Source organism: Pelmatolapia mariae, linkage group LG6 (assembly GCF_036321145.2).
Source record: "Pelmatolapia mariae isolate MD_Pm_ZW linkage group LG6, Pm_UMD_F_2, whole genome shotgun sequence".
Taxonomy (NCBI): domain Eukaryota; kingdom Metazoa; phylum Chordata; class Actinopteri; order Cichliformes; family Cichlidae; genus Pelmatolapia; species Pelmatolapia mariae.
The window spans coordinates 11,945,989-12,090,167 of record NC_086232.1 but is presented as its reverse complement, the minus strand read 5'-3'; positions in this window follow the sequence as shown (position 1 = coordinate 12,090,167).

Genomic DNA, 144,179 nt, shown 5'->3' with positions numbered 1-144,179 from the left:
TGGTATCATAGTGGGGTTGGATACGTTTGATCTAACATGGATTCATCTTGTGGAAATAGCAAATTTCAATTTAAGAGCATTTTGAAATCATTAAAAGAGTAGGTTCTACGGGCAATTTGAAAAGGCTTTTTTTTTGGAAGGCAAAATCAGAGTGACTTGATCTTGACATGGTATCACTGTGGGGTTGGATACTGTTGATCTAAAATGGAACTACCCTGTGGAAACAGCAATTTTCCATTTTAGAGCATTTTGAAATCACTGAAAGTTAGGTCAATTATGGGCAATTTGAAAAGGCCTTTATTTTGGAAGGCAACATCAGAATGACTTGATCTTGACATGGTATCACTGTGGGGTTGTATACTGTTGATCTAAAGTGGAATTACCTTGTGGAAACAGGAATTTTCCATTTTAGAGCATTTTGAAATCACTGAAAGTTGGGTCAATTATGGACAATTTGAAAAGGCTTTTATTTTTGAAAGCAACATCAGAATGACTTGATATTGATATGGTATCACTGTGGGGTTGTATACTGTTGATCTAAAGTGAAATTACCCTGTGGAAACAAGAACTTTCCATTTTTGAGCATTTTGAATCGTTAGAAGATTAAATCAAATATCTGCAATTTCAAAGGGCCATTACTTTGAAAGGTAAAATCATACTAAAGAAAAAAGCCTAAATTATATGTTATTATGTTCTTAACATATCTGTTAATTCACTCGAAGCTGGCTTTTATTTTGAAATCCGGTTTCCACATCCCTTCCCGTAATACTTTGAATACACAGGGAACAGAAAATAAACTGGAGGCTGGCTTGACTGCAAGTCTCGAACTGGAGGCTGGCTTGACACAAGTGATTTGATGCACTTTCGCATGCAGTGTGAACGTAGCCAGAGCCTCCACATGCTCTCAGTGTAATTTGTCCCTCATGAATGAATTTATGATTGCACTAATTTTTAATGTTCGGGGGAAAATCAGACGCATTTTACTCACAGTACCCTACAAACGTCACTGCTGTTTAGTTTTCTGTCTTCATTTATGTTGGAAGTGATAGCAGAGCTGTACGTTTGAATTTGTTTCCAAAATCCCTCAGTTAGGACATGCTATATTGTATTTAGATGGAAGCTAGCGAGCTAACTTCCTGCTAATTTCGTTTTCATGGATGCTTGGATGATAAACTCAATTGTTACACATGGTAGAGCAGAACGCTGATCATTTTATTACAGATGAAAGACTTTAGATAGTTTTTCAACTCTCAGTGATGCCACAGTGATCGTGTGATTTATGGACCTGCAGCGGAGTTTGAGCCCAGACACGGCTAGTGACGTCAGACTTAAAGACCGGATAAAGAGTGATATCAACATATCTATAACTTACCGGAATGAAAATGTCTGGAGCACACCAACAGATATTTGGAGATGGAAGAGAACTGGATATCAGCTCGTCTCACAGCTGCTATCCAGACTAGGCGCCTTCTTTTGGTAACATCCGATACATGAGCTTCCTCGTGTTGCTTCCAGGTGGGGAAAGAATGAAAAGATAAACCATTTTCAACCTTATTCCCTTGCCGGTCGTGCGATCTAACTTTACAACCGACCGCACAGCAAGTACGAACCATAGCTGGTGTTATCCGTGTACTTTCGCTCCTCTTTCGCTAGCGCTTTGTTCGGCCCAGAAACATGGCGCCTCAACCAAAAATCCTGGTCACTCCCCCTGTGTCACTTCCGGTATTTCAGACAATCCCTTTCCGTCAAGGATTTTTAATTTGTTGTGGTTTTTTAATTTGTTGCGGTTTTTTAATTTGTTGTGGATTTTTAATTTGTTGCGTTTTTTTAATTTGTTGCGGTTTTTTAATTTGTTGCGGATTTTTAATTTGTTGTGGATTTTTAATTTGTTGCGGTTTTTTAATTTGTTGTGGATTTTTAATTTGTTGCGGTTTTTTAATTTGTTGCGGTTTTTTAATTTGTTGCGGTTTTTTAATTTGTTGTGGATTTTTAATTTGTTGTGGATTTTTAATTTGTTGCGGTTTTTTAATTTGTTGTGGATTTTTAATTTGTTGCGGTTTTTTAATTTGTTGTGGATTTTTAATTTGTTGCGGTTTTTTAATTTGTTGTGGATTTTTAATTTGTTGCGTTTTTTTAATTTGTTGCGGTTTTTTAATTTGTTGCGGATTTTTAATTTGTTGCGGATTTTTAATTTGTTGCGGTTTTTTAATTTGTTGCGGATTTTTAATTTGTTGCGGTTTTTTAATTTGTTGCGGATTTTTAATTTGTTGCGGATTTTTAATTTGTTGTGGATTTTTAATTTGTTGTAATTTTTTAATTTGTTGCGCTTTGCACTTCCCAGCCACCGTAGCTAATACTCTTCTCGATGTTAGCTCCTTGCTCTTTGATAGCCATCTTGACCGTCGTAATAATGCTTTCCGCCGTGTCAGTTTCCATCACTCTTTTCTTACCAGAAGGTTTTGACGGGGAGGAAGTAGGAGTGATAAGAGCTCTCTTATTTGATCCCAGGTTTTTTGCCATCACATACAGCTAGAAGTGTGCACCTTAGAGTTCGCTTTGCTGCTTTTAAAGGAATTTTAAGACAGAGCGAGTTCTGTAGCAGACCATTCACAGCGCCACCATCTTGGCCCCTCTCACAACAAATAGCAGGTACAAAACAGGATTCAAACAAGAACGACTCTACATCTGTGTGTGTGTGTGTGTGTGTGTGTGTGTGTGTGTGTGTGTGTGTGTGTGTGTGTGTGTGTGTGTGAGAGAGAGGATTGCACTGTACAGTATTTTAGTATTAAAGGTAATGAATTAATGTGTCAGTATTTTTAGAAATGTGATCAGAAATGCTGCGCAACATTTGAAGACACAAAGAAAAGCTGGTATCAATAGGCTTTACAATAGCAGTTAAGAAATTATCAAGACACTATCAAATAAAGAAAATAATAGTTTTATAAACACAAATCAATAGTAGATTTTTTCTATGTGTGAATTTAAAATAAGGTCTACAAGTAAAAACAGTTGCTCAGTTTTATTATCACATATTAATGATTACATAACAATGCAAGTGTCTTAAATTTGTTTGCAGCCAACATTGAAAAGTCAAAATGTAAAGAGTCCTCTAAAAATCTGTATTCTTACTGATACTTGTCAGGAAAATGCAAAGACTTTAGAGGCTCTTGAAAAACTAGACCTTAGTACTATTGAAGGAAACGTCCAGGAAAGGTGATGCTATTTTCTGGAGAAATGATTGATTAAAGCGTGATGATTTCATATCTGCTGATGTCTAATCAAGAAAAAAAACTCCTGAGCTGGTTATGTTTATAGTGCGTTTAAGAATCTTTATTACTGATGAGCATCAGTAAACGTCACCAAGTCTGCAGCTAACATGATAAAACTGTTTTGGGCAGGTTATGTTTTGGTTTAAAATCTGCTGACGTCTTTTATTTCCAGTATGTTTTAAGTGCTATATAAATTCTTTGCTAGGTGTATATATTTTATTTGTGCTGCATATAAAACGCAAACTGTGCGTTGCATTGTTGTGACAATTTATTAATTTTGTAATGCAGAAAAAGTATAAAACGTTTTGTGCTTTATTCTAATTTGAACTGCACCTATTAGAACACAGAACACACACCAAGCATACCTGTTCAACCAACCAAATTAATTTTATTAATTTATTTTTAAAGATCAAGAAACTGAAGTGAGTTCCAAGTCTTCTTTATTAAAAAGCTTCGGTTTTTAAATGGATCCAGCTTCAGAGTTTCTGAGCTCTAATGTGCAACATCTCCTTAAAAATATACAGCAGCACTGAGAGTATATTAGTACTGAGAGTGCACTTAGTTATTAAAGAATTCACTGGAATTAAAATGTGTATTTCACCTCTCTGTGTGCTAAATCACCAGATTAACATTTCACTGAAGCATTAATCTCTAAATCTCACCAAACAGCTGTTGCATTTTACTGGTATATTTGTTATGTTCTTTATAGGTTTTTAATCACCATTTAATAACTTCTCTGGAGAAGACGACACTAATGGGGATTGTTTTATGTGGAAGAAAATTCATATGATCTGTGAAAGGCCATTCATGTGAATGCGTAGGAGAAACTAAGTTAGCAAGTTAATGCTTCATCCGAATGCCAGTGTTAGGGTGAATCCAGATAAAACAAAGATACCCTGGTGATGCTGAATTTTATTCATGGTACAGGGCCTGGATCATGTTTCTGTTGAGCTACATGATTTCGCCCTGATGATTTTTAATTGACTAACCTGTTTATCATGGTATCACATTTGATAGAAACTTTACATCAACAATTCTTACAACACAATAGATTCATATCAGTCTCATATGTTGGTTTTGTAACTGACTGGATATTAAACAGTCATGATATAACTGATGGTAAACATCAGATCTCTCTGAATTCAAGGACATCAAAACCTGTGAAAACCTGTTATTTAAATAGGTTCTTTAAAAATGTTTTTTAATGAGCCAATAAACAAACTTTTATCAGCTCAGACCTACAAACAGATTATTTATAATGTTCTGATAGAACAATGAAATGTTTAATGCAGTTTAATATGAATTTATAATAACTGTCTCCTCAGATGAACCCTGATGTCATGTATGAGTCAGCAGAGCAGGATGATCATCACTACAGCAGACTGCACTTCAGTGACAGCCACACAGCTGATCTCTACTCCACCATCGAGCCACTGCCTGCTCACTAAAGAAGAGTTTGTTACCATGGTAATTTAAAGGGACTGTCTCCCCTTAAGTTTTTTTTCTCTAAAATAAGTTCAGTAGAGACACTAAAGCTGCTACATCAGTCAGTGTTTGTACTCTCTGTACTCGAACATAAAATACAGAAAGAAATAATAGAAATACAGCAATGCTTGGGCTTTTTAATTCAAACACATATAATAATGAACTGCATGTGTTAAAAATGTCCTGTGAAACATAACACAAGACAAAAAATAACACAACTTCATAAAAGGACGTATGTCCCTTTTATAAAGATACTAAAAAGATGCTAAAATTGTGTTTTAGTATATTTTGGCTGATTTGCGCTTTTAAGTGTAAAAACATTAAGTCGGCTTCTTTCAGAAATTAAAACAAGTTATCATGTCTGCAGGTTGAACTCCTTTTATCTTTTTATCTATTTAGTTTTGTGGTCATAGCAGATGTTTAACATGGGATCCTTTATAAAAGTGAACAAAAAAGAAAATAGTAATAAAGCCAGAGAATGTTAATGAGTAATAGAAAACAAAAAATTCAAAGGTAAAATCAGTATGAAGTGGAAAAACCTCCTGCAATACATCAATTCTTCACTAGAGGGCTCATCTTTGAGAGAAAAAAGATAAATAAAGAAGAGATGGTGTTAAAATTGAATGTAGTTTGTCTGCTGACACACTCACACAAGTCAGTCATTCCTGTTAGACAGATGTTGATGTTTGACATTCATTCTCCTTTTTTCTCCCACAACATGTCCACCAGGACTGGACCTGAAACAGCTGGAGACTCAGTCTGCACACAGTGTAATGGAAATACCATTAAAGAGAAACGTACCTTTAAAGATGGCCAAATCAAAATAAATGAACAACACTGTGTCTAAAAAATATTTAAGCCACACCATTTTTTTATATATTTATTTATCTACATTTTTTAAGGGGGAGCTATAACTCCATATCAAATTCTACATGTATGACAAACATCATGGGTGCATATGAAAAAAGTTAGCCTGCTTTGGCCCAGCTGAAGTCTGTGATCAGATGTGATCCAATGGAAATGATGAGGAGGTTTTTTTTAGCAAGAAAGTGTGAAACTTGGGATCCCCCATGTTTCCAGACTTTAGAGAAAGAAACTCAAAAGCTTACCTTTTACATGTACACCTGACTGTTTCTCCCCTGCAACTGTAGTTTCTTGCTTCTCCTGCGAATAATGTGCTACTGACTCATTTATCTGCTACTGCCATCTACTGGCGAAACTTAATATTGTATCACCACTACATCAGGTGAGCGCAAACGTTACTAAAGGTACAGTCAGTCGGGGGGGGGGGGGTTTGTTTTTGTTTTGTTAAAGAAAAATAGAAGAAAATTGTTCTCATAAATATACAATCATAAATATGTTAGTGTGTAATGATATATTTCAAAAAATGATTAATTTTCATAAACTTTGAAATGAACCATTAAAAATATATTGAAGTGGGTACCAGTTTGTGTAATCTGACACATTTACTGTACAGTACCACATTGTAGTACTATGTTAATTTATTGTAATTTTAGGCTGTAGTTGCAGTGTTTTGATTTGAATATTGTATGAAGTGTTGAGTTGCTTTTACATATATCGACACATACTGTCAGTTTTAATTGACTGTATAGGTTTGTAATATAAAATACACTCATCATATGTTTCCAAAAGCAGTTCCTTGAAATCAACAATATATTTTATATTTAACTAATGTAAAATATTTTTTGGTTTCTTTTGCTTCTGACAGATCCTGATAAAATATTTTGATGGAAATGGATCAAAAATTCCATTCGTGGCAAATAATTTATGACTATCACAAAGATGGCATCTTCTACCACACATTTAGGGATGTCCCTAAAGGGATTCTTGGTGAAGGGGCAGGGGGAGTGGGGGAGGGGTGGACTTAAACTGAGTAAAGTAGGTGATGAGCGTATATGCAAGTTTGAGGCAGATGTTGAGGGTTGGGCAGTTCTGGCCTTTGTGGTTGGTAAGGGCTTGGATGCCTCCCCACACCTGGCAGGGGTTGCTGTGAGTGAGGAGGCTGGAGTCAGGTTGGATCTGGCAGTGCCGCACAGAGAACTGTTCCTCAGCCTGAAGGTTGAGTTGCGAGTTCTGATCAGAACCTATAATTCATTCATCTTGCAAAGTGTTGGTTTAGGAAAAATCCTGATGGTTTTGGTCACTGTCACATTCTCTACATAGCACTTAATGTAGAAAAGGACAGAGTGAGTGACAGTCTCCGAAAATGGATCAGTTTGTCGGATCAAAACAGTCCTGTAGTTTGATGAGAGCATCATCTGGCCATGTTTTAATGACCCTGGTGCTTGGAGGGGTTTGTTTCCTAAGAAGGGTGCAGGCAGGGATGAGGAGCAGAGAGAGGTGGTCAGGTTGTCTGTAGGCCTGGTGGATATTACTGTGCACATGGTCCAGTGTCCTGTCCCAGATGGTAGGAAACTTAAGATGTTGGTGGAATTTGGGGACTGGACCGGAACTTTATTTATGCTGCTGAGTTATATAGCTCTTCATTAGGGGTCTTCTTTCTAAAAACCATCATGAAAGAGGAAGTGTCAATTGTGATAAAACTGCATCCGGTTTATCTGTAGGCCCACTGACATTAGTTCTGTTTACAGCCTTTCCATTGAGAATATTCAGCTGTAAAGACTGACACAATCAACTTTATGATTATTAGTTGATTTTATGTCAGTCATGATGTTGGCAGAAGCTGGATTTTTGTTTCTGGGTTTCATTCTGTACCTCTCAGTTAGGAATTACAATTTGTTCTTCTGATGATGACTGAAGGCTGCAAAAATGTTTCAAGTGTAGAAAAATTCCAGAAAATTATTAAAGGGTGTAAGAAAACATGTGATTCACTGTTAAGCAAGAGGATGTTAAAATTTCCTGCGGTGATGAGCTCTTGAAATGTATTCAAGTGGGCAGGGGTAGGACCCAAACGCAGGACTCAGAAATGTATAATTAACAGAAAGTGGCAGCTTTATTGGCTGAGAAAGCAAACTAAAAACAAAGTACAAAGAAACACCAAAAGAAGCAAACAAATAAAGACTCTGTTGTCTACAGAACTCATGACTAGACAAGAGAACATGAACCACTCACTACACACACAGCTAATGTGGAGGACACAACGACAGACAGGGGAAGACTGAAGACTTAAATACACATGCATGATAACGAGAGGATTGAAAAGGCTAGAGCACGCTGCTGGAACAAATCAGACATAACGAGACAGAACAAATGAAAGAAGGCACAATGCATTCAGGACAAGAGATTCAGTATAAAACAGGAAACCAACAGACAGAAACTCTGCTTGACACAGCGACTGGGGGAGTCAGGAATAAACAGATTGTAGAATGGTATGAACATATAAATCCACCCATATTGTGGGCCTGTGATTGGTAAAATGTGTCATAGTATTTTAGATTAAACATGACCAGAAGAAGTGTCAGAAGAAGAAATTTGAATTCATTTTTAAAATATTTTTATGTCAGTACATATTCTAGAATAATGCGTAGTGGGAAGTTCAAACATTTTTCAGTGTCACTGAGGTAGTTGTCTTTGTACCTGGTCATATCTTTGTTGAACACATACCTGGTCTTGAGACAATTCTGTTCTGAGCTTCATAAATAAATCAGCTACAGGCTCAGTTTAACTAATTAATCTCACAATTTTCTGTAATTAATCACGATTAATTGCAATTACTTGATCAATAGCCTGGTTGCAATTACATTGCAACTTTATAGTAAAGCTTGTAACTGACATTTATGCAATATAACGAAGTAAATGCAGAATAAACAATGAATGTTAAATGCTTAAATTCAAAGAGAATTTGAATAGTTTTCTTCAGTCTTTTAGCACAGGTTCTCTCTTGCTACAGCTTTTAAAAAAAAAAAACTATAAACACTAATAGGTAAGTATACACTAACATATAATATATATTAGCGCTATCAAACAGTTAAAATGTTTAATCAAATTCATCACAGGGTTACAGTGGATTAATTTTGATTAAGCACGAATAAATATCGTTCATTTTTAGTCTATATTAATCGCATTTCATTTTGCGGGAGCAAACAGACTCGAGAAAAAAGGGAAAACATACGCACTGTTTATTGAACATCTTGAACGTACATGTTAACAAAAAACTCTGTAAACATTTATCCACTGTCTCTGTCACTCTTGGGGAGGCACTTCAAGTCCTTGAAACGAGGAACCAAAGCTATGTAAAGCGCGTGTTCTCAACGATATTAATAGGTCTGCAGTTTGGCAATTGTGTCAGTCAATATGTCCGAGGTAGACTTACTAAGTCCCCAACGCTCAGTGAGTGGTTTGTCGCAAGCTGGGTGACGCGTTAGACAAAGTGCTAGCAGCATCCCCGACTAACGTATGCTTCACATCAATGTGATATTTTGAGCTGGAAGTGCTTCGGTGAAAAAAAAAAATTCCTTCTTGAACAATGTGCATAATACTTCATCTTGTTTTTGTTTTTTTTAATATTCAAATTTCCCATCGAGAGGGCCAAAGTGCATTTATCATCTTCCAGATTGAGTTGATTGGTTCAGCTGCCCGTCACTACCAGATCAACTGCCCATTTGCACACTTGGAAAAACTGAAATATGTTGACAGAAACATTTCAGGGATTTTGAGTCATTCTGTACTCCAGATGCGTTAATTGCATTAAAAATGTTAATCGTGTTGACTGCAATTGCGCATTAATTTGCGTTAACACGTTAATTTTGACAGCACTAATCAAAATACAATAAAAACTCAGAACGCGGGGACACGGCCCGGGACAGTGACAGAGACTGTCTCTCTACTTTTAAGATCAGGCTTAAAACATGAATTTTTCAAAGCTTCAGTTTGGATTAGGTGACTCCAAGCCCTCTCTGGGGGCTTCCCATGATGTACTGTGCTTCACTCTGTGTTTATACACCACTCTACATTTATTCATTTGCTATTATTCACTTCTGGCTCTCTTCCACAGTGTGTCTTTTCTCCTTTTCTCTTCCCTCAAACTTAAAACAGCCTTTTATTAGAGGTGAATAATACTCCATGAAAGAATGCAGTGAAACAGAGGTGTGTTTCCATCAGAAAGCAGATACAAACAACGGGTTTTAACAAATATGCAGCTTTCTGCTCTCCCAACAACACTTGCATGCTGCACAGTCAATAAATTACAGTACATTTATAAACAATACAAGATACACAATACAGGAAATGACTGTATGGAATTTTTCATGTTTAAACCAACAGCTTAGACAGAGAGAAAAAACATGAAATAAAGGAAATTTCAGGGTGCAATGTGTTAAACAGCTGAACATATAATGTCATTGCTGCCTTAATTCATCACTTAAATCTGAAAAGGAGCAGTTGACCCAGTTAGCTGATGCAGTTAGACTGTGTTTCTAATATTTGAGTTATTTTATATGAACTTTAAATGTGAAAGCTACACTATAACAATAATGTTCTCTGTCTTTTATGATATCCTCTTTCATTCACTACTTGCATTTTACCTTCTGGTCTTGGTTCTTAAGTCATGTCTGAGTTGGGTCTCTGTGGCCTGTTTACGAAGCATTTTGCTCCTTTAATCTTGAGTCTGTGTCTTGGTCTTAGTCATTTCCTATTTTATTTTTATAGCCTCCCATCTCTTGTGCTTTGTGTTTAGTCCTACATATTTGGCAAACCTGCAGTGATTTCACTCACTTGTATATGGTTCTCCCCAGATATCTTCTCTGTCTCCCTATTTATCCTTCTATGTGTGTATTTGTGGTCTCTGTCCATGCTTAAGTTGTTGCAATGCATAAATTCTTACTAGAGGTGTGTTCTTTCTAAAAAGGAGGAAGTGATTTAATGCTGTTAAAGCTGCAAAGAGTTTATCTTTAGATGCAGTGATGTTCACAACTGTCAGTTCTGTTTTCAGCCTTTCCTGTGAGGACATTCAGCTTTTAAAAATTCAAACAACCAACTTTTGGACTAGAAGCTACAGCAATCATGATCTTGGCAGAAGCTGGATTATTTTGGTTGGGTTTCATTCTGTGTCTCTCAGGTAGGAATGACTCTCTCCTCCTTATGATAACTGAAGGCTGTAAAAATGTTTCAAGTGTAGAAAAAATTATAAAAGTTATTAAAGGATTAGAAAACATGAGATTCACTGTTAGGCAACAGGAGTTCTGCTTTGATGAGCTCCTGAAGTCCATTAACCTCCTAAGACCCGAACTCTTCCACGGCATGCATTTTTAATTTCTCTTTGATATTTGGGTATATTGGGGCCCGATAAATGTAAAAACAAAGAATTACCAGATTTTTTTTTACCTTATTTTTGTTTTTATGAAAAATCAGAGCCACATATGAGGATATTCGTTTAAAATTTTGATAGAACAATAGCAGTATAATGTCCTCGTAAATGGATATCAGGCCCTTGAAGAGCAAAATTGAGTATTTTGGTCTAAATAACCCAAAATGTGATGTCCACATATGTGGACAGAGGTTAAAGCACAATAACATCATCACTGAATGACTGGAACAGAGTAGAAACAGGTGTAAACAATAATCTGCACACTTTGAAATGAATGTCCTGTTAAAGCCGCTGAGGGAAAACTGAACAGCAACCAAGCAGGACTCTTCAAACTTGGAGTCTTAAATATGGTGTCATTTTAGTGCCTCTATTCTGAGCACTAAAATAACGCCATACTTAAAAGCCATGAACATATAAAGAGATCAGAAATGGGTTTTTTCAGCTCACAGAATGAATATTTTGTCATTAGAACATCATTAATGGAACAGTCCACTCTCAGCCCACATGGGGGTTTTCAGAGTAAAGCCAACAGAAAACAGCTGTTAAAGTCAGTTTAAAACCCCTGACACACAACACAAGAACTACAAATTCCCATGAAACAGTGCTTGGTACTGCTGTCTTTGAAATATCATGATCCTTTACATTGATACAAAGAGCAGCTGCAGCTTGACACCAGAGTAAGGTCTACATCATTACAGCTGTTCATGCTCACTAAGCATCAGTCTGGAGATTCTTTGACACCACAGACGTGTTTCCATCATAAACCAGATACAGACAACAGTTTTAACACCTTTGCAACTTGAACTGAAGATTTCTTAAAGACAACAGCATGCTGTAGAGACAACACAAAGTACTAAAATACACTTTGTGTTGTAAATAATATTGCAAATGATTGTATGTAATTTGTCATGCCAAAAGACACAGCATACCCGTACATGAAGAGGAAGATACATGTATAGGAAGTTAAGTTTCACTGTGTAATGTGTTAAACTGAATATAAAACTGTCACTCTGTCGTCATTTTAATCCTTTGCTTTAAAAAGAGAAGTTAACCCAGCAAGGTGAGTAGTTAGTTTGTCGTTCTAATGTTTGAGTTGCTTTACATTTACTCTTAACTTTAAATGTAAAACCTGGACAACAACAGTAATGTTAGTGCGGCAGCAGGAGGTGGAGATGGAATAAACACTCGTCACAATTTAACAGACAACGCCATCCTGGGAATTTCACCCAGAGAATACTGGATAGAAGCAGTGGCGGTCCTAGCTTGTTTATTGCCCTGGGCAAACACTCCCTCCCTGACAATGACTAATTAATATTAAAATCTGTAACATAATGTATTGTTTGGAGTTTAGTCTGTTACTGTTACCATTTCTTCTTGGAGGAACTGTAACACACATAATTTCGTTTAGGATCAATAGGGTATTCTGATTGTTTCAGGATACATGACCTGCCATTATCCAATGACACATCTGCTTACCTGTATCTTTTGCTTGTTTCTCCTCCCCTTCTTTTCTCTTTTTTCTAAACTGAGCACCTGATGGCTTTGAACTTTTCTTGCAAGGGCGTAGATTTGGCATGGACGGAAGGGACGTGTCCCCACCAATATCCAGCGATTATTGAATTGTCCCCACCAATAACTTGATCTCTTCGAGTAAAGAAAAACAAAACTGATGGAAAGAAAAAAAACGATCTGTCAAAGTCTCATTCAAAAAGCGGTGCAGAAAGAGTTAAATTACGTTCTCTTCTGGAGTCCTACGTCATGTGACAAATATGGCCAATGTGATTGGCTGTGCCTTCAGGGAGCTCTGTTTAATTTTAGCAGCGGCAAGCCTGCGCTGCGAGGACCTGCAAGGAGGAGAGGAGGATGGCAGCAAAAAGGAAGAACCTGGATATAAGAAAGTATTTTTCAAAGAAACCTGTAATTCACTTAAAGTCAAGTTCACTCATAAAATGTGTCCGTCATAATAACGTTAGGCCATACATGCCAACCCTCCCGCTTTTTCAGGGAGAATCCCGAATTTCAGTGCCCCTCCCGAAAATTTTCCGGAGCCACCATTCTCCTGAATTTCTCCCATTTTTCCACCCGGACAACAAAATTGAAAAACCATATCTCAGATTGGCCCAGCCAATTCCAGTTTCCAACAATGGCTACTACTACTGCAGCTACTTAGTTTTAGTATTACTCTTATTACTCTTTCTGGGTCGCAAAATAAACTTTTAACATATTTTCAGGCGAGAATGTAGCTGTGTAAACTTCAAATATCTGAGCCGACGAGAACAGCAAAGTCCCGGCACATCGTTTTAGGCTTTGGCCCACATCAGTCTAAAATTGTATGTAACCATGAATAACGTGTTGCCGTAACCATTAATAACCTGTTGCCATGTCCACCAGGAGAGACTGGACAGTATAGATGTAAAACAAATATGCCAACAGTTCATCTCAGTTAACGAGAGGAGCAGGCATGTGTTTGGCTCCTTCACATAGTGGACATTCAGTTGTTGTGTGGGGCACCAGTAGTCCATGTCTGTTGCTGTAACAATAGTTCATATTTAGAATAAAAAGTCCCAGCTCACTGATTTGATCGGGGCAACAGTGTGCCTAAAATGTTGCATAATTTTGCTGAGAGATCTTTTACTTTGTGGTAATCTTAGATGAGTAGTTTTATGGACAAAAACCACGAGGTCATTCAGTGTTCCCTTAGTGCTAATGTATCAGAGATGTTGGTGTACTATAACTGAAGTAATGTTGTTAAGTCCTTAAAGTCATATTCTTTTATTGTCATGACTGTATTTGAAGCTATTTTTATTTTTGTATGATACCTGATTTATATGGAATATGGCTCAAGTAAACTAAAGTCTAAAATACTTAGTCATTTGTTTAATAGTAACTTAACATTATATAATTCACATATAAAGCTATGAATTGTAATTTTAAACAGTTTAAAAGCATGTAGAATAGCAAATGTAGGCAAGTATATTTCTCCTTTTTTATCAAGAAGCAAAGACAAAAAGGAAAAAAAAAGAAACAGGGCAGGGTTCAGTGGTTGAATCATCCGTCCCCACCAATGCCAAAACCAAATCTACGCCCTTGTTTTCTTGTCCATCTTCCATTGGTTTTAATTTTGCACTCCAGAATGAACACCCATCCCCCAACTCGAGGATCACCACAACATAACTTAATAGACCTACACCTTAGTTCACAGATTCACTTTGTCTAGGGTTTATTTCTGGGATTTCGCACAACCCAGGATTCAAATCATGAATACATGATAGGCTTGGATTTACATCATTATGAATGAAATGTGCTCTATTTGGAAGCAGCCGGGGCCCCTCCCCTTTCGACGGGTTGTGTGTGAGACTTTAAATCATCAAACTGTAAATTATAAATTTTAAATTGTTATTGATCCCTTTACCCCCAGTCCTAAAGTGTATATTTATTTTCTTACTCTTCTTATATTTATTGTTTGTTTACTTGCACTGCTGTAACTGGAGCCTCGTCGTCTCGTCTCTCTATATACTGGACTGTATGTAGCGGAGATGACAATAAAGTTTACGAGCAGGCGCACCGAGCGCTCTCGCGCTCACTTTTCGCGTATAGAATTTCGAAAAAAACATCAGTCTACATTATAAGTCTGTATCATAATGTCTGGTGTTTTCGTGTTTGTTGGTTTGTTTTTATTTTGTTTTATTTTCGCATTGGTTATTAGATGCTGCTCCAGCCACCCAGAGAATCCCCCGCCGCCCCGCCCTCTCCTCCCTGTGCCCTAAGCAGCAGGCTCACCTCGCAAACGGAGGGCGCCCTTACTCCCAGCAAATGGGCGATAGAAAACCGATCGGTGCCTATGCCATTCCCAATATGTGCTGGCATGACGTCAGGGCAGCATGAGTACGAGCAATTTTTTATTTATTTATTTATTTTTATTTTTTTGCTGATGCCCGTGATGCCACCCCCCACCACGATGCCTCCCCGGGCAACCGCCCGTGTCGCCCGTATCAAAAGCTGCTACTAGATAGAAGTAATACTAATTACCAGGAAGACACTCCGATCCGTTATACTCAATACAGAGATGTGGTTTAATGATAAAACAGGTTGACAATTTATTAATAATTATTTAAAACAACATATAAAAGCACAAGCATACATATCAATATACAAATATTCTAAAAAGTATTCAGACCCGAGGCTTACCAGTGGGGGGGGACAGGGATGCCACAAACAAAAACAATTCAAAAAGAAAACTCACCAATATACAAGTGCAGCACACTGTCACACGCTCACACTAATGAACTAAAAACGCAGGTGTGTAATACTCAAAGGATCCCACCACCAAGGCACCCCAGTCTCCTCCATGTCAGGCCCTCCGCATCTGAATAAAAGAAACTAAGAAAATTATAGTATATTCCAAAAAAAACTAATATGCACACGCTGGGGTTAGCCCAACCGCAGGAACACACTGGTGATCCGCAGCTAGAAAAAGGGCCTCCTACCAGTGGTGTAACAAAAACCAAATTACAAATCAAAACAGAGAGACAGACATACAAACTAAAAAAAACCTTAAATCTGGAGCAGACGGAGTCACCGTATTACTCCAAACTGCCATCCGCCCGACTACTCTAATTTAATTATTAAGTCAGTCAACACGCACACCAGCCAACTCCCGTAGCCAGTATGTACCCTACAGCGACCCTGCTGTAAAGCTACTGGCTGCACACTAAGGCCCACACTTCCTGCAATGCATAATGAGTGTTTTATTATTTAAAAAAAAAACCAAACAAAACAATAAAAGGCAGATTGTGACAAATCGGAGTTACGTACCACTTAAACGGCGTCACTCGAGTCATTAACAGGGTGCCTCATAGGAGGCTTCTACAGATACGACCTACAAACAACATTGGTTTACCGCCGAGTGAAATAATGTATGCTCTGCACCGAATAAACACATACCAGCCACGATGGAGCATTCAGGGAGGTAATCCACGGTTGATCTCTGTAACACGAACACCATAATCAACCCCCCCCCCCATGTGCCTGACTAAAAGTGGGATGAACCAAAACATTATATTCATCCTGCCACAATCTACCCCTCCTTTTTGCATGGTCGCCCCGACGATGGATTACAAGGACACCCAGGTTAATCCCAAGGCCTAAAAAAAAATGCAGAGACAGCATGTACCCTAAGCTCAGAAATAGTGTTTGCAGCCCCTTGTGCCACTGTTGGTCTTGGGAGATGGTGGATGTTTGAATGCTGGCCAGCCGTGAACCGAGTAGTTCTTTGCACAACCTTCGTATTTGTATCTAGCGCTCTCCCTGTTTCAGAGATGGAACAGGGAGAGCGCTAGATGGAATTGGTGCTGCACTCGAAGTAACTGTAGAAGTGTCTGGAACAGCTGAGGGACGGCTTTCTGGTGGGAGCAACAACTCAGAGCTACTTGGAATCACTGCCACTGGGCTATAAGATGGTGAAACGTTTACTTGAGGAGCTCCTACGCTCAGGAATAGCAGGTCACTGTCACTTGATGAATCCTGTTCTGGTTCTGGGGATGATATTTCTGGGCCATGTGGGCTACTGCTCGGAGCAGGCCCTTCTGATGGTGTAGCTACTATTACCACAGCCTTCAACAAGGTATGATGAACATGTTTCACTCTGCTAGGATCATCTGCAGGTGCAATGGTATATACTGCCCCACCTCCTTTAGGTGCCTTCAGGATCCTATATACCACTGGTTTCCATCAATCTTGGATTTTGCATCTCTCTCTTCTACTCAAATCGCGCAGGAATACCAACTGCCCATCGTTCAATGGTGCCTCCCCAACATTTTTGTCATGGTTCCTCTTTCTGCAGTCAGCAGCCAGTTGCAGTCGTTCCTTGGCTCCTTCATGTACAATCTGTAGCCGGGCTTTATGCTCCTGAATCCACTCGTGCACATCTCCACCGATGAGGTCCGGTACTCTGCCCAACAGAAAGTCCACTGGCAACCTGGGTTCTTGCCCAAACATCAATAAGAATGGAGTAGCATGGGACTTCTCAATACCATAAAACTTGCAGAGCTGCTGGATCAGGGAACTTTCAAAGTTACGACCCTGATCGGAATGAATACGCGCAGGTACACTAAACCACTCAGTTATGAGAACCTGGACCTATGTAGTAGCACATTAGTCACGAGTGGGGTCAGCCAATGTATACTTGCTAAAAACATCAGTCATTACCAAGACGTTCTCCAGCCCGTTCCGGGAAGGTTCAAACAGGGTGTATCAATGGCCAAAATTTCATTTGGTCGAGAAGCCAACAAATGTCCCACCGGCTCTGCTGCGGTGTTTTCGGAGGTCGCATAGCAACGAGGGACCGCCGACCTGGAAGCGCTGTTGCCCTGAGCTGCCTCACCTGCAACCAATTCTTCACCAGCTGCTGCCAATCATCCACCATCTTGGGCAGGGCTATTTAATGGTGTGGCTGAGCGACAGACAGAGCTGGAGTATTGCACTAAGCATATTCAGAGCTCCGCGCCTGAGTCCACTCAATCCTCAACCGTGACATTTCTTGTAAAACAAAGGGGGGCCTAGCAAAAAAAGTTTGGGAACCACTGGTCCACATGCTTAATGATGCCACTGGTTGCATGCAAAAACAGGTTGGTGAGTTATGGCTATTAAACATCCCACCTGTTCTAATACTTTCTCACAATTACCCTTTTGATCTCTGCTAAGAGATCACTCTGTTTAGCCGGTGTTGTCCTTCCAAGTCGTCTTGGTCCACTGCAAGCAAAGGCATCATGCACCCTGTTTTTCAACCAGCAAAAAACGGGGTCATTCCATTCCATTCTGGAGTGTCATCATTGAAGTGGGTCCCAGTTGCTCAGCTAGTCCCTCTACTGCGTCTCTAGTTAAGTTAGCTAATCTTTAGACATTATAATGGACATAATTAAATGTATCTGCTTTCTTATTCAGGGTCACAGGAAAGAATGCAGATACTATTGGGATATTTTCAAAGTCAGCGAATATCTGATCTGCCTGCTTGTACTCCTTGGGGACACCTCTAGGTACCCCAACTGCGTCAGTGTATGTGGGGTAGTTCAAAGACAGATCAAATGAGTTCAGTGCCCGACGGGCTAACACATGCCTACTCCGGCGTTGTGTTAGTGCCGCTCCACCTTCAGGCTTCGTGGGTGAGGTGCGGTCTCCTATCAGCACTAATGGAGCTCCCAGTCTAACCACAGCACACAAGCCAATAGTTCTGGCTGGGATACGAATGAAAAGCCAATTTCGCCCACAGTAGTGACAGAGCCCAGCATGGGCCCATTTACCTATACGGGCTCCAATATGATTGCCTAAAAGGGTTAGGGTACACCAGTCCAATGGGATCTGGCCATAGTTGTTGTCTGGTTGTGCAGTAAAAATATGAAAGCCTAGTTTTAGGACTTGTCCAAGAATATTCTTCCTCTAAAAAAATAAATAAATAAAACACACCAAATTTAATTGGCAGGTTCAACTTGGTAACAAAAGAAAAATGCACCAGCCAAATAAATTCTAAAACATTCATCCACTAGCCACACACTTCATGCAACCCTAATTTCTTATTAAATAATGAGTTTCTTCCTTAGTAACCAGGTGTGTGTCATGGTAAAACACCCCCACACATCAGAAACAAGAAACTAAAACCCATTTAAACCCTCTGCAGCATTCTGTTCACCCCGGTGTCATTTAATCATCTTTCCCAATATAATACTACACCACTAGTTTATATATCACTTCTCATCCCACTAAGTGAACCAAACAAGATGATAAAAAACAAACATATGCTTAATATGTTATCTGGTCTGCATGAGCTTCATTGTATGTGTGTATGTGTTAGTAGCAATGTTCCCTCTAATTTTTCATGTGTCTGAGCGAACACACAAACTCCCTGAGCGATCCCTTGGACCACTGTGAGCAACAGCAGACGTGTGTACTGTGGTCACGCCAGCATCGAATCCATCCAAGTCACATGATTTATTAAAATAATCAAATTACAGCATTTACATTTATGTTAGACTACTTTTAATTAAATGCTTTATCCCACTTACAATGAAAATTAAAAAAAAATCTTGTTCATGGCCTGTGTAGTATGTTAACACTATTGGAAGTAAAAAACAACTTGAACTCCAATTTATAAACACAAATTTCTGTCTTTCTTTTTTTTTTTTTTTATAAAGCTCTGACTTGTATTATGAGTCTGAGTCTCTGGTCTGGGAGAGAGTCCTGTAACTCTCTGTCTGCAAAATACAGTATATAATGACCAAAGTTGGACAATTAATTATATAGTTACTTCTTCAAAAAAGTAACTGAGTTATGCAAACAACAAAGTTTTTTGCAGCTGTTTACCTAAAAATGCAGCCAAAGCATTTTTTTAAATAAACCTTTCAAACTATTTACAGAACAATCAGCTGTTCTGCATCAAATCTGATGCCACACAAATTATTTGTGCCACTCCAAAAAATAATTTCTGTCCACTATGAGATAAAGGAGAACATCAAACACCTGCAGGCCTGACAACAGGAGATGTATCACTCCTGTAACACCTGTAACATTCAGCAGTCGCCTCATTGTTCTGACACACACAACAAAACTATTGACTACACTACACACTAACTACACAAGACAACACACTAACTACATAAGATTTGCGCTAAACGTCGCAAACCTCTCACATCTCAAAACACCGCCGTCACTCCTAAAACTCCCCCCCTTCCTAAACAACTAAATGCCATGTTGCCATATCATTTTTTGATTGGTCGACATGGTACTTTTTTCCACCAATAGGAAAGGGTGGGGGTTTTTTGGTTTTGTTTTTGCTCACAGGCGGAGAGTGCTTTCGAACGTTTTCCTTATAAAACGCCGTTTTTACCGTTTCTTCCCGCAGTAAATATAAACAACGATAGTATTCAGGAAGAAAACCAAACATTGCATATATTTTTATCATAACTCTGGTTTTACGTGGCCTATCAACACAATTTAAAAACTGGTATAAAGTCCACACTTTTTCCCTCAATTGTTCTGTCTGTCGTGCTCACATCTCCAATGGTTGTGCACGTTGTCATTAACGTGGCTTCACTCCACATTAGCCACGCCGCTTTGCTAAAACACCGGTGTCGGCACATAAAGACGCTGTCATAGCCTGTCAACGACGTTGATTAGCTGCGTATATACGAATGTGAATCGCATCATTGGCTGGGCTATGGGATAAGGTGGCATCGTTCTAATCCCATACGGGAGCAGCCAGTCACTTACTGACTAACACTGGAACAGAATTGTTAAAGTTTTAATTTTAATTTCAATTCATGTTAGATTTTTTTCTGTGCGCAATGCAGATTTTCTGTGCGCAGAGACCGTGCCAGCAGTGCGCAATTGCGCACGCACGCAGCTTAGTGGGAACATTGGTTAGTAGGATTAATGCATTTTGTACTTATGTGTGTCATTTTATTTACCTTGCCCCTTTTTTCTGAAACAAAACTCTGTTGACTACACTGTTTCTTTCAGAAACATCTACATCAATGTTTGTCTTCCTCCCCCTTTTGTGGTGCTCCGGACACTTTCTCAGTTCTCCACTCCAAGTCAGTCATTTGTCTCCCCAATTTCCTTAATTCAATTTGATTTCCCACACTAAACAACAGCCTTGCTCCATGCGTCCTCCCCCTCCTTCCACTGTGGTCTCCTCTTCCCCCCTCGTAGCAGTCCAGTGGCAGTTCTTCTCTTCAGCTTTGTCCTGTGGATTCTTACTGTCTCTCCCATTGACATTTTATTCCAAACGTGCCAAATATCAAACTCAAACAGTCTTCCCAAGGTTCATTACACAGTGAAGTTGTGTAAAAAGAATACATGTTGTTTCCTTATTAAGCACACCCAAGGACACACCCCCAACATTCATATAGAAAGGTACACTCTCCAATTGTTCCTCTGTAGTTTCCTGCTTTTCTATTCTTCTTTACAACCTACTGCTTATTTCTGCAGCTTTTGCTGCAATCACAGCTGCCAGTCTTTTAGGTTATGTCTCTACCAGCTTTGCACATCTACAGACTGAAATCCTTGCCCATTCTTCTTTGCAGAACAGCTCCAGCTCAGTCAGATTAGATGGACAGCGTTTGTGAACAGCAGTTTTCAGATCTTGCCACAGATTCTCGATAGGATTTAGATCTGGACTTTGACTGGGCCATTCTAACACATGGATATGTTTTGTTTTAAACCATTCCATTGTTGCCCTGGCTTTATGTTTAGGGTCGTTGTCCTGCTGGAAGGTGAACCTCCGCCCCAGTCTCAAGTCTTTTGCAGACTCCAAGAGGTTTTCTTCCAAGATTGCCCTGTATTTGGCTCCATCCATCTTCCCATCAGCTCTGACCAGCTTCCCTGTCCCTGCTGAAGAGAAGCACCCCCAGAGCATGATGCTGCCACCACCATATTTGACAGTGGGGATGGTGTGTTCAGAGTGATGTGCAGTGTTAGTTTTCCGCCACACATAGCGTTTTGCATTTTGGCCAAAAAGTTCCATTTTGGTCTCATCTGACCAGAGCACCTTCTTCCACATGTTTGCTGTGTCCCCCACATGGCTTGTGGCAAACTGCAAACGGGACTTCTTATGGTTTTCTGTTAACAATGGCTTTCTTCTTGCCACTCTTCCATAAAGGCCAACTTTGTGCAGTGCACAATTAATAGTTGTCCTGTGGACAGATTCCCCCACCTGAGCTGTAGATCTCTGCAGCTCGTCCAGAGTCACCATGGGCCTCTTGGCTGCATTTCTGATCAGCGCTCTCCTTGTTGGGCCTGTGAGTTTAGGTGGACGGCCTTGTCTTGGTAGGTTTACAGTTGTGCCATACTCCTTCCATTTCTGAATGATCGCTTGAACAGTGCTCCGTGGGATGTTCAAGGCTTGGGGAATCTTTTTGTAGCCTAAGCCTGCTTTAAATTTCTCAATAACTTTATCCCTGACCTGTCTGGTGTGTTCTTTGGACTTCATGGTGTTGTTGCTCCCAATATTCTCTTAGACAACCTCTGAGGCCGTCACAGAGCAGCTGTATTTGTACTGACATTAGATTACACACAGGTGCACTCTATTTAGTCATTAGCACTCATCAGGCAATGTCTATGGCAACTGACTGCACTCAGACCAAAGGGGGCTGAATAATTACGCACACCCCACTTTGCAGTTATTTATTTGTAAAAAATGTTTGGAATCATGTATGATTTTCATTCCACTTCTCACGTGTACACCACTTTGTATTGGTCTTTCATGTGGAATTCCAATAAAATTGATTCATGTTTGTGGCTGTAATGTGACAAAATGTGGGAAAGTTTAAGGGGGCCGAATACTTTTGCAAGCCACTGTATTTCTTCTTTAGCTTTGGATGGTTTATCTGCTGCCTCTGATGAGAGATCAGATCAGAATTGTTATTTTCTCTGCTTTGTCTAACCTCTGCAGAGCCTCTGTCAAGAAAAAATATAAAAACGAGTTGATTTCCTCTGTGCAGTGCAGAAGAGCAAGATCAGTCAGCAAGTCAAGTTGGGGAGATGGACTTATGCCCTTTGTGACTCTGGTAGTTGTTCTCAGGAAACACCACCGTATCTTCACACCATCACCATCTGTGACCACAAACTGCTGCTCTGCCAGCATGTAGGAAATTACATACAGAGGTTAAGAATATTACTACTATTAAACATTAGAGCTCAAGTTTGGATACTTTAGATCTAAATTGATGAAATTAGCTTTTAATTTCAGCAATCCAACTAACAGACAGGAGATTAGAGGACAGACAGGTGTTATAGCAAGCATTTCACAATTATGCCCAATTGGATGCTGCACCTCCTGATTCTCAATAAATACAGTATGATATCATTTTCAGTTTAAGTGTCAAAGTAATTTATTCAAAACTACTTTCATTTTTCTGAATAAAAAAACAACTCTGAATGAACTGTTTGAAAATAAATATATATATATTGTAATATTCCTGTTGATGAGTGATTCTCCATCCAAATGGATTATAACAAGCTTCTAAACCGACTAGCAGGTGTAGAAGACCCTACTGGTCCATATCTATGGGTGACTTCCACTAATAATGCCCATTGACTAATAACATCTGAAGCGGATGACTTCTGTAAGGAGTATGCCAGCTGATCGTTATTCTGTCATCAGCCTTCTACTGCTTCCTTGAACCACTGTCCACTGTTATTTAAGCGACAGGTTGAACATATGTGGCACTGCAGTCAAAACACATCTGAGCTGGGACAATAATAGTACATTAATCATTGCCACATTTAATTTTGTAGACACTGAAATGTCTCTAAAAGGGTCATTCATATATTTATGAATGTCTGTCTTTAAAGTGACTGAACGTGTTGGAGTCTGATGTTTTTGCAACCGGGATGGTCTGTTCATTTGGAATTAAGGAGGTGGGCAACAGATCCACACTGAGGATAAAAAAAACAGAGAAACAAGTAATTCAATAACACACCTCTCTCAGCCAAAAGCTAAATATGTTCCTCTCAAAGAAAAACAGTCGCCTTGTTTAATAGTACATTATATCTGTGCATTTAATATATGAAAAGCTGCAGCAGTTCTTTTCTACTTTGGTTGAGTTTTCTTCTTTCCACAAGAGGAAGTGATGCAGGTGTTGCATGCAAGCACATTTGGCCCAATTTCTTTGTCCATTCTGTCATCATGCAGTTTGAAGAAGATGACTTCTGCTTTAAGCAGTCAGTCTTTAATAAGACAGCAGCTGGGGTTTTTGAAAGCTCATAAATCAACTTTCTGATTAGATAGTAAAGTCTGCAACAACCATGTTCTTCACAGAAGCTGAATGTTTGTTCTGGGTTTTTGTTCTCTGTCTCTCAGGTAGGAAATATTCTGTTTTCCCTGATCCCTCAATTCAGTGTTTATTTTGTATGTATCGGTGTAAATGCTGTATTAATGTATAGGTAACATATTAGATATTGTAGATAGCTGAGGCTGTTTTAAACTTTACGGTTGTTTAGCCGCAATAACAATTTTTTTTTGGATTCTGTAAGATCGGTCCTCGTGTCCTTTAAAAGTCACTTATCTTGAAAACAAAACTTTAAATCATCACAGAAAAATAGCCTGGTTTTTTGTATTTGTAACAACGGATTTATCAGATTTTTCACCTTTCCATTGTATCAAATACTGCAGTTTTATGAAAGCTGCTAGTTTCTCAAACTGATGTATTAAATGTTCCTTTGCATCAGTGCCATGGAGCACTCGGTTTAGGCCATAGTGAGATCAGTTTCTCATTCCCAGCTTGTCTCAAATCCATATCAGTAAATGATTACTCTGTGCTACAATTAAAAATATAAGATAAGTAAATTTGCAAGTGTGCTGGAAAACTACTGTAACCCCAACTTCTACCAGTCATAAGCAAGTAGAAGCTTAAGACAATGAGAAAAAGAGAAAATAAAAAGCAAGCACTGTTAATCGTAACTGTAATGTCAGTAAGTATGATACAAAGTTTTTTTTGTGAGGTTCCGATAAAGTGAATCTCTTTCCCTCTACATATATATAGGAAATCATTGGAAGGTGTTGCATGTACTCTGTCTACACATTTGCCCTCTTTTTCCATTCTGTCAGCCTCTCTATTTTAAGGACAAGACTTCTGAATTTCACCTCCTTTTCTTTAACAAAAGAGCATATGGAGTATTTAGAAGATCAAACAATCAAACATTCTGATTAAAAGCTACAATTTAAAACAGTCGTGTTCTTCAGAAACCGTGTTCTTTGTTCTCCATCTCTCAGGGAGGATATATTTTGTTCAGTTTAAGACTGCAAAACATTTCAGGTGTAGCCAAATTGTGCAAAGTCACAAAAAGATTAGATAAAACAGGATAATAGCTGTTAGTTGAAGGGACCTTCACTAATTCTGTCTTGATGAGGTCATTAAAGTACAAGTTAATCAGTTGCGTTATCATTGTGCAACTGACCTGACTTGTTGGTATAGAGATCAATGTTACAGACATTGTGTAAATCTGCACAGATGCTTGTTAATCAAATGTTCTGTTAAAGGTGTTCAGGGACAAACAAACAGCATCTGTGCCTTGAAAGGTTCATCAGTGAATCTGTCCTGCTCACATCAACATCCAACTTCAAGCATGAACTGGTACAGTGTACACAGAGGAGGCTTCAAGATTGAGACCTCTGCAGATGGAAAGTACAGCATGTCAGCAGATAGTAACTTGACTCTGACAGTCAACAATCTAGCAGAGAATGATGTAAACATTTACTGCTGCAGAGAACCTGCTGACAAATCAGACTGCGGCCAAAGGGGAATTTCTCTCAGTGTTGCAGGTACAGTGGTTTTATCAAACGCGTGAAGAACTCATTTATGAATAATCAATGTATTGATATTATTTCTATTAACAATCCTCTCAGAGCTGCAGGTAAAGGTGATTCCTGCCACAGAGGGACAGACAGTAACACTGATGTGCAGCAGCAGCTGTCCTCTGACTGAAAAGCCTGCAGCCTACATCTGGTACAAGAACAGAGAGTTTCTCTATGAGGACTGGTCTCCCTGGTACCAAGAGCTGCTCAGCAGTGAGGAAGCAGTCACATACTCCTGTGCTGTCAAAGGCTACGAGGATCTCAGAGCCCCTGAAGTCTCTGTGGGTGAGTCATGATGTTCAGTGTGTTACAAAATAAACTACTATAAATAAAGTCAAATAATTCTCAGTAAACATACTCAATACTCTAATTTTTTTTTTCATCCAGATTCCATCACATTAACATGCTTCAATGTGACTTACACTAAAAGCGAAATGTGTCCTTATCAGCAGGGATCAGAACATGAGCCTTGTTCCATCACGTTTCCCAGAGGTGAACACAAACACATCTTCTTACTGATCTCTAAAGTGTAGTTTTTCTTTTTTTAACCCCTCAGCTGTAAAAAGGCTGAAGGGTTAAAAGATGTTATTGGCAGTTGGCATGGACACCGAGAATGCGAGAATGATACAACGTAGGATTTCCAAATTGCTACAAAAGGCACATGTACTAAAAATCTTTGATGATTTTGATTCTCAGTGACACTGACCTCGAGGTCAAGGTCAAAGTTCTAGTTTTCTGAAAATTTTGTGATTGGAATAATTCAGGAATGAATTCAACTAGGATTTTCACATTAACACCATAGGTACATCTACTAAGAAGCTGAGGAGTAGCACTGGCAGCAATCAGTATTTTTTTTTTTAAATGAAACAATTTCATGTTCCAGGTCACACGTGAATGACATTATGCTTTGGGTGAAAAAAGTAGAATGCCAAGATTATTATAGAAGTATGTGGATGCAGTCAATGAAAATGCGTTAAACTGAAAACTTCCCTGATGAGCAAAAGACAGAATGAGTACACAGACTCCTCTCTTATAATGAAAAGAGAAGTGAGTTCAAGTACCGTTGTTCTTTGGACTCACCTCTACAAATCTGCTCCCATACACAAAACCATGTAGCTGACATACATACACGTATAAAATATGCATATTAATAACATAGTGACTGACGAAACTGTATTTATCATCTCTTCAGTGATACATGTTGTAAAGACACCTGGGAACACACTGACCTGTAGCACCTCATGTCCTCTGATCGACCCTCAAACTGTCTATGTGTGGTATGAAAATGGAAAACTTTATAGGGAAAATATAAGAAGCATTTCAACTCCAAGTTCTTTGAAAAACAACTTTTACTGTGCAATTAAAGGTCACGAGCATCTTCAATCTGATGAAGTCTGTGAGTATCAAAGAAAACTGTTAATTCTGTTAATTAATAAAAAGCTGTTATCTCAACATGCAGACACCACAGTCAACTTTAAATCTTCCATCTATATTTCAGGTGTTCAGGATAAAAACTGCTCAGCTGTGAATTATGTCAGCAAGAGAATCTGTGCTCTGGAAGGATCTTCAGTTAACATTATCAGTAAATACTCACATCCTGATTACATGAAGCCAGAGTTTAAATTATGGAATAAAAAGTGGAGAACAGGTGATAAGGAACTTGAAAAACTGATTGAGCCTTCAGGTCGTGTGGAGTATCACGACAACATGAAGAACCAACACATCCTGACCATCAACAACCTGAAGAAGAATGACTCAGGAGAATACACATTCATCCTGAAACGAAATGATAAAGAACTGAAACTGCCTGGAGTCTTTTTGATTGTCACAGGTAAAGTCTCCTAACAAGGATTAAGATGTTTTATTCATGTAAGAGCCAGTAAAAAGAATAATGTAAACCTGAGCAAACAAAACTGAATGTACAAGTGTTATCAGCAAATTTTCACTGATCATCACATTTTAGCTGGTCTAAGAATAAGTGCTGCTTGTAAAACTGTTGACAAACTTTTGCTTTCCACACCACTTGACCTGTATGACATTACCCATCACAATGCTATCCTATATTAAAAAAGGGTAACTGGGAAATGCTTATGAGATTTATAGTTTTTAATTATTTAATAATGTTCCTCTTTCAGAGCTGAGAGTGAAGATGAGTCCTTCTGCAGTGGTGACAGAGGGTCAGAGAGTCACACTGACCTGCAGTACCAGCTGTCCTCTGACTGACAACACAAACTACATTTGGTACTTGAACAGTCGACCTCTGACCCCGAGAGAGAACCAGAACAAACATCTGATCCTAGACCCAGTCAGCAGGGAGAATGCAGGAAGCTACTCCTGTGCTGTGAAAACCAACAAAGATATCAGCTCTGCTCCAAAGACTCTCACTGTCCAAAGTATCACAGGAACATGGACACCAGCAGCTGCAGGAGTTTCTGCAGCTCTGCTGGTTTTAATACTTCTCACTGTCTTCTTGTGTGTTAGGTAAGCAACACCCTGTTTAGGTCACAGCACTGATATTCATTGACATGGAATCTGGTCTTGCTTGTTTTCCTATATTTTTTTTTTTTTTTTTCAAAAAGCAGAAAAAAGAGGATCTTTAGTCAGAGTTCTACAAGAAGCCCTCAAACAACTGAGCAAATAGAGCAGGTAAAGAGTGAGGTTAAAAAACAAATTAGTGAATCATTTTATTGTGGCCATTTTATTTTCCCCTACATATAGTCTAAGGTGTCAAGCTCAATATAAAGTAATGCTAAATTGAACAAGTAAAGATTAGAGTAAAAAAACTGGATGGTCCAATCTTTCCAGTAGTTATTTCATTTTTCCCAACATACAGTAAAAGGAGTCAAGTTTAAAATTCAGTAACAAATGAATGCTGTTTATCTCATCAGCTCAGTCCTGGTCCTCTGTATGAAGACACCTCAGCACAACCAAAGGAAGAGGATGAAGTCTACTACAGCAGAGTCCACTTTAAAAACAAGCATGTGGTTCATCTTTATTCCACCGTACAGTCAGATCAGCTGAGAGAACAGGAGCGTGTCCATTATGCTGCTGTCAGCTTTAGAAATAAACTGAGCTCTGATGGAGCACCTGGTGTCACTCCAACAGGTACAGACACACAGATTTATTATACTATAAAGTATTGAGGACACACTGTCTTTGTCAAACATACAAAGACTCATGCACCTATTGTGTGTATGAAACTTCATTTATGTGATCTTTACATTTTACTGATAAAATAAGAACATGGGGATTAAAAGGGACCCAGTCTTCTCTTGAATGCCCAGCTTGAACCCCCAGACTTCTCTTCTTGAGGCTTAATGACAGAATTTCACAAACCTGTGAGAGCTTTGAGCATCCATGATATACATTTTATGGTGTCTCTGTTCTTTGTAATTCCTCTCCTTGACTTGTTTCCTGCTTTGTCAGTATTGTTGTTATGGCCGTGTTTCCTCCTGTGCTCAGTCAGTGGTCCTGTGTGTTTCTGTTTAAAGTTTTGGATTCTGTGGGTTCATATTTTCTGTTGGATTATCTTTTGTTTGTTAATCCCATCCTGTCTTTTCTTTTGTTAGTTATCATTATTAAAATTATCATGTTTACATTTTATCTGACAATCGACTGTGTTTCTGCAGACTGATTTTTAAAAAATAGAATTTATTGTTAAATCTTTTACAAAAAACTATTGATTCTCTTTCGTAGTCTGCCTGAATGTCTTAATTTTGTGATAATGCTCTTAAGTAAATACATAAATAATGTAAATGTAGCAGAAATTAAAAAAAAAATTACATATCATTTATTAAGTTATTGTGGTTTTTCAGCCTCCTGTTTACTCGTTCTCTCACTGGCATTTGTTTGATGAAAAGAAGATTACATTTATTTCTAAGTCTATCACTGAGTAAGAAAAACAATCTAAATTTTATAGAGGTCTCTTTAAAAAAAATAAAACTAATCATGAAACAGGTCATGGTTTTGCTGTTTTCAGACCAAATTAATTCAAAAGCCACTGTGTGAAGTCTGTAACAGACATATTCTAGGCAGAATCTGCATGTTTGTCAAAGATGTTCATTCTGTTTCTCTTAAAGATTTTTGTTCCTTTCTTATAATTACAATAGACTGTAAAATGTGTTTAATATAAGTTTGTAGAAAGTTACAAAATTATTTCTGAAAACCGAAGATTGACTGTTAACAGAATTCTTAACCAGTTTTGCTATGGTGTGTTTAGTGTTTAACAGTACATTAAAGAACAATAATATTGATAATATAAGTGATAGATTGGTCTAAAGAACAATGATAGGCAAGCAGTATGTTTTATGTTTCTGTTAAAGGTGTTCAGCGCTCAAACATTTAGTGCTCTGCATGTGTTGTGGTGAATTTAAATATAGACACCGTTTCTGTACATTTCTCATGGGTTCTTTTTTTCAACTTATAAAATAACCTCAAACAGTTTCACATGTCTCTGCGCTCACTCGAGTACACACTTTTGATGCAAAGATAAAAAAAATGTACTGTTGCTTTTGGTTTCCTAATGATAACTTGTAAAAATATTAATAAATTCCACGTGCAGAAACATAGTTTCTCTTCACTGATGTTTTTTCTGAACGGAAAAATAACCACAGACAGCTTCGTGCCTCAAAATAGCAACACCACACAGTAACACTGTGCATTTAAACCTTACACAGGTTGTATTTACATGTTTCAAGAAAAAAAGTATTTAAAATATAAATCACTTATGCAGCAAAAAGAAAAATGACAAAAAGGACACATCCTCTTTGTGTTCGACTCATAAAACATCCATAAATATATATGTAACATTTTACTGTTGTGGGTGTGTAATGTTTAGCTAATTTTAAGGGCTCTACATGTAGCCTGTCAGGTATTTCAATGTGCAGTGCTATTAATCATATTTATTATTTTTAGAAACAGTGACATTTCAGACCCACATATAAAACTTTAGATGACAACAAAAGAAGATCCAGTTTTGCAATGCAATGCAGCAAATTTTAAAAAAATTTAAAAATAGATGAAAAATGAACATATTTCAGTTTATAGACTTCTTCAGTAAATACTTTTCACCACTGAATAAGAGGACTAAATGGTCAGTTTTTAATAATATATTATAAAAGCACATTTCATGTGTAAGCCACAGACTAGGTTTGTTATAAGATTTTTTTTTTCTTGACTACTGTTCCTCTTTCAGAGCTGAGAGTGAAGATGAGTCCTTCTGCAGTGGTGACAGAGGGTCAGAGAGTCACACTGACCTGCAGTACCAGCTGTCCTCTGACTGACAACACAAACTACATTTGGTACTTGAACAGTCAACCTCTGACCCCGAGAGAGAACCAGAACAAACATCTGATCCTAGACCCAGTCAGCAGCGAGGATGCAGGAAGCTACTCCTGTGCTGTGAAAACCAACAAAGATATCAGCTCTGCTCCAAAGACTCTCAGTGTCCAAAGTATCACAGGAACATGGACACCAGCAGCTGCAGGAGTTTCTGCAGCTCTGCTGGTTTTGATACTTCTCTCTGTCTGCTGGTGTGTTAGGTAAGCAACACCTGGTTCGGTTCAAAGCTATACATTCAGTCTTTGTGCTGAAATCACTTATTTTCCCGTTAATTCATTTTAATCAGGAAACAGAGAACTTCTGCTCAGTCTTCAACAACTGAAATGTCTGACCAAATTGAACAGGTAAAGATTAGAGTTTGTGGATTGTCTTAACTTTTCAGCTGTGGTGATTTCATTTTTCCCAACATACAGTAAAAGGAGTCAAGTTTAAAGTGCAGTATAAGTTAATGCTTTTTGTCACCATCAGCTCAGCCTTGATCCTGTTAATGACATTTCAAGACAACCAAAGGAATAGGATGAAGTCAAATACAGCAGAGTCTACTTTAAAAATAAACATGTGGTTCATCTTTGTTCCACCGTACAGTCAAATCAGCCCAGACAGCAGGAGTGTTCTCATTATGCTGCTGTCAGTTTCAGCTCTGATGGAGCATCTGGTGTCACTCCAGCAGGCACAGACTTACAGACTTACTCTACTGTGAAAGTTTGAGAGAGATGTCGTGGTCAATAACTGCTTATCCAATTTAGGGTTGTCATGGCATAGTACAACCTGAAGAGGTCACCAGAAACTCAACAACCTAATCAGAGGAAAAATGGTCAGTTGTTGACAGCTGTTACAATGAATGATGTGTGCATAGTGTGATTTGCTCCACTGAGCCTTACTGTGTCACTCTGTCTCTCTCTGGCATTATCTGCTATTTCTCTGGTCTACATTTATTAGTAGACTAGAGGTAGATTACATTTATTACTTTTATCTTTCTTCTGGCAGTGAGTGTAACTACAAAAACACATCTGAAGGTTCTTGATGAGTATGAATCCAAGAAGTAGAGCTACACAAATTAGATTTTAACCTCCCTCTGAAGTTTCTTTTTCTACCACAAGACACACCTTCTGTGTCCTTTTTTAACAACATACAAAACCCCCACAATAAATATATCTGTCACTAACTCAGTTATGTGATTTTAAGTCATATTGAATATTTGTTGTTCAAAATGCTTGTCATTGTATGCTTATTATCCTAATAGTTGTCTCATAAGCAACGACTTCAGTATTATTACTGTATAAGTTACTAATAGGAGATGCACTGTTAGTAAATTATATTTTCAATTGTTTTTGCTGTGAAAGGAGTTTTATACTTCATTAAAGTACAAAATTATGATCATCCTATTAGAAAACAATACTGAAATAGTATAGATCTGTTAAGTGTTTGGTAATGAAATGTTCTTTTGAAGAGTTCAGTGGTAATAAACCAAGATGCACATTTAAAACTAACAAGTATAATTACACATTAACAATCAATAATCTAACAGAGCTATGAGAGTTTTACTGTTTTAATGAAGCTGCAAATGAGAAAACTGCCACCAAAGTGGAATTCAGCTCAGTCTTGCAGATACAGCAGACTCCACAAATTCATCCTCTATAAGGAGCGATCATTTGGAAGAACTGAAGATAATTTATTGAGAAATTAATTAAGCTATTTGGCAATTAGTCTCCTGTGACCCATCATGGTAGACCAAAAAGTCAGTGTTGACAGGATTTAAGATAGGACCCAGAGTCTAGATGCTGGTGATGATGAAGATGAGGCTTAGATGGAACTCTATACCTGTCTATGTTCAAGAGCCATACATGTAGAAGTGGTTGATGACATGACAACTGATGCATTTCTCAATGATTTAAGGGCATTCATTGCCATAAGAGGAAATGTTCGACAGCTAAGATCTGACCAGGGAACAAATTTTGTTGGTGCTAGGAAAGAGTTCATGGAGTTAATGAAAGGAATGGATCAAGAAAAGGCTAAGACTCTAGGATGTGAATTTCTCATGAACCCTCCAACAGCAAGTCATATGGGAGGTGTCTGGGAGCATCAAATAAGGACTATAAGAAGTGTTATTACTGCTATTCTCGATCAGTCATCACAAAGACTTGACTGCACCTCCTTAAGAACCTTTCTGTATGAGGTCATGGCTATCATCAACGCAGACCACTCACAACTGAACATTTGAATGATCCATCAGGCCCTGAACCATTGACTCCAAACCACATGTTAACAATGAAGTCCAAGATCATTCTGACCCCGCCTAGAGAGTTTGTCAAAGAAGATGTTTATCTTAGGAAAAGATGGCATTGAGTGCAGTGTTTGGAGAGAAGTCTTCAGATAAACCAGTGACAGAAAACCATTTGCTTCTGCCTGTGCTTTGAGGGAATTATACCAGATTTGTAATGACCAAAGTGGTCCCAGTGGTAATAGGTGCATTAGGAACTGTAGGTTAGCTCCATCAGATTCCAACAACATCAGAGGTCTCTGTACAGAAGAGCCCAGGAACAGAAATAGAAGATACTGCACAGAACCGTCAAATTCCCAGGACTCTGGTAGAAGACTCAAACTTGACCTAACACAAAGTTGATTGTATGATGAGTTTAAAGACTTGATTACTGCTGCTGCTCTCATGAGAGATTAGAAAATAGCAAATATGAATACGAATAAATGCTATAAATTAACAACTCAGACACTAAAGGCTGAGAACTTACCTGTGTGAGTGCATCTGCAGACAAACTGTATTCAACTTTAACACCATCACTACCTCATTTATCTTTTTTTTCCTTAAAGAAGAGCCCTCTAGTGAAGAATTAATATGTTGCACAAGGTTTTTTCACAAAATACTGAATTTACCTTTGAATGGATTGCTTTCTATTTCCCATCAGCATGTCAAGGTTTGCGGGGCAAGCCGTGTGAGGTATCAATGAAGGAGTTAGTCCAGGCACTGACTGAGATGTGATTGAGCTTTATTTAAGGAGAGTGACATACAACCAAAAGCGAGGGTGGCGAGAAGCAGAACTAAGAAATAATCTAAACTAGGAAAACTAAGAACTAAACTACAAACCTGAATACAAGGGGACGGAGAGTGGAGGTAACACAAAGAACGAAAAGCAGGGAGAACAGCATGGAGGAACACAGGCGGACCAGTAACACACACAAGAGGACACATGCTATATATACACACAGAGGGAAACGAGGAGACTGCACACAGGAGGGAGACACAGCTGAACCTGATGAATCTGACGGGACAGGAAGGATGCAAACTAAATACACTGACATAGGACACAGACCTTCACAATAAGACAGGAAACTCAACACACATGCAAAGACACAGACTAAGAAACACAGGCTATACACAGAGGGAACACACAGGCAGGGAATGACAAGATGCAGAACCAAGTGAGCACAGAAACCAAAGCCAAAAGAACTTGAAAGTCTCAACCAGAATACATAATAATAATAAGAAACACAAAATGTTGGGTCAAAAGACCCAGGATTATGACACAGTATTGTTGGCTTTATCATTTCTTAGCTTAATAAAGTATCTTAATTACACATGTGTCAGGAGCACATTTCATTATATTTTCATGAAAAGAGAGTCCGTGTTGGCAGAGTGGCAGCAGAGACACATGAGGCGTGCAAACATGATTGTGATGCTTTAATTTCTGAGAGAAAAGTTGAAGTTATTTTAGCCACAAAAGATTTACAGGAAAAGGTCCCTTTAAATCACCATGGTAACAAACTTTTCTTTAGGAGCAGGCAGTGGCTCGATGGTGGAGTAGAGATCAGCTGTGTGGTTGTCACTGAAGTGCAGTCTGCTGTAGTGATGATCATCCTGCTCTGCTGACTGAGCTGACATGTTTTCATACATGTGATCAGGGCACATCTGATGAGACGAGACAGTTAAAAATGTATTTTGAACTTCTTCAAACATTTGGCTGGTTCAAATAATGTTGGTTTGTACCAGTCTTTTAATGTTTATTGTTTAAATGTTTAATAAAACAGTTTTCAACTATTTATTCCTTTATCACTAATTTTAGATATTTATATTTTTGGCTCATTAATGATAATAAAATAGAATAGCCCTTTATTGTCTTGTACATTTAAAAAATCATTTAATAACATGTAATAACATTTTTCCAGTAATTGTATTTGTAATTGAATTCATGTAAAAGCTCTGCTTTATCAGTGGTAAACATCATGACTGTTAAATGTCCAGTCATTTATAAAACTAACATAAAAACTGATATGACACTGATGTGTTGTAAGCATTGTGTCATGGCCCTGGGTCTTTTGACCCAGTGTTTTGAGTTTTCTTGTATTTTTTGTCATTTTGTATTATGTTGGTCTACTTTGTTAGGGTTGTTCTAGGGTTGATTCTATAGTGCCTTGGTTATTCTGTTCAGCTTTTGTTTGTTAGATTCCCCCTTTTATCTTTGCCCTCTGTGTCTCCCTCTGTGTGTCTGTGTGTATTTAATTGTGCGAGTTATTATGCCTTGTTTCACCTCCTTGTGTTTCACTCCGTCATGTTCATCTATGCTTCCCCAGCCCATCACATCTGCACTCTCTCTGCCTCGTGTTCCCTTGCTCCCACTAGTGTTTCCTGTTTTATTATGAAGGTCGTGTTCCCATGTTCAGCATGGGACAAGCTGAGGACTAGCCCTTCAACTCCTGACCTTGGCCTGCTGAAGGTTGCCAGGAATTGGCAGATGCGAATGGACTTGGATCAGAGGCTCATTTTTCCCACAGAGATCATAACAACTACTCTGCGACCAGACCTCGTCCTTTGGTCAAACTCCTGAAAACTTGTGTATGTCATTGAACTGATGGTACAGTGGGAGGAAGCAATTGAGGAAGTGTTTGAGCGTAAGAAGCTGCGGTATGCCAACTTGGCAGCTGAGGCAGAGGACAGAGACTGGAAGATCAAGGTTCGGCCATTGGAAGTGGGGTGCAGGGGCTTTGTTGCCAGTACACCAGCAAAACTGTTTAAAGAGATTGGAATCAGAGGACAGGTGCAACGTCAGAATTAGCTAACACTGAGAGGACCAGTCACTGGATATGGCTAAAGAGGGATGACATCACTTGGACAGCTAAGACAGAAGAAAGTAGAAATAACAATATAAAATAAACCAGTGACACACTCTGGGGTCTGATCAACCCTGGCAGGGCCTCTTTGGATTAGGGTGTCTAGTGATAATGGCCAAAACATCCAATTCATCAAAATTCCACTACTAATGTTGTATCCCAAAAATTTTATTATAATCTAGATCAGATTCCTAATCCCTAAACAAAAAAATGGCAGAATAGCTTGTGATAAAAGACCAAAACATCCTGTGAAGTTGAGGCACACAGTGTGTCCTGCTGGTAAAGTTTCAGGACTGCCTTTCCTCATAGTAGCCATCCCTCAAGACTTCCTCCATTTGAAGCAATGCATTATCAAGGATTGTGACATCTAGTCATTTTATTGAATGTATTATTAGGAACTGATCTAAAACCTGCTAAGGGTCATAGATGTAAAACTGTCTGAGTTTTTAAATATCATGATCCTTTTGTAAAGGAACACCATCCTATGTAAATATGGAAAGTTACTAATGTAAGCAGAGATGGGCAGTAATGCGTTACAAGTAATGTGTTACTGTAATCCGATTACTTTTTTAAAGTAATGAGTAAAGTAAGGGATTACTATTGCAAAAAAGTAATTAGATTACTGTTACTTTCCCGTAAGCATGCTGCTTTACTGTGTTACCAAACCATGTCTCATGACAATGATGTAAGCACGTGCGACCTTCGTGGTAACAGACAAGTGCATTTTAACAATGGATAATATAGCGAGTGCGGGAGAGAGTATGAACGTGCAGCATTTAAAGTGTGGAACTACTGACCTTACTTTGAGTTTGATTCCGTAAAAAGTGACAAAAACATTACCGTCCTCTGTACACTGAGTGGGAAGAAAACTTATTTCTACAGCGAAAAAAAACCCAAACTTCTGAGCAAGTACTTTGCATGCATGACCACTGCAGCACACCGGCACAAGGGCAAACCTCCATCCTGCTAAAAAGGTGAAAATAGATTTAAGAGCGACACGACTTAGTGCCGCTGAGTCTTTGATTTTATTTATTTTCTGCTGCGTTTTACTTGCATCTATTTGAAAGAGTGAGTGTAAACACAAAAATATATTTTATTTTATATGCTGGAATATACAGAAAATAGGTTTAAATGTTAAACAAATTTCTTCTAGTCAGAGAATGTTGCATATAATTTAATTTTTGCTTGATGCTTAAAGTCAAAAGATTAAAACTAATAAAACAAGTTTTAAAAATAGACTTTTTCATTTGATTACATTTTATATAATGGAGTATGAAGAAAAAGTAGAACTGGGCTGAAAGATCTATTGCTTTATTACCTATTCAGGTTGTGTATCCTGTTTTTAAAAAGTAACTAAGTAACAAAATAACTAATTACTTTTGAAAATAAGTAATCAGTAAAGTAACAGGATTACTTTTTGGAGAAGTAATCAGTAATTAGGTACTGATTACTTTTTTCAAGTAACTTGACCAACACTGAATGTAAGTCATAGCTATCATAAACTAATGTAAGTCTAATAACAGAACCAAAGGCTCAGTGGACTATAGAGAGACTAAAACTTAAAATCCATTTAAGGGGTCTTTTGTGCTTCCCCTGGCTGCAACAATAACTTTTATGTTAAAACAAAATATATATTGTCCACTTTCACTCTATTTCTTTAGCAGTAAGTGTTTCTTTGTTTGTTTTTTTGCTAGCTGCACTAAAATGGGAAAAATCCATCTGGTAGCTGTGATGTTTATAACTTTTTAAATGAGAATTCTGTCGAGGAGAGCCTGTTTGAATGATGAGAGCAACAAGCTGGAGTCCAACACTCCAGCTTTTCCTCACAGGGCCAGGTGTACCGAGGCATGCAATCTGCTGGCAATGCAGATTTTCCTAAAATGTGATCACATGTGATGAGCGCTCTTTTCCCAAGCAAAACCAAACAGTTTATAACATCACAGGTTACTGCTACAGCACACCACAGAGCTTTTCCTCTCTCAAACTGCTGCTTTGTCTGCAGCAGCTGTGGTGGTTTCAGTCTCTATTTTGTGTTTGAATTGTTCATATTTTTTTCATAATATACTTTTATCTAAATCTTTTGTAAAATCAGCTGCTCTATTGCTGATACACTCATCTAAAATGTGATTAATCAGATACTGCTAACAGCAACCCTTTCGTTTTGTGTGAACATGCTTGTACATACATTGGAAATCAGTGGTCAACTTAGTGAGTTGGTAAACAGCTTTGAGGTATAATTTATCCTGAGTCCTGATGTTAGGGTAAGCGAATCCAGATAACAGCAAAAAGAACAAACACAGATAAGGAGATGTTTGTGTTTGAATCCTATTTTGTACCTCCTGTTTGTTGTCTGAATTTTCCCTTCTTGGAGACTGACTGGAAGTCCTTTTCTTTCTGTTTATTAAAAGGAATTAAAAATAAAATACGTGATTTGAGAGCAGACTTTGAATGTATAGCTTTGAACCGAACCAGGTGTTACTTACCTAACAGACCAGCAGACAGTGAGAAGTAATAAAACCATGTTCCTGTGATACTTTGGACAGTGAGAGTCTTTGGAGCAGAGCTGATATCTTTGTTGGTTTTCACAGCACAGGAGTAGCTTCCTGCATCCTCCCTGCTGACTGGGTCTAGGATCAGATGTTTGTTCTGGTTCTCTCTCGGGGTCAGAGGTCGACTGTTCAAGTACCAAATGTAGTTTGTGTTGTCAGTCAGAGGACAGCTGGTACTGCAGGTCAGTGTGACTCTCTGACCCTCTGTCACCACTGCAGAAGGACTCATCTTCACTCTCAGCTCTGAAAGAGGAACGTTGGCAGTGCTGTAAAGTATTATAATAGAATAGAATAGAATAGAATAGAATAGAATAGAATAGAATAGAATAAACCTTTATTATCTCATGGATGAGAAATTTCGGTGTTACAGAGCTCTTACAGCAAGGGAAAGTAAAATATGAAAGGAAGACACAAGGTGGTCCTATAAACATAAGCAACCGAAGTTCGCATGTACAGGTAACAATGTACAGTATATGTATAGAGAAATTGAAAAATTGTACAGAGATATTTATAAAATGTACAGGGTTATGTATAAAATCTACAGAGCTATTTATAAAATGTAGAGTAAACAAACAAGCTGGTGAGTAAGATGACCAAAAGAATTTTAAGCTGCATTATAGAGTCTGACAGCTGCTGGTAAGAATCACCTGCGGTAGCACTCCTTCCTACACTGTGGGTGTAAAAGTCTACTGCTGAACGAGCCGCTCAGTGCTTGTACAGTCTCATGCAGGGGGTGGGAGGTGTTGTCCATGATGGATGTTAGCTTACATAACATCTTCTCCTCCCCAACCTGCTCGATGGACTTCAGCAGACAGTCCAGGACAGAGCTGGCCCTCCTGACCAGTTTGTTGAGTTTCCCCCTGTCCCCCTCTACCATTCCACCACTCCAGCAGACCACAGCATAGAAAATAGCAGACGCCATCACAGTGTCGTAAAATGTCCTTAGGTGTGTCCTGTTCACCCCAAAAGATCTCAGCCACCATAGCAGGTGGAGATGACTTAGACCCTTTTTATAAAGTGCATTTGTGTTTGTGGACCAGTCCAGTTTGTTATTGAGGTGAACACCCAGGTATTTGTACTCCTCCACCGTTTCAATGTCCAAACCCTGAATGTTCACTGGTGTAATAGGGGGTGGCTTCTTGCTGAAGTCAATCACAAGCTCCTTCGTCTTGCTGGCATTGACGTGAAGATGGTTCTGGTCGCACCAGCTGAAAAAGTCCTTGATGACCCCCCTCTATTCCAGATCGTTTCCCTCCGACACCCAACCCACAATGGCGGTGTCGTCTGAGAACTTCTGGAGATGGCAAGTGCCCGTGTTATAACTGAAGTCCACAGTGTACAGCGTGAAGAGGAAAGGGGAGGAGGAGGCTTGGGGGTGTGATGTCTGCAGTTGGGACACTACAGTGTGAATTGTCTCACATGCTGCTGCCGAATCTGCCGCTGGCGAGATGTACACGGTTATCGCAATGACTTGCAAGATCTCCCGCGGCAGGTAATATGGTCGGATGCTAACCACTAATAGCTCCACATCTCGAGTACAGCGCTGCTCCTTAACACTGATGTGCCCCGATTTACACCATCTCTCGTTCACATACATCACAATCCCCCCACCTTTCCTCTTGCTGGTCTCCTTCGCGTCCCAATCCGCTCTCACCAGGTGAAATCCCGGAACAGTCACATGAGAGTCTGGAGTGAGGTGTGTTAGCCACAACTCTGTGTAGCACATCATGCTAACCTCCTGGTGTTCTGACAAAACACCCTACCTATCAAGCTGTCCTACTAGTTGTTATTGCGCATGTGAACAACTCAAAAGGGCCATGTTTTCGGTGTTAATAGTACACGCCTATTATTTGATCCTACTACGAGCTCGTGCGTGTGAAAAAAGGTTAGTATTATATGTTTTACTTCTTTATTACAGCTGATACTTGTTTTCATTAAGCTGTTGTCAATTTGTTAACTTTTCAAACAACATGCGTTTTGTTTTTTGTGCAAAAATACTCAAATTTGGAGTCTCAATTGAAGTCATATTTCAAGTCTTGACTTAGTACTTCTAAACTTCTGTAAACTACCTAACTAAGCACCCTAGAATACAAATGCAAAAAATGTGAGGAAAAAATGTAACAGTTTCTAATAAAAACAGCTGACTTTTCCCCTCCATTTCTCCTTGTATTCTGTGTTAACGTTGAATGTGCGCTTGAAGCATTTTTTGATAGTGTGATTTGGCCATCAGAACGTCCTACCTATAGATATGTATGATGGAGGCATTCTGATAAGGTAGCACGGATTGATAGACATGACTATAAATCTACACTACGGTAGGATGTTTTGACAAAGTAGGACGTTTTGTAAGAACACAGGTACTCCTTCTGGAGTCTGGTCAGCGCTGCCAGTTCCTCAATCTGATTGGGGAGAGATCTGACATTTCCCATAATGATTGAGGGTACAGATGGTCTCTTCCGCTCTTAGCTCAAGCTCTACAGCCCTGTCTCCTCCACCGTAACTCCCTGGTCCTTCTCTGGGGTGAATCAACTGGTTGCTAAGTGCTAACAGCTGATCCCAGGTGTAAACAATGAAGCCGCTGCTCGATGGCTCTCCGCCGCATACTGGGTTAAACAGTCCGTATATGATCAAAAAACAAAAAGAGGTAAAATGAGGTTAAATGAGAGATTAAATAATTTAAAAGAATGGAAGGTGGTCAGAGCTCCTGTAACTGGAAGCCTCTCCTGTGGCACCATCTTGAACATGCATATTGTTGCTATCACAGATTTTTCAGTAACACAGTAATGTAACATGTTACTATATTAAATTCAGCAATTAAATTCCAGTCAAAATTATGTTATTAGTTGCACCACTTTAATCACACTCTAAGCCTTGTTCTAACATATGGGAATTGAAACTGGACATTTAACAGTATTTCCTGAAAACCCTTGTTTGTCTGATCATTTCATAATGACATTTAAATTTACATTAATCGATTACACTGCAATGGGGAATAGATTACAGCACGCTAGATGTCTTTCTGAAAGTGCTGTAACGAAGATTAAGGATATAGTTTCTTTGGATGAGACTTTACTACACTCTTTAGCCCTCCTGTTCAGTGTTGAAATGTTTTATTAAAACAACATATTTGTACTTTGTTTGTGTAACGTTGCTCTGCTTTATCTCAAATGAAAATATTGTTCTTTTTACTTCACAAAATTTATCTGACCATCTAAAATATGTTTACAGATATCAGGTTTGTCTACCCTTTCCTCCTTTTTAATGAGCTATTGGTCCTGAACTGGAATTGGACCGTATCTAAAATTTACCCTTACATTTGCTATGATGGACTATTTACTCCATGGTGTAGCTATTTTCTCATAATTAAAAAATCTGAATATTTCTTCCACCTCTGCTCCTGTTCAGACATTAATAAGTAAAGTCTGCTGAGTGAGGAGTTTAGATTTACCTGTAACAATCAAAAAGACTCCAGGCAGATCAGACTGTGTCCATCCTTCATGATCTTTGATGAATCTGAATGTGTATCCTCCTGAGTCATTCTTCTTCAGGTTGTTGATGGTCAGGATGTGTTGGTTCTTCATGTTGTCCTGATACTCCACACGACCTGCAGCCTCAATCAACTCTTCAACTTCCACTTTATCTTTTCTCCATTTTTTACTCCAACATTTAAACTCTGGCTTCATGTTATCAGGATGTGAGTATTCACCTGTGATGTTCACTGAAGATCCTTCCAGAGCACAGATTCTCCTGCTAACATAATTCATTCTCCAGCAGATTTTATCCTAAACACCTGAAATATAGATGGAAGATTTACTGTTTGATTGGTCTGTATTCTGAAACTTTTATTTATATTTGACTGAAAAAAATGAGTTGTGTATTACTCACAGGCCTCTGCAGACTGGAGTTGATTGTGGTCTATCACAGCACATGAGAACTTGTCTTTTGCAGACATATGAGTTGAAATATTTTGATTCTTGTCATTTCTGCTTCTATTTTGATACCACATGTAAGCAGTTTGAGGGTCAGTCAGATTACAGCTGGTGCTACAGGTCAGTGTGACAGACCCTTGTATGTAAGAAGCTATTTGAACGTGAACCTCTGAAAGATGATAAATAGAATTGTCATCAGTCACTGTGACTATCCACTAATCATATATGAGTTTATAGGAGTGCTAATAGATTTGTTTTTAAATAAAGGTCATAAGTAAGCTTCATATTCAACAAGAAAAAATGACACTGAACAAATATAATAGAGGTTTGGTGGAAGATGTTTGCTTATCTGTGGAAACTTCACCTCCTGGATATGTGATGGAGCACGGCTCATCTACTGATGTCTGCCTGTAAGAACACATTCTCCCTTTAGCATAGGTCACACTGAAGCAGGTCTCTGTGATGACACCTGAAACAAAGAAATTATATTGATTAAAATGATTTACTGTATGACCCATTGTGTTTGTTTTGTAGCACAATAAACATCATGACTCACCCACAGAGACTTCAGGGGCTCTGAGATCCTCGTAGCCTTTGACAGCACAGGAGTATGTGACTGCTTCCTCACTGCTGAGCAGCTCTTGGTACCAGGGAGACCAGTCCTCATAGAGAAACTCTCTGTTCTTGTACCAGATGTAGGCTGCAGGCTTTTCAGTCAGAGGACAGCTGCTGCTGCACATCAGTGTTACTGTCTGTCCCTCTGTGGCAGGAATCACCTTTACCTGCAGCTCTGAGAGGATGATGGAGAACAACTTATACAGTGATGTCATTTGGAAAGTAATTCATGAGTAAAAGTCACTGTACCTGCAACAACTTGAAGAGTAATTCTATTGAGCCAGCAGCGTCCTGGACTGTCTGTAGTCTTGATACAGCAGTAAGTGTTTGCATCACTCTCTCTTAGATCATTGATGGTTAATGTTGTTTTTTTCTCTTAAGACATGTTGTACGTTACACGTTGTCCATCCACAGAGAGCTCACTCTGAACATACTCTGATCCATTCAAGTGCACAATGAACCATTTCCTGCTTGGAGTCAGATGTTGATGTGAGCAGTGCAGATCCACTGATGAACCTTTGAGAACACAGATCCTGGTTTCTCCTCCATTGACACCTTTAACAGAAAGTTTATTAGTAACAGATTTATTACTGCTGTTATTGCCAGTTTGATCATTTTATCATTAATGACTAAACAATAATGATATATATTTATAGTTTAAAAACTAAACCCAATTTAGAAAGTGATCCTTAAATCATTCAATTACACATTCTGTTTTTTTTCTGTTTTGATGTATATCACAGGTGTCAAACTCCAGGCTGGTGTCTTGAAACCTTTAAATGTGTCCCTGCTTGAACACACCTGAATGCAGTTCTATAGTCTTGCTAATGATCTACTAATTTTATTCAGGGGTGTTTCACATTTAGAAGTTTCAAGACACCGGCCCTCGAGGACTGGAGTTTGACACCCCTGGTGTATATAGAATGGTCTCTGTGGACTGATAATCAGTCCACATTTTAAAAGTAATAGATTGTCTTTCTAATAAAAGAAAGATAATCGCTGCTCTGTCTCGCTGGGTCAACTTCTTTCTTTCAGTATGAATGATGAAAATGATACCAAAAATGAAACATTCAGCTGCTTAAACATCGTAGCACATTTTAACTTACCTCCTACTTTTATTTATCTTCTTTGTATGAGCAGGTTGTGTCTTTTTACATGAAATATTCCATACAATTATTTCTCACATAATGATATTTTTCTGTACATTATGTATTGTTACTTGTAGTTATTTTTAAACACAAGTTGTTGCTGCGAAAGCAGAAAGCTGCAGCGGTGTTAAAACTTTTGTCTGTATCTGGTTTATGATGGAAACACGTCTGTGGTGACAAAGAATCTCCAGGCTGAAGCTCGGTAAGCAGCATGAACTAACAAAATATTAATACTGTGAGCTGAAAGGAGGCCATCTCTGATGTCTTTATATGTTGTCACCATTGTAGAGTCCAAGGTTGAAGATTCCTGTTGGTTGCTGTTCAGTTTTCCTGAACCATTTTAACATTCATTAGCAATCATGTTCATTTTTATGTTGTTTACACACCTTTCTACTCTGTGCCATTCATTTAGTGATGATAATATTCTACTGTAAAAGACCATTGTCTTGCACATTAATACACTTCAAGAGCTCATCATCAAGTCTTTCTGATTAACAGTGAATTTCCTTTAATACCTGCAGAATTTGTCTTCAATTAAAACATTTTTAGAGTGTTCAGTCATTTTAAGGAAAAGAAACATTTATTCCTACCTGAGACAAACTGAATGAAACCCAAAAGCAAAAGTCCATTAAAGTCAGTTCAGCCAAATATAAACTGCAGCTTTAACACCATTAAACTTCCTCCTGCATGTTTTTAGAAAGAACAACATTAGTAATATTATATTATTCAAATGATTTCTTTATAATCATGCAGCAAGTGGGAAATTCATTATATGTTTCGATTTCAGTTTTCAGAGTTGCCTGACTGAGGCTGGAGAAGTGTGAAGCTTAGTGTTTCAAAAGCACCCTGAAGATCAGAGTGAAAAAATGATGCGGCAGGCTATTTCACTTTGATCAAATTTGACTGCACTAACTTTCCCTATCTGCTTCTATGCATCATCAGGCATGCATAGAAGCATCTCTTAGCTGGACAGTCTGAGGTCCAACCTGGCAATGACTGACCAAGACAATGTCTCAGAGGTTTTCTATTGGATTTAGGTTAGGTGATCAATGGTATCAATTCTTTCATCTTCTAGGAACTGCTGGCAAACTCTCGCCACATGAGACCAGGCATTGTTGGTCCAGGGGGAATGCAGGACCCACTGCACCAGCCTGGGGTCTGACAGTGTGTCAAAGGATTTTATTTCAATACTAATGGCAGTCAGGGTGGTGTTGCCTAGCCTGTAGAGCTCTGTGCCTCCCCTGACCATCACTGACCCACTACCAAAACGGTCACGCTGAACAATGTTACAGGCAGCATTACTCTCTCCACAGCTTCTTCAGATCCATCATATGTGCTCAGAGTAAACCTGCTGTCATCTGTTTAAAGCACAGCCAGTGCTGAACCTGCAAATTCTGGCAAATGCCAGTCAGCTCCACAGTGCTCTGCGGTGAGCACAGGGTCTAATAGAGAATGTCAGACCTTCAGGCCACCCTCATGAAGTCTGTTTCTGATTGTTTGGTCAATGACATTAACATCAGTGGCCTGCTTGTAGGGCTCTGGCAGTGCTTGCTTTCCTAGTTATCTCCTGCACGACGGCCCACAAGATGGAAATTTCAGTGGAAATTTAGTTGCTAATCACTGATTTTCTATATTTTTTTTATTACTGTTACTGTCTGATCTCTCTATCTAGTGAACAATACTGGTACTGTCAGAAATATACTGTGAAAATAATCCATTCATACTACTAAATCTAACTAAGTCAACTTCTCTAGTTCAGGGTGAAGGGATGAAAATTAAGATAGAACGAGTTCAAGTTCAAGTGGCTTTTATTGTTATTTCAACAATGTACAGTGGTACAGTACAGAGTGGAATGAGACAGCGTTCCTCTGAGACCCTGGTGCTACATATGATATATAACAGACAATCACAGGACTATGTAAAGTGCAATGCGCAAAAATTGCAAAAATAAACAGGACAAGACAGTGCAACACTAAACAGAATAGTCTAAGGAGCTTGGAAAGAAAAGCGTCTGGACTTCTTAAAGTTGCTTGAAGACGTTTCACCTCTCATCCGAGAAGCTTCTTCAGTTCTAAGGTCAAATGGCCAAGAGTCCCAGATTTAAACCCAGTGGGAGTATCCCCCCAAAGAGGGACAAAGGACCCCCTGGTGATCCTCTAACCACATGAGCCAAGGTGTGAAAGCGGGTGTGGGACCTAATCAGCCAGGGTTTCGGGTGAGCTCATTGTTAAACCTGGCCCCACCTTGTCATGTGAATTCCTGAGGTCAGATGGCCCAGGATGTGAGTGGGCGTTAAGGCGTCTGGGAAGGGATCTCAAAACTGGATTATAGATGGCAGACAATTGGTGTCGTAAACCACCGCCTCTGTTCAAAGATGGTCGCTCACAGTGGACATAGATGGCCTCTTTCACTCCTCTTTCAAACCATCTGTCCTCTCTGTCCAAAATGTGAACATTGGCATCCTCGAAAGAGTGACCTTTATCCTTAAGATGCAGATGGACTGCTGAGTCTTGTCCTGTGGAGGTGGCTCTTCTATGTTGTGCCATGCGCTTGTGAAGTGGCTGTTTGGTCTCTCCAATGTAGAGGTCTGGGCATTCCTCGCTGCACTGTACAGCATACACCACGTTGTTAAGTCTGTGTTTTGGAGTTTTGTCTTTCGGGTGAACCAGTTTCTGTCTGAGTGTGCTGCTGGGTCTGAAGTACACTGGGATGTCGTGCTTGGAGAAAACTCTCCTGAGTTTCTCTGATACACCGGCTACATAGGGGATGACAACGTTGTTGCGTCTGTCTTTCTTATCCTCCCTGGCTGGTGTCTGATCTTCTTTTCTGTGCATCTTTGCTGACTTCATGAACGCCCAGTTGGGATAACCGCATGTTTTGAGTGCTTCCTTTACATGTGTGTGTTCCTTCTTTTTCCCTTCAGGCTTAGAGGGAACATGTTCTGCCCGGTGGTGTAGGGTCCTGATTACTCCAAGTTTGTGTTCCAGAGGGTGATGGGAGTCAAAGAGGAGGTACTGGTCCGTGTGTGTGGGCTTCCGGTAAACTTCAATGTTGAGGTTGCCGCTTTCTTCAATGTGCACAGCGCAGTCCAGGAAGGGCAAGCAGTTGTCCTTTGTGTCTTCCCTGGTGAACTTGATGTTTTTATCCACGGCGTTAATGTGCACAGTGAAGGATTCCACTTCTTGTGTTTTGATTTTGACCCAGGTGTCGTCTACATATCTGTACCAGTGGCTGGGTACTCTCCCTTTAAAAGAGCCAAGAGCCTTTCTTTCCACTTCCTCCATGTAAAGGTTGGCTACAATAGGTGACACAGGGGAGCCCATGGCACAGCCATGTTTTTGTCTGTAGAAACCCTCGTTGTACTTGAAATATGTAGTGGTGAGGCAGAGGTCTAACAGTGTGCAGATCTGATCGGGTGTGAAGTTGGTCCTGTCCTCCAAGGAGTTGTCTTCTTGTAATCGTTTTCTGACAGTCTCCACAGCCTCCGTGGTGGGTATGCAAGTGAAGAGAGAGACTACATCAAAGGACACCATGGTTTCATCTGGATCCAGGGTAAGTTTCTCGACCTTGTCGGTGAAGTCGGTGGAGTTCTTGATGTGGTGTGGGGTGTTCCCCACCAGAGGTGCAAGGATGGTAGCAAGGTGTTTTGCAATGTTATAAGTGGCTGAGTTTATGCTACTGATTATGGGTCTGAGAGGGACACCTTCCTTGTGGATCTTAGGAAGTCCATAAATGCAGGGTATGGCATCCCCTGGATAAAGGCAGTGATATGTGAGGCGGTCGATGATTTTGTCCCTTTCAAGGTCTTGAAGGCAAGCTATAACTTTCTTTTTGTAGCTGCTTGTGGGGTCTCACTTTAAGGCTTCGTAGGTATTGTTGTCACTGAGGAGAGTAGTGATCTTTGTGTGGTAATCCGTTGTGTTTAGGACTACGGTGCACCTTCCCTTATCCGCTGGTAATATAGTGATGTTGTGGTCTTTGCTCAGGGAAGCGACGGCCTTCTTTTCTTGTAATGTGAGGTTAGACGGAGGGACTTTGGCACTGGAGAGGGTGGCTGAGACTTTCATCCTGATTTGCTCTGCTTCTGTCTGTGATAATTTGTTGATCCGTATGGCAGTTTCTGTGGCTGTGATGAGGTCCACTATGGGCAACTGTTGCGGAGCAATGGCAAAATTGAGTCCTTTGGCTAATACTGTCACGGTTCTGGGTCCGTTGGACCCAGTATTTTGAGTTTATTATGTTTTGGTTTATTTTTGAGTAATGGATTGTTTTCTTATCTTGTTGTGCTGATTATTGTGGTGGTGGTGATGATTACTAGCTTCATGTGTCTGTTTATTGGTGATTAGGATTTGTGTTCTCATGTGTGGGTTTAGGTGTCATTTTCTGTCTGTCTCTCAGTGTCGAGTCTGCGTCTTTGTGTAGTGTTCTTGTTTCCTGTTTTATTGTGAAGGTCTGCGTCTCATGTGAGTGTGTTCAGTTTTACCTCTGTCTCGTCTTGTTAATGACTCCCAGCTGTGTCCACCACCTGTGTGTAATCTCCTTGTGTTTCTCTGTGTGTATTTAAGTCACGTCTTTAGTCATTGTTGTTGCTGGTCCGTCTGTGTATCCTCCATGTCCTATTCGTGTGTTCTCCCTGCTGCCACCATCTTGTACCGTCGTCCACCTTGCTTTATGTTCAGGTTCGTGTTCTTGTTCATGCTCTGTGGTTTAGTTGTCCCAGTATAGTTTAGTTCTCCGTTTTGTCGTTTGCCTCTCTATATTTTTGTATCAATAAATCACCTTCACACCTTCACGACTGCCTGCGCTTGGATCCTCTTTTTCCTTTTTTCACACGGCTCTTCCCACTCGCCGTGACAGTACGGACCAGCCAGATATGGATCCAGCGGCAGTCACCCCACCCAGGGAGCTTCAGGAGGCCGTTATCAACTTAGCTTCTAAATTAATTTACCAGTTGTTAGAGCATGAGGGAGAAGCCTCTCTTTACACTGTGGAAGCGGACCTACAACACTTTATTTCCAGTTACCCCTGGTTATTGGACTCATTGCACCCGCTCGTACAAAACTTTATTCTCCACGAACTACACCTTCACCCCCCCGCCGTCACTGCTCGCCCGCTCGCTTCAACGGAGGACGCGCCGTCCGTACCGCCGGATGAGGAGTTACCCGGCCCGTCGGAGCCACCTCCACGGAGGAAGCGACGTTCACGCCGTCGGCGCGGCACCCCACAGCCGGAATTCAGAATGTCAGAGCAGCCGGCTGTGGTGAGTGAAAGGGACACTTTTTCTGCTGCATCAGACTCTGTGACTGTGTTTTCTGGAGCTATTTTTTGTGTGTCGTTTGAAGATAACAATGATTTTTCCGTCTCACCCATGGCCACTGCCCCAAAGACTGCCTTTTCTGAGCCTACATTTTGTGTTAATGACTGTGTTCATGCTGTTGTGTCCAAGCCTGGAGTACCTGAGTCTAGCACTATGAACATAGGGAACTTAAGTGTCAGGGAAGTTTTTTCGTCTCCATCAGTTCATTCAGGGGAAGTTGTAAACCTCACCGACGCAGTTTTTCCTGATCATGTTTTCCCATCTACACTTTCACCACAGTCTAATGTGGGGTCTGTAACACAGCTAGCAGGACAGTTAGCAGTTCAGTCAGCAGCCACGCTGCCAGCAGTTCAGTCAGCAGCCACGCTGCCCTCAGTTCAGTCAGCAGCCACGCTGCCCTCAGTTCAGTCAGCAGCCACGCTGCCCTCAGTTCAGTCAGCAGCCACGCTGCCCTCAGTTCAGTCAGCCACTCCACCACCTGTTACAACTTCGCTACTTGTAGCCCAGTTACCACCAGTTCAGCAGCCTACCCACCCGCTCATTCAGTCACCATCCTCACCGTCTGATTCTAAGCAGGGAACACACTTCACCATTACATCTGCTGGTTCTCTTAAGCTGGCCACCTCAGAGACTGTTACTCCCTCTAGGGCCTCCCCAGAGGCTGGGTGTCGCTCACCAGCTGACTCTGGACCCCTAGAGGTCAAGACGCGAGCGCCAGCAGTTTCACTGGGGAACTCACCAGAGCAGTCTCGGCTCTCAGCGCCCCCTGAGAGCTCAAGTGAGTTCACCCGTCCGCCTCCGTCCTCTGCTGAGTGTGTTGGGGAACACATTCAGCCCTCTGAGGTCTGCATCCCACTGTTGCTGCCTGAGTCTAGCCACAGTGCTGCTCAGTTCCAACCAGTGTCCACACCGGCAGGGGTCTGCGTACCTGCTGCCTCAGTGTCTGTTTCCACTGGAGGGCCCGAGGAGCCCGTCCAGTCTCAAGCCACGTTAGCTGGGGGTTCGGAGGAGCCCAGCCAGCTTCAAGTGTCGTCAGCTGGGGGTTCGGAGGAGCCCAGCCAGCTTCAAGTGTCGTCAGCTGGGGGTTCGGAGGAGCCCAGCCAGCTTCAAGTGTCGTCAGCTGGGGGTTCGGAGGAGCCCAGCCAGCTTCAAGTGTCGTCAGCTGGGGGTTCGGAGGAGCCCAGCCAGCTTCAAGTGTCGTCAGCTGGGGGTTCGGAGGAGCCCAGCCAGCTTCAAGTGTCGTCAGCTGGGGGTTCGGAAGAACCCAGCCAGCCCCAGGTCTCGTCAGCTGGGGGTTCGGAAGAACCCAGCCAGCCTCAAGTCACGTCAGCTGGAGGGCCCGAGTCGCCCGTCCGGCCTCAAGTCACGTCAGCTGGAGGGCCCAAGTCGCCCGTCCGGCCTCAAGTCACGTCAGCTGGAGGGTTCGAGTCGCCCGTCCGGCCTCAAGTCACGTCAGCTGGAGGGTTCGAGTCGCCCGTCCGGCCTCAAGTCACGTCAGCTGGAGGGCCCGAGTCGCCCGTCCGGCCTCAAGTCACGTCAGCTGGAGGGTTCGAGTCGCCCGTCCGGCCTCAAGTCACGTCAGCTGGAGGGTTCGAGTCGCCCGTCCGGCCTCAAGTCACGTCAGCTGGAGGGTTCGAGTCGCCCGTCCGGCCTCAAGTCACGTCAGCTGGAGGGTTCGAGTCGCCCGTCCGGCCTCAAGTCACGTCAGCTGGAGGGCCCGAGTCGCCCGTCCGGCCTCAAGTCACGTCAGCTGGAGGGTTCGAGTCGCCCGTCCGGCCTCAAGTCACGTCAGCTGGAGGGTTCGAGTCGCCCGTCCGGCCTCAAGTCACGTCAGCTGGAGGGTTCGAGTCGCCCGTCTGGTCTCAAGTTTTGTCTGCTGGGGGTTCAAGAGAACCCAGCCAGCCTCAGGTGTCGTCGGCTGGAGGGACCGAGGAGCCCGTCCAGCCCCATGACTCGTCAGCTGGAGGGCCCGAGGAGCCCGTCCAGCCAGCCGCTGCTTCATCCACGCCTGCAGCCGCAGCTTCATCCACGCCTGCAGCCGCATCCACGCCTGCAGCCGCAGCTTCATCCACGCCTGCAGCCGCAGCTTCATCCACGCCTGCAGCCGCAGCTTCATCCACGCCTGCAGCCGCAGCTTCATCCACGCCTGCAGCCGTGCCGCTGCCGTCAGGTCCAGCTTCTGCAGCCGTCCCGCTGCCGTCAGGTCCAGCTTCTGCAGCCGTCCCGCTGCCGTCAGGTCCAGCTTCTGCAGCTCCGCCTTCGCCTGGTCCTGCCTCGTCGGACTCGTCCACGCCTGGTCCTGCCTCGTCGGACTCGTCCACGCCTGGTCCTGCCTCGGCCTCTGTGTCTTCGTCAACGCCTGGCCCGGCTTTTGCTCCGCCATCGGCTGGCCCAGCTCGTCCTGTTCCGCCTCGCCTCTGCCGGCCGCTTTCCAGGCTTCTAAGTTTGCATCATGGCCGTCGAGGACGACCTCCGGACAGGGTCCGTCGCCGCCGCTGGCATCGCGGCCGACCTCCGGATCTGCTCAGTGGCCGCCACTGCCTTCCACGTGGCCGGCCCCCAGAACTGTTTGCCCGTCGCCGCCGTTGCCGTGTGCACGGTCGGCCACCAGACCTGTTTGCCCGTCGCCGCCGTTGCTGTGTGCACGGTCGGCCACCAGACCTGTTTGCCCGTCGCCGCCGTTGCTGTGTGCACGGTCGGCCACCAGAACTGTTTGCCCGTCGCCGCCGTTGCTGTGTGCACGGTCGGCCCCCTGAACTGTTTGCCCGTTGCCGTGTGCATGGCCGGCCCCCTGACCTGTTTTGGCTCCTGTATGGCCGACCTCCGGGTCGACCCCCTGAACTGTTTGTGGACTCTTGTTGAGCTCTTGTTTGGTTTTTGGTTTTGATGTGTTTTCCTGTGTTGTTTGGACTCTTGTGCTCCTTGTTTTGTTTGGGTTCTGTCCCTCCTTCCTGGACCCCCTCCGCCCGCCCTGGTTTGGTGCTCATGTTTCGTTCTGTTTTTTTGTTTGTGGCTGTCGGGAGCCAGCCCTTAGAGGGGGGGTACTGTCACGGTTCTGGGTCCGTTGGACCCAGTATTTTGAGTTTATTATGTTTTGGTTTATTTTTGAGTAATGGATTGTTTTCTTATCTTGTTGTGCTGATTATTGTGGTGGTGGTGATGATTACTAGCTTCATGTGTCTGTTTATTGGTGATTAGGATTTGTGTTCTCATGTGTGGGTTTAGGTGTCATTTTCTGTCTGTCTCTCAGTGTCGAGTCTGCGTCTTTGTGTAGTGTTCTTGTTTCCTGTTTTATTGTGAAGGTCTGCGTCTCATGTGAGTGTGTTCAGTTTTACCTCTGTCTCGTCTTGTTAATGACTCCCAGCTGTGTCCACCACCTGTGTGTAATCTCCTTGTGTTTCTCTGTGTGTATTTAAGTCACGTCTTTAGTCATTGTTGTTGCTGGTCCGTCTGTGTATCCTCCATGTCCTATTCGTGTGTTCTCCCTGCTGCCACCATCTTGTACCGTCGTCCACCTTGCTTTATGTTCAGGTTCGTGTTCTTGTTCATGCTCTGTGGTTTAGTTGTCCCAGTATAGTTTAGTTCTCCGTTTTGTCGTTTGCCTCTCTATATTTTTGTATCAATAAATCACCTTCACACCTTCACGACTGCCTGCGCTTGGATCCTCTTTTTCCTTTTTTCACACGGCTCTTCCCACTCGCCATGACAAATACGTTCTTTTCAGGTTCAGTGAGCTTCCGGTCTGAAAAGTTCTTCACCCATTTTTCCTTACTGTCCTCAGGTGTATGTTCTTCTCTGAGTTGTGTAGATTCAGACTGAGGAGTGAGTGTTTTTAAAAGCAAGGTGTGGAATTTCCTGCATTGTCTTTCTTTTCCTTTAGAGTGTTGGGCCCGCTGAGCCTTGTCCACAAACTTGTAAACCTCTTCTAGGATTGGAGAGGGTAGAAGGGTTTCCAGTTCCTGCAGAGTCTGGCTGATCTTGATCTGGAGGGCATCTATAGTGAAATGGACCTGTCTTATCCTTTCACTTAGAAGGTGATTTTGTGCTCTCTGTAGAATCAAGTCTGCTCTGTGTCCCCTGACAGTGGATCCAAGGCGCAGGCTCTTAGGAACAACTCTGCTTTGTCTGCATCTCAGGTTGAAACGGAGATGGTTCCTATAATCCGCTAGTTTTCTTGATTCCCTTTCATACTCCCGCACCAGTTGAAGGGTGTTCCTCCCAAAATGTACGGCAATATGTCTGTGAAGGTTCTCAGTCATCCAGGTCATCGTAGTCTAAGGAGCTTGGAAAGAAAAGCGTCTGGACTTCTTAAAGTTGCTTGAAGACGTTTCACCTCTCATCCAAGAAGCTTCTTCAGTTCTAAGGTCAAATCATCGACCGCCTCACATATCACTGCCTTTATCCAGGGGATGCCATACCCTGCATTTATGGACTTCCTAAGATCCACAAGGAAGGTGTCCCTCTCAGACCCATAGTCAGTAGCATAAACTCAGCCACTTATAACATTGCAAAACACCTTGCTACCATCCTTGCACCTCTGGTGGGGAACACCCCACACCACATCAAGAACTCCACCGACTTCACCGACAAGGTCGAGAAACTTACCCTGGATCCAGATGAAACCATGGTGTCCTTTGATGTAGTCTCTCTCTTCACTTGCATACCCACCACGGAGGCTGTGGAGACTGTCAGAAAACGATTACAAGAAGACAACTCCTTGGAGGACAGGACCAACTTCACACCCGATCAGATCTGCACACTGTTAGACCTCTGCCTCACCACTACATATTTCAAGTACAACGAGGGTTTCTACAGACAAAAACATGGCTGTGCCATGGGCTCCCCCGTGTCACCTATTGTAGCCAACCTTTACATGGAGGAAGTGGAAAGAAAGGCTCTTGGCTTTTTTAAAGGGAGAGTACCCAGCCACTGGTACAGATATGTAGACGACACCTGGGTCAAAATCAAAACACAAGAAGTGGAATCCTTCACTGCGCACATTAACGCCGTGGATAAAAACATCAAGTTCACCAGGGAAGACACAAAGGACAACTGCTTGCCCTTCCTGGACTGCGCTGTGCACATTGAAGAAAGCGGCAACCTCAACACTGAAGTTTACCGGAAGCCCACACACACGGACCAGTACCTCCTCTTTGACTCCCATCACCCTCTGGAACACAAACTTGGAGTAATCAGGACCCTACACCACCGGGCAGAACATGTTCCCTCTAAGCCTGAAGGGAAAAAGAAGGAACACACACATGTAAAGGAAGCACTCAAAACATGCGGTTATCCCAACTGGGCGTTCATGAAGTCAGCAAAGAGGCACAGAAAAGAAGATCAGACACCAGCGAGGGAGGATAAGAAAGACAGACGCAACAACGTTGTCATCCCCTATGTAGCCCGTGTATCAGAGAAACTCAGGAGAGTTTTCTCCAAGCACGACATCCCAGTGTACTTCAGACCCAGCAGCACACTCAGACAGAAACTGGTTCACCCGAAAGACAAAACTCCAAAACACAGACTTAACAACGTGGTGTATGCTGTACAGTGCAGCGAGGAATGCCCAGACCTCTACATTGGAGAGACCAAACAGCCACTTCACAAGCGCATGGCACAACATAGAAGAGCCACCTCCACAGGACAAGACTCAGCAGTCCATCTGCATCTTAAGGATAAAGGTCACTCTTTCGAGGATGCCAATGTTCACATTTTGGACAGAGAGGACAGATGGTTTGAAAGAGGAGTGAAAGAGGCCATCTATGTCCACTGTGAGCGACCATCTTTGAACAGAGGCGGTGGTTTACGACACCAATTGTCTGCCATCTATAATCCAGTTTTGAGATCCCTTCCCAGACGCCTTAACGCCCACTCACATTCTGGGCCATCTGACCTCAGGAATTCACATGATAGGGTGGGGCCAGGTTTAACAATGAGCTCACCCGAAACCCTGGCTAATTAGGTCCCACACCCGCTTTCACACCTTGGCTCATGTGGTTAGAGGATCACCAGGGGGTCCTTTGTCCCTCTTTGGGGGGATACTCCCACTGGGTTTAAATCTGGGACTCTCGGCCATTTGACCTTAGAACTGAAGAAGCTTCTCGGATGAGAGGTGAAACGTCTTCAAGCAACTTTAAGAAGTCCAGACGCTTTTCTTTCCAAGCTCCTTAGACTACGATGACCTGGATGACTGAGAACCTTCACAGACACTAAACAGAATAGGACAATACAGACACAAGACAGTCCAATGGAAATGTGCAAAATGCTGAGTATTGTGCAAAAGTAACTTGGTATCTGTAGGTGTGTGTGTGTGTGTGTGTGTGTGTGTGTGTGTGTGTGTGTGTGTGTGTGTGCGCGCATGGGTGCCAACGGAGGTCAGAGACAGATAGACGAAAACTCAGAAACCCAAAAGACGGTGGCCATCTGCAGCCCCCAAACGTACTGAAGTCCTGAGGCCACACACACAACCAGCAGGAGGAGTAGGGAGGCACTACATGGAGCCACCGTGGACAAAGAGCAAGAGCACCAGAGAACAAGAGGCAACAGACAGCCAACCAAAGGTCCCAGGGCCCAGACACCCGACAGACCCCATTGGACCACAACCCCCAAGGAACCAGTCCAACAAGCACACCAAGATATCTGACCATGCATGATGGAAGTAACAAGTACCCACATCCTAGGAAGGCAGCAATGACCGGTGGGAAATGTTAGCAAGGGACAACCCCTCGACCGTGCCTTACAGGGGACAAGACTCAGTGAGGCCCACGCCCAGACCCAGCCACTCATTCACTCACACACACCCACAAATCAGCAATACAAGCACTAAAAGACTCATACATCCACATCAAGCTCCCCTCTGAAGTCCAGGCGACCAGAGATCCCCTCAGTCAGCTCGATCTCCAATACAACAGTTTATTGGTGCCCCAGTTAGGTGCAGGAAACAGAGATATGAGAAGACCATTCTTTGATGTTACTAAGAATGGTGATAAAAATATGCAGTGGAAAAATTCCTGAAGTTAAATTAAACTACTGCATTATGTGACTCTTCACTAGTCATTCTTTTCTAAAAACAATCATGGAGGAGGAAGTGATTTAATGGTGTGAAAGCTGCTCTCTGTTTATCTGTAGGTGCAGTGACGTTTATAACTGTCAGTTCTGGTTTCATGATTTCCTTTGAGCAAATTCACCTGTAAAGATCTTTTTAAGGATCATATATATATTTTTTTTTTATATATATATATATATATATATATATATATATATATATATATATATATATATATATATATATATATATATATATTATATATACAAACTTTCTGACTAGAAAATCTACAACAGTCATGATCTTGGCAGAAGCTGGATTTTTGTTTTGGGGTTTTATTCTGTCTTTCAGGTAGGAATGACTGTTTCTCCTCCTAATGATGATTGACAACTGTAAAAATGGTACAAGTGTAATCCTGCAGTTTTTAAAGGATGTTAGAAAACATGAGATTCACAGCTAATCAACAGACTTTAAAGTTCTTGGCTTTGCCGAGCTCTTCAAGTGTATTAAAGTGCGAGGTTATAATCTTTTCTGATACAATATTATCATCATAGAAAGATTGTGTAAACATAAATCTGCACATTTCTGCAGACTTTGCATTTTCAGCGTGGCCTTTGCTTGCTTGCAGTGACTTCCTGTTTCTTCACAGATGTTATTAATGGACGCTGAGCAGAGGTGTGTATGTTTTATGTATTGCTGAAATTGCACCTCATAGAACTCATAATTACTTCTGGATCTGTTCCTCTGGAAAAGTCTCTGAAGCACGATAAACTGAAATAATAGTCGGTATCCCATCACAGTGAAAGTGCAACTCTCTTGTTTGTTCATATGCACCTTGTTTCTATTGAATTTTCTTCATTTCATAAACTGAAAGCAGAAGGATAATCTGCTAATGCTGGGCTGTGGTGATGGTGGACCTCCAACTGACAGAGAGCAAAACAATGAAACTATAACCTGCTTTACATGCAGAATTTCTTCTGAAGATCCAGGTCACAGCTGGCTGTAGTCAGTAATTAGCCACCCTACAGTATGGTGAAGAGCTGCTCACTTTTTCAGTGTAAGCCAACTTTAGAGTGATGAGCTTTACTAGTTTTACTGCTTTCTGGAGAAACAATCATTGGTCTGTAGATGATGATTTCACTTCAGCTGATCTCTAATGTCAAACTTAACCTGTTCCAGAGCAAATAGTGCAGGCCTCAGATCAGCTCCTACTGAACTCTCTTCCACAGCTACAACATTAATATCAGTCTGAGCCCACAATGAAGCACTGCTGTTAGGCTTCGATATCTTACAACCTGTTTATCACATTATCTTATTTGATAGAGACTGTACATCAACAATGCTTACATTCTTATCAGTCTCATGTTAGCTTTATGACCGAATGGACTTAAACAGTCATGATGTTTACCACTGATGAATTTTCGCTGAATTCAACTACAGAAAAAAACTGTAAAAATCTTTTATTTAAATTGTTATTTATTTTGTTTAATGAACCAAAAAAAATCAATCTAAAATGAGTGATAAAGGTCTAAATGATTCAAAACTGTTTTAATAAACATTTGAACAACATTAAAAGATTTCCACAAACTGACATTATTTGAATGAGCCAAATGTTTGAAGAAGTTCAAAATAAATGTATTAACTGTCTCATCTCCTCAGATGAACCCTGATCTCATGTATGAAATGATTTCAGCTCAGTGAGCAGAGCAGGATGAGCATCACTAAATAACTACATGTTTATTTAAAGGGGCCTTTTCCTGTAAATGTTTTGTGTCTAAAATAACTTCAGTATCATAGCAGAGACACCACAGCTGTCTGCCAGTGTTTGTACTCTCTGTGCTGGAACATAAAATAGAGAAGAACGTAGCAGGAGAGTAATGCCTGAGCTTTTCAATTTCAAGATGTCTGATGACGAAATGCGTATGGTGTCAGTGTTGTGTAAAATAAATGACATGCTTTGGGTTGAGTTACTTTCTGTGTGATTTGCAGCTTTGAATGTAAAACATTAGGACTGTTTAACTGAGAAGTTAAAGCTTTAAAGTCATCATGTCTGCAGGTTTAACATATATTAAGTTGTTTTATTGTAAACCTCAAAATAATCCCTGACAGCTTCATGTCTCTCTCCTCTCACTGTGAGCACTAACAGGTTTTTAATGACAATATAACAAAAATGTGGTCATATCACACGTTTAACTGGGATACTGTGATAAACTAAAACAATAAAGCCCATAATTGTGATGATAAATATAAAGCAATTCATTCAATGGTTCTGTATTATGTGAACTGGCTCATGCAGTACAATGATTCTACACTAGAGGGCTCTTCTTTTAAGGAAAATAGAAATGAGGAAGTGCTGGTGTTAAAGCTGGATGCAGTTTGTCTGCAGACACACTCACAGAAGTCAGTTCTCAGCCTTTCATGTTAGACGCCTGTTGATTTTTTAACATTTATTAATATTTTTGGTATCTTCTAATCTCTGATGAGAGCAGCAGCAGTAATCAGGTCTTTAAAATCATCATACAATCTTCTTTCTGAGGAGATTGAGGGTTCTCTGCAATATCTTCTATTGCCATTCCTATGACTGTGCTCTTCTGTACAGAGATCTCTGATGCCGTACCTGAAATCTGATGGAGACAATCTGTTTAGCCTACTGTACATCTGTTCCATTCTGCCCTTCACACACACAGTGACGGGCATGAAGTGAAGTCTGTTGTCAGAGAAAATCTACCTGAAAAACTGATAAGTGAGGAATGAAAGAGTGATTCCCAGTGAAGAAGGAGAAACTAGCTTTATTGGTCACATACGGAGTACAACATGCAGTTAAATGTATCATGTCCGAGCAGCAGACGTAGCTGCACCATTGCAGGGCTTGGTGTTATGGCATGGGGGCCCTAGCCAGGTCCCTTGCTGGATACCAGGAGGGAATTGAACTTGAGATCTCCGCTCCAAAGGTGTGTGGTCTTACCTTTGAAAGGAGGTGGTCGGACATATTAATTGACATTGGGCTCTAGTTTCTGTTTGTATTGCTGATTTTTACTTTGCGTGACCGTAAAGGAATGAAATTTGTTCACTGACAGTGTTTTCTGGAATTATTCCCAAACCCATGCAGTGATTTCCATGACAGAATCTTGCATATTTTCATTGCAGCCCTGCCTGAAAGCCCAAAGATCACAAGCCTTTAAGTGTTGCTGTTGTCTTGTCCCTAGCTCAGAGAGTTTTCTCCAGATTCCCAGGATTGTTCAACTATGTGCTGTAGATTAGGCCTTGGTCACACGACAGGAAAAAAGGCCAGCCACCATGAAACCACAAAAAATTGGTGGTAAGCAATTAAATTTCCACTGAAATTTTTCATTTTGTGGGCACATTTGTGGGCCACCATGTGGGAGAGAACTAGGAAAGCAAGCACTGCCAGACCCCTACAAAATGACCACCAGCAGGCCTCTGATGTTAATGTTATTAACCAAACAATTAGAAACAGACTTCCATCAAATGCAGCCCTCTGAAGGTTGATGGTTTTCATTTCCATCCAACAGTGTGGCATCAGTCTGTATCAGTATAGATATCCACTGTGACGTTTTCCCCATTGAGATCAGATGAGGTGTTTTTTAAGCTTTACTTTCATTGTTTTTTTAAATTGTTCTTCTCCAGCCTCAGTCAGGCAAATGGAGAGAAATTTATGCTGTTTAAAAAAACTCCACAAGTTAAATTTATGCTTATGAAGTCTGCACTTTCTAAAAAACACCATGCAGGAGGAAGTTTGATGGTGTTAACGCTGCAGTTTATATTTGGCTGAACTAACTTTAACACGTGTCAGTTCGGGTTTTTTAAGCTTTTCCTGTGTGACGAACAATGCACTTAACTTTCTGACTAGAAGCTGAAATCTGACAGTCATGATCTCAGCAGAAGCTGGATTTTTGGTTTGGGGATTAATTCAGTTTGTCTCAGGTAGGAATACATGTTTCTCCTCCTAAAACCTTCATGACTGAATGTTTTAAACGTAGGAAAACTCTGGAAAGTTATTAAAGGATGTTAGAAAACATGAGATTCACTGTTAATTAGCAGGACTCTTGAAGTGAGCTAATGAATGTTAAAGCAGTTCAGGGGAAACTGAACAACAACCGAGCAGAAAGCTGGAGTCTAAGATGATGTCAATATACAAACACATCAGAAATGGCCTCCTTTCAGCTCACTGTATAAATATTTTGTTGGTAGGACATCATTACTGGAATAGTCCACTCCGAGCCCTGATAGTTATTCTAGTAAAACAACCAGAAAACAGTTATGTCAACAAAAACTTTTCAAACTCTCTGACAGAGGTTTGATTGCTGAAACATGTCAGAGTGTTTTAGGTTAGATTAGTTTTTAGGTCGCTCGATAATAAATATTATCCTTTACATTGATACAAAGAGCAGCTGTGGCTTGACAGCAGAGTAAGATTTACATCATCACAGCTGTTCATGCTGATCATTGAGCTTCAGCCTGGAGATTCTTTGTCACCACAGACGTGTTTCCATCATAAACCAGATACAGACAACAGTTTTTACACCGCTGCAGCTTTCTGCTCTTTGAACAATAAGTTGTGATTAAAGACAACTTATAATAAATAAAATACAGACAAAACATCATTATAGGAGGAATAATTGCACAAAATATTTCATGTAAAAAGACACAACATGCACATACAAAAAAAAGACAAAAGGAAAGAAGGAAGTAAAACTTTGCTACGATGTGTTAGACAGCAGAATGTGTCATTTTTGGCATCATTTTCATCATTCACACTGAAAGAGAGAAGTTGACCCAGAAAGTTGGAGCTAGATGGTGTTTGTATTGTTTGAATTGTTTTAGATTGATACTACATCATTTAAGCATCACTTCATAAATTCATCCAAGTTTTTACAGTACAAATTTATAACATTATTATTTAATGATTAATGATAAAAAGAAAAAAAAGGGTAATAACAGCAATCTAATAAGCAAATCTCTAATAAATCTGTTACTAATAAACTTCCTGTTAAAGGTGTTAATGGAGGAGAAACCAGGATCTGTGCTTTCAAAGGTTCATCAGTGGATCTGCACTGCTCACATCAACATCTGACTCCAAGCAACAAATGGTTCACTATTGACTGGGATGGTTACAAGTATGTTCAGAGTGAGCTCTCTGTGGATGGACAACGTGTAACGTACAACATGTCTGAAGAGAAAAACCCAACTTTAACCATCAATGATCTAAGAGAGAGTGATGCAAACACTTACTGCTGTAGGAAGACTACAGACAGTCCAGGACGCTGTTGGTACAATGGAATTACTCTTCAAATTGTTGCAGGTACAGTGACTTTTGCTCACTGATTATTTTCCAAATGACATCATTGTATAAGCTGTTCTCCATCATCCTCTCAGAGCTGCAGGTAAAGGTGATTCCTGCCACAGAGGGACAGACAGTAACACTGATGTGCAGCAGCAGCTGTCCTCTGACTGAAAAGCCTGCAGCCTACATCTGGTACAAGAACAGAGAGTTTCTCTATGAGGACTGGTCTCCCTGGTACCAAGAGCTGCTCAGCAGTGAGGAAGCAGTCACATACTCCTGTGCTGTCAAAGGCTACGAGGATCTCAGAGCCCCTGAAGTCTCTGTGGGTGAGTCATGATGTTTATTGTGCTACACATCAAACAGAATAATTTCAGTTAAGTAGTATAAATTTAAGAATGATCTCAGTATATCTCAATACATCTTTTGTTGTACAGATTCCATCACAGAGACCTGCTTCAGTGTGACCTATGCTAAAGGAAAAATGTGTTCTTACAAGCAGAGATCAGTAGATGAGTCGTGCTCCATCACATATCCCAGAGGTGAAGTTTCCACAGATAAACACACATCTTTCACCTAACCTCTAATATATTTGTTTAATGTCAATTTTCCTTTTATAAGATTACACTAAATATGACCTTTGTTAATAAATCTGTTAGCACACATCCAAAAAACAGAAATAAAAGGTTATACATCATTGTGTGTTATGAAAACTTTATTTATCATCTTTCAGAGGTTTGTGTTCAAAGAACTTCCTACATTTTAGATAATGTCAGACTGACCTGTAACAACAGCTGTAATCTGACTGACCCTCAAACTACATACACGTGGTACCAAAACAGAAGCAGAAACGACAAGAATCAAAATATTTCAATTCATATCTCTGCAAAAGACAAGTTCTCGTGTGCTGTAAAAGACCACGAGCATCTTCAGTCTGCAGAAGTCTGTGAGTAATTCATTTCATTTTTTTCTTTCAGTTAATTATAAATAAAAGTGTCAGAATACAGCTCATTCAAACAACTTTAAATCTTCCATCTATATTTCAGGTGTTCAGGATAAAAACTGCTGGAGAGTGAATTATGTCAGCAGGAGAATCTGTGCTCTGGAAGGATCTTCAGTGAACATCACAAGTGAATACTCACATCCTGATAAGAAGAAGCCAGAGGTTAAATGTTGGAGTAAAAAATGGAGGAAAGATAAAGTGGAAGTTGAAGAGCTGATTGAGGCTGCAGGTCGTGTGGAGTATCAGGACAACATGAAGAACCAACACATCCTGACCATCAACAACCTGAAGAAGAATGACTCAGGAGGATACACATTCAGATTCAACAAAGATCATAAAAGATGGACACAGTCTGATCTGCCTGGAGTCTTTTTGATTGTCACAGGTAAATCTAAACTCCTCACTCAGCAGACTTTACTCATTAATGTCTGAACAGGAGCAGAGGTGGAAGAAACATTCAGATGTCATGAATATAGTATCAGCACACAGTAACACCTTGAAAGTATTTACATGTTTTCATGAAATCAATTTAAATAAATAAAAAACACAGGAGGTGTTTTTCCTGTATGTGCTTAGCTAATTTTGACAACTGTTTGGTATTTCAAACTGGAGTGCTGTGAATCATATTAATCATTTGTAGTTTTGCTGTCCCTGTTTGTTTTTGAATATTTAAATTGTTAAATTAGAGTATTTTTATAACAATGGTTTTAATACCAGACACACCTAACATAAGAAGTCAGAAAAATATTGAAGAGTAAAATGTATAATAATTTGAGATAGTAGAATATAAAGTTACACAAAAACATAAGTACACTGCTTTAATAATTAATTACGTTTCACCACTGAACAAAAGGATTAAAGTCTGGTTTTATTTTCAAGCCTCATTTAAAACTCAAGCTCACTTGAATCCTGAAAGTTTTTTTTTTTAACCACGGTTCCTCTTTCAGAGCTGAGAGTGAAGATGAGTCCTTCTGCAGTGGTGACAGAGAGTCAGAGAGTCACACTGACCTGCAGTACCAGCTGTCCTCTGACTGACAACACAAACTACATTTGGTACTTGAACAGTCGACCTCTGACCCCGAGAGAGAACCAGAACAAACATCTGATCCTAGACCCAGTCAGCAGGGAGGATGCAGGAAGCTACTCCTGTGCTGTGAAAACCAACAAAGATATCAGCTCTGCTCCAAAGACTCTCACTGTCCAAAGTATCACAGGAACATGGACACCAGCAGCTGCAGGAGTTTCTGCAGCTCTGCTGGTTTTAATACTTCTCACTGTCTGCTGGTGTGTTAGGTAAGCAACTCCTGGTTTGGTTCAAAGCTATACATTCAGTCTTTGCGCTGAAATCACTTACTTTCCTGTTAATTCATTTTAACCAGGAAACAGAGAACTTCTGCTCAGCCTCCAACAACTGAAAGGTCTGACCAAACTGAACAGGTAGAGATTAGAGTTTGTGATTTGTCTCATCTTTCCAGTGGTCATTTTATTTTTCCCAACATACAGTAAAAGGAGTCAAGTTTAAAGTGCAGAATAAAATAATGCTGTTTGTCTCCATCAGCTCAGCCTTGGTCCTGTTAATGACATCTCAACACGACCAAAGCAGGAGGATGAAATCCACTACAGCAGAGTCTACTTTAAAAACAAACATGTGGTTCCTCTTTGTTCCACCGTACAGTCAGATCAGCCCAGAGAACAGGAGTGTTCTCATTATGCTGCTGTCAGCTTCAGCTCTGCCGGAGCATCTGGTGTCACTCCAGCAGACACAGACTTACAGACTTACTCTACTGTGAAAGTCTGAGAGAGATACTGTGTTCAACAGCCACATATCCAATACCCTGCTGTCATGTCAGAGTACAACCTGAAGAGCTCACCAGAAACTCAATCTAATCAGAGGACAAATGATCAGTTTGTAGTGGTGGCTGAGTTCAGTTCGCCATCTTAACTATCACTGTCTGACATTACAGGACACAGCACAGTTGTTGACAGCTGTTACAATGAATGATGTGTGCATAGTCTCTTTGACACGGCGTAGCTGTAGCTCAGGCGGCAGAGCAGGTCATCTACTGATCGGAAGGTTGGTGGTTCGATTGACTCATGCACTCATAATCAACTGAAGGTTGATTATGAGTACAACTCCAACAAGCGGAGCTGCACAAATTAGATTTAATCCTTCCTCCAAACTCTGAGTTTCATTTCTTTGAGTTCTTCTTCTGACTCTTACTTCAACCTGATATATAGCCTCCTACATCTTTGTCAGAGCTGCTTCTCTTCTCAGCTGTAACAGATTATTGTTTGGGATAAAAAGCTTCACTTCAGGTGCTCTAGCACAAGAATGTTGCCACAAACAACTGGGCTGTGGTTGGATTGTTAAAAAAAATCCTCCTGTGTGTTTTCCAACACTTTTTTATTGTAGGGTGTCATTATTTCATAACCTTCTTATCCTTTGTTTGATCTGAGTTTGAGCAGTTCCAGTTCTTGACAATGTGTGTTCTACATGTCTGAATGCACTGATCTGATTTTCTAATTAAATATTTGTCTTAACAAACAGCTGGACAGGCATACCTAATAAATTGGCCGGTGAGTGTTGCAGTGCTACTGCAATGTATTGTACAGTAGTTGGTGCTACGTTCTCATTTTGTATGTTTTTGCATCGTCTGTTTTCTGATGCATGTAGCTTCTGTAGCGAACCGCTGCTCTGTACCATAAATTATCATTACGGGGTTGTTGGAGCTTTGTGCGCAGTAGCATTAATGACGGATGCGCTCAGAGGCGTGCCCTGTAACCTGTATAGAGCAGGTTGTCATGCACAGGAATAAGCTGTATAAAGTCCATGTAAGTTGCAATAATACTTTGATAAAGTGTGTTAAGTTTGTTTCTAACGTAAGGTATATTACTGCGTTTGTATTGTAAGCTATCTAAAAACTTTCTCGTTCTGTACTCACGTTACTTACATCCATGTGCAATTTTTTAGCTTAGACATGTGTGTCACTCAAGCTAGCAGCACCCCATGAGAAACGGGCCGAACGTTTAAGTGTTCACAGGAGTTTGCACCTTTGGAAAACGGACTGAGGTATGTGATGCGATGTGATCTGTTGTTATATTTTATTCAACTGAACTGTGAAACACCTTGATGCCGTTTAAAGCAACCCTTTTTTGTAAATCTCAGAATTTACTTGTTTTGAATTTACCTGATTTAATTTGAGCTCATTTGTTGTTATTGCTTATTGTTACGGTTTAAAAGGACGGTACAGGCATCAGTTTTTTCTTATTTTATAGTTTTCACAGTGCTCAATGATGTCCAGAGAATGAGCCGTGTTTGGTGAGGAAATAAATGGCTGCTTCACATGTGTCGTGTTCCTGGGTCAGTCACCCAGTGTTCTGACTTTTTTATTATTATTGAGCTTTGCTTTCATCATGGTTTTGACTGCTGGTGTAACGCTACGTCCAGATGAACAGAATCCACTTTGGAATTTAATTACCTGGATGATTGAGCATGCATCAAGATGCTGGTGTTATGGTTTCTGTTTTGTACTTCAAGCTCTCCAGTTTTTCTTGATTTACGATTTCTAGTTCTTGGGTTTTGGTTCCTGTGCTCCTCATGTCACCCTTGGTCCTGTACTCTGTGTCCCCTCTGTGTAGCATCAAGTCCTTGCCCCTGTGCTGGTTGTATTTCCTATTTTATTTTGAAGGTCCGTGTCTCATGTCAATGTATTCTGTTTTGCTTCCTCCCTGTCTCCTCATGTTGAATTAGGTTCAGCTGTGTCTCCCTCCTGTGTGCCATTTCCTTCTGTGTATATTTAGTGTGTGTTATCTTTTGCTCTTCGTTGGTCTGTCTGTGTATCATTCCACTGCTGCTCTCAGTCCCCTCACGTTTCCAGGTTTGGCTAGTTCTAGTTTCAGGTTCGGGTAATTTTAATCTTAGATTTCCCAGTTTAGGGTTTTGTTAGTTTTTTTCTGTTTCCTCCTGTTGTGGCTTTGTTTAGCCCTCAATAAAGCCTCACTTTTGGTTATCATTCACCTGCGTCTCTGTTTGCCTCTACACATTGTGACAACATGTGTAGTTTTTCTTTTCTCTATTTCAGAAGTTGTATTTTTGTAAAGTTTCACATAAATCCTTCACATTTAATTTTTATATCTGAACTCTGAACTCCACATGAGGCACACTTTTTTCTAAAGTAAGAAAGTTTTGATAAAAGTATTAAACCATTTGGTGTTGAAGTCTCAAAACGGCTTTTAAAGTTTTTACTCACCGGTCACAGATTTGAACTGATTTACTTGCATGTTTAAATACACGGGAATAGGCTTTGATGTTACTGGGTTTTTTTAGACTCATAATAAATAGTCATGAGATAACGAGGGGAGAGGAAACAGGTGGGAATGCAGCTGACAATTACTAACATAATGATCTGAGGGGAAGTAAAACTGTCATGGTTGGCTGTGTGGCAGGCAGGCAGGAAAAAGGACCCAAAATGCAGGACTCTCAAAACGCAGCTTTATTGCTGGCAAAACTTTCTCATAAAATAAAACTCACAAAAGCAAAGCAAAAACAACACTTAGAACCAAGGTGCAGGAAAACTCGACATAACAAACACAGCATACGTACGACGCGACAGAGAACACAGGGCTTATATACACAGGGGAGTAATCAGGGAATGGGCAACAGGAGGGAGACACAGCTGGGAGAAATTAGGCTAACGAGACAGGGGAGAAGTAAAACTGAACACAGTGACATAAGACATGAACTTTCAAAGTAAAACAGGAAACCAGAAACAACAACTAAACCTATACTAAACATGAGGGCATAAGAACAAAACCTAAACCAGAATATGCTGGAACACAGAACAATAACAATCAACACAGGACAGCTAAATCAGAACATAAACATAATGAACCTAATCTAGAAAACACCAAAATACAAGAAACCAAAAAAGCTGGGTCAAAATGATCCAGAACCGTGACAAAAACTGAAGGTAAGAAAGCACAACAATCACTAAAATAAAACAGGAAGAGAGACACGACTAAATAAGGAGACAAGTAGGCACAACTAAACGGGAAAATAAGAAAGACAACCATGAATACAGGACACTCAGAGTGAAGACAGACATGGGGACAAGACAACAAAAACTTTGCAGATGACCACACACACGCAGACAGACATACACACACATCCAATACACCATGGTGGCTTTCGCCTACTCTCCCTGATGTGCAGTATTACTAAGTGCAGTGTATTCCTTTTCTTATCTGTGTGGATATTACACTGGCGGGGACAGGGGGTAAAGGTCAGATTGGCAAAGATAGAAGAAGAAAGCAGAGGAATATAAGAAGAAAAGGGACAGAAAGAAAAGAAGGGGGTGGGGGAAAACATTGATGGGTGAAGCAAACAGACATGCTGGGTCTCCAACTGCTGCTTCTGTAATAAAGCAAACTGGGGGGGGGGATTGCTGTTGCTACTGGAATAAATAAGGTTATGATGAATACAGGTTAAAGAGGTAGGAATTTTGGTTGCCTTATAGTATAAATAAAAATCCAGTTTATAAATAAAGTGTAATGTCCATGAGTGTTGGCAGTGCAGTTAACCTCCAATCAGGGTCAAGGTAGGGCGTGTTCGACGGCCTGTGGGTAGAAGCTTCTACAGCAGTAGGTTAGAAGGCTCTCGATGGTGGAGCGGTAGAAGTTTACTAGCAGTGTCTGGGGTAATTGGGCCTGACGTAGTTTCCTGAGAAAGTACAGCTTTTGTTGTGCTTTCCCCACCTGGTGGGAAATGTTTGTGGTAAGGTCAGCCAAGATGTGGACTCCGAGGAACTTAAAGCTTTCTACCCTTTCTACCTCCTCCCCATCAATGTAGAGGGTAGAGTGCTCAGATCGCTTTGTTCTTCTGAAGTCGATTGCATCTCCTTGGTAATGGAGCATCTACCATTCCTGTTCATGTTAAAAAATACCTGTAAATAAAATGAGTTCAGTGAAAATTACTATTTGTCGTAATCAGTTTATTAATAACATACAACATTTAAACTTATGCAACACATATAACAACATAACAACTATATTCAAATAAATAAACTTCTTAATGCATAACTCATTTTGGAATTAATCTTTCAAGAAGTTAAAACAGTCTGTCCATCCTTCCCTGCTCTCCTGCCCTCTCTCCTCAGCCTCTCTTTGCTGCCTCATACTCTCTGATGAGGTCTAGCAGCCCGTCATCCCTGTCTCTTTTCCTCTTTCTCCCTGTTGTCGGTCGCTGACCATCTTCCTCATTGCTTCCGTTTTGGTCACCCACTGCTGCTCTTGGCCCTGGAGTGTCCTCAGGGATAGAGGAAATTAGGACAGGAGGCCTAATGGAAGGCCTGTGTCCTATCACCTCATCCATGAGGGCAAACCAGGGTCGTAGCAGCAGTGGGCTTCCCACTGACTCCCTCTCCTGACCCTGGATACTTGCAATCCTAAAGGCAGAGGAAATCAAAAATGACAGTAGAGAAATAAAACAACACAACAACTCTTAGTAATTGCACATTTATTAACTTGTATTCTTCTTGATAACACACATACATACTTTGTATTTTTTTAAGTTAACCCATTTCTTCTGGCCTGCAAGGCAGTAACTTTCCCCTGCAGGCCCATCAGCTCCAGAATTGTCCTGATCACACACAAAAAATAAGAGAAGAAAGGAAACCATGGCAACTATGTTAATCCCTAAATCCAAAAGTTTTCACAGCAGAACACAAGAGGAACACCGTCTGGACATCACATGTTCTGTACAACATGAGGGTTAATAAAACTGTACTCATATGAATATTATGTGTAAATTGATTTATTCTTGTACTTCCATGCCACAGTGGCCGAATTCTTCAGCACAGACAAGAGGTGATCATTTTCTCCCCATTTTAATGAATTGAGCCGTTTGATCTGTGTTCTCTACAACATATCGCAAAAAGGTTAATTCGCAAAAATCAAAATTAGCTGTATGTAAGTGGCAATACATGAAAAACCGCGCGACCCACCATACAAGCCAGTTTACGATTATATTAATTTTAAAAAAAAAAACATGTCTATGCAGATGCCCAAAGCTTAGCAACACAACTGCTATAAAAATTTAACTTTTGTACCACCAGATTTTCATATACTTACATTTGAAAGTGTTTTTCTCTCCTACTTCAACCACTATCGTTATCAGAAAAAAAAATCTCCTGTATGGCCTGCAATGAATCCTGGGATACTGTAGGACATGAAGGATACACCCAACCCATCCTTCAAATTTGGGGAAATGAAGGATGCATTTGTCGCCACATTTGGAGGACTCTTCGAATTTGGGCAGCCTTTGTTGCGTCGCTGTGACATCGTTACCTCCAAATACAGCATTTGAAGCATCCTTCCCCTGAATTTGGACACAGCCGTAGATTCCAGGTCAGAAACATTAAGCCAATAAGTAAGTGCCTTAAACCTGCATTTTGTCTGAAGGCCACCAGATGGCGATATCTGGTTACTGGTATCAGTGGGTCATTTTGGGTCTTACTCAGTACCAAAGGAAGTCTATTTTGCAACCAAGATGGCAACAGCAAAAATGCTCATCTTAAGGCTTCAGATCTGAACTTCAGAGAGCAGTTACATTTTTTTTTTTTTTATTTTGTCTCTGGTAATTGAACAAACAGAGACCGTGGTGGTTACCTAGTATTAGTCCAGAGAGAGGTTGCCTAATTTTAGATTTTGTTCATGGTAAAAATAACATTAAAGATGCTAAAAAAAAAAAAAAGGTGATCTCTTGTTATTTTTGCAATGTTTTTTCTAATAATTTCATTCACCAACTTCTCTGAACCTTTAAAAGATAAATGTGGTTTAGGGAGTCTTTGAAAAATCATCATGCAGCATAACATGATCAGCATTGAAGCATTAATATTGTAAATTACAGATGGATGACTGTTAAAAGAATTTTTGGGCCATAATTTTAACAACTTGCACTCCTCATTGTTTTGTTTAGAACCCAACCTAGACACACTGTGAGTTGCATGTTATTTTTTATCTTAAGATATATATTTTTTTATTGAATAAGATAAAAAAAAAAATATCCTGAGTGTTAAATAACTCAGTTGCTCGTATTGTCTGTCTATTAGCTTGAATCCTAATCTCATATATGGAAACTTCTAAGCACATACAGCACAGCAGGATGATCATCACTATAACTTCTATCTTCAGTAAGAACAACACAGCTGATCTCTGCTCCACCATCGAGCCACTGTCCGATCACTAAAGAATAGTTTGTTACCATAGTGGTTAAAAGGGACCTTTTTCCGATCGGTTTGGTGGTTGGAAAATCTTCATTTTTATAGCAGAGACACCTCAGCTGGAGGGTTTGTCAGTTGTTTTCACACACATTTATAATGTGTGTGGTTTTCACACTCTTTAAAACCTCAAACGGCTTCTTAGCTGTTTTTTTTTTATGTTTGACAGTATACCCATAAACCACCTCACGTCTCTGCTCTCACTCTTCAAACTCTTTTAACTTTTAAATGAACATGGAACAACAGCCTTATGCTTTTATTTGTATTCTTGTTAAGATACCAAAACTGATAACAAACCTTTAGTGTTGTGAAATATTGGTTTGAGAAATTAACAAATAACAACATTTTGTTTTAATTTACATTTCAAACAAAGTTCAGGGATTGTTTAATCTTGAAGCGTACATGTTATATTCTGACTCTTTTAGAGTTTCTAATCATATATTAGATCTTCAGATTATTTGTTGCTGAGGTTATCTGGATGTTTCATGCTGGGAAATGTTTTTGACACTAAATTATCAGTGTATTAAAGACTATTAATAACTGTAATTATCTCAGTGGTAACAGTTTTAGTAAAACTGAGTCTTTACATTTTGAATACTGGAACCAGTGATTGTTTACATAATTTATATTGAATAAATGTAACGAGTGATCCCTCATTGTTTATTTGATCATCACTGGTGTGTGAAATGTAGAAAACTTGCATTATGTTCCAGTGAAAACCTGCAATATAACTACACAGAATACAGGGTGACATATGGATCCGTTCCACTTCTGCTGTACAATCTACACACACACACACACACACACACACACACACACACACCTACCTGTGGTCATTTGTTGAATTTTCACCATTTATTTGATCGTGTTCCAACTTTTAAACTTTGGTCTTCACACGTGAAAGACAGGTAGCCAGGAAACCAGGTGACCAAATGCATCCAAAACACACCAAAAACACGAAACATAGAAACAGTTATATGTTTTATACATGTATTGCTTTTCTTAATCAAATTACTTTGGGATTTTTTGCAGTACACTTAATGATCACCGAGGCAGAGTCGGAGATTCTTCATGACTGAAGTTTTTCCATCATAAACTAAATACAGACAACAGTTTTATCAACAGCTTAACACAACTGCACAACTCACTGAAGGCTCAAAACATAACGTCAGTTGTATTGTTCATCAAATCAGACAACAATAAAATAATAACCTTAACGTGTTGACTCCTTCAAATTCGGGGCACACAAAAAGAAAAAAAAAAGCCCGCGCTCTCAGAGAAAAAGAGGAAGGAAGTTTTGATCGCCACATTAATGTTATACAGCAGTCCAGTTTCAGCCCTGACTAGCGTTCAATCTGTGCTGCATTGTATTTGAACATAGCAGTTATTTTTCATATTCAATGTTATTATTATTTATTTATTCATTTTATTTATATTTTTCTTCCTGCTGGAAAGTGGGACTACAGCCATCATGTTGTTGACAGATTTTCAACTCCTGTTTCTGGGACTCATTTTTTGCATTTCAGGTATGAGTGATAAATTATGTACCGCTACATACTGACAGAGAAAAGTATAAAAGTTGATATGATTATTATATGTATGATTTATAAATGAGTTACTAATTTCAGCCGATTTCTTACAATAGAGAATAAAATAAATGCTCATGTTAGTAAAACAAAAAAAAATCTGTTTGTTAATGAAAGTTTGTGTTAAAGGTGTTAATGGAGGAGAGACCAGGATCTGTGCTCTCAAAGGTTCATCAGTGGATCTGCACTGCTCACATCAACATCTGACTTCAAGCAGAAAATGGTTCACTATAGACTGGAATGGATCAAGGTATGTTCAGAGTGAGCTCTCTGTGGATGAACAACGTGTAACGTACAACATGTCTGAAGAGAAAAACCCAACTTTAACCATCAATGATCTAAGAGAGAGTGATGCAAATGCTTACTGCTGTATGAAGACTAAAGACAGTGCAGGACGCTGCTGGCTCAACAGAATTACTCTTCATGTTGTTGCAGGTACAGTGACTTTTACTTATGAATTACTTTCCAAATGACATCACTGTATAAGTTGTTCTCCATCATCCTCTCAGAGCTGCAGGTAAAGGTGATTCCTGCCACAGAGGGACAGACAGTAACACTGATGTGCAGCAGCAGCTGTCCTCTGACTGAAAAGCCTGCAGCCTACATCTGGTACAAGAACAGAGAGTTTCTCTATGAGGACTGGTCTCCCTGGTACCAAGAGCTGCTCAGCAGTGAGGAAGCAGTCACATACTCCTGTGCTGTCAAAGGCTACGAGGATCTCAGAGCCCCTGAAGTCTCTGTGGGTGAGTCATGATGCTTATTGTCCCTACAAAACAAACACAATGGGTCATACGGTGAATAATTTCAATCAATATCATTTCTTTGCTTCAGGTTCCATCACAGAGACCTGCTTCAGTGTGACCTATGCTAAAGGGAGAATGTGTTCTTACAAGCAGAGATCAGTAGATGAGCCGTGCTCCATCACATATCCCAGAGGTGAAGTTTCCACAGAAAAACTGTTTGTGAAAAAAACCTCTTAACTTTTTTTAATTACTCTCTCCATTGATTTCTAAAAATATATATATATTATTAAAAACATAATAAGAAGGTTGTTATATCTCATAGTGACTTATAGAAAATATATTTATTATCTCTTTAAAGAGGTTCACATATTGAAGACTCAAGGGGGAAAAGCGGAGTCTGTCACACTGACCTGTAACACCAACTGTGCACTGACTGACCATCAAACTGTCTACATGTGGTACAGAAATAGAAAAAGTTACAGTGAGAATCAACATTTAATTGCTAAATATTCGCTTAATTTTTGGAACTCTCGGGAAGCAAACATCTTTTGTGCAGTTAAAAGCAACACCTATCTTCAGTCTGCCGAAGTCTGTGAGTAATACAGAACTATGTTTATTTTGTCAGTTATTATTATCATAAAGATCATTTGTACAACTTTAAATCTTCCATCTATTTTTCAGGTGTTCAGGATAAAAACTGCTGGAGAGTGAATTATGTCAGCAGGAGAATCTGTGCTCTGGAAGGATCTTCAGTGAACATCACAAGTGAATACTCACATCCTGATGACATGAAGCCAGAGTTTAAATGTTGGAGTAAAAAATGGAGAAAAGATAAAGTGGAAGTTGAAGAGCTGATTGAGGCTGCAGGTCGTGTGGAGCATCAGGACAACATGAAGAACCAACACATCCTGACCATCAACAACCTGAAGAAGAATGACTCAGGAGGATACACATTCAGATTCAACAAAGATCATGAAGGATGGACACAGTCTGATCTGCCTGGAGTCTTTTTGATTGTTACAGGTAAATCTAAACTCTTCACTCAGCAGACTTTACTCATTAATGTCTGAACAGGAGCAGAGGTGGAAGAAATATTCAGATCCTTTACTTCATCTAAAACAGCATTACCACTGTGTGAAAATACTCCACACAAATTCCTGCATTTCGGGCTTTGAAAGTCTAAATGTAAATTAATTCTGATTAATTTATTTATTTATTCTAACTCCAAGATACACAAAAAGAGGAAAAAATGATGATCTTCACAGTGTTTTATTCACATAAAATGCATTAATATGCAGTAAATTAACATTTTTATCTGTGAGGTTTTTTTTTTTTTATTCAGGTCATTTCAACTATTGTATACTGTTGGGTATTTTGGCCTGCACTGCAATACGCATACTTGCATTCAAAATGACAAAAACTGCAGAAAACCTCTTATCAGTAAAAGTACTTATAGTGTCAGACATAAATTGTGGACTAAAAAGTTTTCTTTTTTAAGATAATTTAGATTGAAGTTACACAAAACTGAAAGTACAGATATGTTGAACTTGTAGTGAAATACACTTCTTTAATAAATACATTTCTTCACTGAACAGGAGGATTAAAGCACCCGTTTGTAGTAAAGCTTTAGTCAAAATCCATGTTTAGTGTGTGAGTCACAGAGGAGATTTACTCTGAGATTAAATGTTTTTGATCAGTGCTGGTATCGTTACTCTAAAAAAGAATATATGGCACATTACTTCTTTTAAAAGTAATGCAGTATGTCACTCAATTACTCACCAAAGAAAGGAATTTGTTACACTGCTCACTGCATTGCTTTTTCATTACTCTGTAAATTAAAACTGAAAAACATTGTCAATTATCTGTCTTGATGCATGCTCAATCATCCAGGTGAGTGAATCCCAAAAGGTTGCTTCTGTTCATCTGGATGTAGCGTTTTCATGGGAGAAATGTTGGTGTTTGATCAGTAGTTGTTGATCAATGCTCATGAGAATTTGCATATTAATGATCAAGGAACTGACCGAGTTTCAGTAATTATGCAAATGTACTGTTTATAAGGTTGGGGAGACCTGCAGTCAGCTGAGACTGAAGAAGTCACGTGGAGTGATGAAACGTTTCTCCCACTGAAAACGCTTCGTCCAGATGAACAGAATCAACCTTTTGGCTTTGTCCATTATTTATTGGTTAACAGTATAAACCCCCACATGCCAACACAAATCCCTATTCTAATGAAGACACAGATGATCTTTCTCATTACTATTTTGTAATGGACACAAATCTGCAAACACAAAGCAAAGATGAAAACTGGCACAAAAAACTTTAAATTGATCCAGAGTGATTCTACTTTAGAGACATAAACAGGTAGAAACAGAGGCTGCAGCCTGTCTGCTCATCGCTGCCTCTGTTACCTGTTGAAGTTCAGGCTGCTGGGCTGGGGTCAGCATTCACTCAGTCTGTGCAGATGTTTGCAAAGATCCAAAGTTGTGTTAGCAACATAACACAGTTGTTTTTTTGTTCTAGATGCAGTTTCCACTTTATCATCGCGCTCTTATCTTTACATGCAATAAAGATAAAAGTAATGTCTTTGCCTACAATCCGGAGAGGCTGTAGACCGCTCTACCTTTTTCCTAATCCTGCACACAAACTGAAATCAGCTGATTGTAGCAGGAAGGAAAAGCTTGTTTGTTTGATATTTTTCTTCTTTCTCTCCACCCGGTGTGCAGATAACAGAAAAACCTTTGTAATGCAAGTAATGACATAATTGTAACTGTAATGTGATTAGTGAATTTAGTACAGTAACACATTACATTACTGAGTTACTGAAAAATGTTTTGTGTTTTACAACAATACGTTACACATAACACTGCCAATGTTCCTCTTCCAGAGCTGAGAGTGAAGATGAGTCCTTCTGCAGTGGTGACAGAGGGTCAGAGAGTCACACTGACCTGCAGTACCAGCTGTCCTCTGACTGACAACACAAACTACATTTGGTACTTGAACAGTCGACCTCTGACCCCGAGAGAGAACCAGAACAAACATCTGATCCTAGACCCAGTCAGCAGGGAGAATGCAGGAAGCTACTCCTGTGCTGTGAAAACCAACAAAGATATCAGCTCTGCTCCAAAGACTCTCACTGTCCAAAGTATCACAGGAACATGGACACCAGCAGCTGCAGGAGTTTCTACAGCTCTGCTGGTTTTATTACTTCTCACTGTCTGCTGGTGTGTTAGGTAAGTGTTGGTTCACAGCAGTACATTCAATCTCTGCTCTGAAGTCACTAATTTTTCAGTTCATTCACTTCAACCAGGAAACAGAGAACTTCTGCTCAGCCTCCAACAACTGAAAGGTCTGACCAAATTGAACAGGTAGAGATTAGAGTTTGTGATTTGTCTCATCTTTCCAGTGGTCATTTCATTTTTCCCAAAATACAGTAAAAGAAGTCAAGTTTAAAGTACAGTATAAATATATGCTGTTTGTCTCCATCAGCTCAGCCTTGGTCCTGTTAATGACATCTCAACACAACCAAAGGAGGAGGATGAAATCCACTACAGCAGAGTCTACTTTAAAAATAAACATGTGGTTCCTCTTTGTTCCACCGTACAGTCAGATCAGCCCAGAGAACAGGAGTGTCCTTGTTATGCTGCTGTCAGTTTCACCTCTGATGGAGCATCTGGTGTCACTCCAGCAGACACAGACTTACAGACTTACTCTACTGTGAAAGTTTGAGAGAGATACTGTGTTCAACAGCCACATATCCAATACCCTGCTGTCATGTCAGAGTACAACCTGAAGAGCTCACCAGAAACTCAACAATCTAATCAGAGGAAAAATGGTCAGTTTGTAGTGGTGGCTGATGATGAAACAAGTCCTCAGGAAGGAACAAGTGCCTGTTAATGAATGCAGCACATAAACCTACATGACTGAATGCAGCAGGGTGTTACATGTGTGTTTATCAGTTCGCCATCTTAACTATCTCTGGACGTCATTTTCCTTCTCTCTTTTTTGACACCACCCTTTACTGATGCAGTTTGGTATCTAACATTACAGGACACAGCACAGTTGTTGACAGCTGTTACAATGAATGATTTATTGTGGGATGCCCTTATTTCATAACCTTCTTAACCCTAAAAATATATTTCCTATGTAAGAAATACAAAGGAAATACAGTGACTCACTATCTTGAACTGAGTTTGAGCAGTTTCATCTTAACAATGTCTGCTGTACATGTCTGAATGCACTGATCTGATTGTCTGATTAAATATTTGTCTTAACAAGCAGCTGGACAGGAATACCTAATAAATTGGCCGGTGAGTGTTGCAGTGCTGCTGTGATGTATTATACAGTAGTTGGTGCTACTTTCTCATTTTGTGTGTTTTTGCTGTCCTGTTTTCTGTTGCATATATTATTTTGCTTTTCTCTATTTCAGAAGTTGTATTTTTGTAAAGTTTCACATAAATCGTTCACATTTAACTTTTATGTCTGAACTCTGAACTCCACATGAGGCACACTTTTTTACAAAGTGAGAAAGTTTTGATAAAAGTATTAAACTATTTGATGTCGAAGTCTCAAAACAACATTTAAAGGTTTTTATTCACAGGTTACGGAGTTGAACTGATTTACTTGCATGTTTTAAAATAAATGAAAAAGGCTTTGATTTTACTGTTTGTTGAGACTCATAAGAAACAGTTATGAGATAACCAAGGGGGAAGGAAACAGGTGGGAATACAGCTGAGAATAACTAACATCATGATCTGAGGAAGTAAAACTGAAGACAAGAAAGCACAACGATCATTAAAATAAACCAGGAAGAGAGACACGACTAAAGGAGGCAAGATCAACGTGACACAACTAAAAGGGAAAGTAAGAAAGACAACAATGAAGACAGGACACAAAGTGAAGACAGACACACAAGACTGAAGGAACAGAAAGGGATGAAAACAGGGAACTAACAAACCAATCAAGGAAAGCTGAGCAAGGGACTAAAGGCATAAATTGAACAATCTCAGCTTTTTATCTTCCACTTTAACTTTTCTCCATCGTTTTACTCCATCATTAGACTGAAAATCCTTCCAGAGAATCCTGCTGATTTAATTCACTCTCCAGCAATTATTATCCGGAACACTGGAAATTTAAATGGGAGATTTTAAAGTTGATTCAGTGTCCTGTATGAAAAAAACTTGACTAAAATAAACAGATCTGTCTTACTCAGAGACATCTGTTGTGATGGAGCAGGACTCATGCACTGATCTCTGCTCACCTTCTTCTTGGTTTCCCCAAAACACAGGTCTCAGCATCACAGCAGACTAAGCTTTACATTGTTACAGTTGATCAAACTGCACAACTTCATCTCATTGATCTGAGCAAAAATGTGTTACTTAAAAAAAACACTGAACACCAAAGATAAAAACAGTCATATGTATTTATACAATATTCATGTACTATGTTTCCTGATCATTTCCTACAGTGTGTTTACAGACCACTACGGCTGAAGCTGGAGAATCTTCTTCATCACAGAAGTTTGTTTCCATCATAAATGCAGAAAACAGTTTTATCACCAACACCTCCACAAATTAACACAACTGCACGCAGCTGAAAGAGCCACAACGCAGAGCAGATGAAATGAAAATAAAACGGTACACACATTAAAGTGAGAAATGAGAGAACAGCTACAGGTTGTATTTCCATGTAAACATGTTACAGATTGAATGAACAAAAAATGCATCAAGGTCCTTTACCTAATATAACATAAACACACATCATGATTGTGTATCGCTCTCCCCTCAAACACAACAAAACAGGCTTGTGTTATTCTCTGCTTCTCTTACTGTTACCCAGCTGTCATGCCTTCAGGCTGACCGATTTTTGTACCGCTCAGGTAGGAATTCAAGCCGCTGCTGCCATCTACTGGTGACACGGAATATTGTATCACGAGTTTTTAAGCTGTGTCACAAAGGGCACCAAGATAACAATGAAACCAGTTCAGTGACAACTCTTGACTTTTCTTTTCTTTTGTGAACTGCAGTCGCCATGTTGTCTCAGTGTGTGAGTGATCAAATATAGTGCTAACTTCTATACTTTGATAATATGTAAGGACAGAAAGGTCAAAAGGATAATAGTAATATAATAATAAACCTGTTTGAAAGCTTCTGTTAAAGGTGTCATTGGAGAAGAAACCAGTAGTAAGTAGCTGCTTCTTTCTGTCAGTTTTTCTTCGGGCCGATTATTTTGTTGACACCTTCTTGTTGGTAGATATAGCCTCTTAATAAAAGAAGTAATTCTGAAAACTGTTTTTGTTTGTTTTTTCTTACACCTACAATTGATTATTACTCGCCTCATGCACTCGCCCTTTACTGGCATTTTTTTTAAAGCATTACAGATACATCCAGGTAGTAAAATGGAGGGAAGATATATCCCCTTTCCACTAGTGGGCAACGACATGTTCTCAGCATCTTCTCGGGTTTTAGCAGGCAGTAGCTAAAGGAGGGTACAAAAACTACAAATGCCTGGACAGGAAATCGGAAATCTCAGTTTTGTTTTCTGCTTTTTCTGTGAAAAGATTCAGCTGTAAAAGAATCATCCAACCAACTTTCTGACTGGAAGCTGAAATCCACAACAGTCATCATCTTAGCAGAAGCTGGGTTTTAGGTGAGCATCACTCTGTTCTCTTTCAATCACATTTAAAATGTGATTTGAAATCTCTTCTTCACTCACTGTTTAATTTATTTTTATAAATCAGAAGAAACAGGACTTCCAGTCAGTCTCCAACAAGGGAAACATCAGACAACATACAGCAGGTACAAACACAAACATCTCCTCATCTGTCCTGTTTCCCTTAATCTGAACGATCATTTATTTGCCATCAGGAATCAATCTTAAACGTATGTGTTTCAGCCTTTTTCTGTCTCACCTACACCTACCTGTAACCTTCTTTTAAGGCCTCCACCTGAGCCCTGTATTAACAGAGTTCTTTATTCTGTTATCAGGATTCACTTATTTTAACTTCAGTACTCAGGATAAGGTGTCACAGTTGGAGGCACAGGAAAAGGATAAAGTGTGTAAAGAAGATCATGATCTCCAAAGTTAAAGTTAAAAGTATTGAAGTAAAAACACTGAGGATATCCTCAGGGTAAAAAGGGCATTCAACTGAACAAACCCCAAATCTCACCCAAAAAATGCAGTAAAAACGTTGCAGTAATGCCTACCTGCCTTAGTTGTCTGAGGTACATTTGCACTTCAGCACTTTTGAAAAGGTAACTATCGTTCCATTTGAAGTGCTTAAAGAGATAATTTTGCATACTTGTACATGAGGCCTACAGGCAGAAATTTAGAAGTGAATCATTCAGTATCCAGTGAATGATGCTCATCAAGGAAACTTTAGAAGATTTTGGAAAAGCTTTAGACCATACCATTATCCTCGCAGAGAAAGTCAGTAGTTTGTTTGTTTTACAAAGCAGCTTGTATAATTAACATTCAATGGTCATGTAACCCATGCGAAATACAGGGCTACAAAATCCCTTTTCATCATCTAAAGCTATAACCTGTTATTGTCACAAGGACAATAAAAGGCTTTGATGCAGTCTTGTGTTACAAGGACCGTGCGCCTCGTGCACAGGAAGCATTACCTGTCTCTTCCTGTGAGATCTTCCCTCTAATGGCGGTCAACTGTGTGTCAGAGCAACAGAAAAATATCTCAGCCCTGAACTCTGACCACAAAGAGAATGTATGTGTTTATGAATGGTACTGAGGGAATAAAGGTCCCAGTTGTTCACTTCCAAGCCAACTCCTTTTGTGAGTCCCAAATCAAAACCTCCTTCTGAACCTAGTTAGATGACTGAGACAGGACTTATTCTTGCCACATTACAGAACTTTCCAGAACGTCATCTCATATCATGTCTGACTCTTCTTGGCCTCACTATTGTGTATATTACCTTGTACATTACAGTTTGCACTACTCTGGTCACTCTGTTGTATTACTCTGTTTATATCACTCTGGGCACTTGTTTACCCCACCTACATTGTGACACAAGACACTTTAACATTCCACTCACACAATGTACATTTTCAGACTTTTAATTTGCTTTATTAAATTAACTTAATGTATATATTTTACTTACTTAGTGTATATAATGTCCTCTTTAGTCGGGGAGCGTTTCAGGACACATTTCATTTCACTGCGTGTTGAACTCGTACAACTATGCATGTGACAAATAAAGAATCTTGAATCTACAAAGTGAATCATCCAAAGGTTTGATGTAATTTAATTTATGAATTTATAATAACTGTCTTGTCTCTGCAGATTAACCCTGATGTCAAGCATGAAAACATCTCAGTTCAGTAAGTAGAGCAGGATGATCATCACGACAACAGACTGCACTTTACTGAGTTTTTTCTGGGTAATTTGCAACTTTTTTTAACCACAAAAAAACCACTGACAGGATCAACACTGGCAGGTATTTGAAAACAATATAATAAAATGTGTAAATTGGAATCCTTAAAGTGAAACAATAATAAAGCCATCAATGGTGATAAGGAGCAAATGCAAAGGTATATTTGTAGATTTGCTCCTGCAATATCTCAATTCTCCACTAGAGGGCTCTTTGTGGAGGGGAAAAAAAAAGTAAATGAGGAAGTGATGGTGTTAAAGCTGAATGCAGTTTGTCTGCTGACACACTCACACAAGTCAGTCATTCCTGTTAGACAGATGTTGATTTTTAACATTAATACATGTTTCTGATGTTTCTGAAACTCTGAGAGCAGCAGCAGTAATCAGCTCTTAAAATTAGTCATAAATCAACTTTCTTATTAGATGTGAAAATCTACAACAGCCATGTTGTTGGCAGAAGCTGGATGTTTGTTCATGGGTTTCATTCTATGTCTCTCAGGTAGGAATAATTTGTTTGTCCTCCTCATGATGACTGTGATGATGTTTGTGGAAGGCAGGAGTTTTAGTGTCAAACCTGCAGAAAGTTACAAAATGATTTTAGAAAACAGGAGATTCACAGTTAACAGGATTTTATTTGTTCTGAATTAAAGCACCAGATTGTGATCCTTCACAGTGACATGCTGTCATCGCAGATTAGCACAGAAAAGAAAGTTAGCATAAATGTTCACAATGTTTATTATTCAGATGTTGTGTTAAAGCTGTAAATTTTACATGTAAAAGCTGAACATGTAAGAGCTAATGTTGTTAGCAGATGCTAGACTTTTGTTTAAGGCTTCATGTTTTACATCTATCTAACTATGTTTATGTTTTTGTGTGTCAATGTAGTCTATAGTGATACTTTTATAAGCTCCTGAGAAGAATAGAATTAAAGCTTACATTGTATGATATAAATATACTTTCTGATTTCAAATTCTTACAATATACATCATTATTCAGTGTTTAATGATAGAAAGATCAAACAGACAGTAACAGCGATAATAAATCTTTTCACCAATAAAAGTTTCTGTTAAAGGTGTAAATGGAGGAGAAACCAGGATCTGTGCTCTCAAATGTTCATCAGTGGATCTGCACTGCTCACATCAAGCTGTTGCAGGTACACTTGCTCTCAGTGCTTTATTATTTTCCAAATGACATCATTGTATATAAGTTGTTCTCCATCATCCTCTCAGAGCTGCAGGTAAAGGTGATTCCTGCCACAGAGGGACAGACAGTAACACTGATGTGCAGCAGCAGCTGTCCTCTGACTGAAAAGCCTGCAGCCTACATCTGGTACAAGAACAGAGAGTTTCTCTATGAGGACTGGTCTCCCTGGTACCAAGAGCTGCTCAGCAGTGAGGAAGCAGTCACATACTCCTGTGCTGTCAAAGGCTACGAGGATCTCAGAGCCCCTGAAGTCTCTGTGGGTGAGTCATGATGGACACCTCCTCATCATGTTATGAGATGTTAAACACAAACACTTTACTGTTCAGACTCTCATGAATTTACTGAAAGTTGTTGGTTCTTCTCAGATTCCATCACAGAGACCTGCTTCAGTGTGACCTATGCTAAAGGGAGAATGTGTTCTTCTCAGCAGACATCAGTGGACGAGTCCTGCTCCATCACATATCCCAGAGGTGAAGTTCTGGACAAACTACATTAATGTATTTGACATGACAGAGATTAACTGGTGGAAAATGTGTTTATCATCTCCCAACAGAAATTCATGTTCAGAGGACTCCTGCTGAACACAGAGGTCACAGCAGACTGACCTGTAACAGCAGCTGTTTTCTGACTGACCCTCTGATTTCCTTTGTGTGGTATGAGAACAGAAAGACTACAGTGAAGGAGGGAAAACAGATTCTAGTTCTCAGCTCTCTTCCAGACAGTTTGTCTTGTGCTGTAAAAGGTCTTGAGGATGTGCGCTCTGCTGACGTCTGTGAGTAAACTTATTGTCTCTCCATTTACAAAGTATTACCACCACTTCTTGCAATTAAGACTAATCATCACACTGGTTTCCTGTAAAGTTCAGGATCATTTTTAAAATGTTGGTGATCACATCACAATTCTTATTATTTTTATAAAGTATTTAGTTGTTTTTTATTATTAGTATTAGTAATTATTGGTATAGTTTAAAGTTATTTTTACTTGTTGTGCAGTACGTTGGTCAATATCTGTTGCATTTATATGTGTGACATAAATAAACTGATTTGAGTAATAAAGTTAAAATATCTCTCTTCTCTGTCTCATCTATATTTCAGGTGTTAATGATGATTCCTGCTGGATGTTGAATTATGTCCACAGCAGAATCTGTGCTCTGGAAGGATCTTCAGTCAACATCTCCAGTAAATACTCACATCCTGACTATGAGCAGATACAGTCTAAATGTTGGTATAAAGTCAAGAGAAATGCTGAGGAGGAAGTCAGAAGGAACCTGACTGAGGATGCAGATCATGTGGAGTATGATGACAGCATGAAGAACCAACACATCCTCAGATTAAAGAAGCTGAAGAGAGATGACTCAGCAGAATACAGGTTCACATTCACAACAGAAAATGAAGAAGTGAAACTGTCAGATTTTCCTGGAGTTACTCTGATTGTCACAGGTAATTACAGCTTCTTTCACTCAGTGTTCAGGCACCTAAAATGTCCTCAAATTATGTAACAGCTGTCACATGTAGAATAACATTTTACATTTCTGGCCCTTGGACCACTTCCTGCCACAGGTAGGTGCATTTCTGGTTACCGGAGCAGAACCATCCACAACAGCATCCATGATGGAGTCACCAAATGTCTCCAGATCTTTATACCAAATTACGCAAATTAATTTCTGACACTGCCAGATTTAAACACTCTATATTTACTCTGTAGATTCTTTATGTGTTTCACACTTTGCATGTTCTGGTGAGTGATATTATAATATTAATATGATGAGAGAAAAATCTACCAAATCCTACAAATAAGTTAAACCTGCGTTCTATTATCCATTAAAAATCTTAATTAATTTTCTTTAAACAAGTTTCTCATGCTTTGAAAAAGAAAAAGATTACCTGAGCAACTTTGTAATGTTGACATGGTTGTTTTGGGAAACTGACAACTAACCTTATATTTGTAAATAGTACCTTTAAAATGCAGTCATGTAGGTTGGAGAGTACAGCCTTTTTAAAGGTCTAATGTGTTGTGTATCAGGGCATAATGTAAGAAACCTTTAGCAGGCTCTAAAATGTGATAAACATGACCCGAGGCTTTATCTTGTTAATCCCTCCAAAGAAGCCATACTTGTTCAGTTTTTTTCTAAATATGGCATCATAAACATTAACCTTTGACATGCTAACTGAGGCTGGTAGAGTCTGAGATGTGACTCTGTGGTTTTTTGCAGTTTCTCTCAGCATTGCACAGTCTCACTTTTTGCTGTGAAGATTGGCAGCTGTTTTGAAGGTTTTCCACATCTGAAGAATCAGTCTCACTGTAGAATGAGGGAGTGCAAACTGTCTGTCAAGTCACCTTTATTTGTATAGCACATTTAAAAGATACCAAGTGTCAGCCAACGTGCTGAACAGAGGGACAGTGTAGTCAAAATAAAAGAAATAATGAAAATAAATGATATAAAAAGATTTAAAAAAAAAAAAAAAAATATATATATATATATATATATATATATATATATATATATATATATATATATATATATATATATATATATATATATCTATTAGGGGTGCAACGATACTCATATCAATATTGAACCGTTCGATACAGTGCTTTCGGTTCGGTACGCATGTGTATGAACAATACAAAATTTTTAATTTATTTTATCAACTTTTCTTCTGATGATGCTGTCTATGTTGAGAGCTCAGTGGATCTGCGTTCGACTACTCCGCCTAGGCTGCACTGTCGAGCGCAGATCCACTGAGCGCAGCGCAAGCTAGCAAGACAGAAGCTAAGCTCGTTGCAACATGGCAAATTGAACCTCCCCCACCCTCATCCAGATCTGGCCTTTGGAACTATTTTGGTCTTCATGTGAAGTATGACCCTGAAGGTAAGCGCGTATGTCGAATGTGCCACGCAATGCGCAATTACATGTGTGGGAACTACTGCGTTAGCGCAGTTTGCTCGTTAACGTGTTGACGCCGTCCAGCCCCACGCACGGGGCGATCCGCGGTAGCTCGTTAACGGAGATTTGCCGTGTTGTGGCATTAACGTCATTTCAACGAGATTAACGCTGACAGCACTAGTGGGAACACAATGAATATGACTGCACATTTACTCCGACATCATCCTAGTGCAAAGACAAGTGGAAGCAGACAAAAACAACAAGCACGCATGCTACAAACTTTACCCGAGTCATTTAGACAGCCGTTAGCACATGATTCTCCTTATGGGGACCTGATATGTTTAATATGCTGCTGAGAATATAGCCCAGAAGAAGGGTATAGTATAGCTTTTATTTTGGAAAGAGCCATTTCTCTGTAATAAACACTCTTTTCCAAAGATGAGGGATTTCTCCATCAGATATTTATTTTTTTATTACTTTGTCGTTTCAGCAACATTAAATTTAAAAACTGTACTTTTGAGTTAAAATATATATTTATAATTTTAATAAATGACAAATTAAAAAAGCATGAACATTTTTTTGTATCGAAAAAATATCGAACCGTGACACCAAAGTATCGAACCGAACCGAACCGTGAATTTTGTGTATCGTTGCACCCCTAATATATATATACATATATATATATATATACACATACACAGGTAGGCACATGGATATGAATACATATAAATATACAAATTCTTACATCATCTGGAAATGGTCTTGCTGATATCTTTTCTCCTCATCATTGTGTTAACTCACAAACTGAAGGATCCAGGCCTGCAAACTGCCAAAACTTCTGTTTTTATTGAAGTGTTCACACTTGCTGATGTTACCTTGGTCATCTGCTTGGTTCTTAGCCTCTTAAGTCCTCATAAGCAGTACAGGTGTCTTTAGTTGAGGTCAGCTCAATATTTATTACATAAATACTTGCATAATGTAACATGTCGTCTTGGGTTGTTCATCTGTGGTTGTATTTACCTTATTTCAAGACCTGCTGAGGACAAGATCTATTTTGTTTTCTATTTTTTCCTAATTCATAAAATCCTACAATTGAAACAGTTTCTTTTTCACATGATTGTATGTTTTACATTTACTGACCAGTCTGAGTGTTTTTCAGAGCTGAGAGTGAAGATGAGTCCTTCTGCAGTGGTGACAGAGGGTCAGAGAGTCACACTGACCTGCAGTACCAGCTGTCCTCTGACTGACAACACAAACTACATTTGGTACTTGAACAGTCGACCTCTGACCCTGAACCAGAACAAACATCTGATCCTAGACCCAGTCAGCAGGGAGAATTCAGGAAGCTACTCCTGTGCTGTGAAAACCAACAAAGATATCAGCTCTGCTCCAAAGACTCTCACTGTCCAAAGTATCACAGGAACATGGACACCAGCAGCTGCAGGAGTTTCTGCTGCTCTGCTGGTTTTAATACTTCTCTCTGTCTTTTGCTGGAGTAGGTGAGGATGAGCCTTGTTTTCTCTCTCAGTTCAATCAGATTCAGTCTCAAATTCTCAGACTAACCACGTGTTCATCTTTGTATCTTTTTTACAAACCAGAAAAAAGAGTAATTCTCACAAACCTTCAAGACATGAAACTCTGGATGACTCACACCTGGTAAAGAAAAACATATATGTATACATATATATAAAACTGTACTATAACATAAAACATCAGCATCATCTAACATGCTTCTTTCACACCAACTAGGAGAGCAGCTTCATTTTAAAATAGATGTCCAAATCATTAAAATCAGAGCATTGTGGATTTCTAGTTTTCTTCTCTTGTTTTAGTAGGCAGTGATTTTGTTCTAGTGACAGTAATATTTTGTACCAAATATTCCACATGTCCTGTACTTCATGGTGGAGGTCATGAATCTGTAAACATTTTATTAACATACCACCTCATACAGCTGAGCTATTATATAAGAGCTATGAGTGAGTCTACTTTGTGTTAATCCTCTCTCCAGCTGAGCTCTGCATTGGAAGATCAGCAATAAGTTCACAATAATAACGTCTCAAATTGTTATTTCTCTCTTTTTTGGGGGGGTTCCAAGTATGATGAAATCTCACCCCAACCAGCAGAGCAGGATCATCACTACCCCAGACTTATTTCTTCAGAGGATGAAATGGATCATCTCTATTCCACCATTCCTCCATTTGAGCCCCCTGTATAAGACCATGTCCACTATCGTTCTGTGGACAACTTCTGACCCTATATAACCCCAGAGTGAGTCTTTTCTGTGAGTCCAATTTCACTAACCACACTCAGGCCTGATTACTGTCAAATCTCTTAAATAGAACCTGAAGCAGGCTAAAAAGTCCCAAAAAGCAGCATCATGTGATGGTTCAACGAAACTCAAGAACAGCTGAGAAAATATGTCATTGACATCTATCAGTCAGTCTAGAAAGGGTTACATAAGATATTTCAAAGCAGGGGTCACCAACACGGTGCCCGCGGGCACCAGGTCGCCCGCAAGGACCACATGAGTCGCCCTCAGGCCTGTTCTAAAAATAGCTCACCATAACAACTTACCAGTGAGCTGCATCTATTTTTATTTTTCTTGCTATTTTTTTAAATCACAATTGCATTGGTGTCAATTTGTTAGAGATAATTTATATATATAAAAAAATTATTATTAAATATTAGATCAGCGTTAGCTGGTCTCCACGGAAACAGTTGCCGTGAAGACCAGCAAAGGTGAGGAGATGAGGAAAACATGGCGGAAAAAAGAAAGAAAACATATCATTTTCACAGTGAATGGGAGGAAGAGTTCTTTTTTACCACTGTGAAAGATTCATGCGTGTGTCTCATTTGCGGGGCGACTGTGGCAACGGCAAAGCGGCACAATGTGGAGAGACATTTCCGAACGTGTCACACAAGCTACCATGCTAACTACCCAAAGGGCAGCACACTGCGAGCGGAAAAGGCCCGCGAGTTAAAGGCAGGTTTGAGCAAACAGCAGTCTTTTTTCACGAGACCGGTGAAAAACTCCCAAAAAGCAACCGAAGCCTCATTTAGAGCTACACATTTCATGATTAAGAAAAAGAAGGCATTTTTAGACGGAGAGGTTTTCAAAGAAGCAATGATGATAATTGCAAAAACTGTGCTTAAAGACGAGAAATATGGAAACGATGTAATCTCCACTCTCTCTGATGTCCAGCTGGGGGCAACTACAATTGTTAGAAGAGTGTCAGCTAAACCTGGCCGATTAGTTGGATCAGGATCTGGCAAAGTGCAGGTGGTTTAGCATCCAGTGTGACGAGTCCGTGGACAGCAGCAGTACAGCACAGCTGATGGTCTTTATCCGGATGGTATTTGATGGTTTCTCCACAAAAGAAGAACTTCTGACACTGCTGCCGCTAAAGACAACTATGAAGGGAGTTGACATCTATAACGCGGTGAAGGAGTTTTTCGCGAAGAAACAGGTACCGTTGGAAAAGCTGGTATCAGTGACTACCGACGGGGCTCCTGCTATGATCGGCCGACATACAGGATTCATCGCTCACTGTAAAGGTGACACAGAGTTCCCAAACTTCATGCATTACCACTGCATCATTCACCAGCAGGCGTTATGCGCAAAGGTGATCGGCTTCGAGAACGTCATGACTCCCGTCGTGAAGATCATAAACAGCATCCGCTCCAGAGCTAAACAGCACAGAACATTCAAGGTGCTATTGGAGGAGCTGTCAGCTGAATATGGTGACCTGCTACTACATACGGAAATCCGATGGCTCAGCAGAGGACGGATTTTGCTTCGTTTTTTGTCACTTTTGGGTGAAATCAAAGAGTTCATGCAATCCAAAGGGGAAGACACATCTCTGCTGGAGGACACTGAGTGGACACTTGACCTTGCGTTTTTAACGGACATTACTGGGAAACTGAACTGTGAACTGCAAGGAAAAGGTAAGACTGTTGCTGACATGATAAGTGCTTTAAATGGATTTAAAGCCCAGATGAGCATCTTCTTTGTGCATTTACAGAGAAAAAAGGTGCTGCACTTTCCCTCTGTGCAGATGGTGCTGAAAGACAATGCTTCTGCATCTGAGACTTTTGACAAAGTTGCAGAAAAGTACACTCAAGTCATAAACTGACTTGGTCAAGAGTTTGAGAACAGGTTTTGTGACCTTGATCAGCTTGAGCCATGTGTCTCATTCGTTTCCAATCCTTTCATGAATGTGGACACAACATGCATTGCTGAGCAACTAAGTTCAATGTTCAGCTTGGATGCTGGACAGGTGGAAATCGAAATTGTAACATTGCAAAATGACGTCCACCTCAAAGCCTATCAGGGTGCACCAAACTTTTGGTGCCTTGTTGACACAGAAAAGTACAGTGGTGTATGCACAGTAGCTATGAAGGTTGCCAGCCTGTTTGGTTCAACCTATCTTTGTGAATCAGCCTTTTCTGACATGAACTTCATCAAGAACAAACACAGAACACGCCTCTCTGATGCACATCTGCAAGATTCACTCAGAGTTGCAGTGTCAAGTTATACCCCAGATTACAACACACTGGTGAACAGCATGCAATGCCAGGTTTCCCACTAACAGACAAAGAAAGCCATATTAGATGTTCTCAGTGGCAACATTACAGTGTCATGTCAAAGTTGAATTTAATTATTGAAAAACAAATGTGTTTGTTAAGTGTGACATGTGATAATTTGCTTTAAAATGCTGCCAATTTGGTGAAAAGTTCTGTAAAATTTGAAAGTTGATTTCTGTATGTTACATACATACATACAAAAATAATGTATGTAACAGTGCACAATTTCCTAAAATTTGTTAGTGGTAAGTGAAAATGTTGTAGAAGTGATCACTTCAAAATGTAAATACTTGCAGAGATATATAGAAATAAAGCGTTGCATATTGATATTTATCTGTTTCCTACCTTGATTCCTACTTGCATTCTTTATAATTATGGTGAAAAATAATTAAAATAATTAGTGTCTTTACATAGATGAATATTATTAATTATTAATGATAACACATAATTAAAGTTAAATTGAGGAAATTTGTTATTTGAGAAGTGTATGTCAAACTGGTAGTCCTTCACATTAATCGGTACCCAAGAAGTAGCTCTCACTTTCAAAAAGGTTGGTGATCCCTGTTTCAAAGGCTTTGGACTCCAGCGAACCACAGTAAGAGCCATTATCCACTAATGAAGAAAATCTTTTGTGGCTGTCCCCATCTAGACACCTTATCTCCACCCACTCTGCCTCCAGCAGTGACCCTGATCAAACCAGGATTTGTGGCATCTTTGTAGAGCGCGACTCCACCATAGCTTGCCCAAAACTTCCCTGTGATTCTTGCAGCTGGCTGAGCCTTGCCGTCTGTAACTCTCCCAATAACACGAGCAGCAGCTGTATGATCCATTCAGTCATAGGCCACCAGCACACCTCGACCATGGCTTAAAAAGACTAAAAAAGACTGGAGATCGCCCCCCTCTCTCATCCAGCAGCGGCGGTGCAGGCCAAGACCCAGGCCAAGCGAGGAGGTTTTCCAAGACCTGCCTCTGGCACTCAGTCTCCTCCTGCAGTGTCTCTGCTGATGCACCACCACCTGCTAAACACTTCATCATCACCAAATCTGCCACCATCTACACTAGCTCCTCGGCCGTCTGTATGTGTTGTGGATTCTGCATGATGTACTGTGATGGACGTTTTTAAATCCTATTTATTCTTTTGATTTTGTGCAACCTGTGTCTGTGCCTACACAAAAATGTGGGCACACGTTGGATCTTGATTTGACTCACGGTTTACCTCTAACTTAGAGGTTTTGTGATGTTGTATGGTAGGATCATAAGCCTGTCTTGTTTGAGGTTTCCCTTCCTTCCTGCCAGAAGAAAGTTTAGGGGAGCTGAATGGAAGAAGGATCAACTTCAGGTGTCATACCAAATATTACAATATCACTGGAATTCATATCAAAAAACTGTTAAAGATGCTAAGAGAAAACATTTTGCTGCTGTTATTCAGGCAAATTCCTGTAAGCCTTATGTCTTATTTAAAACCATTAACATGGTCCTTTATGCTCCACAGACTGTTGGTGTCGAGTCCTCTCAGGAAATTTGTGAAAACTTTCTACACTTCTTTATTGATAAAGTATCATCGGTCAAAGCGCAGATTTCCTATTCCGTTCTCGACCCTTCTAACCCTGTCCTTAGCAGAGATGGGCAGTAATCCGATTACTTTTTTCAGGTAACGAGTAAAGTAAGGGATTACTATTCCAAAAACGGTAATTAGATTACCGTTACTTTCCCGTAGAAACGCTGCGTTACTGCGTTACTAAAACCGTGATTTTTTTTCGAGAATGTCTCATGACAGTGACGTAAGCGAGTGCGACGTTCGTGACAACAGCTGTGTGCAGATCAACAATGGATAATATATCGAGTGCGGGAGAGAGTATGAGCGTGCAGCGTTTAAAGCGTGGAAGTACTGACATTACTTTGAGTTTGATTCCATAAAAAGTGAGAAAAACATTAGTGTCCATTATGCGTGGGAAGAAAACTTCTTTTTACAGCGAAAAAAAACCCCTAAACTTCCAAGCAAGCACCGAGTGCGCTACCACGTAATGGGAAATTCACAGAGAAACTCACGGATTCTTCAACTGACCACTGCGGCACATTTGCACCAGGGTAAACCTCCGCCTACCCCAGTCCTGCTTTACAGGTGAAAATAGAGCAACAGGACCGCTAGTCTTTGATTTTATTTATTTTTCTGCTGTGTTTTACTTGCATCTATTTGAAAGAGTGAGTGTAAACACAAAAGATATTTTATTTTATATGCTGGAATGTGCAGAAAATAGGTTTAAATGTTAAACAATTCTCTTCCAGTCAGGGAATGTTACATATAATTAAATTTTTGCTTGATGCATAAAGTTAAAAGATTAAAACTAATAAAACAAGTTTTAAAAAGAGACGTTTCCATTTGATTACATTTTGTATGATGTAGAACTGGGCTGAAAGATCTATCGCTTTATCACCTATTCAGGTTGTAAATCGTGTTTTTAAAAAGTAACTAAGTAATTAATTACCTTTGAAAATAAGTAATCAGTAAAGTAACGGGATTACTTTTGTGGGGAAGTAATCAGTAATTAGTTACTGATTACTTTTTTCAAGTAACTTGACCAACACTGGTCCTTAGCTCTGTTGACTTTGACAGGTTTGAGCCAGTTTCTTTGCTTTGCCTGCAGGAGTTGGTCTCTCACCTGAAGCCCTCAGGTTCCCCTTATGATGCTCTCCCTCCTCGATTTTTCAAAGAGGTTTTCCTCACTATAGCACCATTTGTGCAATCCATTGTAAATAGTAGTTTTTCCTCTGGTGTTGTACCCGTGAATCTTAAACATGCAGTGATTCAGCCTCTACTCAAGAAACCTGTTCTTGATCCTGATATTACTGCAAATTACAGGCTTATCTCCAAACTGTGTTTTATCTCAAAAATTCATGAAAAGCCAGATTACAAGCAATTAATGTCCTTTTTAGAAGAACACGGTATTTTAGAAGTTTTTCAATCTGGTTTTAAAGTTTTGCATAGTACCGAATCTGCCCTTCTAAGGGTTTTTAATGATGTGTTTTTAGTAACTGACTCAGGTGACTGTTATTATCGTGCTTTTACATTTAACTAATGCCTTTGATACAGTGGATCATAAGAGTTTAATTTCCCATTTACAGCAGTTGGCGGGTGTTAGGAGTACCGCACTGCAGTGGTTCAGATCCTATTTGGCACAGCGAATTTTCTCTGTGAAACTTGGTGAGTTTGTATCCTCTGCTGCTTCTCTTCAATGTGGGAGACCTGAGACCACTACTATGGATCTTGGTTCCCTGGCACAGTATGTTAAACCAGTCATCACTAATCTGGGAGTTAAAATGGAGACAGATCTTAAACTTGAAAGCCAGGTCAGAGCTGTTGTAAGAGGTAGCTATTTCATTTGAGGCAATGTGCCAAAATAAAGCCCATCTTATGCAGCTTTTTGAGATAGTAATCCACGCCTTTGTTACATCTAGGCTGGATTATTATAATGTACTTTATTGTGGGGTTAGTGATCATTAGGCATGTGCAGGTTGTGCAAAATGCTGCAGCGTGTCTTTTAACGGAACCAAAAAAGTCTGAGCACGTTACTCCCATTTTAATTTTTTTGTTTTTAAACCTCTGAATGGCCTACCCCCCACCCAACACACACACACATACACACACACACACACACCTCGGAGCTACTACAGCTATATAGACCTGCCCACTCTCCTAGGTGTCCCAATCAGCAACTCCGTAAGGTACCAAAAACTAAGTATAAATTTAGAGGTGACCATGCTTTTGCTGTAGCCACTCCAAAGTTGTGGAATGATCTGCCGTTGTACGTTAGGCAGGCCTCTTCTTTCGCAGTTTAAAACTCTTCATATAACATATTTATTTGCTGAAGCCTATTGGCACTCTTTGAGGGGTTGACTCAACTTGTTTTATCAACTTGTTTTAACATGTTTTGTTTTATTTTTATTTTATTCATTTATTTATTTATTTATTTTATCTTATTTTGTGTTATTTTGTTTTATTGTGTTTATGCTATTTGTATATGTACAGAACTTTGTGAACCCTGGTTTTATGTTAAAGTGCTTTATAAATAAAGCTGGTATAAGATAAGATAAGATAACCTTTATTAGTCCCACACGTGGGAAATTTGTTTTGTCACAGCAGGAAGTGGACAGTATGATATGTTTGGCACCACTGTAGCAAGTCTCCAGCTACTGAGGGCACCCACCATGACACGTCAACACACAGGATGTGGATGAGTGCACAGTTCTCTGCATTTAATTTGGTTGAGGCTACAGAAGCCACGCAAGCCCCTATCTTTAGACTCTAGCTCTGTTCTCTTTTTAGGCTACTAAAATAGGGGAGGCAAGATTAGGTTCTGATAGCTTTCTTCCTTTAATAACTAAAATCATCAGTTAAAAATGTATTTTGCATTTACTTATCTTTCTCTAACAATAAAATGTATTTGATGATCTGATCATTTTAAGTGTAAAATATAAAAAAAAAAATCAAGAAGGGGGTGAATAGTTTTTCAAGGCACTTTGATGGTCTGTAGAAGAATCAGCCAAAGGTTTGATGCAGTTCAATGCAAAATTAGAATAACTGTCTTGCCTCCTCAGCTAAACCTTGGCTCTATGGATGAAAACATCCCAGCCCATCACTATACAACCCTGCACTTCACTGATAACCACACGGGTGACTTTGAGTCCACAATCAAGTCACTGCCTGCTCACTAAAAAACAGAGTTTGTAACCAGTGATGGTTTTATTGTCTGAAATAACTTCAGCATCATAACAGAGACACCACAGCTGGTATATCGGTCAGTGTTCACTCTCTGTGTTCGGGGATATAATACAGAAGAAATTAGAAGAAAAGTAGCAGTGCTTGAATTGTTCAGTTGAAAAATGTGTAATAATGAAATTCATGTCTCACAAATGTCCTGCAAAACGCAAGAAAACTTGCTAGTACTCCAAAAAAAAAGGCAGTTTTCATGTATGCTATCAGAAATTAAAACTTCTGTCGTCATGTTTCTTTATTGTTTTACACCACAAAAGAAAAATCCAGTAACTGTCAGGGATGAGCAGACTGAGTGTAGAGGTCGAGGACCCAAATGCGGACAAAGGGAGACAATAATACTATAATAAAAGGCACCATTTATTAGGTTGGTAATCCAGACAAAAAAAATTACAATAAAACTAAAACTTTAAAATTAAAGAACTACATTAATCAAAACATTAGGAGGCACAAGGAGCTAAAAAACACTGAGGGAAAATGAGCTGATGATCCAACAAAGGACAAAGGGAGACTGACGAAATATATACACAGGAGAGAGCTTAGGGGACATCGATTCCCTGATCCACACCATGACGATATGCAGCAACAACGTTGGAATGCCATTCATGCTGGAGAAGTGTAGTCAGATGGTAATGAAGACAGGAAAAGTGGTCAGAACTGAGGGGATCGAACTACCAGAAGGCAACATTCCAGACACTGAGGACAGCTACAAGTATCTGGGAATTCCACAGGCAAATGGAAGACATGAAGAAGCCGGTAGAAAAGCTGCAACCACTGAGTACCTGCAGAGGGTTAGGCAAGTCCTGAAGAGATAGATGAATGGTAAGAACTAGATCCGGACTATCAACACCAAAGCCCTGCTGGAATAATAAACTGGCCAACTGAGGAGATAGAAGCCACTGACATCAAGACAAGGACGCTCCGAACCGTGTATGGAGGGTTTCACCCCGAGCTCATAACAGCAGGGTGTAAGATGCTAGCAGGCAGGACATACATGTAACCCCATAACCAAGTGGCCGGCATAGTATACAGAAACATCTGTGGCCTGGAATATGGTCTGGAAGTCCCGAGGTCAAAATGGACCTCCCTCTAGGGGGGTGGTCAAGAATGACCAAGACTGACCGAGCTAAGATCCTGTGGGACTTTGAGATACAGATGGACAAACTGGTGATGGCTAAGTGAATGGACATAGTAGTGATGGACAAGGAGAGGAAGATGGCCATAGTGATAGACGTAGAGATACCGAATGACAGCAACATGGGTAAAAAGGAACATGAGAAGCTGGAATTCTTATATATAATTAGAAACTTTTTTGGTAGTGAGCTTTTATGTCATTTAATTGTTTACTTATTACTTAATTACTTTGTAGTATGGTGTAGTATACATTGGTGTTGTGAAACTTACAGTTAAAGATGAGATTTTCAGTATCATAATGTCATCACTGACTAATTAGTCTAAAGAAGAATTCTGTAGAGAAACATTATAGATCCAGATGTGTGATAATAAATTGTTCTTTCAAAAGTGTTGCTCTGCATGCATCATAGTGAACTACAGTATCATAGGGTTTCTTTTTCTCACACCACAAAATAACCACAGACAACTGTGTTACAAGTCTCTGCTCTCATTCTGGTAAAACTCTCAGAACTAAATCAAATTTACTGTTGCTGCAAGTTTCATAAGCATACCTTGTGAATTTTTCTTTTTACAGGAAAGAAAGAAAATAAGAATCATGGTAAAGTACAGAGCAGCAAACAATACTTCAAGTTGATTTGAATGATGGCAGATAGCTGCTGCACTGCACTGACTCTCCATCATGTCACTTTGAGGTCGTCATGTCTGCAGGTTTCTCGTCACTCGAATTTTTTTCTGAACCACCAAATAACCACACAAGCTTCATGTTGCTGCTTTCACTCTGCTAACTCTGACAACTTGTGAAAATGTAATGAAATGCATTCATTTTTCATGTTTAATGAGCATAATTTGCAAAATGTGGATAACAATAAAGCGAAAGCTAATAACGAACAGTGCTTAGAAAAAACATAGCTAAAGGTAAATTCAATACAGTGTCAGATATAGTAGATTGTACACTTCTATTCTCAGTTAGAGGTTTCTTCTTTCTTAGGCACACAAAGGAAGTGGGGGGCTTTGTCGCTCAAAATTCACTTTCAACTTATGTTAAAGAAAATATTGAAAGCAAAATGAGTCAGAATTAGCTGCTTTTGAATTCTTACAGCACATTATATTAAATTCCAGTTTTATGTCTTTTTCAGTGAAAACTGAATGTTTGAAAATAGCTTTGAGTAAACATTAGCGCAAGTTGGAAAGAAAGGTAAGCATGACAGCAAAACAGTATATTATATCCATCCATCTGCTTCACCTTTTCAGGGTCGCGGGGGTGCTGGAGTCTGTCCCAGGTGTCTTAGGGCAATAGGCAGGGTACACCTTGGACAGGTCGCTAGTCTAACACATAGAGACAACCAATCACACTCATATTCACTCCCCCATTCACACCTATGGGCATTTTTAGTGTTTCTAATTAACCTAACCCCACTAGCTGCATGTCTTTGGACTGTGAAAGGAAGCCGGAGTACCCAGGGAGAACCCACACAAACACAGGAAGAACATGCAAACTCCACACAGAACTCAGGTCTTTCCTGCTGTGAGGCAACAGGGCTAACCACCGTGCCGCCATGTTGCCTGGTATATTATAGCTGGAGGCCATAACTTTAACAGAATGTACTCCTTTTTATTTTTCAAAGAAGAAAACTGCATCAATGATGGTATTTTAAAAAATTGACAACACTCTCTAATTGCTTGAAGCTTGGTATGAGACACACATATTTGGATAATTAGCTTAGACTTTCACTTGTAAAGACTAATCACTGATTTTTTTTTGTGTATTTCAGAAAATCTGCTACAACATGTTTCTTTTACATTACTGCCATCTTGTGGCTGCAGTTGGATATTTTCACTGAAAACTGGGCTTATTTCAATTTCACAAGAGACTGTAGCGTTCTCTACTCAAGACTTTTAATTACTTATTTTTCAGCTGATTGTTACTATTGTTTAATATATTTTTTATTTTAAATCAAGATTTAGGCCCATTTGTGTGTGTGTTTGATTTTGGCTATCATTTGCTTGCCTTTCTATAAAAGTCACTGCATGCCGCTGCTATGTAGTGTGTCAGAAAAAGTAGTTGTGGTAAATCAATCACATGACCAATTTAAGATGACATAGCAACAAGCTGTTATGCCAACCCAAGACTCAGGGTGGTCAAAAAACAAAAGAAAAAATCTCCACACTTTCCTACTGGTGGAAAAATGTATCCTGTCAACCAATCAAAAAAATGAGGAGGAAGGAAAATGAGGAAGAGGGGAAGTTTTAGGAGTGACGACGGTGAAAGAGAGTTTTGAGATGTGAGAGATTTGTGACATTTAGCGTGTTTGGATTCAAAAGTTAGTGTGTTGTGTAGAACAATGAGGTGACTGCTGAATGTCACAGTTGCTGCCAAAAAGCCAACAAAGGCAGATTACAGTGTAAATGCTGTCTCCAGGTTAAAACAGGAGGAGTGATGATGTCCTGTTGTCAGGCCTGCAGGTGTCAGGCTTGTGATGTTCTCCTTTCTTAAGTTCTCCTGACTTAAAAAAAAAAAGGTTGGAGACTTCAGACGCAAAGCAGAGGGTGAGGCATCGCCACATATGCTTCCAACTTTCTTCCAAGCCAAAGACTAGAAAATATGATGAAGCATATCTTGCCTTTGGCTTCACCTGCACAGCAGTGGTACCAAGGTAGATATAGAACTTGTTTCCCCGCACAAGCACCATGCCCTCCTGTGTTTTAAATGCACTTTAGAACAACACGCAGCAACACTACATATGAGCGGGCGGAGGGAGGTTTGGGGTCTTCACTCACCCCCATTCTGTTAACCGTCAGGGCTGGGGGGCTGGGAGGTGGTGCTGGTCGTCAGATTGGGGTCTGGGATGCGGGGCCTCCCTGCTACTGTAGATAAGGAGGCAGTCTGCTTTCCTCCAGGAGAAGGGTTACATCTCTTGGGTCTGTGTATGGTTTGCCCCTCTGGGGGCAGGGGTAACCGGTCCTGGGATATAGAGTACGCTGGGGGAGTGTGAATGTGTGTACAGTGTCTATTTGTGTCTGTCTCCACATCGGGTGAGTGCTGAGTATTTGTTTGTGTATATGGGGGTGGGAATGCACGTTTGTGTCTGCGTGCGCCTGTTAATCTGTGTCTGTATGTCAGCTTGGGTCTTAGACTCCACCTCTCTGGGAACATCTCAGGCTCTCCGAGGTATGGAGACCTATCTCCCCTCACCACACTCCCTGCCGGTGGCTGATGACCTCAGACGTTGGTGTGTTGGTGGTTCTTGGTGTCTGGGGCTGGGCGCTCATGTATGTACCAGTTCACTCCTGGTGGCCGAGTGGCGGCGCCTGGCGCCTGTGGCCCGGCTGGGCCCCTTCCAGGGGGGTGGGATGCCCTCAGGCCTCTGGCCTCTGGGCCTGAGGCCCGGTCCATTCTGGCACAGCTGGCTGCTGGCAGAGCCTGCGGGCACGTCACTGCAACCCCCTCTGGCCTCTGCTCCGTGGCTGCTGGGTGACCTCTCGTTTGGGGCTCTCTTCAGCTCTTCCCAGTAGGGAGGCACGGTTGCCCCCCTGGTGGTCCTCCTTGGGTCCTCGTATTCTGGGGCCTCTGGATGTCTGGGGCCTGGATCTCCTCCATACCTGCTTCATGGCCTGGGGGACGGGGCTATGGCTCCCCACACTCCCTAGCAGATCGTTACATGGAGAAACCTTTTGAATACAAGCGTGCTGATCCACACAGGTGTGCACACGGGTGTTCACAGACACAAACTAGACCTTTCTTGGCTGCTACCTCAAAGCACATTGTGCGCTGTCGATCTTGCGTACTGCACAATAACATTTAATATTTAGTATCTACTGTTATCTACTGTTAGCTAGTTTATTGTGATGGTGCTGTATTTATTATGTTGCTCTTTCTTGTTTGTTTTCTCTTCTGTTTTTTCTTATCTCCATACAGGTGATCCAAGTGTTTTGTTTGTTTTTCTTTTTTTTCCTTTTTTTTTCTTCCCCCCTTTCTCACCATCTCTTCTCCCCTCTATTTTTCTTTCTCTCCCTCTCTTTCTTTTATTCTTTCTCCCTGTCCTATCCTCCAGTCCTGTCTGTCCCGTCTGTAACAACCGAAAATCAAATCAAATAAATACATAATTATAATAAAGGTCAATCAAATGGACCAATATGGCAAGGCCATGATGATCCAATTGGTAAAGTAAATTCTGATGGCTAAAAATCCAAACGGGACAGGCAAAAAAAAAAAAAAAGAATTTGTTTCCCCTGCATTGTGAGCACGTTGTTTACATTTTTAACCCCACTTTGCACAGAGAGGCATTTTTTGAAAAATGTATTGATAGCACAAATAGAGCAAAGGGGGCCTAGCAAAAAAAGTTTGGGAACCACTGTAATAAATAAAGTTGGATGGATTCAATGCTGGCGTGACCACAGTGCACACGTCTGCTGTTGCTCACAGTGGTCCAAGGGTCCGCTCAGGGAGTTTGTGTGTTTGCTCAGACACATGAAAAATTAGAGGGAACATTGTCTGTGAGTCAATCTCTCTGACATGGATCCTGGAATGCCTCGAACTGTACAAGGTCAACAGGACTGAAAGAGCCTTCATCACAAATCAGTGGAGGGTGTGGGGAACAACACTAGAGGTTAATTTAAAGCCAGGAGAACAGTCACCATCAACTGCAGGTTCTACAGAGGAGATGTTCTGTTCCAACTGCTGTTTTTCATTGGCCTCAGCCCACTCAGTAAGATCATTAACAAGACGTGCTACAGATACTGACTACAGAGTGGAGCAGTTGTCAGTCGCCTCGTCTACACTGGTGACATCAACCTGTATAGCATACAAACTCAGACATCGCCCGATTAGCAAGGTTTGCATCAGGTGTTGAGGAAAGGTGGTGAGAATAGTGAACAGCTGGAACCTTAAACTAGGTCCGTGGCTCCACCAGATACTAGAAATGATATCCAACACCTCTATCCAGAAGAGCTCAGTCCTAGACAAAGGAACTGCACAAAACACTCGAGCTCCCAGGCCTGAGGCATGAGATTGAAAGGTAAAGACTGCCTGCAGTTGGTAATTTTATATATATAAATATGTGTTTCTTTCTTCACCCATATCACTGGAAAAATGCTTACCTGTTGTAAGCGTAAGCCAGCCCACAATACACTGTGTTTTTTTTTTTACCCCACTGTGCTTAATTGGGGGCACCATTTTTTCCTGAAACTAAGAAGAAAATTACTAACCTGCTCAGATATGTGTAGAAGGGCTTTCTAAACACTAAAATAATAAATCTGAGACCAGATTTTTAAGATATTTTTGTTGTTTGGTTCAAATGCTGATTTTTCTCTGTTTACTAGGAACTTCTTTTATTATGACAACATGACTTTACACTTCTTTCCTTTTCGGATGTTGTATTAACAGGAACAGTGAAGTGCACTGAACATACCACTGGATGGCACCAGAGGAATTTTCAGAGCTCATATTTTAATGTGAGGGTTATGTACTTTCAGTTCACTGAGGCAATGAAACCTGAAAACAAAGCCTGTGTGTGAACACAACACCGAAACTGAGACTGTGTGTGCTGTTCATGAAGGAGTCGTGTCCTGTGCTGTTTGAGTCCCAGCTTTGTTGTTGTTACAGGCTGGAAGGATGAGGATGTGTCGATAGTAGGATACACAGAAGAGCCACCCGGTGGGCATAAGAAGGTGACAGATGAAGGTGTGCGTGCGTACAGGAGCAAGTCCTGGAAAGTTGCGAAAAATAAATTTTAAAAATTCCTTTTTCGATAGATAGGAAGTGATAATTATGAACTCAAAGCAGTGCAGTTACATTTGCTATGTATTACTTCCTTACTTATATCAGAACAACTTGTGGGCAGAGCTCCCTTGTGTGCCTTACTTGGGAACACTGAATATGATGATTAATATTTTGAATTTTTCCAGAACATAAACTCTTCGTGATAAAGAAGGTAAGATTAACTGGGCCTCGGCTGAACTCACTTTAGCTTTGCTTTTTGTTCTTTTTAATATTGTACAACATTGTGTTTTTGTCAAACTTTATATATAATGATAGCTCTTCTGAAAGTAAATGTACCGGCCACTTTATTATTTACACATTGGTCCCCCATTTTCCCTTCAAAGCTGTCTTAATTTTGGAAACATTTCCCACATTTGGTCCATATTGACATGACAGCATCAAACAGATTCTGCAGATTTATCAACTGCACATTCATAATGTCAATTTTCATCCCACCACATTCAAAAGTGCTGTAATGGATTGAGATCTGGTTCCCGTGAAGTACAGAGAACTCATTGTCATGTTCAAGAAACCAGGTTGACATGATTTTAACCTTGTGGTGCATTATTCTGCAAACACAGCAATCAAAAGACAGTGTACCCACTGTGATCATAAATGTACCGAGAAAGCATCCTCAGCACCATTACACCACCAGCAGCCTGACCTGCTGATACAACAGGATGTTTCATGTTCATATTGCTTATCCCTGTCACGGTTCTGGGTCGGTTCGACCCAGCATTTTGGAGTTGTCATGTTTTGGTTTTGAATGATGGATTATTCCTGTATACTGGTGGTGGTGGTGATGATTATGATGACGATAGATTATTATTATTAGAGTTCCATGTTTCTGTTTATTTGTGTTTCAGGATTTGTGTCTCATGTTTAGCATTTAGGTTCCATGTGTTATTCTCAGTCTGTCTCTCAGTGTCTAGTCTGCGTCTTTGTGTAGTGAGGTCTTGTTTCCTGTTTTATTGTGAAGGTCTGCGTCTCATGTGAGTGTGTTCAGTTTTACCTCTCGTCTCGTTAATTACTCCCAGCTGTGTCCACCACCTGTGTGTAATCTCCCTGTGTTTCTCTGTGTGTATTTAAGTCGCGTCTTCTGTCATTGTAGTTGCTGGTCCGTCTGTGTATCCACCCTGCTTCATCTGTGTGTTTCCCTGCTGTCTACCGCCATCTGTTTCTGCTCGCTCTCATTCATGTTTAGGTTCGTGTTCTGTAGCCAGTTTGTTCCCAGTATGGTTCAGTCTTTGTTCCGTTCGCCTTTTGTCCATTTTTATTTTGTGTTTAATAAACCACCCTCTCACCTTCACTACTGCCTGCGATTGGATCCTCCTTTATTATTTCTACACGGCTCATCTCACTCGCCGTGACAATCCCAGCATCTAATGATACAGTCGAAATGTTCAAGAAAAAATTGAAACTTATCAGACCAAGTACTGTTTTTCTAAAATTCTATTGTCTAATGTTGGTGAGTGTGTGGAAATTGTAGTATCAGTTTCCTGCTCGTTGCTGAGAGGAGGGACATCTGGTGTGATTTTCTGCTGTTGTAGGTCATCTGTTTGACGTGTGTTATGTTCAGAGTTGCTCTTCTGCTTATCTTATACTACGATACTTTTGGTTACCCTAGTTGTATTAACTGGTCATTTGACTAACAGTTCTTATCTGTCAGTTCAAAGCAGCCTGGCCATTCTGACCTTTGTAATTCACCCAGAGAACTGCTGCTCACTGGTTATTTTCTCTTTTTCAGATTATTCTCTGTAAACCTTAGAGATCATTCTGTGGGAAAATCCCAGCAGATCAACAGTTTCTGAATACTCAGACCTGCTTGTCTGACACCAACATCTGCGTCACTTAAATAACCGTTCTTCCTCATTCTGATGCTCAGTTTGAACTATTTTTTTCTGTTGTAACACGTGGTTTACCATTGCCTTGTAAGCAAGCCTGCAGTAGAAAAGAAGCATGAATGCAGATCCAAAACCTCTTCAGCAACAATGGTGAACTTTTACTGTACTGGTGTTTTTAGAGACAAATTAATCAACAATATTGTCAATATTGTAGATTAATTTTGTCTATGTCTCTCCACTTCATGTTGGACAGAGCACACAAGCTAAAGCAAAAAAGGAACAATCACAAAAATCCTAATGTAGTAGGAAGGTACTCGACAATTGCAGAACAGTGTTTTTATTTAGATTAATTTTTACATATATGCACTTTTTCAGCTCCCCTCTCCACCTTGCACATACCACACATCTTTCTTCTCCGGGCCCCAGTAGCTACTGAAATAGGGAAGGTGTAGTTGGTGTGAAGGCTGACAGACCTGGCTGTGCCAGCCAGGCTCCCCTGGCCAATTCACAACCCACTGCTCCACCCCTAACCTGCAGCTAAGCCACAAACCATACCCTGCATACCCCCATCAATCGACTTAGGCCAGTGAGTCATCCAGCCAAGCTCTGTCTGTATTATTGCCTCTGGACCTCCCCTCATTACAGGCCCTCCCTCGTTCTTCCACTCTCGCTGCCACTTTCCCCTCTATGAAGACGTACCGCTCCGGCTGATGCAAACCACATGGTGGTCGACCCCCCTTATCTGCTCTGACAAAAATGTCCCCAGCCCTTTTTTTGAGGCATCAGTCTGCAGAACAAAAGGGGGGGAAAGGAGTGTGGCACACAGGTTCCCCACAGAGAGCCTTCTTCATCTGCATGAACAATGCCTGGCACTACTCCATCCACTGGATTAGATCTGGGGCACCCTTTTGGGTGAGATTGGTTAAGGGTCTGGTCAGATCTGAAAAATTCTGTACAAACCGGCAATGCATGAGGCACTGGAAGGTGATGAGGTCTTGTTACAAAATCAGTTTCACCCTGGTTCTTTTTATTCCTCGAGGCATCCAGAGACGGCACTGGAACTCAGCAGTCATTTTCACAAAACCTTTATTCATCTTTATTCATCTTCATTTAAGCATGCATCTTCTAGAAGGGAAGACGTGCAAGGCCGGTGTCCCTCTGCAAAATCTCCACCTCTTTGTTTGTTACAGTCAGCTTTATAGAAGCGACCCCATCATAAAACCCCCATGGTGTGCTGCAAACTCTGTGTCTGTGTGTATGCACGAGCACGTGAGTGAGTGTGCATATGGGTGTGGGTGCGTAACAGTCAAAGCACTGTGTGTGTGTCTCTGTGTACGTGACTTCCTGGGGGTCATAAAAGTAATCCCCCTTCCAGACCACAGTTATCCAGTTACAAATGTTGAGACCCCCTCCCAGGTATCCTCTGGGGAATTTCCACTCAGCATCAACTTCTCTTTGTCTTACTTTCACAGCTCAAGTGGGGGAGGGTCTCCTAGAAATCTACTCCTATGTTTATGACACACTCAGGCCTTTATTACATCCAGGGCAGTGTCAGTGTCTCTACAATAATTCTGCATCCTACCTAACACATTTCTAAACTCTAAAATAGGCTAAACATATCTTCAGTCTCCAAACAAGCTGAATGGGAGTGTCACGAATTGACACAAACTGTACGGAGTGGGGAAGGCAGTTTTATCCTTGGAACCTTGAATTGATGGCCAATAAAATTGGGCCATCATTCGCTCCAGAGTTTTGTCATACCCCATGTGTCCAGCCATCAGGTTGTAATGAGCTACCTGGAAAATAATTTCCTGGCAGATTTTAGGAACCAACAACTGGGTGTGTTCTTCCTTATTGTGATTGTCAAGACTAACTCTATATAATCTGTCCCTGTGCGCTACTTCAAGCCGCACTGTTTGACCATCAATCATCATAACTTAGTCAAAGGCTGAGTGTAGAGTGATGTCACAAGACTGCTCCAGTGGAAAATTTTCCGTGGAGCATCCACACACATTGACACAGTCCTGGTGGACATGTTGTGGGACACTCAGATGTATTTGATGAGAACAGTGAGGTCCTCCAGTCTCTGGCAAAATTACTACTGAACAACTGAAAGCACAAGAAAATCACAAATGGAGGCTGTGAGTGTTTGAATGGAGCACAGAGACTAGTGAGCTGTGTGTCTGACTAAAAACTGTAATGTTTGTGTTGGTGTGCTCTCTCGGCTGAATGACAGTTTGACCACAGTGACTTCCACTTTTACTATGAAATATGAGTATAAAGTGGTTTAAAGCAAACCCAGGAAACAACCAACCCACTAAAGCCTGTTTAAAGATGTTTCATGTAGCATCATGTGACCTTAGCACTGATCATGTTGTGGTTTATCAGGTTTACTTCTAACTTATGAACCAATGAAGAAGTTATACAGCTTATCCTTTTTTGGACCGAGTACTAAGGAAATGTAAACTGACTGTTACATTGTCATGTAAGTCTCCGCCTCTCCCTACACTGTGGGTTAATCTACTTCTGATTGGTTGATGTAAGTCTGGAGTGTTTGCTTCCCTTTTCTTTTTCACTTGTTCTTCATGTTCACTTACAAATACACTCAAGTCATTAAAGGTTTCCCTTAAACTGTGTGATAAAAGGGACTATAAAATGCCACCAGACACCAGTTGAACCAGTTCTGCCTTATGTGTGGGACCCACATTTGAACCTTTTCTTCCTTCCTTAGCAATATAATGACTTTCTGAGTTATTTATACTGACTCTAAATGCAATGGTAAGCCTCATGTCTGTTATATTGATCTATTGATTGATATCACATTGTTTAGGCTGGAGTACACCCTGGGCAGGTCCCGAGTCTGTTACAGGGCTAACACAGAGAGACTGACCACCATTCACACTCACATTGACACCTATGGGCAATTTAGAGTCACCAATTAACCTAACTAACTGCATGTCTTTGGGCTGTGGGAGGAAGCCAGAGTACCTGGAGAGAACACACACAAACACAGGGAGAACATGGAAACTCTACACAGAAAGACTCCATCTAGATGGTTCAGTCAAACTTAGGATCTTCTTCGTGTGAGACAACAGCGCTAACCATCGTACCACCATGCTGCCCACCCTGAAAATTAATGTGAAATTTAATTGCAGCAGTGATGCTTTCTTGTGTTCATAATTCTATCAATTTTGACAAGATCCCCAACACCACTGGTCTATATGGATCCACATACCATAACACAACCTCCACGGTGCTTTACAACTGGCTGCAGACACTCACTGAACCACAATATTCACATTGGATTGAGTCCATTAGACCTGTTTCCACTGATTTTCAGTCCAGTTCTTGTGTAAATTAGCACACCTCAGCTTTTTCTCCCTGTTTCACTTCCTTAAGTATGGCTTCTTGACAGTCACCCTTACACTGAGACCATTTTTGATGAGGCTTAACTGACCAGTAGATGGACTGACTGACAGACCAGATGCATCTCTCATGTCCTGTGTCAGGTCTTTGTTATATTTTTTCCTATTTCTTAAGGACATGTTTTAAGATACAGAAGATAAGCAGTATGTTTTTAGGGCCTGCCACCAGTTTCATCACATTTCCTTAGAGAGACACTGCACACCATACATATAGCTCTTTGGGAATTGCCTTGCAAGCATACAAATACTATTGCACACCTGTTGAAGTGTTATATTAAACATTTTTCATAGACTCAGCTGAAAAATTAAAACAAATTACACATTTTTGAGACATGGCACTAGTAACAAGCTCTGAACTGGTACTGATACTGTAATGAAAATATTATTTTTGATTGCATTTTTTTCTGATCAATTAGTTAAATTACCTGGATAAATTGGTTGGGTGAGTTCACTTTGATTCCCCCCAAAATAGAAGAAGCACAATGAAAATAATACCTCTACAAGTCTCAGTTAGCATGTTAAACATCTAAAGCCCAGAGCAAACCTGAAATGCTGTGGTGGGTCTGAGATAGAGCTGTACATAAACAAACGCCCTCAATCCTCAGTGAGCTTAAACAACGTTGTAAAGGAGAGTGGGCCAATATTCCTCCACATCAGTATGAGAAACTGATGAAGTCATGCCAAAAATAAGTTATTAAAGTTAAAGAATGTATCAGCCCTGCATCAGATTGGTAACCTGTCCGGGGTGTACCCTGCTTCTTTCCCTATGATAGCCTCCAGCCCCCAGCAGAATAGGATGGATGGCAGGACGTTAAAGAATAAAGTCCAACTCTTAAGACTACCATGCCCTGGATCACTGAGATTCTATACAGACAACTTTAAAATAATTTAATCTAATGTATTTAACCCACTGCTGTTTTACTGTTTCTGTTTCATGGGCAAAATGTACATTTTGACCAAGAAAGGAATGGGACCAGTTTGTGAAATAAAAAAGTCATAAAACCTAAAATGCAGATTTTTGAGAACCAATTCAAATGTGTTTCATGTTCAGCAGAAAATATTAGATTTTATTGTGTTTGTTTGATCTGCACAGACAAAGAAAAAACACTGAAATATGTTTAAGGATAAAATTTATTATTCTACTTGTAATACAAAATGTTTGTTACATGTTCATAAATATGAAGTCTGTCCTATAAATCTCCAATGGATTTATGATGAAGACATTTTTGACTTAACAGGAAATTGAGCTTCACTGTTTGTTTTTTCTTTAATGCGATCTTTAGAACAGTTTTGCTGGCATGTTGAGCAAAGCCTGAGATAATGATGACCTTTAATGTGTGAAAGACACTTTAAGAAACACATTTTAATATAGACATAATATAGATAAAGAGCTGCTTTTGAGGCTTCCTCTTATCTGGTGTGAGACAGAGCCTGAGAGCGATTGTCTCAACATAAAGAGCTGGTAACCATTTCAAATGTATTAGTTTCAGTTCCTATGAGGGTTTGAAAGAAGCTTGTCAAGAGTGACCACAGTTTGTTCATACTCATCAGATAAAGTAAATACAAAAAGTGAATGCAATACCAACATCATGAACAGAACAATTCAAGTCCTGCACAGGCAGATGTGTTGTTAGATTTTATCTTCTTTAAGTTGATGTGTTTTACAGTCTCTAGGTGTCCACAGCCTGGTCATCGAGTCTGAAAGTAAGAAAAATGATGCATTAATTAAAGAAATTAAAATATGTGCGAAAGCATTAAAAAAAAGTAATTTTTAAGATATAAAGAAACTTTGTAATAAAACTATGCATAATGTTTGTTACGACTTCAAGCTCAGGATCTTCAGGATGTTGTACAGCCCACTGTGTACAATCATGTAATATATGTCTCTCATTTACAGTTTTATTGATAATCATAAAACAAACTCACGCAGGTGTTGTGTTGTCTCTGAAGTTGACAACAGCGTAGGGGACATGCTCCTGTTCTTGAAATGACTGAACTGTGGAGTAGGGATGTTCTGTTTGGTTCTTGGACAAGTTGATCTCGCTGTAGTCAAGTTCCTGCTCTGCTGGTTGAGCTGAGATGTTGTCATGCTGGGGCCCAAAATTTACCTGATAAAAAAGAGAAATAACATGTTAAATTGAATCCAAGGTCATTCTAGGAACAGCTTGGCGGAGTTAGCAAAACATATTAGCTTTACTCAGCTGCTGGAGTGAAGGTTGAATATGAGTTTAAGAATGTGAGCTAGTTAAAGACAAAGAAACACTGTTTCAACTACTGGTAGTTTCTCCAGTATCAGAAAGTGAACAAGATGAGTTATAGTTTTAATTGTTTTATAAAAAGCTCAACAGGCTTTATTTGACCATTATAGCAAAATAATTACACCCTACAGAAAACCAGAACATATGAGAAACATTATCTTCTGAAATCAGGAACTCCAGATGAGAACTACAGCAGAACTGTGCTCTGATTGTAGTGACTCACAAGCATTTTGTCATTATCTGTTAAAATGAAGCTGCTCTGATGTGTATGAAGGAATAATCTAGATAGATCAGGGGGATGGTCCTCTGTTGTAGGAAAAATTATATTATTTATTTTCTTTACCTGCTCCAAGTTGTCCATTGTTTCACTTGTTGATGATTGGCTAGAAGTGCTCCTTTTTCTGGTTAATGAAATAAGGGAATATAAAAGTCAACAGATGGTGTCAGGTTAGTGTGTGAATGACAGTTTGAAAGAGAAACAGTGATGCTCACCTCCTCCACCAGCAGACAGTGAGGAGTATTAAAACCAGCAGAGCTGCAGAAACTCCTGCAGCTGCTGGTGTCCATGTTCCTGTGATACTTTGGACAGTGAGAGTCTTTGGAGCAGAGCTGATATCTTTGTTGCTTTTCACAGCACAGGAGTAGTTTCCTGCATTCTCCCTGCTGACTGGGTCTAGGATCAGATGTTTGTTCTGGTTCTCTCTCGGGGTCAGAGGTCGACTGTTCAAGTACCAAATGTAGTTTGTGTTGTCAGTCAGAGGACAGCTGGTACTGCAGGTCAGTGTGACTCTCTGACCCTCTGTCACCACTGCAGAAGGACTCATCTTCACTCTCAGCTCTGAAAAACACTCAGACTGGTCAGTAACTCTAAGAGATATTTCTTATAAACAGCAGGTTGGTGTTCAGCGTCAATGTTACAAAGTGACTTAGAGAAAGTGACTAAAGAGATTTAACTCTGTGTAGGAGATGACAGATTTAATTGCTCACATAACTTAACATTTGTCTGTCTGTTCTTTCTGTCTATCTGGGGACTGATAACCATGCATGGGCTGAAACAAGAAGAACTTTTAGACTAAAAAAAGCCTTTCATCACTGACTGAGTGAGGAAATAAAATTGCATCAGTTTGTATAAACATCCTGAAATGTCTGATGACTGCATCATGGATCAGGTTGTGTCTCCTTGACCAGTTTACATATATGAGAAATAGATGAATGATGGTGCTTCAAACTGGTTTGTAACCCAAAATGAACCTACTGACAGTAAATGGTCCAAGGGCCAGAAATGTACAAATCTTACTGTACTGTAAGTGTGACAGCTGTTACATTACTGGAGGACATTTTTAGTAGGAAACCCAAGAGGATGAACCATAATCAATGGATTTATGAATTGGAATTCCTGCTGTGTTGGACTGAAACCTGGAAGAAGTTTGGTGATTTTGTTCTGAGTCACCGCTTCTCATTGATGCTCTCTCTCCTTCAAAGCAACCCAAGACTCCATTTAAAGTCTAAAATTGTGGATATTCTCTTTTTAACTCTTTCAGTAACAGTAAAGGTAAAAACTTGTGTATAAATATTACATCTCTCAAATTGTTCTAGTCCTTATACTAACAGATACTTTTGATCTATTTTCACCACTAAAGTAAAAACATGCAAACATAGGTGAGCAGAGCTGCTGTTAATTGCCATTAATAGCTAATAATTGCAGCTAACTCTGGAGTTGCTCGTGGATTTCCTCATCAAGCTGAAACGTTGTAGTCATGCAGCTGTAGGCTGTTAGAGCTGGGTGAGTCTCCTCACTACCAGCTTAGATTAGTTTCTGTTAGTTTATTTTAGTAACACACAGGACTAACTGGGATCTAAACAATGAACAGTGAGTCAAACAAACTGTAATAACCTGTGACAATCAGAGTAACTCCAGGAAAATCTGACTGTTTCACTTCTTCATTTTCTGTTGTGATTGTGAACCTGTATTCTGCTGAGTCATCTCTCTTCAGCTTCTTTAATCTGAGGATGTGTTGGTTCTTCATGATGTCATCATACTCCACATGATCTGCATCCTCAGTCAGCTGTTCAGCTTCCTCCTCAGCATTTCTCTTGACTTTATACCAACATTTAGACTGTATCTGCTCGTAGTCAGGATGTGAGTATTTACTGGAGATGTTGACTGAAGATCCTTCCAGAGCACAGATTCTGCTGTGGACATAATTCAACGTCCAGCAGGAATCATTAACACCTGAAATATAGATGAGACAGAGAAGAGAGATATTTTAACTTAATTAGTCAAATCAGTTTATTTATGTCACACATTTAAACGCAACAGATGTTGAACAACGTACTGCACAACAAGTAAAAAGCACTTTAAAGTATACTAATAATAAAAACAACCATAAAATTTATAAAAATAATAATAAAATACTAACATATGAATGAAAAAAGAAATACACTGGGGAAAATGACAGACTGAGTTATTCTTGGCTGAGACTGAAAGAGCAAAGGAGAAGTCAGGAGATGAATACTGTTAGTATCATAGATGAGCAGATCTGAAGAGGGAGATGATTCCAGAGTTTTGGATCTGCAACTGAGAATTGTGATGTGATCACCAACATTTTAAAACTGATCCTGAACTTTACAGGAAACCAGTGTGATGATTAGTCATAATTGCAAGAAGTGGTGGTAATACTTTGAAAGTTGAGAGACAATAAGTTTACTCACAGACGTCAGCAGAGCGCACATCCTCAAGACCTTTTACAGCACAAGACAAACTGTCTGGATTAGAGCTGGGAACTAGAATCTGTTTTCCCTCCTTCAGTGTAGGCTTTCTGTTCTCATACCACACAAAGGAAATCAGAGGCTCAGTCAGAAAACAGCTGCTGTTACAGGTCAGTCTGATGTGACCTCTGTGTTCAGCAGGAGTCCTCTGGACATGAATTTCTGTTGGAACATGATAAACACATTTTCCACCAGTTAATCTCTGTCATGTCAAATAAATTAACAAATAAAAATGAGATTTCAAAATGCAGTTTGTCCAGAACTTCACCTCTGGGATATGTGATGGAGCAGGACTCGTCCACTGATGTCTGCTGAGAAGAACACATTCTCCCTTTAGCATAGGTCACACTGAAGCAGGTCTCTGTGATGGAACCTAAGAAAAACCAACAACTTTCAGTAAATTCATTAGAGTCTGAACAGTAAAGTGTTTGTGTTTAACATCTCATAACATGATGAGGAGGTGTCCATCATGACTCACCCACAGAGACTTCAGGGGCTCTGAGATCCTCGTAGCCTTTGACAGCACAGGAGTATGTGACTGCTTCCTCACTGCTGAGCAGCTCTTGGTACCAGGGAGACCAGTCCTCATAGAGAAACTCTCTGTTCTTGTACCAGATGTAGGCTGCAGGCTTTTCAGTCAGAGGACAGCTGCTGCTGCACATCAGTGTTACTGTCTGTCCCTCTGTGGCAGGAATCACCTTTACCTGCAGCTCTGAGAGGATGATGGAGAGCAGCGTATACAATGATGTCATTTGGAAAATAATAAAGTACTGAGAGCAAGTGTACCTGCAACAGCTTGATGTGAGCAGTGCAGATCCACTGATGAACATTTGAGAGCACAGATCCTGGTTTCTCCTCCATTTACACCTTTAACAGAAACTTTTATTGGTGAAAAGATTTATTATCGCTGTTACTGTCTGTTTGATCTTTCTATCATTAAACACTGAATTATGATGTATATTGTAAGAATTTGAAATCAGAAAGTATATATATATCATACAATGTAAGCTTTAATTCTATTCTTCTCACGAGCTTATAAAAGTATCACTATAGACTACATTGACACACAAAAACATAAACATAGTTAGATAGATGTAAAACATAAAGCCTTAAACAAAAGTCTAGCATCTGCTAACAACATTAGCTCTTACATGTTCAGCTTTTACATGTAAAATTTACAGCTTTAACACAACATCTGAATAATAAACATTGTGAGCATTTATGCTAACTTTCTTTTCTGTGCTAATCTGCGATGACAGCATGTTACTGTGAAGGATCACAATCTGGTGCTTTAATTCAGAACAAATAAAATCCTGCTAACTGTGAATCTCCTGTTTTCTAAAATCATTTTGTAACTTTCTGCAGGTTTGACACTAAAACTCCTGCCTTCCACAAACATCATCACAGTCATGATGAGGAGGACAAACAAATTATTCCTACCTGAGAGACACAGAATGAAACCCATGAACAAATATCCAGCTTCTGCCAACAACATGGCTGTTGTAGATTTTCACTTCTAATCAGAAAGTTGATGTATGAATATTTTAAAGAGCTGATTACTGCTGCTGCTCTCAGATTTTGGGAAATATCACAAACATAAATGTTAAAAATCATCATCTGTCTAACAGGAATGACTGACTTGTGTGAGTGTGTCAGCAGACAAACTGCATTCAGCTTTAACACCATCACTTCCTCATTTACTTTTCCCCACAAAGAGCCCTCTAGTGGAGAATCCATGTATTGCAGGAGATATTTCACATAATACTGATTTTACTTTTGAATTTAGTGTTTTCTGTTTCTTTTTCTTATCACAATTGTTGGCTCTATTGTTTTTCAGTAACAAAGTATCCCAGTTAAACATGTGACAAGCTCAAATTTCATTGTATTTTCATGAAAGCTCTGTCTGTGTGGTGGTGCAGTGGTCCGGGTGGTCGTCTCACTGCAACAAGCTTGTGGCTTCATGTCTGGGACTTTGCCTTCACGTGTTCTTCCTGTGTTTGTGGTGTTTGTTCACAGGTGTGAGTACATCTAGTTTTCTTTCTCTCTGTGTTTGCCCTGTGAGAGACTGTTGGGCTGTCCAGGTGTACCTCACCTCTTGCCTTGTGGCAATTGTGATAAGCCCCAACGTCCTTGTGACCTCTAATTGAATAAGTGGAAGAACATGTATGCATGGATGTGTCAGTGTTGATGGTGAAAGCAGAGACATTAAATTGTTTGAGGTTATATTGTGGTTCGAAAAACAAACTTAAAAGAGCGACCTGAAGACATGACCACCCAGAAAGTAAGAAAACCTAAAGCACTTAAAGTCAAACAATTAACATGTCTTGTATTTTGCAACACATGTATTTCATCAACAAACATATTTAAACTGAAAAGTTCAGGCATTTCTACTTTCCTGCTAATTTCTTCTGTATTTTATGTTCCAGTACAGAGAGTACAAAAACTGACAGATACACCAGCTGTGGTGTCCCTGCTATGATACCGAAGTTATTTCAGATACAATCTTTAAGGAAGATGTCCCTTTAAATCACCATGGTGACAAACTTTTCCTTAGTGAGCAGACAGTGTTGAGTAGAGATCAGCTGTGTGGTTCTCATTAAAGTGCAGTTTACTCCAGTGATGATCATCCTGCTCTGCTGACTGAGCTGAGATGTTTCCATAGATGAGATCAGGGTTCATCTGAGGAGACGAGACAGTTATTATACATTTATATTAAACTAAATCAAACCTTTAGCTCACTCTCCTATCAGAGCATTATAAAAATTCACTTTGTAGAGTTTATCTGATAATAGTCTATGTTAAAAATATGGTACACAAGCCTTCATAAATTCTAATTAAATTACATCAAACTTCATCCCTTATATGTCTAAATGTTGTCAGGACAAACAATGACATTGAGAATCATAGTTTCAAACAGATATAGCATTAGTATGTTAGCAAGTTTAATGAACTGCTAACACGACCCCGCTCTACACACCGACAAAGTTTTAACAGAATTTATTCAAAACTTTTGCAGCTCTTGTGTTTACGGACAGAGCAAAATGAAAGCAAACACTACAAAGACATCATCTGCTGTACAAATAACTGGTTTTCATTTTAAATGTCTGTGAAGGTTCTCAGTCATCCAGGTCATCGTAGTCAAAGGAGTTAGCAAAGAAAAGCGTCTGGACTTCTTTAAGTTGCTTGAAGACGTTTCACCTCTCATCCGAGAAGCTTCTTCAGTTCTAAGGTCAAATGGCCGAGAGTCCCAGATTTAATCCCAGTGGGAGTTTCCCCCCAAAGAGGGACAAAGGACCCCCTGGTGATCCTCTAATCACATGAGCCAAGGTGTGAAAGCGGGTGTGGGACCTAATCAGCCAGGGTTTTGGGTGAGCTCATTGTGAAACCTGGCCCCACCTTGTCGTGTGAATTCCTGAGGTCAGATGGCCCAGGATGTGAGTGGGCATTAAGGCGTCTGGGGAGGGAACTCAAAACTGGATTATAGATGGCAGACAGTTGGTGTCGTAAACCACCGCCTCTGTTCAAAGATGGTCGCTCACAGTGGACATAGATGGCCTCTTTCACTCCTCTTTCAAACCATCTGTCCTCTCTGTCCAAAATGTGAACATTGGCATCCTCGAAAGAGTGACCTTTATCCTTAAGATGCAGATGGACTGCTGAGTCTTGTCCTGTGGAGGTGGCTCTTCTATGTTGTGCCATGCGCTTGTGAAGTGGCTGTTTGGTCTCTCCAATGTAGAGGTCTGGGCATTCCTCGCTGCACTGTACAGCATACACCACGTTGTTAAGTCTGTGTTTTGGAGTTTTGTCTTTCGGGTGAACCAGTTTCTGTCTGAGTGTGTTGCTGGGTCTGAAGTACACTGGGAGGGAGGATAAGAAAGACAGACGCAACAACTTTGTCATCCCCTATGTAGCCCGTGTATCAGAGAAACTCAGGAGAGTTTTCTCCAAGCACGACATCCCAGTGTACTTCAGACCCAGCAACACACTCAGACAGAAACTGGTTCACCCGAAAGACAAAACTCCAAAACACAGACTTAACAACGTGGTGTATGCTGTACAGTGCAGCGAGGAATGCCCAGACCTCTACATTGGAGAGACCAAACAGCCACTTCACAAGCGCATGGCACAACATAGAAGAGCCACCTCCACAGGACAAGACTCAGCAGTCCATCTGCATCTTAAGGATAAAGGTCACTCTTTCGAGGATGCCAATGTTCACATTTTGGACAGAGAGGACAGATGGTTTGAAAGAGGAGTGAAAGAGGCCATCTATGTCCACTGTGAGTGACCATCTTTGAACAGAGGCGGTGGTTTACGACACCAACTGTCTGCCATCTATAATCCAGTTTTGAGTTCCCTCCCCAGACGCCTTAATGCCCACTCACATCCTGGGCCATCTGACCTCAGGAATTCACATGACAAGGTGGGGCCAGGTTTCACAATGAGCTCACCCGAAACCCTGGCTGATTAGGTCCCACGCCCACTTTCACACCTTGGCTCATGTGATTAGAGGATCACCAGGGGGTCCTTTGTCCCTCTTTGGGGGGATACTCCCACTGGGTTTAAATCTGGGACTCTCGGCCATTTGACCTTAGAACTGAAGAAGCTTCTCGGATGAGAGGTGAGATGTCTTCAAGCAACTTTAAGAAGTCCAGATGCTTTTCTTTGCTAACTCCTTTGACTTTTCATTTTAAAGATGTCTGATGATATTATGCATGTGGTGTAAATGTCTGGCATGATTGTGTTGAATTGTGCACTTTGGGTTGTGTTATTTTCTGGGTGATTTGCAGCTTCAAATTTAATAATCTTTCACATTGTTTGTGTCAAAAGTTAAACCATCAAAGACATCATGTTTGCAGGTTTAACAGATGTTACATTTTTTTCTACATCCTACAACAACAACTAACTTTCACATGTCCATGTTCTCTCTCTTAACACTGAAGGGCTTTTGATGTAAATAATGACGAAATATTTATGTGAAATTTAGTTATATTGCAATTTTTACATTTTGTAAAACTGAAAAACAATATTATAATTTTAATAATGATGACAAGAAATACAAAATACATTCATATGAGGTCAATACATGGATTCTTCACTAGAGGGCTCTTTGTGGGGGAAAGTAAATGAGGAAGTGATGGTGTTAAAGCTGAATGCAGTTTGTCTGCTGACACACTCACACAAGTCAGTCATTCCTCTTAGACAGATGATGATTTTTAACATTTATGTTTGTGATATTTCCCAAAATCTGAGAGCAGCAGCAGTAATCACCTCTTTAAAATAATCATACATCAACTTTCTGATTAAAAGTGAAAATCTACAACAGCCATGTTGTTGGCAGAAGCTGGATATTTGTTCATGGGTTTCATTCTTTGTCTCTCAGGTAGGAATAATTTGTTTCTCCTCCTCATGATGACTGTGATGATGTTTGTGGAAGGCAGGAGTTTGACAGGAGTGTCAAACCTGCAGAAAGTTACAAAACGATTTTAGAAAACAGGAGATTCACAGTTAGCAGGATTTTATTTGTTCTGAATTAAAGCACCAGATTGTGATCCTTCACAGTAACATGCTGTCATCGCAGATTAGCACAGAAAAGAAAGTTAGCATAAATGCTCACAATGTTTATTATTCAGATGTTGTGTTAAAGCTGTAAATTTTACATGTAAAAGCTGAACATGTAAGAGCTAATGTTGTTAGCAGATGCTAGACTTTTGTTTAAGGCTTTATGTTTTACATCTATCTAACTATGTTTATGTTTTTGTGTGTCAATGTAGTCTATAGTGATACTTTTATAAGCTCGTGAGAAGAATAGAATTAAAGCTTACATTGTATGATATATATTTACTTTCTGATTTCAAATTCTTACAATATACATCATTATTCAGTGTTTAATGATAGAAAGATCAAACAGACAGTAACAGCGATAATAAATCTTTTCACCAATAAAAGTTTCTGTTAAAGGTGTAAATGGAGGAGAAACCAGGATCTGTGCTCTCAAATGTTCATCAGTGGATCTGCACTGCTCACATCAAGCTGTTGCAGGTACACTTGCTCTCAGTGCTTTATTATTTTCCAAATGACATCATTGTATAAGTTGTTCTCCATCATCCTCTCAGAGCTGCAGGTAAAGGTGATTCCTGCCACAGAGGGACAGACAGTAACACTGATGTGCAGCAGCAGCTGTCCTCTGACTGAAAAGCCTGCAGCCTACATCTGGTACAAGAACAGAGAGTTTCTCTATGAGGACTGGTCTCCCTGGTACCAAGAGCTGCTCAGCAGTGAGGAAGCAGTCACATACTCCTGTGCTGTCAAAGGCTACGAGGATCTCAGAGCCCCTGAAGTCTCTGTGGGTGAGTCATGATGGACACCTCCTCATCATGTTATGAGATGTTAAACACAAACAGTTTAGTGTTCAGACTCTAATGAATTTACTAAAAGTTGTTGGTTTTTCTCAGGTTCCATCACAGAGACCTGCTTCAGTGTGACCTATGCTAAAGGGAGAATGTGTTCTTCTCAGCAGACATCAGTGGACGAGTCCTGCTCCATCACATATCCCAGAGGTGAAGCTCTGGACAAACTACATTAATGTATTTGACATGACAGAGATTAACTGGTGGAAAATATGTTTATCATCTCCCAACAGAAATTCATGTCCAGAGGACTCCTGCTGAACACAGAGGTCACATCAGACTGACCTGTAACAGCAGCTGTTTTCTGACTGAGCCTCTGATTTCCTTTGTGTGGTATGAGACCAGAAAGCCTACACTGAAGGAGGGAAAACAGATTCTAGTTTCCGGCTCTCAAACAGACAGTTTGTCTTGTGCTGTAAAAGGTCTTGAGGATGTGTGCTCTGCTGACATCTGTGAGTAAACTTATTGTCTCTCCACTTTCAAAGTATTACCACCACTTCTTGCAATTATGACTAATCATCACACTGGTTTCCTGTAAAGTTCAGGATCAGTTTTAAAATGTTGGTGATCACATCACAATTCTCAGTTGCAGATCCAAAACTCTGGAATCATCTCCCTCTTCAGATCTGCTCATCTATGATACTAACAGTATTCATCTCCTGACTTCTCCTTAGCTCTTTCAGTCTCAGCCAAGAGTAACTCAGTCTGTCATTTTCCCCAGTGTATTTCTTTTTTCATTTATATGTTATTATTTTATTATTATTTTTATAAATTTTATGGTTGTTTTTATTATTAGTATACTTTAAAGTGCTTTTTACTTGTTGTGCAGTACGTTGGTCAGCATCTGTTGCGTTTAAATGTGTGACATAAATAAACTGATTTGACTAATTAAGTTAAAATATCTCTCTTCTCTGTCTCATCTATATTTCAGGTGTTAGTGATTCCTGCTGGATGTTGAATTATGTCCACAGCAGAATCTGTGCTCTGGAAGGATCTTCAGTCAACATCTCCAGTAAATACTCACATCCTGACTACGAGCAGATACAGTCTAAATGTTGGTATAAACTCAAGAGAAATGCTGAGGAGGAAGCTGAACAGCTGACTGAGGATGCAGATCATGTGGAGTATGATGACATCATGAAGAACCAACACATCCTCAGATTAAAGAAGCTGAAGAGAGATGACTCAGCAGAATACAGGTTCACAATCACAACAGAAAATGAAGAAGTGAAACAGTCAGATTTTCCTGGAGTTACTCTGATTGTCACAGGTAATTACAGCTTGTTTGACTCACTGTTCATTGTTTAGATCCCAGTTAGTCCTGTGTGTTACTAAAATAAACTAACAGAAACTAATCTAAGCTGGTAGTGAGGAGACTCACCCAGCTCTAACAGCCTACAGCTGCATGACTACAACGTTTCAGCTTGATGATGAAATCCACGAGCAACTCCAGAGTTAGCTGCAATTATTAGCTATTAATGGCAATTAACAGCAGCTCTGCTCACCTATGTTTGCACGTTTTTACTTTAGTGGTGAAAATAGATCAAAAGTATCTGTTAGTATAAGGACTTGAACAATCTGTGAGAACAATTTGAGAGATGTAATATTTATACACAAGTTTTCACCTTTACTGTTACTGAAAGAGTTAAAAAGAGAATGACCACAATTTTAGACTTTAAATGGAGTCTTGTGTTGCTTTGAAGGAGAGAGAGCATCAATGAGAAGCAGTGACTCAGAACAAAATCACCAAACTTCTTCCAGGTTTCAGTCCAACACAGCAGGAATTCCAATTCATAAATCCATTGATTATGGTTCATCCTCTTGGGTTTCCTACTAAAAATGTCCTCCAGTAATGTAACAGCTGTCACACGTACAGTACAGTAAGATTTGTACATTTCTGGCCCTTGGACCATTTACTGTCAGTAGGTTCATTTTGGGTTACAAACCAGTTTGAAGCACCATCATTCATCTATTTCTCATATATGTAAACTGGTCAAGGAGACACAACCTGATCCATGATGCAGTCATCAGACCTTTCAAGATGTTTATACAAACTGATGCAATTTTATTTCCTCACTCAGTCAGTGATGAAAGGCTTTTTTTAGTCTAAAAGTTCTTCTTGTTTCAGCCCATGCATGGTTATCAGTCCCCAGATAGACAGAAAGAACAGACAGACAAATGTTAAGTTATGTGAACACCCAAACCTGTCATCTCCTACACAGAGTTAAATCTCTTTAGTCACTTTCTCTAAGTCACTTTGTAACATTGACGCTGAACACCAACCTGCTGTTTATAAGAAATATCTCTTAGAGTTACTGACCAGTCTAAGTGTTTTTCAGAGCTGAGAGTGAAGATGAGTCCTTCTGCAGTGGTGACAGAGGGTCAGAGAGTCACACTGACCTGCAGTACCAGCTGTCCTCTGACTGACAACACAAACTACATTTGGTACTTGAACAGTCGACCTCTGACCCCAAGAGAGAACCAGAACAAACATCTGATCCTAGACCCAGTCAGCAGGGAGAATGCAGGAAGCTACTCCTGTGCTGTGAAAACCAACAAAGATATCAGCTCTGCTCCAAAGACTCTCACTGTCCAAAGTATCACAGGAACATGGACACCAGCAGCTGCAGGAGTTTCTGCAGCTCTGCTGGTTTTAATACTTCTCTCTGTCTGCTGGTGGGTTAGGTGAGGATGAACAATGTTTCCTCTCTCAGATCAGTGAGATTCAGTTTAGAATTTACACACTAACCAGACACCACCTGTTCATGTTTGTATTCACTATTTTCATAAACCAGAAGAAAGAGGAAATCTCACCAACCTTCAAGAAATGAAAATTTGGATGATTTGGAGGTGATAAAAAATAATTAGTACAACACAAAACATCAGCGTCATTCTATACTTTTACATACAAGTCATTTTTTAAGAGATGATAAGTTTATTATTCATTATTAAAATCATATCATTGTTCTTTCTTGGGTTTTTTTGTCTTTTTTTAGTTTTTCTTCTGCTGACACAAAAATGTTATGTACCATATGTTTTAGGTCCTGTACTCTACAGCAACAAATAATAGACCAGTCAGTTTAACTCGTTTTGAAGATCTGTGAATATAAGTTTGAATCTACTATGTTGTGCTAATTCTACCATCCAGCTGAGCTCTTAATTGAAGGATCTGCAATAATTTATTCATTATTGTAAAAATAACAATAATCATTATCGTCACTGAAAATGTAACTTCTCTGTTTCTTTGTTATCATTTAAACTTTGGTCCCCAGTATGACGACATCGCAGCTCATCGAGGAGAGCAGGACCTGAACTACCAAAGACTCCACGTTTACAAGAATCAAACAGATTCTCTCTACTCCACGATTCCTCCATTTCAGCCCCGAGAACAACATCATATCCACTACAATCCTGAGTATGTCTGAAATATTAATTACACTGTAAATGAGTGCTATATTGTTACAATACTATAGATTATTACAGACTGGGCTTTATAATAACCTGAATATAATCAAAGTGGATTATAGAGTTCGTCACTTTGTATTTTGAATATAGAGGGCTGTGAGCTCCTTTCCAGATTCAGTGGATCAAATAAGGAAATTTTATTTGTTTTAGTCTTATATTTCACATAGTCAGTTATTTTTTTTGTGAACTAGATCAAAGAGGACTTCCAGACAGTCTCCAAGAAGAACCTCAGACAACAAAGAACAGGTACCAAACTGGATTCAAACAAACATCTCCTTATCTGTCGTATTTGTCTTCACCTGAAATAATCAAAAAGTCTTCAACTTTTTCAGGTTTACTCACAAACTCTACCTGATGATTTTCTTTCTTATAGTTTTTATTTGATTATATACAGTTACACCATGAATATGATGTGACAGGGACACACTACTGTTATATTTTGAGATACCACAGATACGATACATCGACAATTCTTACAAATCATTAGACTGTATCATGCTTACATTTTATTTTTGGACATTGAACATTCATGAAGTTTAGCCCTGACTGTACACAGATTTCACTCTGATTTGAACTACATCAAAAGGCCATGTAGTATAATTTATGTCAAGAAACTAGGAAATAATTCAATGAAACGGCCACTAAAGGGCTTTTTTTTTTGCCACATGTTTAACACAGACGTTTATCAGATGAACTCTGAGAGTTTTAGTTTAATATAAATTTATAATAACTGTCTCATCTCCTCAGATGAACCCTGACCTCATGTATGAAAACATCTCAGCTCAGTCATCACAGCAGGATGATCATCGCTGAAGTAAACTGCACTTTAATGAGAACCACACAGCTGACCTCCAACACTGAGACACTGCCTGCTCACTAAAGAAGAGTTTGTTACCATGGTGATTTAAAGGAACATTTTGCGGAGAGTTTGTGTCTGAAATAACTTCAGTGTCACAGCAGAGACACCACAGCTGGTGTGTCTGTTAGTGGGTTTCACACTTTGCACTAAAACAGACAACACAGGAAAATAACTAACAGAAATATAGAAACACTTCACTTTAAAGACGTCTAATGAAAATAGGAGACATGCTAATGATATTACTTTGTGAGCTGTGGGTTGTTTTACTTTCTGGGTGCTCTGCAGCTTTGACTGTAAAAATATTAACTCTGTTTCTGACACAACATAAAACATCAAAGTCATCACGTCTGCAGGTTTAACTTCTGTCAGGTGCTGTTTTTTTTTTAAACCTCAAAATAACAACTAAACCACACATCTGTGTTCTCACTGTTACACTGACAGGTTATTGATGAAAATATAATTAGATTTAATTATTTCACATGTGTACTTTGTAAAAGACAAAACAATAAAAAGAGAAAAAGCAGCAAAAAAGAAAACAAATTCAAAGGAACATTCAATATGATGTCAGTGCATCGATTCTTCACTAGAGGGCTCTGCTTTGTTGGAAAGTTATATACAGTAAAGCCCATAATTATTCATACCCCTGGCAAATTTTGACTTAAAGTTACTTTTATTCAACCAGCAAGGTTTTTGTTTTTTTAACCGGAAAGGACACAGGTCTCTCCCAAAAGATAATAAGAAGATGAACAAGAGGCGATATGTCTGTGAAGGTTCTCAGTCATCCAGGTCATCGTAGTCTAAGGAGCTTGGAAAGAAAAGCGTCTGGACTTCTTTAAGTTGCTTGAAGACGTTTCACCTCTCATCCAAGAAGCTTCTTCAGTTCTAGGGTCAAACGGTGAAGAGTCCCAGATTTAAGCCCTGTGGGAGTGACCCCTCCAGATTATGGTTCTGCTGTAGTTTTCCTCTGAGGCTCTTGCTTTCAGAAAGTACAGCTTCTATGGTCTTCTCTTTTCTATAACAGGCAACTCAGAGCCTGTAATACTGCCATTCATTGTGTTCACGTTGTAGTACCAGAAGATCATGCAATTTCTTTGTTTTGTTTTTTTAAATACTACTACACACTTATTTTCAAGCTTAACTCCAGCTCAGTAATAAAGTTTAAAATAAAAATGTTATTTATCTTTTTTATTATTTGCACTTTGGTCCCAAGAATGACAACATCTCAGCAGAACCGAGAGATCAGCTGCTCCAAGAAACAAACAGTGACTGCTTCACTGTTCAGTCATTTCAGCCACGTGGATAGGACCCTGTCCCCCTACGCCTTTGTCAGCTTCAGAAACAAAACAACTCCTGAGTGAGTATGTGAATAGAAATCACTCAGTAATCAAGAATGATATTGTAAAATTCTGTAGCTTGTCACACACATCCCAAACAAACTCCAAAAGATAACAGACTGGATACTTTGTTACAACGTTACCTCATATTCTGAACATTATTTTTCTTCTTTTCTTTGCCTCATATTTAAATTTGAGTAAATCTGTGCTTTATTTTTCCTACTTTCAGGTTCAGTGACGAGGCTGTAAAGACTGCACAACACATCAAGCCAAAGAAGACAAAATACAGCGAAACACCTGCCGGTCCGGGTGTTCAGACAGGTGGCTGTACACTAACTGTTCTGCTCATAATGTTGGCATTGCATTTACTTTTATTAATAAGTATGAATTGAATGTTGGGACTTGCCGGCTCTTTATATTGAAACACTCTCGCTCTCAGGTTCTGTTTCACACCAAATAACGGGAAGCCTCAAAAAAACAGTGTTTTATCTATACTGGAAGTTTTGTTTTGAAACCAAAACCAAATTTAAGACATCCATAAACCAGACTAGTGGCCTGTTAAATGTTTAAATCTAGGTTGGCTTTATAGTTGAAAATAAAGTCATTAAGTTTGGCCGCACTTTCCATCCACATTCCCTTATTCCTCCCAATGACCATGATCATGACTGTCATTCATTCTCAACATTCACCATAAGACACTGACATAGCATAGTCTCTGTTATAGTGTGTACACTCTTCACTTTACAGTCTTTTCAGAGAGCTACGCTTCCACTGCTGTGAATATATTCATAGGGCTCTGTAGATCTGTTTACCACACACCTGTACATCTCTATATATGTAGCACATCTGTATATATATATAGCACATCTGTATATATTTAGTACATGTCTATAGTTCATCTGTCTATTTATTTTCTCTGTACATAATCCAAACCCAAACAAAACACGCAATAAGAGGCTCTAAAAATTATTATACAAAAATGATTTAATATGAAGGCAATAGCAGAGTGTTACAGGCATCGCCCTAAAGAATGTAGGCTCATGGGCAGTGTAGTCCGTGCTGCAGGGAGAATGGACTGCCATACCCGTTGTGTGTCTGTGAGCGAGGGAGGGAGAAAAAGGAAAAGTACGAGCTGTCACTGAGCAGAAACGGGAGCTGGAAGCATGTAAATATAATAATAACCACTGCAGCCAAAAAGAGTGCCTGACGAGCCCAGTTGTAAGTAAGTTATTAAGACTCGACTGTACACTGTGTTCGTGTTTTCCTCCGAAACAATAAGTTCCGTTGGAGCAGCCTTTCAACGCCTCTCTCTGTCTCTCGCTAGCAAAGTTGACCCAGACAACAAAGTAAAGCTAGTTTTCGGCTACGAGCCCGACACGAACCCGACGTATTAGCCAGAGGTCCCTTTACTACGGTTTGGAGCCGCGGACCTGTTTTATATACACGCGGAATAGTTTTCTATACGAATTCGCTGCAAAAAGTGCAGCGTTACCTAATGTCCACCTGCTGTTACTCATTTATATTAAGATTATAAACATCTAGTTGGTATTGGTGTGGCCAATTACTGAAGTAACCTTCAGTATTTATTCACCAGGATATAGTTATATATATTACTTCATTAGAGTTATTTGACACTATGTCTTGCACTATCCTACTGTATATTACTGTATACTACTATTCTTATTGTATATCTTATATCTTATTCATCTGTTCCTCTGTCTCCTGCTGCTTTGAGCATGTACATGACAAAAGAATTTCCCTCGGGATAAATAAAGTTATTCTTATTCTTAATAGTAATAAATCACACAGCAATAGTACATTCATGTAGTTGTAAAGTATTCAGAATACATCACTTCTATAATCTTTGGTGGAATACATTTTAAAAGGAACCTTCCCAACACTGTCAACAGGTTAGCACCTCATACCACAGTGCACCAAAAGCAGTCTCATTAGCGCTGGGAAGGACAAGCCCAGAGCCCAAAACAGACAGTGCAGGAGATGACAAGGTTAGTAATTGTATGGTGAAAATGATACTTTTAGTTATCTTGATTAGCAAAAGAAAAGTAAATACAAAATCTGCTTCTCACATATAGGGCATTTCCAAGATTTTTTTCAAAATTTCTTCAATTTCTTTCATTACAGCGGTCCTGTGCCAGATGTTCTGTTGACCCACAGTGGGAGGCATCATTTCACAAACACCAGGAAGACTGAAACTCATTGCCGGGATCAAGCAGGGCTCTAGATCTTCACCAGCAGCTCCTTCACAAGAAGGATAAACCCAGCATTTCATGAACACTGATGGAGACCTTTGCTTTGTGTAATATTAGAAGTACTCAGATAATCCTCAGAGGGTCTGGACTTTTACATAATATAATATCTTTAAGTCCTGTAGAAAGTTAAATATATGTTGTGCTCTCTGGTTACTCTGGTATGAATGACTCTGAATTACTTTATGATAAATAACACACTATTGTCAAAAAAGAAAGAATTCCAGGTCACAAGTATTTAGTTCAAAATACAAGTGACAACCTTTGACTTTAATCAGGTTTTTTTTAATTGTGTCAGAGAAAACATCATGTGCTCTTCATGTAGCTGAGTACATTCAGTGTTTAAAACAGAAGTTGTGCAGGTCTGAGATCAGCAGTTTTCTGAAACACCAAACTGAGGTACTGTTAATGCTGATGTATAGTGACACAGTTACAGGGGTGATTAATCCTTTTGACTTTTTGTCTTTAAATTTATCAATAAAACAGCTGCAGCTTTCACTGACAGCACATGTGGTACTTTAACCTTTGTACTGTTTTCTTCAGTTAATTTTGGAGTTACTACAAAGATTGAAGATATAGGATGATCTGTCTGCTGTCACTGGGTGGTGCTGAGGTCTGAATCTGAGGGCAGCTCCTGTAATCACAAAGAGAACAGAATCATCACAAACTGAAATATAAAGTTTATCTCTCACATCTGAAATAAAGCTGATCCTTCTCTGTCCTCACACACTCGGGATCTGAAGTTGTTCAGTTCTGCTGACAGCTGACATATGAGCTGTTTATTTATTTATTTTTTTAAAGGCCTTATACTAACACATTTTCCGATATCATGTTTACCTTTCAGTTGTTGATGCTTTACAAATGGGCATCTGCAAAGATGAGATGATGGAGCAGGTTTCAGTCAAGGTTCAGTCTGCTGCTACATCCTGGTCACAACATACGGAGGTGTTATCAGCAGTGATATTGAACAAGAAATATGAATTCTACAAATTATTTGTCTTAAAGGATGCAAGCTGTACAGAATACTGCACATGTGACTTTGTGAACATAACTCATTAAAAATAATTCAGACAGTTTTTTAACCTGAATATTTGCAACAAACTCAGTAAAAAGAAAAAAAAACAGAGTCATTGCTAAAAAAAATAATCAGAGGAAAAATTAAACATTTTAACTTAAGCTGCCAAGCGGAAGTAGTTGGTTTCAGTACATAAATATCGGGCTTTGCTATTTAATCCGTAGCTATTGACTAATGAGGGGTTACTGAAGTGCCAGCTTTTTAAAAGTTAGTGTTAATGTCCTTCCACATGTGGAAAGCGACAGAAAACATGCTGCTGTTTGCACATATTTAATAATCAGCTCTGCACAGGAGCAGAAGCAGAGTCCAGCCTGTTGCTCTTACAGTATAATACTCATAATAAAAGTACAGTAACCGTGGTTAGTCACTGAGCAGCCCGGTGCGTTTCTCTTGATTTCTTTAGTCAGGGTAAATTCATTCACCTGCACGGGTTAGCTAAATGAACTTTACAAAACAAGTTTCCCCTGCAGCCGAGTGCTCATCTTAGCTAGCTAGGTAGCTAGCTAAGGACCTAAGTTACGGATTAGCTTACAAACACATTTAACTTACCAAAAATAATGCGGTGGGGCCTCAGGTCCTCCTGTCTGGTAGTCCAATTTACTGAAGAACACCTCAGGCTGTCACTTTGAAATAGTCGGTAATGTAAATGCTGGACCTCTCAGCATCTGCCATTCCCGAACAGACACATGTAAGTTTGCCTGTGATCGCAGCCGCGTCGTCAGTGTTTTCTCCAGTCACTGGTCAGCATTATAATATATGCAAATACATGCGGGTCGGAATCCCCCCGCGCCGCCGGACGCCAAAACAGTGCCAGCAGAGTGAAACTGAAAAATGGTTTGAAACCGAAAAATTGATTGAAACCGAAGAAAAATGGATTGAAACTGAAAAAGAAAGTTGTAAGCGAAAACCAAAAAATTACAGTTTCAATTATTTGTTTTTCACTATCAATTTTTTTTTCAGTACATTTATTTCAGTTTCAATATTTTTTTTCGGTTTCAATATTTTTTTCGGTTTCATTTCAAGGTGGCATCGTTCTGATCCTATACGCTTGCTGCCTTTTATTGAAAAAATTGTTACAATACACACAATAGTTTACACAAGCACCTCCCCTCGTAACCCCCCCCAATGGTTACAAAAACAAGGCACTTGCACACATATGTGTGTGCAAGTGTATGCATGTGCGAGAATGTGTGTGTGTGTGTGAATGATTTGGGGGTGCGTTTGTGTGATCTCCTGCTCACCAAAAGGACCATAAAAGCAGGAAGCTTACCACACAAGAAACAGATCTTTCAGATAGGATGTGCTTACAATAAAACCTCCCCCAGCACCAGAGTGGCTGGAGAGGTGGTCTGTAGGGGTGCAACAATACTCGTATCGATATTGAACCGTTGGATACAGTGCTTTCGGTTCGGTCCGCATATGTATCGAACAATACAAAATTTTTTATTTATTTTATCAACTTTTCTTCTGACGATGCTGTCTGTGTTGAGCGCTCAGTGGATCTGCGTTCGACTACTCCGCCTAGGCTGCACTGTCGAGTGCAGATCCACTGAGCGCAGCGCAAGCTAGCAAGACAGAAGCTAAGCTCGTTGCAACATGGCAACTGCCTCAACGCTACCCGAATTTGAACCTCCCCCACCCTCATTCAGATCTGGCGTTTGGAACTATCTTGGTTTTTATGTGAAGCATGACCCTGATGGTAAGCGCGTCATGGACAAAAGTAAAACAGTATGTCGGATGTGCCACGCAATGCTCAATTGGTGGGAACTAGTGCGTTAGCGCGGTTAGCTTGTTAACGTGTTGACGCCGTCCAGCCCCACGCACGGGGTGATCCGCGGTAACTTGTTAACAGAGATTTGCGACGTTATGGCGTTAACGTCATTTTAACGAGATTAACGCTGACAGCACAAGTGGGAACACAATGAATATGACTGCACATTTACGGCGACATCATCCTAGTGCAAAGACAAGTGGAAGCTGACAAAAACAACAAGCACGCATGCTACAAACTTTACCCGAGTCATTTAGACAGCCGTTAGCACATGATTCTTCTTATGGTGACCTGATATGTTTAATATGCTGCTGAGAATATAGCCGAGAAGAAGCGTATAATATAGCTTTTATTTTGGAAAGACCATTTCTCTGTAATAAACTCTCTTTTCCAAAGATGAGTGATTTATTTTTATTTTTTTATTTTGCTGTTTCAGCAACACTAAATTTAAAAACTGTACTTTTGAGTTCAAATATATATTTATAATTTTAATAAATGACAAATTAAAAAGGCATGAACATTTTTTTGTATCGAAAAATATCGAACCGTGACACCAAAGTATCGAACCGAACCGTGATTTTTGTGTATCGTTGCACCCCTAGTGGTCAGAGACAAAGGAATGACTTTGATCACACAGTTTGAAACAATGTAGAGATGGTAAGCATAAAAATGACAACATTTAACAATTCACTTTAACAATGCAAACTGTATTTCCTTACCCTGTATTCATACATGTGTAATGACAATAAAGTTTAATCCTAATCCTATATCTTAGAGGAAAGTACATTGTACTCAACAACATTTATCCGACTTCTTAATTTACAAGCATTTGTAAGCTTTACAGGTTTTTCTACTGCTTTTAGTTTGATATAGAATTATTTTTCAGGCACATATACATGATTAATTGGACTGTAGACTGAACTACCCAACAGCACACATGTAGAGTTGTTAAAGTTAGCAAAACCTTATACACCTACAGCTATAAAATGCTACTTCTGCTAAAAGTAAAAACAGGTGAGGCTGTTTTAATGTAACAATAACTGAAATATGAAGACAGACCATCATTTTTATGTTTCCATGCTTTCTGTTGTTATACCGTAAAGTTAAAATACTTTGGTCATTTAAAAAAAAACATGATCTAGGAAGAGATGTGTGACGGTGTAATGTGGTTTAGTTTACCAAAGTAAAATTGTAAATCTATTTCTATAACATTATTTTTAAACCTTTTAACTTAACTGAACTTTTTTTTCCTTCAATCTGATTGTCTCCACTTTTCAGACAACTAAAGAAGACATTAAAAAGATGCCGAGAAAGAACGCCATCCTTTCTCGAATTTAAAATATTTTCAAAACTACAGAAGACCTAGAGAAGCACATTTGTGATCAGCTTTTCAATGGTCACTCAGAATCCAGGTGCAGTGGACCGAGGGTGGCTGGTTAGGAGATTGAGCAATAACATCCTCTCAAAAGTCCATAAATAGGACACCAGCGTGCTCTTTAGAAAAGATTTGAAACGTTCAGTGTATGCAACGCAACACAAACAGAAACCCTAATCAAATAGAAGAAACTTCACTGGACATTGTAAGACCAAATGCAAGAAGAATGCAACGTATACAGCAAAACCTTGATCCCCAGGAAGGAACCTCATCGGCCGCTGTTCGCCCTAAGCAGCAAAACCCAAACCCAAGAGGGAAAAACCAGGCACCAAATGATGGGACTCCATCTGATGCTGCCAAACCAAAGAGTGTAAACAAAAAGAAAATGCAGAAAAATGCAAACCCAAACCCCAGAGCCAGAAACCCTGGACCCAATCTAGGGTTTTGGCCGCATCAGCCCAATGCCCACTTTAAACCCAATAATGGGCCTGGGCAACATTGGCAAAATCCACGGTTTGTACCAAAATGAGGGCCTTGGCCACATCAGCCCAATCCTGACCATAGAACCAACTAATCCCCACTTTAGGGCTGCTCATTTAATCGAATTTTAATCTAGATTACGATCTGGGCTTTCAACGATCATTAAAAATGACTGAGCCGATTATTAGCACCTCCCTCGTGCTTTACTCTCGCGCTGCTCCGTGTGGCAAATCGAGCACACCTCTCTGCATTTCGAACACGCGTCACAACAATTAAGGGGACCCGAGGGAAGCTCGGAAAGCTAAGCAGAAGTTATTTGGAGAGGAGAGGATAATGGCTGCTGAAGAAAGAATGCCGTTGGTTGAAAAGAGAGGTAAAACGACTTAAGTGGTGTGGAAACATTATGGGTTTGCGGAGTCAGACGTGGATCAAGTAGACATAGTGTGGAAACTTTGCTATGGTGTCGTAGCTGCACCACAGAGCAACACTACAAATTTATTCAATCATTTGAAGACCGCTCACAAAGTGACATACGATCAAACAATGAAGGAACATAGAGAAAAACTCTTGACAACACCTGCTTCATCCTCACAGACTTTCTGTACTGCGCGACTAAATATCCCACCAGCTCCCCACAAGGAGATAACAAACGCGGTAACGTTTTTACTCGCCAAAGACCACTGCTCAATTAACACAGTGAACAACCAGTATTATGCAGTATTTTGAAGTTCACTAAACATAGATGTTTACATTTTTCATTTCTTTTTTATATTGCAAACATTTGCACTGTTATCAGTATTTGCACACTATTTTATATTATTTTTTGACATCTTTAAAGCCATTATTCAATACATTGTTATTATTAAATAAATATCGTCAAATAATCGAGATCTCAATTTCAGTGAAAATAATCGTGATTATCATTTTTGCCATAATCGAGCAGCCCTACCCCACTTAACACCAAATGATGGCAGTCGTCCATATAATGAGACTGATGAACTGGGTGCGCTCAGATTCCACTTGCAGGAGTTTCAGCACATGTGGAAAACCAATCTTTACAAAATGACAGCTGCAAACCACAAAGCTGCTGCAGCTAAAACTCAGAATGATTGGCTTCGCATGCAGCTACAGTACTGCAGAGAAAATGCTCAAAAAAAAGCTCGTAGAAAGACACCCGAGGAGAACTTCACCCCTGAGGTGAGTGAGGCTCCTGTTGAAGACAGCAACACAGCTGTCACAGCTGCAGAGCTGAGTGTGGACACTTCAACACAAACTGCAGAAGCGCCACAAACAGACTCTACAGATGTGAAAACTGTTCGAGAAGCTGAGTTGGAGGTCCAGTGTAAAAAACAGCAAGAAGAGATCGAACAACTCCGTGAGCAGCTCCTCAAAACTCAAAAGAGTCTAGAAGAGGAAGTTGCAAAGCGCAAAGATCAAGAACAAAGAGCCCGCTGTGAGTTCGCTGAGCTGAAAGACAAACTCAGCACCAGTGAGGCTCTTTGTGAAAAAAATTATTTGAAGGCACAAACAGTGTTGCCAACTTAGCGACTTTGTCGCTATATTTAGCGAGTTTTCAGACCCCCTAGCGACTTTTTTTCTAAAGAAAGTCGCTAAAAAAAGACGTGAAAGCGCGTATCGCTTTTACTCTCAACAAGCAGCGGGTGCTGTAACGCAGGCAGTTCTCCTTTTACTCTTATGCTGTTTTGTGGATCACAAGGTTTAAAACTACTTATAAACACACACACACACAAAGTAACTCCACCAGAGTGACTATTTCGGGTCACTTTTGCCGGTCCAAGCCCAGATAAAGGAGCAGGGTTGGAATTGTGACATTAAAAAAAAACAATAATTGCTAAAAGAAGTTTAATTTGTAGTTCTAAATAAACTCTAAATGCATTTAGGACGTTTTTTACTCACTTTATGTCTCTTCCACGATGTTATTTCTCTCTCCAACAGCATAGGTTACAATTATATTAGCATGACCAATTATGCAAATTAGGTGATGACGTCATTTAGCGACTTCTAGCGACTTTTAGGACAACCAATAGCGATTTTCCTTACTGAGGAGTTGGCAACACTGGGCACAAACCTTAAAAGACAAGCTGGAGAAAACCAAAGCTTCCCACCTGGAAATCGTGGAGAAGCAAAACCAGGAGAACGCAACAATCCGAAACCAACTCAGGCAAAAAGAAGAAGAAAAGATCTCACATCTCTGCAAGAGACAAGAAAAAAGCAAGAAACTGAGTCCAATGTTGCCAATCTTGAAAATTCTCCAGCCAAAACCAGACATTGAATAAGTCAAGTTCAGAAAAAGAGGCCAGCGTTAACAAAGCAGAAAGTCCAGAGGCCCGAGATGACAACATGCCAGAAGAAAAACCAAAAAAGAAAAAGAAGCGCAACTGGTTTTGGAGACTATTCACTTAAGTGACTTCCATTCTGTCTCATATAAAATCACAGTAATATACAACTAAATATAAATAGTCACTTCCAGCGCCTAAACATCCATTTTAAAGCATATTTGCTTTAATATTTAGTTGTGTATAAATTTGTCATCGGTTCCAAAACACTTAAAAACTCAGAAGCATGTAAAAACCCCAAAGCACGTACAAATTCCAAAGCATGTGAAACCTCCAAAACACGTACAAACTCCAAAACACAACAGAAGTGCTCCAGGATGCTAGGGGCATTGAGCTTTTGTTACCTAGTGGCTACACAAGCCAGCAAGCACCAACGACCGGTTTTGGTGTGGTAAATGAACATTTTTTTGAATTATTTGAATATATATGAGTGCTTGTGTATAAATACACAACCAATACACATATGCTTTCAATTAAGTAATTTAAGTGATCTAGGTAGCTCTGTTTTGGAAGTTCAGTTAACGCTAGCAATGTGTTTTGGAGTTTGTACGTGCCTCTGAGTTTTCTACGTGCTTCGGAGTTTTTACATGCTTTTTGTAGTTTGTACGGGTTTTGGAGTTTGTACGTGCTTTGTCTCTAGGGACCATAAAATATCTTTTTTTTTTACATTAGTAATTCCTTTTGTGCATAATTTTATATTGTTGTTGATAATAAATTAATTAAAGCAACAAAACAACCTGAAGAGCTGGTTGGGAGCCGAAAGAGGTGGCTCTTTTTAGTGAGCCAAGCGAGCGGAAAGAGCCGGAATTCCCATCAATAGAGTTTTGTAACCTTGTAAACCAAAATACATGAAAATTTTATGTTTGTGCATCTACAGATGAGAATTTGTGTGTGTAAAAAAGATTTGTGTTTGTAAAAATAGTTACATGAGGGGACTTCCGGTGAGGCACGTATCGAAATGGTCACACCACATTGAGCTCCGTCTGTACTAGTGATGGGATTTCCGGCTCTTTTTAGAGAACCGGCTCTTTCGGCTCGGCTCACTAAAAAGAGCCGGCTCTTTCGGCTCCGAACCGGCTCTTTAGGTTGTTTTGTTGCTTTAGTTAATTTATTAATAATTAAATTAAATTAATAAAGTAATAATTTATTATTAACAACAATATAAAATTATGCACAAAAAGAATTGCTAATGTAAAAAAAAATGTGGTTTTATTTATATATGTTTATATATAAATATATACGGTGGCCCCTAGAGACAAAGCATGTATAAACTCCAAAGCATGTACAAACTCAGAAGCACGTCGAAAACTCAGAAGCACATACAAACCCCGAAGTGTTGTAGTTTGTACATGCTACAGAGTTTTTACGTGCTTCGGGGTTTGTACGTGCTATGGAGTTTTTACGTGTTTTGGGGCCACCGTAAATATACTGTGAGTGTAAGTACGCCCCCCCCCCCCCACCCACTCAGCGCAAGCACAAGGCTCGCAACCTGTGTGAAGTGGAAAGAAAGTGTGTGAGAGAGAGAGAGGGCAAGAGAAAAAAAACAAAAGAAACACGGCTCCCAATAAGGAGCCTGCTCACGTTGTTCACTTCAAAGACCCAACTCTAATAGCCGTTTCGTTCGTGACCGACACATCACTACAAAACTCCGTTCACAAATACGCATTTGACTTACAAGTACAAAATATTTATGACCACAATTTAAGGGGGGAGCCGGAAGAGCAGGCTGGGAGGAGAGGGGAGGGAGGATATCCTGCAAGAGGTCGGCGGTGAGGGAAATTGGCGATTGAGGGACGAGCGGAAAAGCAACGCCAAACGGCGGGGGGGCGAGATACCTGATACCCGCTTGAGCCTAAGACAGTCACTATTTTTATGGATTTTTTTGCAGGGCTTTTAGTGTTTTAGTGGACTCTTCATGAATATTTATCTGGTTCTTGTACTTTTTATTTGATAATTGTCCCTGGCCAGGGTATTTTACGGTGTTTTTTGTTGTGTGTGATAAACTATATTTTAAGGATGTAAATTTTATATTTTCTACTGTTTTGCTGCTCCTTCCGTTTAGGAGGGTTATCCTTCTTAAAGTAGAACCTGCACACCCTCATAACCCACCAACTATGCTGATCAGCGTTTATATGAATGTAAGTCGCATCATTGGCTGAAGCAGCCAGTCACCGGTCACTCACTGACTCACGCTGCAAAACAGCACAGAATCAATTGTTATGTATTTATTTTAATTTCTATCCAATTTTGTAAGATTTTTTGCGACAAATCATTGTTACAACAAAGATTTGTAACAAAAACTAACTACTTTTTTACATAACACTGTTCTCTTCAGGACTTTCAGATATAAAAAGTATAATTACGTGGATTCACCTCTGTTTGCACCATTTTGTTATGAGCTGTTGCATCTGTGGATGCCAAAGAGAAAACTTTCATAATAATGGCTGGATACTGAGTTGACTCAATCTCCCGCATGTAGCGCAAGCATTTACTAGTATAAGGCTGTAGAATTTCAATTTATAAAGCCAATTGCCAAAACTGTTAATACTTCCATGAACCACTGAGCAAGACATATTACTTGATAGATGCAATTAGGAATGCTTTCAAAAGGTATCAACAGCACAGACACAGTGGAACCAGGCTCAGGGAGGGGCGGCCATCTGCCGCGACCGGTTGGGGGGGGGGGGGGGGGGGGGGGGGGGTGGAGCCGATGACAAAGTTATACACAACTAAATATTAAAGCAAATATGCTTTTAAATGGATGTTTAGGCACTGGAAGTGACTGTTAATATTTAGTTGTATGTTACTGTGATTTTATAGGAAACGGAGTGGAAGTCACTTAAGTGAATAGTTTCCAAAACCAGTTGCGCTTCTTTTTCTTTTTTGGTTTTTCTTCTGGCATGTTGTCATCTCGGTCTGTTAACACTGGCCTCTTTTTCTGAACTTGACTGATGTAATGTCTGGTTTTGGGGTGGAGAATGATCTTGATTGGCAACGTTGGACTCGGTTTCTTGCTTTTTTCTTGTCCTTAGCAGAGACAGCAAAAACTCCAGAAGTGAACTCTTCTTCTGTTTGCCTGAGTTGGTTTCGGATCATTGTGTTCTCCAGGTTTTGCTTCTCTATGATGTCCAGCTTTGGTTTTTTCTGGCTCTTCTTTTAAGTTTTGTGCCGTCAAATCAATTTTCTCACAAAGAGCCTCACTGGTGCAAAGTTTGGCTTTCAGCTCAGCGAGCTCACAGTTGGCTCTTTGTTCCTGTTCTTTGCGCTTTGCAACTTCCTCTTCTAGATTTTTCTGAGTTTTGAGGAGCTGCTCACGGAGTTGTTTGATCTCTTCTTGCTGTTGTTTGCACTGAATCTCCAACTCAGCTTCTCGAATGGTTTTCATGTGTGTAGAGTCTGTGTGTGGAGCTTCTGCAGTTTGTGTTGAAGCGTTCACACTCAGCTCTGCAGCTGTGACAGCTGTGTTGCTGTCTTCAACAGGAGCCTCACTCACCTCAGGGGTGAAGTTCTCCTTGGGTCTGTTTCTACGAGCCTCTTCCAGCTGTTCTTGGAGCTCAAGGATGGTTTTTTGAGCTTTAGCTGCAGCAGCTTTGTGGTTTGCAGCTGTCATTTTATAAAGATTGGTTTTACACATGTTCTGAGCCTCCTGCAGGTGGAATCTCTGCACCCGGTTCATCAGTTTCATTGTATGGATGACTGCCATCATTTGGTGTTAAGTGAGGATTTGGTTGTGGCTGAGATGGCCCATCATTGGTTCTGTGGTCCGGATTGGGCTGATGTGGCACAGGCCCTCGATTTGGTTAAAACTGTGGATTGTGCCAATGTTGGCATTTCCCACCATTGGGTTTAAAGTGGGCATTGGGCTGATGTGGCCAAAGCCCTCGATTGGGTCCAGGGTTTCTGGCTCTGGGGTTTGCATTTTTTTTGCATTTTCTTCTTATTATCACCCTTTGGTTTGGCTGCGTCAGATGAAGTCCCCTCATTTGGTGCCCGGTTTTTCCCTCTTGGGTTTGGGTTTTGCTGCTTAGGGCGAACAGCGGCCGTGGAGGTCCCTTCCTGGGGATCAAGCTGCATACGTTGCATTTTTCTTGTATTTGGTCTTACAATGTCCAGTGAAGTTTCTTCTATTGGATTAGGGTTTCTGTTTGTGTTGCGTTGCAGACACTGAAAGTTTCAAATCTTTTCTAAAATTTGGCTCGTGGTGTGTTCCTACACAGTTGCACAGTTCTGAGACATACTGAGAGCACGCTGGTGTCCTGTTTAAGGACTTTTGAGAGAATGTTATTGCTCAATTTCCTTTTGATCCTTTAAACTGATAGAGCAAATGGAGTGTTTTGTCATTAACTTAGCAGAGAATCTTGTTTTTCTTTTAAATAGAATTCTACCAAACTTGAATAAAAGTCTTTAATTTTGTACGAGATGTTAAATTCCCAATCTAAAGACCAAATCTACTGGAAAACTTGAGGAGAAGATTACACAAATAGTTCAGAAGCTTCAGTAAATTCAGGATCAACATGTTTTCTATATACACCTTTAAGATGTTGCATTTTCAAAAAATAAAAATGAAATGAGTGAGCCTCACACAGGAATATCGTTGCTACTTGTTTACTGAACCTCCTTTTAGCCACATGTTCATAACATCAGTGTCCGTTCACTGCCTCCTGCAGGACGCTCCCTTCTTCCATTTTCTTACAGAACATTTATGTAACACAGAACCAATACTGCATGTACTGTAACAACACACATGTCCTTTATCACACTCATTCTATCTGTCTGTTTCTTCAGATGAATACCATGAACTTAGGATGTCTGTATCTATGAATAATAACTGTTATGCATACCAATATATTTATATAACAAATATTTTTTTACGATCCCACAAAAAATATTTTCTATTCACCCAAATAAATTTGAAAAGAGTCTTTGTCATATTAATTTTTGTCCCAATGCAAAAAGAAAGATTTTCAAAGCTTCAAGTTAAAAAGGAAATAATGTTATTTAACACTGTCCAGTTGGAGATTTGCTATATTGTATAGTATTAAACTGTAAGTCTGAAATAGGTGAGTTTTAAGGGGCGTTAAGTCAGGACAAAATAACTTATTTGCTTTCTGTGTCAGACTCACAAAGTGATAATCAGCACAGGGATGTGTGCATGAGTTAATGCTGTAGAGGAGACAATGATCAGGAAGAGAACTGCTGCCACAGCTGCTCCTTAAATACCTGGTCTTGATGAAGGGGAATGACAAATGTGATGGAAAATGTGTGTGTTCACCTCCTCTAACCTCTGTGTACTATTGATATGTATTTGTAACTTTCTTGTACAAAGTTGTAGTTGTTTTTCAGTCTTCATACACTCTAACTGTAAGCTTTGCTCAAGGCCACGACACACTTCATTACCAAACTGGTGCCTACATGATGGTGAGAATTTCACTCCCATCCACTGATTAGACAAAACTGCATCCATGTGACGGATATACAAGAGCTGTTATAATTTAGCCTTTTTGTCAATGCTGGTACAAACCCTGTTGATCCCTTTGCAAAGGTTTGAACTTTCTTTCAATAAATCTCAGGAAATCGGTTTCATTTCGATGCTTAAATTATTTTTCCACAACAACAAACTGGAGCAAGCCTGTGAACATCCGAACAAAAACAATACAAAGATATTATTAGTAGCTAACATATTGGGCTTTAGGCTACTGACTAGGATAGCCCTGAGCTCCTCGGGAGTGTGACTCTCTCGAGGTGTTATTGAACTTCCATCAGAGCTCAGTGAAGATGCTGGGCTGAATTCCCGTTCATTAAGTCGATGCAGGCTGTCCCTGGGTGTTTCCCTAAAGGCTGTCAAGTTCTGATCAGCCACCCTCGGTCCACTGCACCTGGATTCTGAGTGACCATTGAAAATCTGATCACAGATTTGTTTCTCGACGTCTTCTGTAGGTTTGAGAATATTTTTAATTCGAGAAAGGATGGCGTTCTTTCTCAGCATCTTTTAATGTCTTCTTTAGTTGTCTGAAAAGTGGAGACAATCAGATTGAAGGAAAAAAACTTGTTGAGTTGAGTTAAAATGTTTAAAAATTATGTTACAGAAATAGATTTACAATTTTACTTTGGTAAACTAAACCACATTACACCGTAGGGCTGTTCGATATAACGATATGTATCCAATGATGATATAAAAATGTCTGTTTCATTTTATGCTATCGTTTGTTTCGTGGTGTCACAAAATAAACTGTTTACGGCAATATTTTTTCATCGTTTTGATGGTCACTGTAGTGGCTATATTAATTTCTTAAAGTTCTCTCTTTCTCTTATATTTAATATAACCACACTACAGACAGACAAGCACCTGTTTTTATGCGTTTTCGTTAGCAACAACGACGGTAAAACCATCGCGTGTCCGCTTGTTTATTTTCCATATAAACCTTTCACAATAAAGCTCAAGATCCTTTTGAGACTTTTCAAAATAAACTGAATCACGTGAAAGGGTATGAAGAGTATTTATGGATGAAGAGCAAATAAGAGCCGCCAGGTGCTAAAAAATAAACCTTAGACTCAAACATTAGAACAGGCTTTTCCCCATAGCACGCCGTGTAATAAATACTCACAAAGAAAACAGCGGCTGTTACAACTTATGTCTAAAAATGTATCATTTCATACATCGGTTAAAACACTCGACTCCAGGTACATGGCACCCAGCTGGAAACACTTCACGTAAGTCGAGCTGCCCGAGATTCACAGAATTTACAGAAAATGTTACATTTTTTGTGATTTATATCGTAATCGGGATGATATATGTCTTATATCGGGATATGAGATTTTGGTCATATCGCACAGCCCTATTACACCGTCAGACATCTCTTCCTAGATCCTGTTTTTTTAAATGACCAAAGTATTATAACTTTATAGTATAACAACAGAAAGCATAAAACATAAAAATGATGTGCTGTCTTCATATTTCAGTTATTGTTACATTAAAACAGCCTCACCTGTTTTTACTTTTAGCAGAAGTAGCATTTTATAGCTGTAGGTGTATAAGGTTTTGCTAACTTTAACAACTCTACATGTGTGCTGTTGGGTAGTTCAGTCTACAGTCCCATTAATCATGTATATGTGCCTGAAAAATAATTCTATATCAAACTAAAAGCAGTAGAAAAACCTGTAAAGCTTACAAATCCTTGTAAATTAAGAAGTCGGATAAATGTTGTTGAGTACAATGTACTTTCCTCTAAGATATAGGATTAGGATTAAACTTTATTGTCATTACACATGTATGAATACAGGGTAACGAAATACAGTTTGCATCTAATCAGAAGTGCAAGAGTAGCAAGAGCAATGAGAGCAATTATATACAGATAAGTTCAGTAGAGAGCAAATATACAGATGTACTACGGGCAAAATGTACGTATATGCTGATATATACAGATATGGGTAGTATAAATGGTGGAGTAGCTATGAACAGATTATGTACAGAGAAACTAAATATACAGATGAACTATAGACAATGTACAGATGATCTGTATAGCATACATATGTTCTGATATTGCTATACAGACAAGCAGATCATGGTCATTGGGAGGGATAGGAGGTGTGGATGGAAAGGTTCAGTGGGGGACTGAGTTCAGTAGAGCAGCGGTCCCCAACCGGTCCGTGAGTCGTTTGGTACCGGGCCGCGAGAGTTGAGGCTCGGGTGTGAAATGTATGGTTTTCAGTGTTTTTATCAGTTTTCAGCGTTATTTTGTTATCGTTTTTATCGTTAACTCGGTTTTCCTGGGTCTTTTTACGTGTGTTATGAATAAATCTTCTTTTTTTCGGTACCGATACTAGTTTTATTTTGTTGTATTTATCCGCGACACCTTAAAGGCCGGTCCGTGAAAATATTGTCGGGCATAAACCGGTCTGTGGCGCAAAAAAGGTTGGGGACCGCTGCAGTAGAGTGACAGCTGTGGGGAAGAAGCTGGTTTTAGTCTCTAGGGTACAGTTATTATAAATCTGATATTAACTGTGCTGTAAGTGTGTCTTTTTTTCAAAGTGGATGTGACGTTAAAGGGTGGATGTGATATTCCTCATACTTTATCCTAAACCATACTCTGCTTTATCTATACTGTCTATTTAACTAAAAGTGGGGCCATCATTTATAAAATGATCATATTGTGTTCAGTTTGAGATACAGATGTGACACTCACATTGTGACTGTGGCCATAAACTCCTCATGAAAGTGTTTATAAAAACAACATTTCCTCATCTACTTTGATACAAATGTAATATTAATAATTCATATTATTGTAAAGTGTATAATTGATACACCCACTGCTCACTTTGAGAAAGAATCCAGGGTCAAAGCACTTCTGCTGTTCTGTGCTGCACAATAATAGTGTGGCGAGCTCAGTCACGGAGGAGACAGAGGTTTCTTTGGGAGCACCCGTTTATTATTCTCTGCCGAGAACACTACCGCTACCTCCCTCCTCAGCGCGGCAACAACAACACAACAGCAAAAAAAGGCGCTCTCTCACCGGAAACACAGTCGCCGAGAGAGCGCGTCACTCATCACCATGACAACATAAACAAACAGAACAGCAAAACAGAACATAAATGTTAGAACAACCCGGAACAGCCCTGGCCCGCTACATAGCCCCCACCTAAGGGGTCAGTCGTCCCCGACAACCCCATTACCCCACACAAAGTCCTGCAAACGTCCAGGTGCCTTCCTCCGGCGCACCAGCCGGTCTCGACAGGCGGGGGAAAAGTCACTCGGATCAGAACATGGGGTGCCGCCAGCATCCCCTGCCCCGGCATCTGCCGGAGCGAGCGGTCGGTACGGCGAGAGTCTGTCCTGGTGCAACACCACCAGGCGCCCCGGGCCCGGCATGCGAACACGATACACCACTTCTGTTAGCCGCTCCACGACCTCCGCCGGCCCTTGCCAGTGACTGCAGAGTTTGGGGGACACTCCTCTCCTGCGAACCGGGCAGTACACCCAAACCTTGTCGCCAGGCACAAAAGCCTCCCCCCGGCACTTGGTGTCGTAGGCTCTTTTCTGCCGTACTCCGGCGCTGGCCTGGGCCTGGCGGGTGTAGTCGTGAACCACCTGCAGCCGCTCCCTCAGCCTCCTGTAATAGTCCATCTCCGGCCCACCGTCAATCTCCGGCTCAGGGGGGGACCCAAACACCAGATCCACAGGCGTCCGGAGCTCCCGCCCAAACATCAAAGCGGCAGGCGTGCACTGGCTGGACTCCTGAACCGCGGTCCGATACGACCAAAGGACCAGGGGCAGATGTCGGTCCCAATCCCGCTGGTGGCGGCTGGTGAGAATGGCGAGCTGGGTGGCCAGTGTGCGGTTAAAACGCTCAACCAAGCCGTCACTTTGCGGGTGGAGCGGTGTGGTTCTTGTCTTCTCCACCCCCAGCCGCCGGCAAATCTCCCCGAAGACCTTCGATTCGAAGTTGCGCCCCTGGTCACTGTGGAGCTCAGCTGGGACCCCAAAACGGGCGAACATCTCCTCCACCAGCCTCTCTGCCGTCGTCGCTGCACTCTGGTCCGGCACCGCGTAGGCCTCCGGCCACTTTGTGAAATAGTCCATCGCCACCAGCACATACCGGTTCCCTAACTCTGTAACGGGGAAAGGCCCTAGGACGTCCACTCCCACTCGCTCCATCGGGGCCCCCACCAAGTACTGTTGAAGGGGGGCAGTGGACCGTTGAGTGGGGCCCTTCTGCGCCGTGCAGGTGTCGCAGCAGTGCACGTGAAGTTCCACATCCCGTCGACAGCCAGGCCAGTAGAACCGTCCCCTGAGGCGGCGGAGAGTTTTGGCGGTCCCATAGTGGCCTGCCCCCACCGAGCCGTGGACAAGCTCAAGCACCTGCGACCGCAGCGCCCGAGGCACCAACAGCTGCAGGAGATCTCTGCCCTGACCGGGGGCCCGCCATCTCCGGTACAGGAGGCCGTCGTGGGTCTCCAGGTTGTTGTGCTGGGAGTAGTAGGCCTTCACCTCGGGCTCCTGACCGGACACCCCCGTCCAGTCGGGGCGTTGCGCCGCCTCCAGCCAGGCCCCCACCTGAACCAACGTTGCATCGGCCTCCTGCTCCCGCTTCAGCTGCTGCGGGGTCAATGGGTGCCATCCCCCTCCGCTGGCTGTGGCCTGAGCAGCAGCCACCCCCAGCGCCTCCTGGGCCCGCTCCTCCTGTCGCAGACAGTAGCGGCACTCGACGGCCATGCAGGGCCTTCTGGAGAGGGCATCAGCGTTGCCATGCTGTCGACCTGCCCGATGCTGGATCTCGAAGTCGTAACCCTGAAGGACCTCCAGCCAGCGGGCCACCTGACCTTCTGGATGTTTAAAGCTCAGGAGCCAAGTCAGAGATGCGTGGTCAGTGCGCAGGAGGAACCGGCAGCCGTGCAGGTATGGCCGGAAGTGC